Source organism: Mesocricetus auratus, unplaced genomic scaffold (assembly GCF_017639785.1).
Source record: "Mesocricetus auratus isolate SY011 unplaced genomic scaffold, BCM_Maur_2.0 Super-Scaffold_100008, whole genome shotgun sequence".
Lineage (NCBI taxonomy): Eukaryota > Metazoa > Chordata > Mammalia > Rodentia > Cricetidae > Mesocricetus > Mesocricetus auratus.
The window spans coordinates 77,555,339-77,677,234 of record NW_024429192.1 but is presented as its reverse complement, the minus strand read 5'-3'; the positions used below and the strand labels follow the sequence as shown (position 1 = coordinate 77,677,234).

General features: G+C 49.7%; 1 protein-coding gene and 1 long non-coding RNA gene across 2 annotated transcripts; one reads left to right on the top strand and one right to left on the bottom strand.

The window, feature by feature from the left end:
• The first annotated feature begins 800 nt into the window (after positions 1-800).
• On the top strand, positions 801-112,270 carry Prkar1b (protein kinase cAMP-dependent type I regulatory subunit beta). The gene is given in 13 exon segments (XM_005080001.4): positions 801-926; positions 2,780-2,978; positions 20,919-21,089; positions 22,927-23,018; positions 69,439-69,500; positions 70,179-70,225; positions 81,074-81,112; positions 81,114-81,152; positions 81,154-81,234; positions 89,100-89,160; positions 92,931-93,052; positions 109,327-109,408; positions 110,723-112,270. Coding segments are annotated over 12 exon segments (1,146 nt in total). The 5' UTR covers positions 801-926; positions 2,780-2,801; the 3' UTR covers positions 110,896-112,270.
• Positions 15,242-16,259, bottom strand: LOC121142021. The gene is made up of 3 exons (XR_005879035.1): positions 16,052-16,259; positions 15,556-15,738; positions 15,242-15,346 (listed from the first exon to the last, which is right to left on the bottom strand). It is a non-coding gene; the product is annotated as an uncharacterized LOC121142021 (long non-coding RNA).
• Positions 112,271-121,896: the final 9,626 nt, after the last annotated feature.

The following is a 121,896-nucleotide window of genomic DNA, read 5'->3' as shown; positions in this document are numbered from 1 at the left end:
CTTACCGCACCGGTTCACCTTCACATTTGAAGGAAGAGCTGTAGCCAGAGTCAGCCAGCCTTGCCTGCTGGGAGCACCGGCCAGGTTGGTGGCCATGTGGAGGGCATGTGTGTCAGGAGAGGGTGGTCTGGTGAGTGTGGCAAGGGGTAGCAGGCAGCTGAGCAATAGGGCACGGCTGAAGGGTAGCGAGTGTGGACAGGTGAGTGAGGGCACAAACGCGGGGAGCCCGTGAGTGCCGATAGATGGGGAGCAGATGAATGGAATACGAGTGGGGAATAGGTGTCTGTGGACAAGTGAGGGGGGAGACAGGTGAGTGGAAGAACAGATGCAGGGGGCAGATGAGTGTGTACGAGTGACAGGGATGGGTAGTGGACAGGGAACTAGAGACAGGCCAGTGCCTGGGAGCCTCATTTTTCCTCCTGCGCTTAGATCACTTACAAGATAGGCTCTGTCCCCGCAGGAGCAGATGGCGCAGGACAGGATGCGTGAAGGCTAAGTTTTGCTACAGGCCTCGGCTTTAGAGTGGGCAGGCACTGAATGCAACTTCCCCCTCTCCAGAGTGACAGCTCAGACAGAGCAGGGTGGTGTGCCCAGAACAGAGAGCATCTGGGCCAGAGAGGATCTGCACCAGCCAGGTTGGGTGAGCTTAGGGAGGGTTAGGGAGGCAGAAAGTCTTGGCGGCAGCGCGGGGCCTGCGCGACGGGGCGCCATTCAGAGGTAGCAGTGGGGCGGGCCCTGCGGAGGGCAGCGGTCGGTGGGCGACCCGCGCGGGCGCGGTGCGCGGGGCCTGGCGGCCGGCGGCGCGCAGCGGGGGCGGGCGGAGGGCGGCGCCGCTGCAGTGCGGAGACCCGCTTGCCGTCCCCGCGTCTCCGCGTCTCCGCGTCCCCGCGCAGTTGCCTCTGGCCTCGGGCACCGCGCATCTACAGGTACGTGGGCTGGGATGGGGTCTGCACGGGGACCTGACCCTACCCAGAGTTGGGTCTCTGCTGGAACTGGGGGACCCACGGGGACAGGAGGGATTTGGGGAGCTGCAGGATGGGCCGGGTCGTGGTGGTGGTGGTGGGGCTGCTGGTGTCCGAGGTGGAACCAGGCCCTTGCGCAGGCGCCCAGGACAGGGTCGGGAGGATCGCTTGCACCGCCAGGGTCTGGGGGCACTCTGCACCCACCACGATCTGGGGGAAGCTCTGCACCCACCACCTTCTTGGGGCGCCTCCAGTTGCTCCTTTGGTGGGCCCAGGGCCCGGGGGCCGGGTCCCAGGGTGGGGAGTAGGGGGAGAATCACCATCCTGCAGAGGCCAGGTGTACCTCGCCAACATGGGGTCCCTTCAAACCCTGTGGTCTCTAGGCTGAGTGACTCCAATCCGTGCGGGGCGGGGCAGTGACCTGGACATTATGACTCAACCCTGTGCAGGGCACACACTGATGCGTTCTAGAGCCTTCTGGCCTCTGTTACTATCTTCCAAGGCCCGGTTCCATTGTTTTCCTTACCTTACCCCCTTTCCTTTCCTCATGAAACAAGCCACCCCAATCCTTTGACAGTAACTCCCCCCTCCCGTCCCACCTACCCACTTTGGGGGCCTTAGATCGTGACAACATCTATATTTCACATCGGTGCCCTTAAAAGGGGGGAGGGGGTGGATGAAAATGAAGCCACTCGACAGCATGGTTTCCATAGTGGGGGCGCCAGACACCCAACTTATTCCAGTTGAAATTTCTCAGAAATGGAGATCGGACCGTATACAAATTGTACTTGATCTTTTTCCATCTCTGCAAGAATTTGTTCAGAGGTAAGGAAGGGATGAACCACACATCAGAGAAAGACATTTGACAAATAAGACTTCTGGTGTTATATACCCTTCACTATGGTTAATCATCAGCAATCCACTTTACACACTGGGCAGGCCCTCTACCGCTGATGTGCAACTCTCTGGGTTTAAAAAAAAATTAAGTTGTGTGTATGTGTGTGTGTTCTCAGAGTGTGCATACACATGCATGTGCATGCATGCTCACATGTATGTGCACATGCATATTTTACATGTGTGTGTGCAGAACACCCGTAGTTGGTGTTGGGTGCCTTCATGGATTACTCTCCACCTTATGTGTTGAGGCAGGGTTTCTCCTTGAACTCAGAGCTCACTAATTCAGCTAGTCTAACTTGCCCCTGGGATCTCCTGTGTTCACCTCCCACGCACTGGGATTGTAGGTCACCAAGCCCACCTGGCATTTATGTGGGTGCTGGGGGTCTAACCTCCTCCCCTCATGTGTGGGCCATTAAGTGTTTTACCCAAATGAGCCATCCTCTCAGGGTCTGTCCCCCGCCCCCAGCCTTTTTTTTTTTTTTTGAGACAAAGTTCTATGTAGACCAGACTGTCCTTCAACTTGATATGCAGCCAAGGCTGACTTTAAAAACCTTATCTTTATTCCTCCATATCCTGTGTAGTGCTGGGGTTACAGGCCTGCATCACCACAGAGGGTTTATTTGCTTCTGGGAATGAAACCTCCATGCTAGGCTAATACTCAACCAACCAAGCTACATTTCCTAGCCCCAACCCCAGCCTTCCTCCACGGTTTCCCTTTGAGACAGATTCTCACTAAGTTGTAGAGTCTGGCCCTGTTTAGGCAAGCCTTGAACTCACGATCCTCCTGCCCCAGTTTTCTGAGTAATGGGATGGCAGGCCTGTGCCACCAGGCCCAGCCCACGTGTACTTTCTAAAGCATAACAGCAGACAGTCTGGCTTCCTCAGCATCTCCTGAAGCTGGTTTTACTTCTCTTTAACAGGACTGTAGAAGACATTCTGACCATGGCCTCCCCATCATGCTTCCACTCAGAGGATGAGGACTCTCTGAAAGGATGCGAGATGTACGTGCAGAAGCATGGCATCCAGCAGGTGCTCAAAGAATGCATTGTGCACCTTTGTGTCGCCAAGCCTGACAGGCCACTGAGGTTCCTTCGGGAGCACTTCGAGAAACTGGAGAAGGTCAGTGCCCCCAGTACCCTTGATAGGTTCCCTGGGCAACGCTGCTTTAAGTCCTCCCTTGGAATTCCAACAAATCGATATCCCCATGTCTCTGAATTTATCAGACCATGGGAAGCAGGGCTGGGGCTGAGGCTCCATGGTAGAGAGCTTGCTTTGAATCGCCCAGTTAAGAGTTAAGGGTGTGGATCAGTAACCCCAGCACTCTTACCTGTATGCCTCCAGTGAAGAGTTAGGAACATAGTTTGGCAGTAGAGTGCCTGCTTAGAATCCCCCAGTGAAGGGATGGGATGTGGCTCAGTGGTAGAGCCCCTGCCTAGAATCCCCTAGTGAGAGACTGGGGTGTGGCTCAATGGTAGAGCCCCTGCCTAGAATCCCCTAGTGAGAGACTGGGGTGTGGCTCAGTGGTAGAGCCCCTGCCTAGAATTCCCTAGTGAGAGACTGGGGTGTGGCTCAGTGGTAGAGCACCTGCCTAGAATTCCCCAGTAAAGGGATGGGGTGTGGCTCAGTGATAGAATACCTACCTAGAATCCCCTAGTGAGAGACTGGGGTGTGGCTCAGTGGTAGAACCCCTGCCTAGAATCCCCCAGTAAAAGGATGGGGTGTGGCTCAGTGATTGAATACCTACCTAGAATCCCCTAGTGAGAGACTGGGGTGTGGCTCAGTGGTAGAGCCCCTGCCTAGAATTCCCTAGTGAGAGACTGGGGTGTGGCTCAGTGGTAGAGCACCTGCCTAGAATTCCCCAGTAAAGGGATGGGGTGTGGCTCAGTGATAGAATACCTACCTAGAATCCCCTAGTGAGAGACTGGGGTGTGGCTCAGTGGTAGAACCCCTGCCTAGAATCCCCCAGTAAAAGGATGGGGTGTGGCTCAGTGATTGAATACCTACCTAGAATCCCCTAGTGAGAGACTGGGGTGTGGCTCAGTGGTAGAGCCCCTGCCTAGAATCTCCCAGTGAGGGGCTGAGGGTGTGGCTCAGTGGTAGAGCACCTGCCTAGAATCCCCCAGTGAAGGGGATGGGTATGTGGCTCAGTGGTAGAGCACCTGCCTCCCCACCCATTTATGAGTCCCTGGGCTCCATTCCCAATGATACAGTTGACCTGAGACTGGCCTTTGTTAGGCCTTGGGTTCATCTTTGGGCCCTAGAATCCCTCTTTCTATTTCTTTGAGGTACACAATCTCCAGAACTCTCATGGATTATGAATATGAGCCTGGTTTGTGGCTGTGGGGTTCACTGGTAGCTTTAAGGTGAGGCAGATGGGGATGAGGTCTGGTTATGTAGGTATGCATTGAGAACATTGTAGTCCAAATTAACCTTATACAGGCAGCAGTCCTCCTGCCTCGTTTTCTTCAGGCCTGGGATTACAGATCTGTACCACTTTGCCTAGCTGAGTCTAGTTATAGAAACCATTTGAGGCCTGATGGTCAGACAACCTAGCCCTGTCTTCAAGCCCCCAGGTCCCAGCAAGGCAGTGAAGAGCTGACTCAACAGTTAAGAGCACTGGTTGCTCTTACTTAAGACCTGGGTTCAATACCGAGCACCCACATGGTGTTTTTTTTTCTTCCGAGACAGGGTTTCTCTGTATTGTTTTGGAGGCTGTCCTGGAACTCTCTCTTGTAGACCAGGCTTGGTCTCGAACTCACAGAGATTCACCTGCCTCTGCCTCCCGAGTGCTGGGATTAAAGGCGTGCACCACCACCACCACCCGGCGCACATGGTGTTTTATAAACATCTGTGACTTGACTCTCCTGGGATCCAGTGCCCTCTTTGGTCTTACAGTCACCAGGCACACTCATATTTCATCTGTGTACATACATGAACACACATGCATACATATAGCTACACATATCCATAAAAATAAATTAAAGGCAGGGGCTGGAGAGATGGCTCAGAGGTTAAGAGCACTGACTGCTCTTCCAGAGGTCATGAGTTCAGTTCCCAGCAACCACATGCTCACAACTATCTGTAATGAGATCTGGCGCCCTCTTCTGGCGTGCAGGCAAACATGTAGGTAGAACTCTGCATACATAATAAATAAAATCTTTTAAAAATTAAAGGCAAAGAGCTCCGATCATGCAAACCATGTGGGTGATGTGGGTGTGTGTAGTCCAGGTCCATGTTGATCTGCATACCTGACTTGCAGAATGGATGGAGGAATACACCCCAGACACGTTTGGTGGGAAGAAGCTCCCTCCCTCCCTCCCTCTCCCTTTCTCTTTCTCTGTGGTAAGTCATACTACATAGCTCAGGCTGGCCTCAAACTTACAATCTCCCTGCCTCAGCAAGTGCAAGGATTATAAGCACAGGCTACCTCCCCTCTCTAGCCCTAGTGCTCTGAGGACAGAGGCCCTCATGACTGACACTCCTCCATGTTCCTCAACTCCTCCTCTGGGTTCTTCCTCAGGCTGGGTTGGCTGGCCAGCAGGAATCTTGGCATGAGCCCATTGCCATATCCTGTTTCCTTTCCAGGCAGAGGCTCCATCTTTCCTTACTGTATCTCTCCACCCGGAGTATTGCTGAGTGTCACCTGAGGTCATTTAACTATCCCTTGTCCCAGTGTCCTGGAGTCCAGTTGGGATTGGGGAGCCTCATAGAGGCTGAGGCTTGCTTTTGAACACTTGCAAGCCCTCTGGTGTTAAACACTTTTCATGGACACCTCCTGTAAACACATAGCTCTGACCCAAAGCAACTGCTGCTACTGCTGTTTATTATTATATTTTTATTTTAGATTTATGTATTTTCTTTTATGTGTATGAGCATTTTGCTTGTATGCATGTCTGTGTACCATGTGCATACTTGGTGCCCATGGAATTTAGGAGAGGGCATTAGATCCCCTGGAACTGGAGTTGTGGACAGTTGTAAGTCACTAGATGTGGGTGCTGGGAATCAAACCCAGGTCCTATGCAAGAATAAGTGCTCTCAATGGTTGAACTATCTCTAGTCCATATTGTACAGTTTTCTTTGGAAACAGGGTCTATCTGTGCAGCCCAGATTGGTCTCAAGCACATGATCCTCCTGCTGTCGGCCTTGAGTGCTGGGACTACAGACATGCTCAGCCATGCCTGGCTCAAAAGCATGAACCTTGTTCTTCTGTTTAAGACAGTCCATCCATCATGAACGGAGGGCTACTCAGTGGCAGAGTTCAGGCCTTCTCTGGTGTACAGCTGTGAAAAGTCTTGGCTCTGCCCCCAATTCTGAAAACAAAGTAGTAAATAGCACTTGGTAAATGAATGAATCCTATCAAAATATGTTTTTAAAATATGTATCTTATTGCTATGGTTCACTATGTATGTATGTGTGTGTGTGTCTGCATGTGTATGCCACATAGGTGAAGGTAGCCTTGGAGGCCAGAAGAGGGTGCTGAATCCCCTGGAACTGGATGCTGGGAACAGAACTGGGGTCCTCTGTAGGAGTAGTAAGTGCTCGTTACCATTGAGACAACTCCCCAAACACTTAAAAAATACACACATATAAATATATAAATTATTTTTAATTAATTTGTATTTGTGTGTGTAGAGTATGTGTGTGTATGTGTTCATGTGTACCTGTGTGCCTATGATGTGTGCACCTGTGTGTGGAGGTCAGAGGTCAATGTTGGGTGTCTTCCTTAGTGTCTCTCTGATTTATTGCTTTGTGACAGGATTTCTCACTCAACCCAGAGCTTACCCATTTAACTAGGCTGGTTGGCTCTTGAGCGCCAGGGATTGGCCTGCCTCTGTCTCCTTAGTGCTGGGATTACAAATGTGCTGGAGATCTACACTCAGGCTCTCATGCTTTATCCATAAGCACTGACTGAACCATCTTCCCAGCACCCCCAACAACATTAAAAAAGAATTCATGATACAAGAGCTAGTTCCAGGACAGCCTCCAAAGCCACACAGAAACCCTGTCTCGAAAAAAAAACCAAAAAAAAAAAAAAAAAAAAAAAAAAAGAATTCATGAGCCTGGCTTGGTGGTACATGCCTGTCATCCAGGCACTCAGAATGTTGATAGGAGGATCAGGAACTCAAGGTCAGCCTGGGCTACATAGGGAGACCCGTCACAAAAATATAACTCAATACGCAATAACAAATTAAATCATGTCTATGAAAGAAAAAATTTAAGTTCAGAACTAGAGAAAAGATCTAAAGCCCTCTGAAGTCTCCCACCTCCACCCCAGTGTTACTTGTTATTGTTGTCTGTGTGGGTTTGTCATGCTGTATATACACATGCTCTCTCTGACAGATGTAGGGTGCCTTTCTCCATCACTCCCTACTTTAGTTCCATGAGACAGGGTCTTCCACTCACCCCGGAGCTAGCAGGCCCCAGAATTGGGGTTACAGGTGTGCCCATAGCTATATCCAACTTGTTTGTCTTTTGTTGTTTTTCAAAATCTGGTTTCTCTGTGTAGCCCTGGCTGTTCTGGGACTGGATTTGTAGACCAGGCTAGCCTTGAACTCAGAGATCCACCTGCCTCTGCCTCCTGAGTGCTAGGACTAAAGGCGGCACCACCGAGTCCAGCAACACCCAGCTTGTTATGTAGATGGTAGTGATTCAAACTCAGAATCCAGTGCTTCCCAAGCTAATGCTTTTACCAACAGAGCCAATCCCCACCCCCATTCCCTCTTGTGCTGTTTAAAAACACTTAGATGTGTGTGGCCATGTGGCAGTGGCAGTTTTATATTTTGTGTGTTTTTCTGCTTGTCATCTGTTCTGTGGGGACATCCTTTCCAATTGCTTAGTGTGTGATTGCTCAGTATTGTGTGCGTGCGCACGTGGGTGCAAACATTCCCGTGCAGAGGTGGAGGGGCAGCTAGTCATATCACGTCCAAGAGCAGAGAGAAAATGAATGCATATATGTGGTGCTCAGCTAGTTTTCTCTACTCTTTGGATTTTTGTGGGGCTACAGGTTCTTACTATGTAGTCTTGGCTGGCCTGGAACTCCACTCGATAGACCAAGTTGAACTTGCAGACATCTTTCCTCTGCCTCCTGAGTACTGAGATTAAAGGCCTGTGCCAGCAGACCATTTGGCTTCTCTAGTGACCTAAACCAGCAGCTCCCAACCTGTGGGTCTCAACCCCTTTGGGGGGAGTTGAACGACCCTTTCTCAGGGGGTCAACTAAGACCATTGGAAAACACAGATATATATATGTTACTGTTCATAGTAGTAGCAAAATTACAGTTATGAAGTAGCAACGAAAATAATTCTATGGTTGAGTCACCACAACATGAAGAATGTATTAAAGGGTCACAGCATTAGGAAGGTTGACAATCACTGATCTAAACCCAGAGAATGGTACCACCCACAATGGTTGTGTCTTCCCTGCCTAAATTAGGGAAATTAAGAGTTTCCCACAGATACACCTACAGGCCAGCCTGATCGGGACAATTCCTCATTGAGACTTTTTCCAGGTGATTCTAAACTGTGTCAAGTCAGGAGTTAACCAACCAGCATGTGTAGGTTCCAGGATAGCATTTGGGTTACCAGGCTTGTACACCAAGTGCCTTTACCCAGGAAGCCATCTTGCCAGCCTTGTATTCTCTGTAAATTTGGAGCCTGTGCTGGAACTCTATCTGTAGACCAGGATGGCCTTGAACTCACAGAGATCCTCCTGCCTCTGCCTCTTGAGTGCTGGGATTAAAGGTGTGTACCACCACTGCCAGGCTTTATTTGTTATTTGTATTTATGTGTATTGTATATGTTTGTGGGTGTGCATGAATGTGGGTGTCTGTGGAGGCCAGAGGAGGATGTCAAGTTCCCTGGAACTGAAGTTACAGGCAGTTGTGAGCCACCTGATGTGGTGCTGGCAACTAAATTCTGGTCCTCCTGAAGAGCAGCAAGGGAGGCCATCTGAGCATCTCTCCAGCCCCGCCCCCTATTTAATTCTTGGTATGGTTAATTAGTACCTGTTTGTTGTTATTAATCAACCTGTCTTGAGGACTGGCAGTTCTAGTAATAGTTTTCCTTTTAAAGTTTGTTTTATGTGTGAGAGTGTTCTGGTTGCCTGTGTATCTGTGCGCCACATACATGTCAGATGCCCCTGGAGGTCAGAAGAGGGCACTGCATCCCCTGAAACTGGAATTACAGGTGTTTGTGAGCTGCCACGTGGGTGCTGGGACCTGAACCTAGATCAATTGCAAGAGCAGCCAGTGCTCTTAACAGCTGAGCTGTTGCTCTAACCCCTTGAATGGTTTTGTCAAGGAAGTACATGTTAGTTTCATCTATTCTCTGGATCCTTTTTTTTCCCCCTCATGTAATGTTGTTGAGTTCATTCTTAGTTTTATGGTTTCCTTCTTTCCACTGTATTTGGCTGTGTCTTTTTTTCAAAGCTTCTTAAGGTGAAATGTCAAAATAGTACTTTAATTCTTTTTGAAAGAAAACATCGAGAAGTCCACACATTTCCTGTTTTGGCAATATTCTACACCTTTGGGTGCTGGGGCTTTCTTCTTCCTTGTTTTACTGAGTTCAAGATATTTTTCATCTCTGTAATCTTTGTTTCACTTGTTAGGCTTTTTTTTGTTTAAGTTCTGCTATATCTGGCGACTTTCCAGAAAGTTTTTGTTAATCAGGGCCGGCCTGGTTGTGTTCCGGGAGCACATAATGACTCCACACCTTTTCAATTCAATTCATAATGCTTTCTGACTGATCACAGAGTTGCTTTGACTCCTCCCCATGCTCTCAGGTGGAGCACTCTGCAGCTCCGAGAGTTCAGGGTCGTGGCATTTTGTTGTTTTTTTTTTTTAATTAATTTTTTTGAGACTGTGTCTCACTATGCAGTCCTGGATGTCCTTCAATACACTATGTAGACCAGGACTGCCTTGCATTCACAGAGATCCACTTGTCTCTGTCTTGCCAGTGCTGGGATTTGAGGTGTGCAACTACCACACCTGGATTTAAAACTTTTTTTTATTGTTTTAAAATTTATTTTGTGTGAATGCATTTATGTGTGAGGGCTCAAGTGCCATGCATGATATATTTGCGGAAGTCAGTGGACAATTTGCAGGAGTTGATTCTCTTCTTCCACTGAATGGGTTGTAGGGATAAAACCTGGGTCATTAGGCTTGGGCAGCAAGTGCCTTTGCTGGCTGAACCATCTCCCTAGCCCTATTTTGCATTCTTGCTAGTTTTCTAATCCTCTATCCATAACAAGGACTCTTGAGATCTCCAACATCAGCGGTGTGCTTCTTTCTCCTCTTTCTTTAGTTAAGCTTATCTATTTATTTGTTTATTTGTTGAGACAATGTCTCTTGTAGTCATTGCTGTTCTCAAATTTGCTATGTGACTGAGGAACTCCTGATCCTCCTGTTTCCACCCCCTGAACGCTGAGATGCTAGCCTCAACCATCACCCTGTGGATTAAAGGTGTGCACCACTACTGTCCCTCTGACTTCAGGTTTTTAAGTTTAATAAAAATAATGTCTACCATTGAGCTGATGTGTTGATATTATCTGCAATTTAAATAAGACCCATTCATTACCATGTAGGCATAAATGTACACACATATATGCATTACCTCATTTCTAGACCATAAGCATTTAATGTAATTGATATGATTGGTTTAAGTCTCTTTTTGTCATCTCTGGTTTTGTGACTTTGTTCTTGTTTTCTGTTCTTTTGTTTTTTGTTTTTTGTTTTTTTTTTTTGAGATAGTCCTGGCTCTCCTGGAACTAGCTCTGTAGACCAGGCTGGCCTCACAGAGTTTGAGGAACTGCCTCTGTTTCCCTAGTGCTGGGATTAAAGGCTTGTGCCACCACTGCCTGGCGATGTCTACTTTTACATGGTTCCCAAGAATCAAACTCAGGTTTCCAGGCTTGCAAGTAAACACTTCCCTGGCTGAGCCCTTAATAGCCCCTAATTTTTCTTTTTAACTTGGTGTGTGTGTGGGGGGGGGCACATGCACATCTTTGCACATGCATGGGGTAATCAGAGGTCAGCTTCAGGTATCCTTCCTCACCTTAGTTTTTGAGGCAGAGTCTCTTCACTGAGACCTAGAGTTCCAGACTCGGCTAAGGAGGCTGGCCAGTGAGTCCTGGGATGCTCTTGTCCTCCACTTCCCAGCACTGGGATTACAAGTATGCACCTTCACATCTGGCCTGTTATGTGTTTACTGGGGACAGAACTCAGTCAAGCCCCCAGCCCCTCACTGGGGGATTCTAGGCAGGGCCTCTACCACTGAGCCACACCCCCAGCCCCCTCACTGGGAGATTCTAGGCAGGGCCTCTACCACTGAGCCATATCCCAGCCCCCTCATTGGGGCACAGTAGGCAACTGCTCCACAGTGTAGCTACATCCTCAGCCAACCCTACATACCTGGGACTAGTTTGCACAAGCTAGTTACCACTTTAGCCCAGAAGCTCCATATCAAACACCCTATATCTAAGTTAAATGCTTATGGAAGGGAGACACCGGTGAGCCCCCAAGTCTAACCTGAGAAGTCAGGATGGAGCAGAACAGCAAAGCAGAGTATAGACATGGCAGACCGTGTGGCGCCGGTCTGTAATTCCTGTGTCTGAGAAGCCGAGGCAGGAGAATTGCTTCAAGTTTGAAGCTAGCCTGGGATACATAGAAAGATCCTATCTCTCCACAAAGCAGAGTAAGCAAATGAAAAACACTAAAAGCAGAAGCTGAGGGCCCTGGGCTCCATCCCCAACACACACACACACACACACACACACCACACCACACCACACCACACCACACCACACCACACACACACACACACACACACACACACACACACACACACACAAGAATGATGACACTCTGGGGATTAATTAAGTGATAATCCGGTGAGGCATAAGAGTCACAAACTTCTTGTGTGTCTCAGATGGGAAAAAGAGGTGTCCCTGTGTGACTCAGAACTGCTCAGCTGGGCATCCCCTGCTCCTGGCACTTCTTTTCAACGGTGACAGTTGAATTCTGGGTTCAGTTTAGAAATCTCCTCCTCCCAGAAGCCTTCCTTGACTCTTTCCAAAGATGGAGTAGGATCCTCTCCCCTTGATGGCATCTCTGTTGTATTTCCTATGTAAGAATTGGAGTAGGAGCTTCATAAATACTTGAACAATTGTGTTTCTTTTCTATTCTTAGTGCTGAATGGCTAGATAAGCCCCTCCCACAGGTGTTTCACCCTCCTGTGTCCTCAGTTTCCTCACATGGGCTGATTCACTTGCATCTTCCCATGTTGTATCCCAGAGGCTCTCGGGATTTCTTTAAGGGTTGGTGACTAGCCTACCCTGGTAGGATTTGAGGAGATCCAGGCTCCTCCTTTAAACCTGGAGCTTCAGTGTGTAGAGGGATGGCCTTGAGCTTCCATGGAGAACTCCTCTGGGGCCTTGCCTACAGGTGGCTCTCATGCTCTCCTTGGCCCAGGTGGCCCTGCGAAGTCAGGATGCCTCCCCTCAGGAATGGCCTCTCTCTGACCCTCCTGAGTCTTGTCCTCCAGGCCAGGGAAGTGGACAACTGGAGCTGGTGGGAGTGAGGAATTCTGAACGCCCCCTGAGGGTGTGCTGGCATCTTTCAGGAGGGTGAAACCTCTGTCCAGTCCAGCCCCACCAATGTGTTTGCTTTGTCTGTGGTTTTGTCCGGGTATGCAGGCAAACTGTGGTCAGTTGAGTCCGAGAACATCATTCGGAGCCCAGGAAGTTGACTGGTCCCTGGGGGGCAGGATGGGGACAGTCCTCTTTCTTCACTTCATTCCTGGGTACATTCTGAAGGAGCTTTCTGGAAACTTGTTCCCACACTTGTTAGGAAAATTCCTTTGGCTGGGAAAGCCTGTCCTAACCCTTGACCTTGACTGTCCTGCTGTAGTGTAAAAACAGGAGACAGGAAGGGGAGAATCTGAAAAGCCAGAGGCAGTCCTGAATCCCTAAGTGGGAGTGGGGGTTTCAGGGGAGTCTGCTGGCACTCGCCAGAGGCCAAGCAGGGGCAAGGCTGGGAGAGACTGCCTGGCACTCGGTCCCACCTTGCTTCCTCCTGATGACTCCAGAAACCGTGGCTTTGATGTTTGGAACAACTGTATCCTGTTCAGCTTGACCCCTGTCTGTTGAGATGGAAAAACCTTCTTTGCCAGGACCAGTGGTGTCACCTACAGAGCGAGGCCCCGATAATATAAGAGAGGTGTCTTGTCTTTGTGATGGTGTGTACTTGTATCCAGATGCCACAAGGGAGGACCTAGGGGAGCAGAGCCACCTCTGTCCTGTACCAGGAGCCACTGGTAGGCACAGGCAGACCCATGAGTATTTAGATGTCTCCGTTTGGCCATGGGTCTGGCAACAGTGATTTGTCTCATCATAGTCTCACCGTCTAAGGACTCACAAAACCAGAATTCGTCCCTGCCTCCATCACATAGCCAAGGCCATTATGGCTCAGCCATTGCCACCCATGTCTTGATTTGAGATGACATTTTTTAAAATTCTCACGGATCCTGGAAGGGCTTTCAGGGGTCTCTCATAGGGGGGCATAGGGGGCACTGTGACCCCTGCATCTTCATTCTTGATCTCCCTCACCACAGGGTAGCTGGGTGGCTTGAGTGGTAGCTTGTATTATGAAGGCTTATGTGATGCAAGATGTTGCCTTTTCATTCATTCATTCACTCACTCATTCACTCACTCACTTATTCAATTTCTCCATTGGTGTTTGCAGTGGTCTGACACTGTGTTTCTGAGACAGAGTGGGGCTTATACTCAATAAGATAAAGCACACGTGCTGGTACAAATGAGTTGGCTGGGGTCCTTTTCTATCTAGATAGGAATTGTGGGTAGGTGACTAGCCATGCTGGGCCCTTGGGTACCTAAAGCCTGGAGGCTGGGTGGGCAGAGGCAGAGGTCAGAGACATCCCTACATCAAGAGCAGGGACAGTTCTAGGTGTTCATGCTAGGTGGCTCTCTGCTCTGGGCTTTCACCTTTCTCATGTAGCAGTTATTGTACCTTCCAACCCCCACCGGTTGCTGCCACAGGGGGGCAGCAGCACCAGAGGGCGACATCTGTTGGTATCTCTGCTTCTGAACTGGTCTTGGATGTGAGTGTTAGAGCTCTTGGGTCCTGGGTGTCAGGACCCTCAGCTTTTGAGTCTTAGTAGTTCCTTGGGTCTTCCTGTGACTGGAGCCCATGGTTCCTGATTTCTGCCCCTGGCCTCTAAGCTTTTCAGACATCCCTTGCTACCATTGCCCTTAGAACTACTTGGATCATCAATCCCACTCTGGAACTCTACTGTCTCCTTTGTGTCAACACCAGCTCGGTTTGTTCTACCAATGACCACGGTAGAAAGTGTGCCCAAGGTCAGGGTGTGACTCCATGGCAGAGCACATGCCCAGCAAGCGTGAGACCCTGTGTTTAGTCCCCACTACAGTCAACACCAAAAACAAACGAGCTAAGAAAAGACTCCACTGTGGTGGGTTTCACACAGCCTGCTTATGTAGCCAGACAGATGGAGTCAGAAGACAGTTTGCAGGAATTGGTTCTCCCCTTCAAAGATGCATGTTCCAGGGACTGAATTCAAGTTGTCAGGCTTGGAGGCAAGCCTCTTCTTGTACTAATACATCCTGTTGACCCATGAGAGCTGTTTTTTAATACAGTCAAGTATCCAGGCACATCTATCTGATCATGAATGCTTGTAGCAGCATTGCTCACAGTAGCTAAGATACTAAACAAACTGTGGTATGCCCACACAGTGGAATATTAGTCAGCCATGAATGGAAGAAAACACTGAGAGGCTATAATGAAATATGACTCAGCCATGAAAAGGAACAAGATGGATGAACTCTGGAAACACAAAGCTTAGTGAAAGAAGCCAGACACAGGAGACCATGGGCAAGAGATTTCATTGACACAAAGTTTCCAGAAAAGGGAACTCTGCCATTGAAGGCGGGACAGAGGTACAGTACGCTCCACACTGTGATCCACAGAAGCTGGAGGATTTCTTCTTATCTTGTAGAGACCTTGATTCTGACAAAATCAGACCTGTGGCCTCATAGCAGAAAAGATTTCAGGATGGGCCAGTGGGAAGCAGAGTTGAGGTTTATTGTCACACATTTATATTTACTGGGGCTGGAGGGATGGCTCAGTGGGTAAGAGCCCCAGCTGCTCTTCCAGAGGAACCTGGTTCCATTCCCAGCACCCACATAGTGGTTCACAAACCATCTATAGCTCTAGTTCCAAGGGGTCTGATGCTCCCTTCTGACCTCTTTGAGCACCAGGCACACATATACACAGACATACATGCAGGCAAAACATCCATGTACATGAGATAAAATAATTACAAGAATTTTAATTACATTTATTTATTGGGGTGTGTTCACTTACACAGGGACGTCAGAGGACAACTTGGAATTGCTTCTTTCCTTCCATCTTCTTTTTCCTGGGGAATCACATTCTGGTCATTGGGCAGCTGACTCTAGTAGACATTTTAAACAGATTTATTTAAGTGCAGGAGTTAAGAGAAAGAGAGACACTTGGGGACAGAATTACAACACACCCAGAGATCGAGCGTAGGCTTCTCAAACAAGGGTCACCTCTCCTTGTTTTTATGACAGTTAAATACGTTATCTTGGTGGGGTTTGGTGGTGTCCTCAAAGGGTTGCTGAAGAATCTAAATGAACTTACAGGGTAGGTCCCCAGGGACCTGACAGGACTAGCTCATGGGATACAGGAGGGTGGAGCATCTGCATCGTAAAGGAAGTGATCAGCCTTGTGAGATTCCTCACTTCATCTGGGAGAGGAGTGTGGCTGTGCTCCATAGATGCCCAGGCTCCAAACCTGGTCCGGCGCCATTTTAACACAAGATAGCTATATGAAAAGATTGTCTCAAGTTGGCATTTGCCACAGCAAATGTTTTTTGTATTGGGATTTGTGTGTGCTCACTCTCTCTCCTCTCCCTCTCCCCCTCTTCTCCCTCTCCCTACCCCCCTACCCCGTGTGTGTGTGTGTGTGTGTGTGTGTGTGTGTGTGTGCCTCCAGCACTCGGGAGGCAGAGGCAGGCGGATCTCTGTGAGTTCGAGACCAGCCTGGACTACCAAGTGAGTTCCAGGACAGCCTCCAAAGCCACAGAGAAACCCTGTCTCGAAAAACCAAAAAAAAAAAAAAAAAAAGTGAGCAGCACCTGAGAGCAACTCTTCTGACCCCCCCCCTCCACTCAGCAACGACCTTTCTGAGTGTACAAGATTAGTTCCAGGATTAGTTGTTGATTTGCTCTGATGGGGAGAGATATAAGAGAATGACACTCAGCTCAGAGATGCTGAGGTTGGTTGTCAAGACAACAGGACAGTGTGATGTTGCTTGGCCTAAGGTTCTAGAGCACCAGGCTCAGCGTGAGATGAGGTAGCCAGTGCCAGTGGAGTTCATACTGCACCTCCCTGTGGCTCAACCCCAAGATCTGAGTGGGACGTAGGCTCACCAACCCTGGTACGTGATAGGTCCACAGAGAATGGGCGTAGACTAGGTGTGTTTCACTGTGTAGGGAAGGCATGGGATGTGGAAATGAGTCAGCCACTCATGCTGGGGGCTGCACTCATATTCCGGGGCTTGTGAGTCAGCCTTTTAGTTTGTTTATTTGCTTTTCATTTTTGATTTTGAGATGGTGTCTTATTATATACCCCTGGCAGTTCTGGAACTCACTGTAGGACAGGCCTTCTGGAGGACTAGGATTATAGATGTCTGCCACTATTCTCTGTTTGTGAGGTGCTGAGGATCAAACCCAGGGCCTCATGCCCTCTAAGCAAACCCTCTACCAACAGAACTGCATTCTCCACCCTGTTTGTTTCTTGAGGTAGGGTCTTGTTGTGTAGCTCAGGTTGGCCTCAAACCCATGGTCTTTCTGCCTCAGCCTTCCCAGTACTGGGATGGCAGGCAGACATATTTTATCAGGCCTGACTCTAGCTGGGCTATCTTCAAATCTTACCTTCCAATGTAGCCTGTGGGGGTGGGGAGTGAGGGGGTGGGGAGTGAGGAGGAGGAGATGAAGATCCTAGGGCCATGGAGAACTGGGCTCTCAGGAACATGGAAGGGCTTCCCGTTAGATGTTGTGCTGCTGGATATCCTTGGACGTAAACCTCTGCCACACTCTATAAATGAAGCCTGCCTAGCTTTGGGGTGTGTGGCGATGGCATCATTTCTGGGATACATTATTTGTTTTGATGTTGTTTATGTCAACAAACCAGCAAGCAGAATTTCACTTTCCTAATGACATGTTGCTCAAATTACACGGTGGCATCTTATGTTCTCTTCGTGCATGCGTGACTGAGTGGGGTGGTGGAGGAGGAGTGGGTCTCCTTTGATCCTGGGTAGATCTGGGCTCTGGGTGTTTGGTGAGTCATACTTTTGTATTATCTTGAACATTTCCATAATAAAAGCTAAGCCAAAGGAAGCAGTGAATGCTTGTGGAGCTGGCCCAGTGCAGGACAAGCCCAGGTTCTGGATTTTGGTCCTACCTTCCTCACCTGGGGACTGTGCTGGGCTCTACTGTGTTCCAGGGGGGTTCTGCAGGGCAGGTCACTCCTTTCCTGAAGCCAGGGATGCCCAGGCCTGTCCTGGATCCCACTCCCGAGTTGCCTGTCCCTTTTCCTGGAATCTCCTGAGACTTCTCGACGGCAGGCGGCAGGCGTCTCTCCCATTCTCCTTGGTGGTGTCGATTTGTATATGTGCATATTTAATGTACTATGGTTAGAGTGGAGTGTCTGGAGGAAGGGGAGGTCCTCACCCACCTGCTGTCTTCTTTCGGGAAATTGTGTAAAAGATATTTTTAAACAGCTTTACAGAACTGCATTGAATGTTCTTTGTGGTTTCCTGGCTGGGTGTTCAGGATCCACAGATTTGAGACTCAGCCAGTCACTGTGGTGAAGATCCAAGGTAGGTAATGGGCCCATCTCCTGGCCATGCTGTTAGGTGGAGATGTGGACCCTTAGGTTAGAGCAGCAGGTAGCCTGTTACACCCAACACTGTGAGGAGTGGGCCCCAGCTGTCACATGTCACAAAGATGGGGTTGGGAGTTCTACACAGTGCTGCCAGGGCTTGGCTGACACCTGGCATCTCTGGTGCAGCCATGCCTGCTCAGGTCTGTTTGACAAGGTCTCCTATACTCTGGTTCCCACAAAGGTCAGCTGGAATTTTCCACGTTAGGGCCCTGTTTTTGTTGTTTTAGACAGGATCTCATGCATATTGCAAGCTGGCTCTAAATTTGCTATGTAATAGAGACTGTCCTTGAACTCCTGATCCTTCTTCCTTTACCTCCTGAGTACTGGGATTACAGGAGCACTGTTTTATGTGGTGTCGTGGATAGAACCCAGGGCTTTCTGAAGACAAGCATTCTATCTGAGCCATACGCCTAGTCCTGCTCTTTATTTTTTCACTGGGACAGCCTAGGTTGCTACAAACCTCATAACCAGCAGGAAGCTAAGGTACTGTGAGTTCTCACAGCCTCTTTTCTTCTGTTTGCGTGTTTGAGAGGGCTTTTTGTTTGTTTGTTTGGTTTTTGGTTTTTGAGGACAGGGTTTCTCTGTTTAACAGCTCTAACTGTCCTGGAACTCGCTCTATAGACCAGGCTGACCTTGAACTCACAGAGATCTGCCTGCCTCTGTCTCCTCAGTGCTGGGACTAAAGGCATGCGCCACCACCACCCGACCTGGTTGCCAGGAGATTCAGGATCATAGGAAGAGACCTAGCCTTGACTTTACGGGGCACTGTAGTTATCTTCCAGGATCCTACATACTGTGTGTTTGAAGATGGGCATCTTGGAGCTGTGGTCTCAGCCTTGGACTGGGTGGGCTCCATCTGGGGCTATTGGAAAGCAGCAGCCAGCCCATCTAATTTCCACATCCACCAATGATGCACTGGGGGGAATCCATGAGCCTCCAACCTGGTAGAACACTCCATCATATTAATGGTACAGGAAGGGCTCTGGGTTGGGGGTGTCCCAAGAGCTGAGAGGAGTCATGAGGGTCTTGGGAAAGAGGATGAGAAAGTAACCCCAGCTATTCCTGAAGCTGAGGCTGGAGGATTATGGGTTCAAGACCACCATGGGCAACATAGTGTGTTAAAGCAAACACAGGGCAAGAGGCATGGCTCTGTGGTTGGTTACTTGCCTGGAATACCCCAGTGAAAGGCCCCAACTTGGCTCAGTGGTAGAGAGCTTACTTAACATGCATGAGGCCCTGGCTTCTATTACTAGCCCTGCAAAAATGATCAAACAAAGCAAAAAGCAAAACCCCAAACAAATAAAAAACCAACAAAAACAAAACCCAACAACTTAGGAACTCTTCATTTCTAGAAATTTCCATTAATATTCCCAGACTGCAGTTGATAGAAAACAGGAGGACACCATGGGTCTCTCTAAGAAGAACAGAGAACATCCTGCCATCTTGTTCTACCAGGAAGACTCCTGACTGAGCTGGAGGTGGATAATGGAGCAGGGGGCATTCAAGGTGCTGGGAGCGCTCTGGGTAGGGCTGTGGAGAGAACTGTGAGGAGTCAGGAAGGTGAGAAGGGGTTTGAATGGGTAGAATGGGTGGCCAACCTGCTCTGGCCTCCACTTCTCCCTGCAGAATTGGGGCTCAGATTGAGCATCTCCCATAAGTGGGACTCCTCTCTGGACATTCACAGAGGGTGACCACTGTTGAGGTCAGGGAAAAGCTGTCGTACACAAAGAAGGACACAGCACAGCCTGAGCAGGACCTGGCTTCCTGGGCCTCATGTGCTCCCCTGGGGAAGGGGTATAAGGTGAGCTCTCTAACATCCACTCTGTGCTTTTCCTAAGCCAGTGCTGTGTCTCTGAGGCCAGATGAGAGGTGGGGCCACATGGAGCTCTAGGCATCTCAGGACTCTGGATCAGCAAGGGCAAAGGCCCTGGGGCAGAACAAGGGGCAGAACAACCATCAGAGGGAGCTGTGAATGGCCATATGGTAGGGGCAGAGTGAGGCACCCACAAGTAGGTCCTGTTGACTATGGGTGAATGACCAAGGTTCAGGGTGGGTAGAGCCCCCATAGGGTGCTTAGTAGTGACCTCAGAGTTTGGGAGGTTGGCATCAGGCACCTGAGTCAGGCTCAGAAACAAACTTTCTCTGTACAGAAATGAAGAGAAGAGGGTCTGAGGTGAGCATTATGGCTGGGAGAGTTGCTCACTTGGGAGAAAGGAAATGTGGAGATGCCCAGGGCCTGGCAGGAGAAGGAGCCATTGTCTGGAGGGATGGTGGGGAGAGGGGCTAACCATACAGTGGTTATAGGTTCTGAAGTGATAGTTTTCACCACCAAGGGTGGTAGGAGAGGAGACATCAATTGCATTTGAGGGAAAAGGGTCCTCCAGGAATGATGATGATGATCAGGAGCTTGTGCAGTGAGCTGAGTCACTTGCTTCATCCTGAAGACCCTGGGGACCCTGTCTCCATGTACAGGACTCTAAGGCTAGGCTTTGTTAGGACAGCTGCTCTCTGGAGATGCTGGGGACAGGGCCTTGAACATGCTAAGCCAATGCTCCAGTGTAGAGATATGACCCCACCCCTCACTGGGGGATTCTAGACAAGAACTCTTCCACTGAGCCGTACCATACCCTCTGCCCTTCACTGAGAAGTTTTAGGCAGGCACTCTACCACTAAGCCATACTCTAGCCCCTTACTGGGGGGGATGCTAGACAGGTGGTCTACCACTGAGCCACACCCCAGCTCCTCATTGGGGAATTCTAGGCAGGTTCTCTACCACTGAGCCACACCCCAGCCCCTCACTGGGGGATGCTAGACAGGTGCTCTACCACGGAGCCACACCCCAGGCCCTCACTGGGGGATTCTAGGCAGGTGCCCTGCCATTGGACTGTATCCCCAGTTCTCTTCTGAATTTTGGGACAAGGGTCTCACTTTCAGTTCAGGCTGACTTTGAATTTTCTGATCCTCCTGCTTCAGCCTCCTGAGTAGCTGGGATGACAGGTCTTAGCTACCACGCTCAGATGACAGCCAATTTCTCAACTTCCCTTTCTTCTCTCATAGGAGGAAAATAGGCAGATCCTGGCTCGGCAGAAGTCAAACTCACAGTCTGATTCCCATGATGAGGAGATCTCTCCAACACCTCCAAACCCTGTGGTAAAGGCTCGCCGCAGGCGGGGTGGTGTGAGCGCTGAGGTTTACACTGAAGAGGATGCTGTTTCCTATGTGAGGAAGGTAAAGAACCCCATCATATTTCCATACACACCCGAGATGTCCTTGTCAGCCCCGGGGATCTCCATTTCCTGTCTGCCTAGCGCATGGGGCCCCCATGGGTTGGGAGACTTGGTTATGTGTGGGATTACTGTCACCATTGCCACTATGAACCAAATAGTGTTTGATGTGGTTCTTGTGTGTGTGGGGTCTTGGCAGCTCCTTTTAGTTTTAGGACTCGAACAGGAGTGAGGAGAAGACGGATGGGGTTTTCCAGTACAAAGCAGGCTGTAGTTCTGTCCTGCTACGCGCCTTCTTGTCTATTAAGGGCACTAAGTTATAAGGCCAGGACTCCACCCTCACACACCACCAACCCAAACATCCCCACAGGCCTGGTCTGCAAATCCTCCCCGAGGGTGCGTTGGTGGTCCCACAGCAGAATTTGGGAGGCACAGCTCAGCCTATTTTAGTCATTTTTAGGTGCAGAGCTGGGTAGTGTTGATAATTCACAGTGTTGTGCCGCTGTCACCCTCATCAGTATACATAATGTTTCTCATCTTGAAAAACATAAACACTTCAGCCTCTAAATACCCACCCCTCTCTGCCTTCATCCCAGGATTTAATACTGTATGAGTAGATGATAAAAATCCTGGCATTATGGTAAAATCCATCAGGAAGTTGCCGGGTATGGTAATGCATGCCAGAAATGCCGGCCAGCCTGGGCTACATAGCAAGATCAAAACAAAGAAACTCCTTAGATCACTTGCCCTCTGTGGTCCTCTTCCGTACTCCTAGAGCTACAGTTTGACTGTGTGCAAAGCTTCAGGTAGTCTCATAGTCAGGGGCTATATGCAGAGACTGCCATGTGGTACACAGATCCAAGGCCATCAAAAGCAGAGAACCATGAGGCATGTCACAAATCAGAGGAGACCAAGGTGGTAAGATACTGAACGTCACCTGACAAGGTCCTGTGACGGGAGAAAGTCATCTAAAAAAACTAAAGAGGTTAGATTAAAACATGGATGCAACTTACCCATTATGAATCCAGTAGGACTCTTAAAGCTCAATGGGTGAGGGTCATGGCACAGTATAGAATGTTTGCCTAGAATCCTCCAGTGAGGGGCAGGGGTGTGGCTTAGTGGTAGAGAATCTGCCTAGGTGCTCTACCACTAAGCCACACTGTAGCCCCTCACTGAGGAGTTCTAGGCAGGTGCTCTACTACTGAGCCACACCCCAAACTCCTCACTGGGGGAGTCTAGGAAAGCACTGTATTACTACACTCCCAGTCTTCTAATATTTAAACACCTGCTTATCATCTTTCTACAAATTTAGTGAGGTTAAAAAAATCAACAAAAGGTAGTCTTCTGGTACCTTCTTGGACGGCTCTGAAGTTCTAAAGAGCCAGAGGTCCCAAACAGTTCCAAACTCTAAAGATTAGACTGTGCCCTAGCCTCTTATTGGTCTACTCTAGTTTTCTCACTTTTTATTTGTTTGAAATTTTTCTAAAGGTGGGCTGGCAAGATGCCTCAGGAGGTCAGCATGCTTGCTACAAACGAAATGACTTGAATTAGATACATAGAATTCACATGGTGGAAAGAGAACTCTCTTCTGGCAGATTGATCGCTGACCTCCATATGAACACTATAGCATACGAACCCTACCCCAATATATAAATAAACGTAATTAAAAAAATTTAAAGTAAAATATACATGACACTCCCTAACATGGTCTTTTTGCATGGCCTGACACTAGTCTCATGAGAATGGCAGAATAGTGGATTATTTCCTTAGTTTCTAGCAGAAGTTTGGGATGCTAGCTCTGTTCCCAGGGCTAAAAGTTCTGCTCCTTGGCTTCTCCACAGGTCATTCCCAAGGACTATAAGACCATGACTGCACTGGCTAAGGCCATTTCCAAGAATGTGCTCTTCTCACACCTGGATGACAACGAGAGGAGGTAGGCATGGCTCAGTTTATACACCATCCCTCCTGGCTGAATCATGCTGGCAGCCTTGGGGATGCTGGCTTTGGGAGAAACAGGCTATTGATTGCTTCCTGTGGGCCCCCAAGGAAGGGGCAGCTTCTACAATACAGAGCTATGTGCCCATCTGGACCAGTGCAGGAGCCATGTCCCTGGTCATAGGGGAGGGTTGAGCCATCTTTCCCAGTTATGGAGTTGGGATTCACAGCTTCCACATGCTCAAGCTTGTAGTAAGATACAGTAATAACGCCTTTTGTCCTGTGGTTGAATGTTCCAGTGTCTTTCATATGACAGTGTCGGCCTTATCGTCTCTGAAACAATCAGAACAACAGAGTGGGATAGAAGTTTGTTATTTTGTGGAGAGAAACCTGGGAGCCAGGAAGAGGTCCAGTGCTGTGTTTGGGAATTTCATTATATAAATGATTGCAAAAGCCAGAAAGCTTTATCTGAGTGTGGTAGTGTATGCCTGTAATCGGAGAGGCTGAGGCAGGAGGATTGCTGTGACTTCAAGGCTATTCAGATCTACATGAGTAATACCCTGTCTCAAAAACAAAACCAAGAACTGGAGGTTAGGAGATGGTGTAATAGATAAAGTGTTTGCAGTGAAGTGTGAGGTTTCACAAAAACCAGGTGTGGTGGAACACACCTGTAATCCCAACACTTGGAAAGTGGAGGCAGGAGGATCAGAAGTTCAAGGCATTTTTTCAGCTGCACAGTTAGTCCAAAGTCAGTCTAGATGACATGAGACCCACCTAAAAATATGTATTTTTTTTGTCTGTATCAACCCACAAATGACATAGGAGGCCAGTGTGACTCCTCTCGGTTAGCATTTGAATGTGATTTTCACCCTATAAGCTTATATGTGCCTAGTTTTGCTTGCATTTTTATTCAGTATTCACATTTGTGTGTGTGTGTTTGTGTGTGTGTGTGCATGTGTATAAGAGTACAGCTTTCAGGGATTGTTTTTCTCTTTTCTCTATGAGTCCTGGGGATTGAACTCAGGTCACCAGGCTGGACAGCAGGCACCTGTACTGTCTTACAAGCTCTCTCGTGTCTGAACTCTTGATCCTCAGCTGGTGTTTCATTGTAGAAGTTTGTAGAAGCTATGAGCCCCGAGACGTGGTTGGCGGAGGTGGGTCTCTGGGGGTTATAGCTTCTCCTCACTTTTGATTCATGTTCTCTGATTTCTGATCTACCACGAGCTCCCGCCACCATGCATGGAGCTACCCAGCCCATCCTGTGTCCTTGCCACAGGGAGCTGACTCCCTCTGACAGTGAGCCACAATGAAAGGCTTCTCCCCTAAGTTGCTTCTGTCAGGGATTTGATCGTGGTGACTAGAAAAGTAACCAGTATAGTCCTACCTGGTCTGGTTGGGAATAAGGGCCTCTAATGGTACACATGAGCCAATCCCTGGGACCCGAGAATGAGCCTCCATATGGCATAGGACATCAGATGTTATTAACTTGATGTTGAGAGAATTCCTTCCCTGGGGACATATAAATGTCAGCTACCGACTCCTTTTAAGGTTCTAGCAACAAAGTTCAATTCCATCAAAGCTCCCCTAGGGATTCAGTGAGCTCATTGGGCTTACAGAGCATGGGTGATGGAACCCTCAACTGGCTTTCCCCAGTCTATGTATCCTAGTACCCCTGACTCCCTAGGCCTCATGAAATGAGAGCAGACTGCATAAGATGCCCAGGAGGAATGGCTGGAACCTCACAGGAAGGTTCAGTGACCCTCACCACCCCCCTCCTCACGATTATGATTGACACTTGTATGTAGGCACAGATATTGCAATAAAAACGGTGCCTGTTTGGCTCCGAGGATATGACCTTGGATTTTCTAGGGGACTCTAAGTGGCATATGTGCCCTTGTGAGGAGGGGGTGAGGTAAGATTGGGACACACACAGAGGTTACCTGCCACAGCAGTGGAGATGGAGTGTCGTGATGACCAGAAAGGGATGCCTAGCATCACAGGACTACTGAGAAGCAGGAAGCATCTCCCCTAGAGCTTCAGAGGGACGCAGTCTGGACACCTTGGTTTTACTTCTTGATTCTGAGTTTTTGGAAGTATTGAGAAAAACAATTCTTGCTTCACTTCTTGCTTTAGGTGCCAGGCCATGGTAATTGGCTATGACAGTCACAGGATTCCCTTGTCCAGCTGGTAGCAGTGTTTTCATGGGGAAACAACTCTGGTCACCAGGGGGAAACGGTTGACTGAAATATTGCACGTGCGCGCGCGCACACACACACACACACACACACACACGCACACACACACACACACCTACACCCACACACCTACACCCACCCACCCACCCCAGAGGTTAACCTTTGGGATATTCCTCACCATCTAGCTTATGTTCCGAAACACAGTCTCTTTTGAACCTGGAACTTGATTCAGGGAGGCTGACTGGCCAGTGAGTCCCAGGGATCCACCTGTCTCCGCCTCTAAAGCGCTGGCATTGCAAGCATGCGCTGTCACTACTGGCTCCTTCGGTGCTGTGGATTGAGCTCAGAGTTGGTGCTTGGGAGGCAAGCGCTTTACTGACTGAGTCGTCTTTGTACCTGTTCTAACCTGAGTTTGTGCATCCGTTTCCCCTGTCATTTGGGATTTGACTTTGAATGAGTGTGGCATTCACATGGTTAAAACCTCAGTAGGTGCAGAGAGAAGGGTTCACAGTAAAAGGCGGCTGCCTGGAGGCTACTCTAGGACTCTTGCTTGACTCTGGGTGGGTCATGGGCACCCCTGTGGCCCCTTTCTGCTCCTTGGATGGGAACTCCCTTGTCCTATGGTGAATTGCCACTGAGACAGGCTGTCTTTTTTTCTTTTTGTGTATGTACAGGAACGTGCTCTTGTGTGTGTACAGGTACCTGTGTAGAGGTCAGAGGTCAATTTAGGGAGTCATCCTCAGGCACTATATACCTTGATTTTTTGAGGCAGAATCTCTCGTTGGCCTAGAACTCACCAAGCAGTCTCAGCTGGACATTCAGCGAGCCTCAGGGAGGCAGGCCAGGGAACCTCAGGGTCCATTCTCTCTGCCTCCTAAGGACTAGGATTACAAGTTTGTAATTTAATTTAAATTTTTATTTTTATTTTAAAATTTCATACATAAGTATATCCCTTCTTCGCCCCGCTCCCCACCTCCTTTCTCCCCAGCTCCTCTGACACACACACACACACACCCTACAGAGTCCATTTAGTGTCACTCATATGTACGTGGGTTTTGGTCTGTCCACTTGGGATTGGATGGCCTATCAGGGCCTCCTCCCTGGAGAAGACTGATCCCTCATCTCTCAGCAACAATCTACTGTGGTTCTTCATCTCAGAGTGGGGGCCTTGTGGACTTATAATTATCCCTGTTTTTATGGGTTCTGGAGTTTGAACTCAGGTCCTTGTGCTTGCACATCAAGCATTTTACCCACTGAACAATCTCCCCTGCCCCTTTCTGCCTTTTGAGACAAGGTCTCATTATGCAGCTCAGGTAAGCCTTGAACTTGTTACCTTCCAGCCTCAGCTTCCTGACAGCTGGGATTGTAGGTAGGGATCCACACCTGGCCTGATTCACTCTTTAGTGGACATGCTGTGGGTATACAGCTTATTTCAACTGGGCTAGCCTTCCCAGCACTGCTCCCTGTCACACAACTGTGGGCAGCAAGTTCCTGCTCTGTCTGGTCATTTATATCAGAGGCAGGTCACTGATAACACTCTAGAATTGTGGGATCTCCAGCCAAGTGGACAAGAAGCAGAGGAAGCAGATGGCTGGGTTAATGACACCTCTTTGCAAAGCTGGCCGTGGAAGGAAAGGTTCACATGGCATGTGTGTCTGCTTCGGATCTGTTGTTTTCCATGGAGGAGAACTCACTTCATGTGCACACAGTAGACTCTGGTTCCTGGCCATGGAGCTGGCTCCCGAGAGTGGTCCTGAGGGAACAGGCAGGGAAGCTTCAACTCCTGATCTCTCACATGATGCTGCTCAGTGCAGCTTCCAGAACTGCCTTCCCCTGTGTTCTTGAAGCTAGGCTTAGCAGTTATCTGTCTCACTGCGGTTTGGCAAGGGCAGAGTTCCAAGACTGCAGGCGTTGGGCCCTGGCTTCAGGACCCCTCTCTCTTCACGAGTGGAATAAAGTGAACAATGCCTTGCAGGGTGAGCGCACCTGTTTTCCCGATGGCCTCTCCCTCCAGATCCAGGTTCAAGGCAAGCTCATTGTCATGGATTGAGCAATTTTGCCCTTGTCAGTTTATCCTGGAGTTTTCCAAAGCCATATTAGAGATATTCAAGTTTGGAAAGGGAAAGACGATGCCCTAGTAAATCCTTTTATTTAGAAGAGGGTGGTAAGCCTGGGAAGATGGCTTGGTTGGTAAAGTACTTCTGAGTTCAGTCACTAGAACCCACATAAAAAAGGGGGACACAGTGGCACATGCTTGTAATTCCAGCAGAAATCGGAGGTAGGCACAGGTGGGTGGGGCTGCTGGCCAGCCTGGTCTAATTGGTCAGCCCCAAGTCAGACAGAAAAACAAGAAGAACAGAAGCCGAGGAACAAGAGCTGAAGTCGATGTGCGCCTCCATACATATGCACACACACACACTCAGAAGTTGATGCTCAGCTGGTAAGCTCTAGGACAGTTGTGTTTCTGGCTGGCCCCCATGGAAGGCTCTCTCTGGGCTTTTGCACAGGGTATGAACTTGTGGTTTCAATCCCTTTCTTGTCCTTTGCTGAAGGCAACACAATACATCAGAAGCAGAGCCAGCATTCCAGTGTGTGGTCACCCCGGTGATGACAGGACATATCCTCTCCTTCCCCCAGCTGAGTAGGGATGAAGACACTGAGCAGCCTGTGACTTCCATATGCAGGGAACTGGCTCTGCCGTGTGGGTGCTGGGGGTCTGAGAGAGGCCCCAGTAGTGGTGCTGGGTTAGAGCTCCCTTGCATTCCTGTATGCACATGTGTACATACATGTGCACACTATCACTTAGATACAACTTCAGGTGTGTTTAAATGTCTTTAGAAAGAGTTGTGCACATTGGGACTGTGATGACACTCTCTGGGATTCAATATCAAGTAAGGGTAATAAGACCTACTATGAGAATTTCTGTAAGGGAGTAGCAGCAAAGTATATAAGTGTATTACTCTTACCGTCACCACTGTCATCCCCATCAGCATTAACACTATCATTGTCATCACCACCATTATCATCACTGCCATCACCACAAATATCACCGCCAACTTTAAATTTTAATTAATTGTATATATGTGGGTGTGTGCACATGAAGGGCAGAAGCCTTGGGTCCTCTTGAGCTGGAGTCAGAGGCAGTTGTGAACCACTCAGCATGGGTGTTGGTAATCAAACTCTTGTCCTCTGCAATAGTATTTACTCTTAGCAGCTGTCATCTCTCCATCACCACCATCATCCTTTGCTGCCATGATTCCATCAAACCATTGCCACCATAACAACTACCTCCATCATCATCACCATCACTACCATCATCATTGTGATACTGCCATCACTCTTCTCTCAGTCCTTTGCCTGGGTGGCCAGGTGTCAACCATCTGTGGGCTTCTTCCTAGATTTTCTCTTTGTCCCTTTGTCCCTCAGAGGCTGACTCTGCTGCCGAATGCACCTGCAGCCAGTCCCCACTGTGACTCAGCACTCAGGAAGCCATTCACTGCCTGGGCCTCAGTTACCTGGTAGGCTGCTGTGTTCTTTGAGACTCCCATACTCAGAAAGAAGGTCTCCAGAGACCATTATGTGCAGAAGAGCTCCCCAGGGCCAGTCTAGAAAAGACCCCTTGCCCTTTGCTCCAGGCTCAGCATCAAGTGTCCAAGTTGGAGCCTGAGCCAGGATGCCATCTCTCCAACACCAGCCCCTTTGTGACCCCTCTGTGCAGAGTCAAGATGCTTCTGGCAAGTACCCCAGGGTGGCAGCAAGTGCATCCTTTTGCAGAGTGTCTCCATCAGAAGCCAGGCAGACCCTCACCCCTCCCAGTGAAGTGGGACAGTTACTGCTTGGCTAGAGTCCCAGCATCCTCAGAACGCAACTTCCATGGTACTCAGAAGTCCTGGGATGCTCTGGGAGGGAGGTGGAGGCCCTTGGGGCTCCATCCTGTCTCTTCCCAGGTGCTTGATAGGGTGCCCCAAGAGGAAGCATGGCCGAGCCCTAGGGGCCAAGCAGTTTGGTAATTAGGAAGCATTGCTTGTTTGTAGCATGTGTTGGGCCCTCGGCGGGGGCCTCATTACCTGAGCCAACAGAAGGGCGCCCAGGTGCCTCACCCAGTAGCTCCATTCTCTGCTGCTCTAATTAAAACTCCGGCCTCTGGCCTGGCTGTGGCTCCCACAGCTGTCTCCTGTTATCTGTGTGGTCTCGCTTCCTCCCACCCGCCTATCTCTGCAGCTTGTTTTTGCACAAATTGGCTCTGGGCCTCAGGTGATGGGAAAAACACGCTGTCTGCCGAGTCATATGCAGCCAAGGATGCTGGCTCCCGCTGCTGGGAGCTTTCTCGACCCCCTTCCTCCTCTCCAGCCTGGCAAGGGCTTTGAGGCTCTGCGCTTCCCTTTGAGGCAGTGTTGAAAAACAAAATTAGCATTTTTGTAAAAATACGAGGCCTCATTTGAAGGGAAGGCCTGCAGAAACAGATTCAGTTCTCTTCTTTATAAAGCCAGGTTTGCTCTGAGGTTAGCGAGTCTTTGGCTGTATCCAGGGACTTGGATGGGAACTTAGAATCTGAAATTAGAAGCTTGCCTTTAGTGATACTGGCTTCATGTTGTATCCTCCCCCACACCTCTCTCATTTTGAGGCACAGGGCCTGTATATGTTAGGTACTGTGCCCTACTGCTGAGCCACACCCCAGCCCCTCACTGGAGGATTCTAGGCTGGTGCTCTACCACTGAGCCACACCCCAGTCCCTCACTGGGGAATTCTAGGCAGGTGCTCTACCACTGAGCCACATCCCAGTCCCTCACTGGGTAGTTCTAGGCAGGTGTTCTGTCACTGAGCCTGCAAGCCAGAAGAGGGCATCAGATCTTTATAGACGGTTGTGAACCACCATGTGGGTACTGGGAATTGAACTCAAGACCTCTGGAAGAGCAACCAGTGCTCTTAACTCCTGAGCCATCTCTCTAGCCCAAACTCTTCCTTCCTTAAGTTGCCTTTATCAGGTATTTTGTCACAGCAACAAGAAAGTTACTAATACAGTGCTTAATGTTTTTTAAATGTCTAGAATTCCACAGTGTGTGTTTGCAGTGTGCCAAAAGCCCCTCTTTGAGCAACTCATCTTAGGTGACTGAGTAACCCCATGGGGTGAGAAGGCTCTGCTCTCTTGGCACTTACGTGGAGGTGTGGGTTTTCACTGTGCTCAGGGGTAGGAGGTGGGCCTTTCTTTAGGAAGGACCTCTGCAAGATCCACAGGCAGCTCACTAGGTCCCAGAGTCTCCTCTCTGAAGTTCAGCAGGACCAGGAACTGTAGTTGTAGGTTTTCACAAGATGTCCCCATGGTGGTGTGCTGGGCCGTTGTGCCCTGTCCTACGCTCCTGGTGATCTGGTCCCGGAAGAGAGGCTGATTCCTTCCAGGCACCTTCCAGGCACTTCCCGTGCCTCCATCCTTTAGCCCACCGTGTAAAAATAGCCTCTTAGTGTTCAGTGGCTTGTGAGGGGTACACCAGCTGGCTGTAGGGCAACTATAGGAAACGGCCAAGCAAGGGGTCAGTATCTTGGGCTGGGCTGAGTGTCTTACCTCTGAAGGACCCCATGCCAGAAGTGGCATCTCACTATTCATGTGGATGACCCCACCTCCATTTATCAGGTAGGGAAACCAGCTAACAGGAGGCAGGAGATTCTTGGAGTCTTCACAGTTTCCGTGGGGCTGGAATCAGACCTCCTGTGTGTCCTACACACCTCCCTGGGCCAGCATCATAGGGCACTTCATATATTCTTTGTGAGGTCAGCCACTGGCCTATGAGTTGCTGGAACATTACCCACCTCTCTTACTGCTAACATAGTCCCCACATAGTACACAAAGAGCTGGCATCTCTTTGCCTAGAGACCCACAGCTTGTGACAGCAACAAGAAAGTTACTGGATCAAAGGTTTTGTACTTATCCATGTGGCCTCTTAGATGTGACTGTTCCCTCCACTTCTGACTTTGTTTTGTGAGACTTTTCAACACTCTCTGAATAGGGAACCCCCACAGACCAAAGTAAAGACTGTACCAGAGTCAACTTGGTGAACTAATGAATTTTTTATTGGGGTTACCAATAGGAGTATGGGTGATGGGTCACTTACAGGAACAGGCCTGAGTCAGAAGCAGCTGTAGCACTGGAAAGTCCACCCCAGTCCAGGGGACACTCGTAAAAGCAGCAACCCTGGAGCTCTTGGAAGGATTTGTAGGCAGTGCAACAGGTCCAAGAGTCTGGTGTAGACAGCACCCCTGCCCATCCTCTTCCCCTGGCAATTGTATACTTTGTCCACAAAGCGGGGCATGGGGCTTGAGAATCTTGGAAGTTTCTGCTTTCCCTGACATGTGTTTTTGTTTACCTCAGGGGTCTCAGGGCTCCTCCCATTGAGAGAATGTCCCTGCCCCCACCCCACAGAGTGAATGTTTTAATATGACAGAAACTGCTAGAATTTGAAGTGGGAAACCTCTGGGGATGGAGGTGGAGATACAGGACAGGAGTCTATTGGAAGGTATGGGGCCACCATGGAAGACATGAGAGCTTCTCTCCAGGAGGGGGCCTCTGATGGGAGGAGCACCTCACAGGAATGGAGGTGCAGGGCAGTAGTACATAGACTAACATGGGGCTGAGCTGATGGGCAGCTTGTTAGGAAGCCGTGTGTGTGTGTGTGTGTGTGTGTGTGTGTGTGTGTGTGTGTGTGAGAGAGAGAGAGTGTGTGTGTGTGAGAGAGTGTGTGTGTGAGTGTGTGTGTGTGAGAGTGTGTGTGTGAGTGTGTGTGTGTGAGAGAGTGTGTGTGTGTGTGAGAGAGAGTGTGTGTGTGTGAGTGTGTGTGTGTGAGAGAGTGTGTGTGTGTGAGTGTGTGTGTGCAAATGAGAGTGCAGACTGAGTCCAGAGTCCAGGGTGACTTGTTTAGCGCCAACTGTTTGTATTGCATCCTTTATGGGCTAGCCTTGGGTTAGCCCTGCCATCCTCACCTGATGCCCATCCTCACCTGCCCCCACATGCTCTCCTGATTCCACATTCTTTTCCTCTTCATCTTTGACTTATTCATTGTGCAGGTGTCTCTGTGCAGCAGGTGCCCTGGATACAAGAGGCATGTTTTCACTTTTTACTTAGTTTTACTGTGGTGCAGGGTGTTCCCAGGTGGTGTTAACTAGACCAGACCCCTCTTAGCTTCCAGAATGATTGTTTACACACAACACAACACACACACACACACCTCTCTCTCTCTTTCTCTCTCTCTCTCTCTCTCTCTCTCTCTCTCTCTCTCTCTCTGTGTGTGTGTGTGTGTAGGGTCATGTGTGTGGACAATTGTGTCTGTGTGGGTACATATGCATGTGTAAACCAGAGAGTCAACCTTCTTCTTCTGTGTGTATGTACATGAGAGAGAGAGAGAGAGAGAGAGAGAGAGAGAGAGAGAGAGAGAGAGAGAGAGAGGAGAGATTTTGTGTGAAAATCATAGGGCATTTCATGTGACGATCTGAGGACAACTTGAGAGTCAGTTCTCTCCTTCCATGTATGTTCCAGGGTTTGAACTGAAGTCATTAAGCTTAATGGCAAGTGCTTTTGTCCCTTGGGACATCTTACTGGCCCCACTACTTTGTTTTTTGTTTGTTTGTTTGTTTTTGTTTTTGTTTTGAGACAGGGTCTCTCACTGGGACTTGAGGCTTGCCGATTTGGCTAGACTGGCTTGCCAGGGATCCCCAGGGATCCTCATGTTTCTGCCTCCCCAGTGCTGGAATTACAGGCATGTGCCATCATGCCTGACTTTTTATGTGGGTTCTGGGGATTCAACCCAGGCCCTCATGCTTTGGAGATAAGCGCTTCACCAACTGAGCCATCTCCCCAGCCCCAGTAGCTGAAAACACCTTTGGGACATGGGTGGGGGAAATTTCAAAGACACACAGAGGAAAGGCTCTGCCCCCAGCTCTGCAGCTGCCACCTCACAGCTTGTATTCACTGGGATCCTTGTCACATTCCCACCTATTACCTTTTGACCCTGGAAGCAGCCATCAGGCATCAGCCACTGCTTTTGTGGATGTTTTCATTCCAGACAATAGTTTTCAGTCCAGCTTCAGTACTCCTGACCACACCACATCCGGTATGCAGCATGGGTAGCAATAATGTCCCTCATCTGAACCTGCCCAGCGATGCCATCTATGGAGACAGGTTTCGGAAATATGGTGCCCATTGGGTTTATGTTTGTTTATATTCAGAGCTGTTTTAGAAGGCACCCTTGTTTTCAGCCCTTTGAGTTCCCCAGGCTGCTGTGTGACAGAGCCTGTGAGGATGGAACAGTGTAAGAAATAGAGCACCCTCCAGAACCCACATGGCGAATTTCTTCTGTGTCACAAGTATCCCCCTGCAGGACCAACCTTTCTGCTTTTCCTTCTGCGGGTGACAGCTGGCTCATGCTGTCCTTCAGAACAGGCAACAGTTGCCAAGAACTGGGCAAACAAAGGGAGGTTTGAATCCCAGGAACAGCTGGAGGGGGAACAGCTGGGGGACAGCTGCCAAATTTTAATGTTCGGGCCACCCAAAACAGAGATCTTTAACCATTTGGTGTCACTAGGAACCACTACTCCTCTCTGCCTTCCTCCCCAGTGACTTTTCATTTCCAAGCAGCAAGAAAGGCTTTCACATGTTTTAAACTCTGGTTACAAAGTTGTCTGATTTATCCAGGGTTACGGAGAGAGAAGTCAGCATGAGTCATTCAATTGTCTGTCCATTCATATTCCTCCGTCAGTCAATCATTCACTCACCCATCACTTATCTCCATCCATCATCTATAACTCATCATCAATCCAAGAGTCACCGTCCATCTAGTCATCAGATACACTCACTCATCGTCCATCTACCTATCATGTAATAGGTGGATCTATCTCTCCATCCAAATTTATCTGTCATCTGCCCATTCATTTCTCCATCCACCCAATTATTCATTCATACATTCAATAAACACTGTTTGTGAATCTTCCATGTGTGCCAAACAGTGACAGGAACCATAGGTATAGACATAGTAGAGGGGAACATGTGGATTGTTTTTCACTCCTCCCTCCCTCCCTCCATCCCTCTATCCATCCATCCATCCATCCATCCCATTCTTCCTGTTGTTTCCAGACAGGGTCTTGTGTTAGCCTGTATAGCCCTGGCTGTCTCAGAACTTGCTATGTAGACCAGGCCTGCCTAGAACTTGTGATCCTCCTGAGTTCTGGGATTGCACTTACACGCTATTATGCCTGGAGTGATTCCCTCTCTTCCAAGGAAAGCATGGCTCTTTCCTGCAGCCTTGGTGTGAGATGTTGGAGTTAGACATGGATGTGGAAGCATTATGCTGATGCAGTTGGATCTTGCTTGTCAAAGCCACATGCACCAATTTCCTAGTAAACCCTCACACTGCAGGAAGATTTGCATCCCCAGGAATTACCTTAAAAACCTCTAAGAGAGGGGTGCAGTTACCCCACTCCTAGACACAGAGAAGGGTAACTGAGTCTGGAGAGACTTCCCCAAGCACACTCTAACATTCCAGGGATCTGTTTAATTCTAAAGTACGCATAGCCATGGGAAATACGCCATTGTGATGGCTGTGCTCCTGTGGTCCACAGCATACTGTAGGCATGTCCTTCCAAATAGATCTCTTTAGGGGCAAATGGCATGTCGCGAGCTACACAGATCCAGAGTAAGGAGAAGTTGCTAATACATATCGTAGGTGAGATGGTATGCTCCCAAGATGGAATAGTGGTAATACTAGTAATAGAGGTGTGATGATAAAGAATGTGATTTTGGTGATATATTATTTATGATTTATTAAAGCTTGCCTGAGGATTCAGAAAGCAAAACCAGCCTCAAGCTATAGAGATAAGGCAGTGGTGATACACACCTTTAATCCCAGCAGCCAGAAGCTAGGACTTAATCCAGGATTAAGAGGTAGATGGATCTCTGTGAGTTCAAGGCCACCCAGATCTACACAAGATTGATCCAGTCCTAAAGAGAAACAGCTCACAGAAAGATGATCTCAGCACCTGGGATCACACGCCTTTAATCCCAGAACTAGTGGGTATAAAAGACAAAAGTAGTCAGCATCCAGCATTCATTCTCCAGCCACACTGAGGATAGGAAGACACTGAAGTCTCAGGATTCTCCAGCCATGCTGAGGTTACAGTCTGAGGTTTGGTGGACCCAGGACTGCCTTTCCTTCTGAGGTAGAGTAAGAGCTAGTGACCAGCTGCTTTGCTTTTCTGACCTTCAGCTTGAAGTGTGAACCCCAGTATCTATCTGTGTCTGGGTCTTTTCTTTTCCGTGTTACATGTGATTGCAGTGATAGTAGTGAAGATGGTGGTGGCAGTGGTGAAGGTGATGACAAAGTTGGTGGTGATAAAGGTGATGATGGTGCTGGCGGTGGTAAGGATGATGGTGGTGATGGTTGTGGTGGTGGGGACGACGAGAATGGTGATGATGACGATGGTGGTGATGGTGATGAAGGTGATGATGTCAGCAGTGGGAGTGTTACAATTATCATGGCAATAATGGTCAGATAGTGGCAGCTTCAGAGAGAAATAGGTCTTTCTGAAGAACATGGCACTGCCAAAAGCCAACCCTTGTTTTCCTGTGGGCAGTGGGGCAGACAGACAGGACCACACTCACTGGGGACAGAATCAGGTAACAGCTGGGTGCTTCAAGGCCTTGCTAAACTACCAAATGAAACCTTGTCATCGGTGGCATTCAAGGAGCTGCACAAACCTGTGGGGCTCTTTCCTGTCTAGTCCCCTGCCACAGTGATTCAAGATAGGCTGTGTGGTTATGGCATGGTACATGCTGAAGCCAACCCGTGGTGACATGAAGATAGAACAGGACGCCGTGGGTGAAGAAGGGGCCATGGGAAGGGGGAGCAACAAGAGAAGATAATGTGGAGAGGGCAGAAAGACAAAACTTCCTATTCCCTTTCCTACGTAGAATCTGAATTTAAACATGTGTGACCCGAAGGCAGAAGGGAACCGTTGGTGGGGAGGCAGCTCGTTGGGGAGAAGGGGCAGGAGAGCAGTGAGTGGTGCTGTGAGCACAGCGCAATGGTCCGTAGGTGCGAATGAAAATGGCAGCGTGAACCCACTATTTGCCAACTCTGAAATTATTTTCAAATAACGCTACAAAAGTGATCGAATAAGGCCTGGAAGTCAATGTAAATGTAGACATTGCCATTTGGTATGTTTTCTAAACAGCTGACAGTGTATGGACTTTAATAATTATTTGTCTGGGATGGAGGCACAACCCAGCCGGGAAAGATGCTTGCTGCCCAGCCTGAGGACCGGGGTTTGACTCCACCCTGTGGTGGAATGGGAGAGCTGACGCCATGGGCTGCCCTCTGGCCTCCATGAACACACGCACCTACACACACATAAATGAAATGTAAAAAAAGTACTTTCAAATGTGACTATATTCAAATTTTAATCAATTGTGCGCTAACATCTTAAAAAGTCTTAACTCTTTAATTCTAAGAGGTTTATGTTAAAAGGTAAACATTCTGAAATTTCATTACAGAGAAAACACTAAACTACTTTGAAGCCTTAAAACCTGTTTTTACATTAGGATACATTTTGTGGGAGGAGAGATTAGAAATCCTAGCCTTTGGTTTCTCGGTCTGAGTGACTGGTGGGGACTTGTGTTTCCTGGGTTTTATGCAACAGAGCAATGTGGCGATTAAAATGTCAACTAACAGTAGTCTGGGAATTGTTTCTCTCTGCAGCTATGGAAGCTTGTAATCGGTTGTTTTAGATACTATCTTAAAAGCATGTGAAAGAACACAGTCTAAGACAATTCTTTAAGACAAACATGGTAGCTGTGCTTGTAACTCGAGTGTGAGGCAGGGGGATTGCTGTGAGTCTGGGGTCAGCTTGAGCTACACAGCAAGACCCTGTCTTACAAAACAAAAAACAAAAACTAAAAGAAAGGAAGGAAGGGAAGAAAAGAGGGAGGGAAAGAGAAAGGGGGGAGGGAAGGAGAGGGAGGGAAGGAGAGGGAGGGAAAAAGAGGGAGAAAATGTTTGTGGGTATCTGTAGGTGATAGTCCTAGAGCAGATTGTGGGTAACAGGTATAAAGTGAAAGATTAATACTTGACACTAGGAGTCATCAGGGGGCCTGGATCACAGAAGATGTAGATGGAGGATGAATGGGATAGGACAGCAGTCCTGCTCCATTGGGGTGACAGGTTTTGTTGGTAGGGTGGTATTGACAGAGCCCCTTGGTTGGGTCACAGCACCCTTCAGCATAGAATTGGGGGAGCAGGCAGACAGACTTTGGCCACACAAACCTGGGTGTTTCTGGACATTGGAGAATTTGCCAGGTAGTCGGGTGTATGGCCATGGACAGATGAGTGACACCCTGCCCCTCATTTGGGGTTTCCCCCACTGGCCTAGTTCTGTGCCTCCTCTGTCTGCGTTTCTTCAAGTGTTGGAGACACAGAGGACCCACTGAGCATGTACTGCCTGCCAGCACATTGCCACCTCACTGATTTGCCCGGCCTGTGCTAGTGACCTCGGGGGTTAATCTTCTTCCCGTTCTGATCCAAGTCTTACTTCTAATTTACTTTGCTTAGCATGGCTTGCTCTTAATTACCTGTGTAGTAGTGACAGCAGCCAGGGTTTGGATCAAAGTGTCTCTCTAAGCAGTTTCCTGTCCCCGAAGTTTTAGTGGCCTGTGGTGAGCTCACTGGGCCCACACGACAGAAGACGCTTCCAAAGTGACACTGCCATGGAAATCAAGGTTTAACTGTGTGGAAATAACAGTGAGTTGGCAAAGCAGCTGGCTCACTCAGGAGATGCGGTAGTGCTTCTCTCTGCAGTAATCTTATAGCTGCCATTAACATGAGTCCACGAGGAAGGCGACTTGGTGCCCTGTCTGCCATTTTGCATACTGGACTTATGGAACAAGAATCCTCAGACCTTTACTTGTCTGGCCTAGGGATTTACACCCCACCACTGCTCACTGCTGTGGGGTGTTCAGGAGAGAAGATATGAACGTGCAGAGTCACACTTGCTTGCCACATGCCCACGTCATTGTGTCACTGGCCTGTGAGTGCTAGAAGGTTTGTTCCAGCCTTCAGGTCACTGAAGTAGATTCTGTCCCAGGTCAACATAAAACAGTTCCTGCTTCAAAGAAAATAAGAGGGCGGAGAGATGACTCAGCAGATAAAGCGCCCAGTGTGTACTCATGAAGACCCAAGTTTGGATTCTATGTACCCGGTAAAACCTAGGTGTATTGATGTCTGTAATGTTAACACTGCTTGTGTGTAGCAGTCAGGGCAGGCAGGGTGAAACTCACTGGCCAACCTAGTGAGTTCCAGGTTCTGTGAGAGACCTTACCTCAAAAATTAAGGTGCAGAGCAATTGAGAAAGACACTTGACATTGACCTCTGGCCTGTAAATGCATGTGCATTCTACATATGCACATACCCATGCAAACACAGACATAGACACAGATGCACACACATGTTACATGCAACAAGAGGTTTATTCTGAGCCAAATTTGAGTGACCATGGCCTAGGAACACAGAAGCAAGTTACCCTGAGTGGCATGTTCCAACATGGAAATGATTTCATCACATTTTCTTCCCCTCCCCCTTTGGTTTAAGACATAGTTTCCTCTGTGTAGCCTTGGCTGTCCTAGAACTCACTCTGTAGACTAGACTGACCTCGAACTCACAGAGATCTGCCTGCCTCTGCCTCCAGAGTGCTGGGATTAAAGGCGTGTGCCACCACTGCCCAGCTTCGTTAAATTATCTGTAATAAATCAAGGTGTTTTCCAATACAGTGCTGGGAGCATCAGGCATGTACATGGCAGGGGAGTGGTGACATCATGATCACAGGCCCCAGATGCTAACTGATGACATCTCTGCATGACAGGGGAGGGGTGACATCATGATCCCAGGTCTCACTCAGATGCTATCTGATGACATCTCTGCATGACGGGAGTGGTGACATCATGATCCCAGGTCTCACTCAGATGCTATCTGATGACATCTCTGCATGACAGGGGAGTGGTGACATCATGATCACAGGTCCCAGATGCTATCTGATGACATCTTTGCGTGACAGGGGAGTGGTGACATCATGATCCCAGGTCTCACTCAGATGCTATCTGATGACATCTCTGCATGACAGGGGAGTGGTGACATCATGATCACAGGTCCCAGATGCTAACTGATGACATCTCAGCTTTCACATTGATGGAATCCATGGTCTAAATTAATATATTCCAATCGGCTTCTTTGATAGTCACTAGGATATTGGGTTAGATGTAGAGGTGGGCAATAAATTGCTGTGAAAGGGACTCAATAGGCCAAGATAAACATCTCTGGATCTGAAATATTCCAGCTCATCACAATCGTGAATTTCTTCCTGATCAATGAGTCTGCTTGAGTTTCAAAGTGGGTGTGGCCTTTCCAGGGAACGGAAGTTTACATCTGCATCCTCTAAGGTGTGTGCCAGTGAGCCACTGTTGTACACCGCGGGGGACATCAATGGGAAGGCAGCGTGCCCTTTTCCCTGTCCTTTAATTGCATAGAACAAGGTGGGAAGTCATAGCATAGGTTCTTCTTATTCTTTTTTTAAGATTTATTTTTATTTGATGCAGATGTTTTACCTGCATGTATGTCTGTGTGCCACATAGGTACAGTGCCGGGGGTGGGGCAGAAGAGGACATCAGATTCGCCCTGGAACTGGAGTTACAGATGGTTGTGAACTGTCATGTGGGTGCTGGAAACTGAACCCAGGTCCTTTGCAAGAGTCACAGTGTTCTTAACTCCTGAGGCATCTCTCTCCAGCACTGCAGCATGTTTGTTGCTGTTTGTTTTTGAGACAGTGTCTCCTGTGTAGCCCAGGCGAGGCTGGAACTCATTATGTAGCCTGGGCTGATCCACAGCTCATGGTTCTTTTGCCTCAGCTTCCAGAGTGCAGGAATTACAGACTCCCCAGTGCCTGGTTCAGTATTGTCTTTCTTTTTTCTTCCCTCCTTTCCTCACTTTATCTATCATTCTTCCTTTCTTTTAACCAGTAGAGATTTAAAAAATTATCTCATTATTAGTGTGTGTGTGTGTGTGTGTGTGTGTGTGTGTGTGTGCTTCTGCAGGCACACCGTTGCAAACGCCTGGAGATCAGAGGGCAATGTCCTTGAGTTGGCTGTCTTCTTCCACCATTGGGTTCTAGGGATGGAACTCGGGTTGTCTGGCTTGGCAGCCAGCAGGTGCTTCTACCTGCTGAGCCGTTCCATTAGCCCAGTATTGCTTTTCTTATGAGGAATTAGAGAATTCTGATGACGGAGACTTAGGTCTAAGTTTCTCCCAAGCATCTACATGGCTGAGTTCTCAATGATAGGCAGGGACCTCAGTCTGGTTTAAATCTCTGATCTTACCTGTGCCTCTGTCTGCACCCTGCAACCCCAGCTTCATCCTGTGGCTTTGTACTTCTCCATGGAGCTCAGGCTAAAGCATGGCTGGTTTTCTGTCCCGGCTCCCTGCCAGTGACCTTGGGCAGGGATGTTGTCACTATAGGGACACGTAGGATGCGGTGTGGGAGGGAGGAGCTGCATGAGAGAGGTGGCACAAGTTTCTCATCCCTATTCCCAAATTAAGGATGTGTGGTGAATCACGGGGCCTTCAGTCTTTATCCGTCCCAACTGCCTTATTTATAGAAACTGGAAGACCAGAGGTCTGTCTCCAGTCACCTCTACGGGACTCAAATCCCCTTGTCTTAAGACAGGACTTAGGTAGTTCCTCTGCAAGACTCAGGTAGGTCCTGTGGTGCATTGGTTTGTATCCTTTGGCCGATGATGTCTGCCTATTCCAGTCTCCTGCAGAACCACTTTCTCATAAAGCATGGAGGGGTTTGGTGAAGCCCTACGTCTGAGGGGAGAAGCTGGGCTTGGGCCCTGGGCTAGGCCTGGTGAGTTGAACCTCTCCTCAGGAATCCTGAGGACTCTCTTCCTGAGGCCCAGAGTACAGCTCACACCCTCCTTCTAGGGTGGATTCGACACTGGCCAATCCTGGAGCCACTTGGCAGCAGAGTGGTGGGTGACCTGGAGGGGGTCATAGGGTATTTCGAAAGTTGTTGGTGAAGCCCCCACACCGTGTTCCTTTTCAAAAGCGCCATAGCTAGCTTCGTGTTGCCATTGGGCTTGTATGACCAACTTGTCAGTCCTGCCTTAACAGCCTGTGCCTCGTTCCCCTCTGATGCCAGGGGACTGAAGAGACTGAGGAGTCCTGACCCAGGAGACGTGTACTGTAAGGTTCCCTTTGCAGAGAACCTGGCCTTTGCTGTTTGTTTCCTGCTCTGAGAGGAGGACACTGGTCACAATGAATGTGCCATCCTCAGCCAAGGAACTCAGTAGACTCCTGGCTAGATCTGAATGGCCTGAGATGTTTACAGATGTTATGTAGATGCCTCCGGGACCAGAGTGGGAAGAAAACAATTCCACAGCTGAATATCAGCAGAGCTGTTTATCTGGGCTTCTGGTTGACATTTAAATCCAAATGGTCTGAGCTGAGGAGCCATGGGGGTTTCTGGAGATATTTTAGGCTTTTCTTCACAGGTTCACTCTGAGGTGTTTATTAAGTGTGTGTGGGGTGCCCGCACTGACCCGCTGCTCATGCTATGCTGAGTCTGGTCTCCTGCCCAGGATTCAAGGACTGGATAGGATGAGAAACAGAGCTGGATAGAGACAGAGCATTGGAGGCAAACTGTGGGGTGCCCTCAACTCTCAGGTTTGGGGTTCACACTAACTTAAGAGCTACACTTTCAGAGGACTAAGCCTCCCTGTTTTCCCTAAATTCATTTGATTAATCTAAAAGGTATACACAAGATCTATAGACACTTCTTTTTAGTCCATGGGTAAGACCTTGTTGCTGGGCTTGAGAACACAGGCCTGTCATCCTAATAAGTCAGGGGATGAGGCAGAAGGATTGCTGGGGCTTGTTTATCAGCCAGTCTAGATAGTCAGTGATCTTCAAGATGGGTGGAGCCTGAGAATGACATAGAGACCTGTGCTCTGGCACCACACACACTCACACTCACACAGCATATACACATGTAAGAAGTGCCCTTGGGTTGAACATGGTAAAGTCCATTTTTCCCACCCCATTAGATTCATGTCTTCCATGTTGTGACATGTGGGAGAATTCTGGCCAAAGCGCCCCTTGACAATGTGAGCATGAGAGCTGTGTATGGACTACTAGCGGAGGGTTACAGGTCGGCATGCCACATGGACGCTCACAGGTCCTTCATGTTAACCATCGGGTCTCAGGATAATCCCCAGACGAGGAGGCAGATGGCAGACCAGAAGGGTCGAGCAACTTGCCTAGTGCTGCACAGTTCACGAGGGGCAGTGTTGGGTTATTTGCTGGTATGCTTTGCCCTTGGGTTTTCTGATTCTTCCAGAAGCCGTGCCTGTTTAACCTCCTCCCCACCTAGCAGCCTATGGTGTCTGTATAGCCTTGCAGTGTTGTCTGTTCCCTTTTCCCCATGGTGACACAGAGCTGGAAATACACACCAAGGAGCTGCTCTATATACTGTGGATGACGGCACAGTGATTTTATCCAACACTAGGAGGAAGATAGACAGACAGACAGACAGATGGTTGGGGTCCTAGACCTTGGGTCTCTGAGCTGCCCTGTCTAGTAGTGCTTTCTCTGCTGAAGCACACATTCATGTCTGCTGTCTTGACAGCAACCACCAGCCAGGAAGGTGCCGGCCACCTGGGGTCACTGTGCACCAGCTATTGGGAGAGTCCAGAGCTGCTGAGAGAAGGTGCTGTTGGAACGGGATGAGAGGGCCCCCTGGGTCAGCCTTGCCCTGCTTTGCTGTTTCCAAACTCTATGAGCAAAGTGTCAAAGTGGAGACTGATGGAGGGCTCAGCACTCTGCTTGCTGCTTCACAGCCTTCAGTAAGTCCATTTCATAGACGAGGAAACTGAGGCTTAGTGACCAAGTGACTTGTGGATAACTCAGCCTGCTAGAAAGCACCAGAGCTGTGGTTTGGATTCAGATGTGGTGCTCCCAAGCTTGTGAGCCTCCTCGGCCCTCTGTGCATAGCTCCAGGACATCGCAGGGTCCTGTCTTCCTCTTGGGTCATCTCTCTCCTGCTCAGAACCAGCCCTATTGTCTGATACAACATAGAAAGCTTCTCTGAGGCCATTTGTGAAGTTCAAGGAGAGGCTTGTGACTCTTTGAGAGTTCCCTGGCACACTGGCTGGGATGGTCTGTGGAGTCAGCATAAAGATGCACACCAAACCCCATCATGGTCACCCAGACACATTGCCTTGCAAGCCCCTGTTGATTCTTGTAAAGACTGGTCCTCTGCCGGGCGTTGGTGGCGCACGCCTTTAATCCCAGCACTCGGGAGGCAGAGGCAGGTGGATCTCTGTGAGTTCGAGGCCAGCCTGGTCTACAGAGTGAGTTCCAGGACAGCCTCCAAAACAATACAGAGAAACCCTGTCTCGAAAAACCAAAAAAAAAAAAAAAAAAAAAAAAAAAAAAGATTGGTCCTCCTTGCTGTATCTATTTGCTGTCTGGGCATCCATATGACATCTGGCCAGAATTCATAGCTCTTTAGGGTCAGCAGTGGCAGGTCCTGTAGAGAGAATACCATTTTGGCCCCAAGGAACAAGGACCAATTTGGGGAGTCCCAACCTGGGCTAGCCACACACACACCATGATATAGCCCAAGCTGGCCTGGAACCCATAACCCTCCTGTCTCAGACTTCCAATTGCTGATGCCACAGATGTGCTGCTCACACATAACTTGTGAGTACTTCTGCTATTCACGCATTGTCCCTGTGATCAATATTGGTACTCATTTTTGCTGAGTCACTTGAGTGTGTCACAGAGAGAAGGACTGTCCCCAGATATTTAAATATGCCTCCCCAGAGCAGAGACATGCGACTCTAAGCAGATCTGCTTTGCTTCCCAGGGTCAAATTTCACCAGATTCTTGAGGGGCCTCGAAGAGGTGCTAGGCCACCCTGAAGCTGCCTCTCTATTGCCTTTGGTAGGATGGAGCAAAGGATGACACAGGATTTTGTGGGTGCTCCTCACACTGCACCTGAAGAGAGGGCCAGACGCACATGGTGTTGCCCTAAGGGTCACCTTGCCATCAGGAAGATGCCAGGGCTCAGGAGTCTTATCTTGCTCATTACTGTCCCCTTGCCTGGGTGGAAGAGCCACAGCTAACCACTGGGCAGTGCTTCCCTGGGTGTACTGGCCCCTCATGGCCAGGGCCTGGAGGACACCACAGTCTTCACCTGGGCATTACCACAGTGGGATACTTGTCTCAATTCCAGCTTAAGCCAGGCTGGGGAAGTACTGCAATAGAAACACTGCAAATAGCAAGACCTGTGACAGGCTGCGGGGGCTGGAGAGGGGAGCCACCCTGAACAGCTGCAAGGCCTACGTCAGACCATCGAGGGGGCGTGGCACATGCTCAGCCCCCACAGGACTGGACTTTTCCTTCTACTGTGGTTTAGCTTTCCTTGGTCACCTTCCAGCTCACCTTCCTCCAAGTCCCCTGGGGCAATGTGCACGCGCGCACTCGCGTGTGCGCGCACACACACACACACACACACGCACACACATAACACATGCCTCCTGCTCTGTCTGTTCTAATAAACCACATGTGGAAGCATGCCTTTCCTCAGGGCAGAGGAAGCCACTGTATCATTTTAGCAGGGTCCCCAGGCTCTGTGAGTTGAAAGCTAGCCTTGGTGGACCAGAGATTCAGATGGAAAGGGATGCAGCCCCTGAATTATGGGGGTGGGAATTAACTTTTAGTGGGGCAGGAAGAAGAGCCAAAGGGCAAGCAGTAAGGAGGTTCCCAAAAACTGAATTGGAGCATAACCCAACAGGAGCATGCCTGCCTAGAATCTCCCAGTGAGGGGCTGGGAGTGTGTCTCAGTGGTAGAACATTTGTTTAGAATTCCCCAGTAAGGGGTTGTGGTGTGGTTCAGTGGTAGAGCACCTGCCTAGAATTCCCCAGTGAGGGGCTGGGGGCATGGCTCAGTGGTAGAGCACCTGCCTAGAATACCCCATTGAGGGGCTGCAGTGTGGGCAGAGCACTTGCCTAGAATCCTCCAGTGAGGGGCTGGGGTATGGGTAGAGCACTTGCAAGGGGGGCGGAAAGGAAGGGAGTCAGGAAGGAAGGGAGAGAGACAAGAGGGGAGGAAAGAAGGAAGGAGAAAAGAAAAGAAAGTGGGTGGGTGTGTTTATGGTATTCTCTTAAACTATAAATGATGCTGTGAGAACTGGGCATCAGCATGTGCAGAGCAAAGTCTAGCCCTGGTTTTACACAGTGCGTGACAATTAACTGCCAGTGAATCAAGACTTCAGGCAGGCCGAGAGCTAAAAATGCAAAACTCTTAGAAGAAAACAGGATACAGCGCTTTGGAGTTGGTCTTGGCACAATATTTAGCTAGGGCCCCCTGAGCATAGGCAGAGGCCAGCTGTTACCTGTTTTATTTTTGTTTTTCTACCAAGATTCCTTTGTCTTTTTCTCACACATCAGATTTAGGGTGAGGGCACCTGTTGCTCTTAGATTTGACATTGATCCTTGGCCGGCCTTCCTTCCTTCCTTCCTTCCTTCCTTCCTTCCTTCCTTCCTTCCTTCCTTCCTTCCTTCCCTTCCCTTCCTTCCTCTTCCTTGTTCCTTCCTTCCCCCTTTCTTCCTCCCTCCCTCCTTCTTCCTTCCTTTCTTCCCCCTTTCGTTCCCTCCCTCCCTTTCATTGTGTGTGTATGTACATGCACATGTGTGTGAGAGCCAGAGGTCGTTGTCACGTGTCTTTCTCAGTCAGTCTATACCCTGTTTCTTGAGACAGTGTTTCACACTGAACATGGAGTTTGTCAATTAAATTAGACCAGCTGGTCAGCAGGCTCCAAGGATCCCCTGTCATGGCTTCCCCAGCACCAGAATTCACAGCGGTGCACTGTTGTGCATGGCTTTTACGTAATTTTTTTAAAAAATCTAAACTCAGGTCTTCATACTTGTTCAGGAAGATTTTACTGACTGAACTATCTCCACCGACCCCCCTACCCAATATTTTTGGGTTTGTTTTCCAAGACAGGGTCTTGCTGTGCAGCTCAGGTTGGCTTGGAACTCATGATCCTCCTGCCTCACCTGCCTAAATGCTGAGATGGCAAGCATGTATAATGCTTGGTCATTCTGGATATTTTCTGCAGATGGGACTGGGTTTTCTTTTAAGAAAATGGTTTCACTGATGTTATTATTATTACTACTGTTGTGCATGGGTGTGCGTGCACACGAGCGTAGCCTGTACCGTACCATGCTGCACAAGTCACAAGACAACTGAGTGGAGTCTGTGCTCTCCTTCCTTTACATGGATTCTGAGGATGGAACCCATGTCCCCAGGCTTGAATGACATGCACCATTACTGGCTGAGCCACCTCTCCAGTCCTGGGTTTTTCTTTCAAAGATAAACACATCAGTTCACGTTGGTACTTCACAGGCTAATTCCGGCGACAGGATTTCCCGTTTGTTTTAACACAGCCTTATGCCTTTCCCTTTTTGCTCTCTGGGGAGGTAAAAACCCTATTTTTCAATGACACCTAGCGAAGACGGCTCTGCTTTATCCCACAACACACGCTATGCCTTAGAATAGCAATGTTCCCGCCACCTTGCACCACGGGGTGACTTGGGACTGCTGAGCATTTCTGTCTGGCAGTTCTGTCCTTGGGCATTCAATGTTTCAAAGCTCCTCGGCATTGTCACTGCTCTCCAGTTATGCTGTCAGCCAGACACACATTGCAATTCCTTTGTTGCCTTTGAATATGGGCTCTTTTATTAGATTGTGTTGGTGAACGTGGAATGAGTATAAATGCCACAGCACATGTGGAGGTCAGAGGACAACTTGCAGGAGTAGGTCTTCTTCTTCTGTCATGTGGGTGTTGGGGACTGAACTTCACTGTCAGCCTTGGTGGCAAGTGCCATTACCTCATGAGCCATCTCAAAGGCCTTATGTGTTGCTTTTTTTAAAAAAATTATTTTCTTAAAAATATAGCCAGAACTGGTCTTGAGGTCCTCCTATCATTCTGCCTCAGCCTCTTAAGTGCTGGGATCACAGGTGTGCACCACCAAGCCTGACTCATTTATTGCTTTAATGTTTGATATGTGTTACTTTTTACGTGTGAAGTGGGACTTCCCAATTGCATACTAGCATGTGATTCATGTCAGTGTGTAATTGTATTTCAGTCTGGTTCTTAGTTCAGGTCTGTCCTGGGACCCTCCTGAGCAGACCTCCCCTTCTCTTTCTTTTCAGCTCTCTGACACATAATTTAAGAAGGAAAAGTGCATTTAGATTTAGATTTCAACTGGGCACGGTGGCCTGTACCCACCATCTCAGTACTAAGGAGGTGAAGGTAGGGGGATTGTGAGTTGTAGGCAAGTCTGGGCTACAAAGAGAAACCTTATCACAACAAAACCAAAACCAAAATATAGCCCTTAATTTTAATCCCCCTTCTTTCTAGACTCCCCTCCTATGCTATACAGACCCCAACCCCCACGCCTTTGATGTGTCATGATTGTTCTAGTTTCATTTCTGTTGCTATGATAAAATACCCCAACCCAAATCGATTCAGAGGAAGAAAGGGCTTATTTGGTTGGCATTTCCAAGTTACAGGCCCTCATTTCTGGGAAGTCAAGAACTCAAGTAAGCTGTCACGCCTCCTCCACCGTCAAGAGCAGGGAGAAGTGCTTGCCTGCATGCTGGCTTGCTCGTGCTCAGTCCATTTCTCCACTCTTCCACAGTTCAGCCCCCCTTGCCCATGGTGGACTCGGTCCTTCTTCCATCAGTCAGTTGTCAAGACAGTTCCCCACAAATATGCCCACAGGCCAACCTAATCTAGATGGTTCCTTCCATTGAGGTTTTCTCAGGTGAGTCTAGGTTGTGGCAAGTTGACAGTGACTCACCAGCACAGTGACACTTGCATGCCACGAAGCCTTTTCTCTGCCCCGTTTTATGTGGTGTGTGTTCCTAATTGTGTATGATCGTATGATAGAGGTCAGAGGTCAATAGTGGGTGTGTATTAGCTGCTTCCCTGTTGCTGTGACAAAACACCATGACTAAGGCAACTTGAAGAAGGAAGGATTTATTTGGACTTACGGCCCCAGAGGGATAGGGTTTATCGTGGCATCAGGCTCCAGGGATGGCACCAGGAACCAGAAGCTGAGGGCTCACATCCTCAACCACAAGCACAAAGCAGAGACAGTGAACTGGAGGTGGGATGAGGCGGTGACCTCTCAAAGCCTGACCCCAGGATGTACTTCCTTCAAGGCCACACCTCTAATCTCCCCCAACGAGTACCACCCACTGGGAACCAAGTATTCAAATACAGGAGGCTATGGGGACATTTTCCTTTCAAACCCCTATCACCGGCCACCTTAGTTTTTGAGACAGTGTTTCCTCCTGAAGGTGGAGCTCATCCAGTAGTCTGTGTGCCTGGCTGGTGACTCTCCACTTCCCCAGATCTGGGTTTGCAAGATTCATGTTGCCACACCCAGATTTTAGGTGGTTGCCGGAGGTTAGAACTCAGGTCCTTATGTGTACTGCAAACAGCTGACTGAGTTATTCTCATTCCATCCTATAGATCAGGAAACTGAGGCTTGCCTAGGTGTCCCTCTGGTATGCATCACATGAGCTGAGACCTGTTTCTGAGATGGGCACAGTGTTACATGCATCCGCATGGTTGGCTGACAGGGGCTAGTGTTGAGCACCTCTTGGGGATCTGCCTACCACAGGTCCTTGTCACAGAGCCTTGTGCACCTCGTAGTTGGTGCCACAGAGTTCTGCAGTTGGTTTGGAGACGTGGTGGATGAGGCTAGAGTGCCCATGAAAACCAAGAGAAGGGCCTGGCTTCTTGTGCAGGAAGGAGTGCGTGCGATTGCAACAGCACCCTTTGTTTCAGATGAATCCCTTCATTTCAGACAGAACTTTCACTGTTGTTTCCTGAGATCTGGAGCTGTATGGAAAGTGAAGTGACACTTCCCGAAATCCTCTGCAAACCCGGAGATCCCCTGATTCCTCACCACACATGAGAATTTCTCCTCGGGCCTGGGGAGATGGCGTAGCTGGTAGAGTGTTTGCCTTGCAAGTCTGAGGATCTGAGTACAACCCCAGAACCTGCATAAAAACCCAGGCATGGTAGAGCATGTTTGTCATCCCCGTGCTGGGAAGGCTGAGACACCCAGGTGTCTGAGACTCTGAAGCCAACCAGACTAGCCTATAAAAGTTCCTGGCCAGTAAAAGACTGTCCCAAAATACAAGGTGGACAGCTTCTAAGTGTGAGAGTCCAGACAGCCTTTTTGAGACCCAGCATCTGTCTCTGGGCTGGGCACTCTACACATAACTGAACACCCATGCACCTGCACACACATGAGCATAGACATACATGAACACACACACACACACATTAAAAAAAATCACTCCAAAAAATCAGCCTTCAGACACAACTGGAGGGTGGTAGCTAGTGGCATTGTGGCACATGTGGCCATGGAGGACCTGAGCCGTGGAGCACTAGGTAGAGCTGGCCTATTTGGGGCCTCGGGTGCAGGGGAAGCTCCCGGGCAGATGATAGCCAGTGGATTTGCCTCAAAGCGGGCCTCTGTGCTGTCCTATAGCTGGGTGGGTGGTCTCCACAGTTAACAGGAGGGCTGTCTGTCTGCAGGAAAGTGCTGCTGGCGGGTGTCTGCCAGAACGCAAGGATGTTTAAAGCGATGAGTTTTAATTAGGCAGCTGATACACATGGCGTGGATGTATAAACAGACCCAGCCAGCACCTGCTCCCTCACTGCGCTGTGTGCATATGAAGGCCACTCCAGAGACGATATCCTCACACTGGAGCACAGAGCCCTGCCCTCTGTGCTCCAGGGTGCTCTGCTGTTGAGTTCAGCTTTACAGTCGGTCTCCACGGTAGCTCCCCACCCACCAGGACGTTGAAACACACGCTCACTCTTCCCGGGGCTGTGCAGGACTCTGGGAGCAGCAGGAGGGCAGCCTGGGTGGTCCCTGCCGTGGGGCTGCAGGTGGTGCTGTGGCTTCTGCACCACTCAGCACTATGATCCATTCCCTAGCACCCCAGCTACTGTGTTTTTCTCCCTCCTCAGGGTGGGGGGTGATTGTATGCAGGGCCAAGAGGGACCCTGATTTGCAGGCTGTAGGCTGGATTCTGTCCAAATCCACACTGTTTCTGGCAAACTGGGCTAGCTGGAGTGGCTTTGGACAGTGGCCACCTGGTTTGGGGTGCAACCACTTACTTGTAAGGGGAGCCCTGGACAGAAGGTGAACGATGTGTAGTTGCAGTCTTGTTCCATCCAGACCCACAAGTGTTTCCAGCAAGTGACTGGAATCAGTCACTGTCCACTGCATGGAAATTGGACCAGTTTCTGGATTTCTATCTTCTTTTGAAAATTGTGCTGTGCCACCTCCTTCCAGGCAGGGATGATGCCCCCCAACCCCCTGTGTACTAATGAGTTTATGTCTCTGTTCATCTCTTCATCTCTCTGGAGAGAGGGCACTTCTGTCCCAAAGAGCCCTCTGTGGCCACGTTTGGAGTCTGGGACCTTATTCCTGGACACCTTCACACAAGCTTTGGTACCAGGCCAGGGGATGGGTGGGAGGGGCCCCTCTTTTCCCTAGACTCAGCCTCATATCATCAGCTGTGGTGTGTGCTCACTCAGGCAAGGGGCCAGATTAACAAGCAAATGATCATAAGCTTGCCACAGTTCCCTGACATCTGGAGCTACAGAACCCCATGGTCATGGGTAGAAACCCTTTCTGGTGCCCACAAGTCTCAGCTGCACACTAACTTGCTGCCCTGTTGATGACCTCAGTGATCAAGTCTCCATCTGCCTCCCACAAGGGTCCTTTTGCTCCGTGTTCTCTAGACAGGCCACTTCTCATAACACGGTCCCCTTGTTGGAGTCTCACCCACCGAGTGGGATCTTCCTTGCAGAATGGGTCTCAGCTTGCTGATGGATCTCCTATACCAACTGTGGTCTTCATCATCGACTGAGGTCTCTTATGTAGATTGAGCTCCCCTGCCCCCTCGACTGGCTTCCCTGCTGACTGGAGTTACCCAGCTGGTTGGTTTTTGTGGTACTTGGGGGCCAGGGTCACCTTCTCCTGACCAGGCCTCCTCTCTTTTTTAGCAGCACCTGCCATCATGTGCAGAGAGAAGCAAGCTCTAACCCTGCCCATTGGGACTCAGATGGCCTGGCAGGCAGGTGGATCATCTGTCTAAGCCCAGGCTGGCATGCTGATACGACCTGGGAACCACTGAGTAGTTTTGCAGCCATGGAAAGAAAAGCTTGTGTCCAGTACTTTGAGCCAGCCAGCTGTTACCACAGCTGCAGCTGTACTTTCCCAGTCACCGCACTTGGAGCTGGGTCTGGCAGCCATAATGGTCTGGCTGCTGGAGTTCTGTGATGGGTCAGACGTCTGCATGTGCTTAGAGACTGTCTCCTACCCTGGTTAGTGGTGACAGCCATCAAAGGCATCTGGGTTGAGATGCCTTGAGATCTCTGGCATGTAGTCATTGGACACGGGTGCCCCTACCTGCTGTGACCTCAGGGTGATACTTTGCTTCAGGTGATCACGTGGCCTGGGATTTACAGAACATCCCATTTCTCTTGAGTTGACAGTGTGTACACCTGCCATGGCTGCAGAGGGTGGCAAGCCTCCAGCTTGCTCACATGGGCTTAGACAGGCCACTGGGGAATCCAGATGATGGTGACATTGTGACAGCTGTCTGGTCCCTGGAAGGGACAAGGAGCAAAGCCAAAACCCTTGAGCCTAGTTAAACTGGGGGAGAGGGGGATAAGGCTCAGTCAGAGGTGGCCTGGGCAAGTGCCCCTTCAGGTGAGCCTGTCCCATTTTATACTGTAGGATATGGTGCGGAATGGGGGTCAGCTTTGTCTCAGACATTGGCCAGCTAGTAGACAAGCCAGAGGCATTTGAACCCAACTTTAGCCACAGGTGCTTTGGTGTCTGGTGCTCTTGGCTTGCATTGGCAGCCCCTGAGTTTACTTTCCCTCATTGGGCCAGAATGGCTGCCAACACCCCCGCCCCATGTCCCCAGGCAGCCTAATCTGGACTAGACCAGCTGGTTCCTTTCTTCCTCCAAGACTGATATATCCTGGAAGAAAGATTCTTGGGAGGTGACCTCTGTTGAACCCCAGGAGCTGGCTGCTGGTGGCCTCCCACCTTGCTGACCACGTGGGACCTGTTCTTCTTGGCTCTATACCCGGTGTCTCGGTCAAGTGGTGAAAAGGAACAATGAGATTTCCAGCCCCAGCTGGGCTCTGGTGTGTGGGATGCTGGACTCAGGTATCTTTAACACAACCACCAGCTCTGGTGGACCGAGTGCCAAAATCCAGGCACTGCTCCTGGGGTCCTCTGAGTCACGATGCCATGTGGTTCAGACTACTGTTCATAAAGCATGGCCAGTCCCTTCTGCAAAAGAAGACAGGAATCAGAGTGACCTTCCACCCAGTGATGGGCCCATTGGTCCATTTGTTGAATGAATGAATGAATGAATGAAGATGACTGGAAAGGCACCTCCTCTTTGGTTTATACAGTTGTTTTGCTGTTAACTTTACATGGTGGGGACTACAAGTTCCTTATTCAGGACACTCATCCAACACAGTGCCTGGCACACAGCAGCTTCCCTGAAAATAACGCTAGGGCTGGATCCAGGGTGGGTAGGGCTCCCCCTAGTGGTTGAACTAAAATTTCCACTGGTGTTTCACTTTCCTACCTGTGGTGCTGTAGGACTGGCCTGAGCCACGGGGGCTCTATCTGACTGGAGTGAGTCCACTATTCCATCTGGGGAATGCTGCTCCTCTTCTTACGAAGGTGTGATTGGAAGAGTTCCATGCTGTGGGGTGGTGCTTGGTTCTGAGGGTGACAGGCAGCCCTTACCCTCCCCGTGGGTGACCTTGCTCCCATGCAGGGAATAGCATGGTCTCATCTTTTACAGCCTTTCTGCTGTGTCTCAGCCAAGTTGTGTCACAAAACAAGGTTCATTCTCAGCCTCAATGATCTCACCTGTAAAAGTTTGGGTGTGGGGTAGAGGAGGGGTCTCAGTGGGTTAAGTGCAAGCCTGAGGACATGGTCAGCACTTGTGTAGAAGGCGGGCATGGAGGCATGCACCCGTAATCCCAGCCCTGGGGAGGCAGAGACAAGAGAATTCCCAGGGCTTGCTGGCCAGGCAGTCTAGCAGAAGTCATGTGCTCCAGGCAAGTGAGGTTAGTAATTGTGCAAGGTTAGTAATTATTGATTCTGTTTCTTTAAAAGATACAGCTCTGTTTGGGATGTCTATTTCTTTTGTGAATCTGGGTTCTTGGAATAAAAGCATTATTTCTAGGTATGGAGAAACTTGATGAATTTGACCTTAGCCACTAAGTTTCTGAGCATAGACTTGTGGGTAATATTCGTTCATCGTCCTTATAGTTTTAATGTCCTTGCAGCCACTGTGACAGCCATGCTTTCATTTCTGATGGTAGAAATGTATGTCTTCTCCCCATTTTTTTTCTTGACTGGCTTGTAAGCTCTCAGAGAGGAGTGTTGAGGAAAAGAAGATAAGTTTTCTTGAGGATGCTAACATCCTGGAAATGGAGCAGGCAAATGCCTCAAGTTCTCTTTCTATCCAAAAGGAGCGAGGGTGTGTTCCTCTGAGGATGAGGAGGGAGTGTGCTGCAATCAGCTTGTGCCTGATGGCAACAGGATGATGCCTGTTTTCAATGATTTTTCTCTACTAATTCTCCATTTTCTGGTTTTGCCTTAAATTTTTTTCCTGGTACTGTAATTGAATCAAGGACCTCAAGAATTCTAGGCAAATACTTAACCATCGAGCTACACCCCCAGCCCCTCACTGGGGGATTCTAGGCAGGTGCTCTACTACTGAGTCACACCCCAGCCCCTCACTGGGGGATTCTAGGCAGGCATGCTACTGCTGCACTGTCTCCCCATCTCTCTCTTTTACTTTGTATCTTGAGATAGACACTTACAAAGTTGCCCAGGGTGGCCTTAAGCTCACTCTGTAGCTCAAGCTGGCATTGAATTTACAGTCCTCCTACCTCAACCTCCTTAGTAGCTTTTAAAAAACCTTTTCTTTCTCTGGTTGTTTTAGATTTGATTTGTTCTGTGGTCATTGCCCAAGATAGAAGCCTAGGTTAGTGACCCCAGATCTTTTCTATTGCACACTATAGATGTCCTTCCATGTGTGGACCCCCCTGTGTTTCACACACTTTTGACAAAGTTGTACTTTATCTTCCATTCAGTTTCAAATTAGTTTTCATGTAATCTATAATCTCCTCCTATTTTTTGGATTGTTGCGATGGCTCTTATTCTGTAACCCAGGCTGTCCTAGAACTCACTATATAACCAAGATTAGCCTTGCTCTTATAGCAATCCTCCTGCCTCAGCCTTCCAACTGCTAGACTTACAGGCAAGAGTCACCATGCCCAGTTCTGGCTCCTTCTGTTTTTGACCTTGTGTTATTTAGCAGTCCCAGCACTTGGGGTTTTTCCCAGCATTCTAATTTCCATTTTACCTTCACAGTGACCTAACGGTGTCTATGGCCTGCGTTTACTCAGGTGTGTTTTATGGCCTGGGATGTGGCCTTGACAGTTTCATGAGAGCTGCTCCTCTGCTGTGTGAGGAAATGCTCCATAAATGTCCATTAGCCAGTTGACAGGCAGCCACTGCCCTGCTCACATGGGTCTTTGCTCATCTCCTGCCAGGTCTTAGCTGTTTTTTCCAGTGGCTGGGAGAGGGGTGTTATCAACCACCACAGGGCACTGTCTGCCTGCATATCTGTCTGTCAGATTTTACTTTGCAGGTGTGTGTGTGTGTGTGTGTGTGTGTGTGTGTGTGTGTGTGTACATATCTATTTGTACATGTCTGTGTGGGCATGTATGTGGGAGGCCAAAGGACAAACTCAGATATTGTTCCTTGGACCATCCACCTTGAGTTTTAAGACAGGGTCTCTCAGTTGCCTGTAGCTAGCCAGAAAGTTCCCCATCCTCCACAGTGATTACAAGCATGCTCTACCATACCCAGATTTTTTTTATTTGAAGATTGATTCCGGTATTAAACTCAGATCCTTATGCCTGCAAGGCAAACAACAGTTTACTGACTGAGTCTCTGTCCCCCCAACTTAATAGACATGTACCAGTCTTCACAGAGGTCTCTTTATAGGGCTTTAAAAACAATATGCCATATACTCCATCATTTTCTTTCGTTGTCAAAGCGCAACTGTTGGGTATGTATTAGTTCCTCATAGCTGTGAGAGATACTGGGGAGAATTTTGGCTCAGGATTTCAGTCCCTGGCTGCTGGCTCTGTTGAATTCTGGCCTGTGATGAAGCATAATATCATAGAGAAGAAAAGATGCTCACTGCATGACAGCAGAGAGAAGAAGTGCACGGAGGCATGGTAGACTCCTGCCTTCTGTTCTCCACCACCTTCCAATAATGCTGCCCTATTGTTACTAGAGCTGCTAGGAGTCAGGGTCCAGCCCTAACAAGCCAGGCCCCACTGCCCAACTGCTAAAGTTCAATGGTAGAAGGAGCCCCATTTAGGACTGGGGACAGTGGTAGGGTGCTTGCCTAGCATGCACAAAGCCCCATGTTCCATCCCCTGCATGACCAACTAACTGGCGAACAAGAAATAGAAGCACACACAAAAAGAGTTACTCAATGTGGCTATCTTGGGAAGACCAACACAAAGATGTCACCTCCCAAGTCCACCTTTTAGGTACTAGCATGAATTTGGGTTTTAATAGAAGGCAGGAAGTTTTGCATAGTTAAGCAGTTCTGGGAAAGATGTGGTCCTGTCTATCATCATTGTCCTGGCTGCAGCCTCTTCTGCAGGGTGGTCTGTGGTCTGACAAATACTTAGCAGTTTAAGATCTCTTCCTGGGAGACAAGATCCCCCTGTGGCTGGTACCAGATTCCAGCCTTTTCCTTCTCCCAGGGTGAGATTCCTGGGAGGAAATTCCAATTCCTTGGGCACCATTACTTTCATGATCTGATAGCCACAGGGAAAGGCAGAATGTCTCTTTGGAAGCTCCCCATTTCTACCAAGCTGGGTACCATGTTCTGAGTGCATCATGGGATTCTCTCATGATGAAGTCAGAGCCCCCATGAGCCTGTCACTACTCAGTGATGAGCCTCTCTGGGAACACTTTGAATTCAAACCATAAATGGGTGTTTTAAATTGTCATGGCTGCAGCAACACCATGACAGAAGCAAGTCCCCTTGCTTCTGGGCAGGGTGAGGGGTAGGGAGGGTACAGGCTGATAGTTTAAAATTCATCTTCAGCCTCCTCAGTGTGCATGCACAGATTCAGAAGGTCAAGTGGACCAGACCATCTGTGGATGCTATGAACCTCATAGCCAGCTTGTGGGCCGGTGACTCTTGGGTGGAATCCTCAGTGAGAAAGGGATATAGCCAATTGTCTACCTCCAAACCCTGGATCCACATAGGGACTCAGGCCTGTGCTCTTATAACCCCACAAATGCATTTCCACTCTGAATCTTGGAGCTCATGGACTTCACAATCTAAGGCCCATTGTCCTCCTGGCCTTGGACAATGTGAAGAAATCCCATAGTGCTCATGGGTAGCCCGCTGGGAGGAGGAAGCCAGGGCTGAGTTATTACTGTGGCCACAGAAGTATTTAGAGTAGAGTAAACTTCCACCTAAACAGTGAGAGACCTAAATACAAGCTGGGACACCACATCTGTCGCTCTGACCAGCAGCTGAAGGCAACTTGGCTTGAGATGGCCAGTGTAAGACAGACCGATGCCACAGTGTCTGGGAGTCTGGATGCTTCCTGTCTGCATAGCATTGACTAAAAGCACAGATAGGAATTGCAGGGAGTCCTCCTTGTTTGGGTCTTTCAGAACAGTTGCCAAGGAGATGAGACTTTTAGCTGCCTCCTCTCCCCCTCTGCAGAATCAGAAACATTAGTGAGAAAATATGAGCAGACTTTCTGCGCTCAGTGGGGGCCTTTGTGAACCGTTGCCTCCCTTGCTCACAGTTGGTATCTGTTTCTGTCAACCCGCTTTCAGCACACACACATAGGTGCTGCTCATGTTCTGTTCACTGACATAAACCAGGAATGGGTGCATGCCTTCACGCTGACCCCAACCCTACCAAAAGGTTTAAACATGTGTTTTACTTTTTAGCTGTACTGGAGATTGGCATGTCTCAGCCCCTCACTGGAGAAGTCTAGGCAGGTGCTCTACCCCTGAGCCACACCCCAGCTCCTCACTGGGGAATTCTAGGCAGGTGCTCTACCTCTGAGTCATCTTTCTAGTCCTGTTTTAATTTTTATTTTGAGGCAATGTCTCAGTAATTCACCCAGGTTGGCCTTCAACTTACTCTATACATCTTGGCAGTCATTGAGAACTCACAATCCTCATGCCTCAGTCTCTCAAGAACCTGTGATTATAAGCCTGTGTCACCAGGCCTGGCTTGGTTTAATTTTTTTTTCTAATTGAGAATTTTTTAGGTTTATTTATTTTATGGGTATGAATATTTCGCCTGCATGTGTGTATGTGTACCATGTGTGTGTCTGGTGCCCATAAGGGTCAGAGGATGATATGGTGACTTGAATGAGAATAGCCCCCATAGGCTCGTATACTTGAATGCTTGGGTCCCAGTTGGTGGATCTGTTTGGGAAGGATTAGGAGGTGTGGCCTTGTTGGAGGAGGTGTGTCACTGGGGTGTGGGCTTTGAGGTTTCAGAAGTTCATGGCCATAGCAGGCTTTCTTTGGGCCACCAACCAGCTCCCAAATCATGACATGAAGCCTTATTAGTTATGAATGCTCAGCCTTAGCTTTGGCTCATTTCTTGCTAGCTCTTTTTTTGTTTTAAATATTTATGTATTTATTTTGTATACCGTGTTCTGCCTGCATGTATGCCTGCAGGCCAGAGAGAGCACCAGATCTCATTAGAGATGGTTATGAGCCATCATGTGGTTGCTAGGAATTGAACTCAGGACCTCTGGAAGAGCAGTTAGTGCTCTTAACCATTGAGCCATCTTTCCAGCCCTATAAATAAAGACTTTTTAGTTTGTTTTTGAGACAGGGTTTCTCTGTGGTTTTGGAGACTGTCCTGGAACTAGCTCTTTTAGACCAGGCTGGTCTTGAACTCACAGAGGTCCACCTGCCTCTGCCTCCCTAGTGCTGGGACTAAAGGAGTGTGCCACCACCGCCCAGCTTTTCTAGCTCTTATAACTTAAATTAACCTGTTTCTCTTCATCTATGTTTTGCCTCAGGCTTTTTACCTTTCTTTCATTCTGTACATCCCACTCCATGTCTTGTTGACTGGCCCCAGGTGTCTCCCTCTCTTTCTCCCTCCTTCTCTTGTTCCTTGTTCTCTTTCAAGTGCATATTCCTTCTCCTACTTATTTTCTCTGCCCACCAGTCCCACCTACCCCTCTCCTGCCTAGCTATTGGCTGTTCGGGTTTTTATTAGACTAATTAGGTGCCTTAGGCAGGCAAGGAAAAACAGCAACACATTTTTACATACCTAAACAAATTCAGCATAAACAAATGTAACACACCTGTACATTGTTAAACAAATGCAGTATAAACAAATGTAACACATCTTTGCCTGGTTTAATATTCCACAGCACGTGGCAATCTCAGTTCTCTGCTTTGTGCTTGTGGATCAAGATGTAGGCTTTCTCTGCTTGCCTGCGGCCTGGTTCCCCATCATGATGGACATGGACTCTAACTCTCTGAAGCTTCAGATAAACTCTTCTAAAAATTGCCTTGCTCATGGTGTCTTATCAAGGCAAAAGAAGCTAAGACAGAAGGCATCGTATCCCTTGGAATTTGAGTTATGAATGGTTGTGAACTGCCATTTGGGTTTTGGGAACCGAGCCCCAGTCCTCTGCAGTAACAAGTGATCTTAACTGCTGAGCCATCTTTCCAGCCCCACTTTTAATGAAAAAGTTATTTTTAAAGTGACATCACAGAAATGCTGTGTTCCTAACTCGGTTTACTCATTACCATGGAGGGTCCTGGATTTCATTCTCTGTGATCAATGTCATTGTATTAGTTAGGGTTCTCTAGAGGAACAGAACTTATAGAATGAATACGTCTGTCTGTCTGTCTGTCTACCTACCTATCTAGGATCTATTTATCTTTCATCTCTATCATCCATCCATCTATCATCTATCTGTCTATCATCTATCTGTCTATAGAATTCACTAGAATGGCTTACAGACTATGGTCAACAATGGTTGCCTATGAATGGAAGGTTCAAGAATCCAGTAGTTGTTCAGTCCACAAAGCTAGATATCTCAGCTGGTTTTCAGTACATGCCAGGATTCTAAAGAAGTAGTTTCTAATGCCAGTGAAGAGATGGACTTGCTAGCAAGAGTGAGAGCCAGCAGGTGAAGAGAGCACACTTCCTTCTTCCATGTCTTTATATAGGCTACTAGCAGAAGGTGTGGTCAAGATTAAAGATAGATCACCCCACCTCAAAAGATCCAGATTAAATGTGGGTCTTCCCACTTCAAATGATTAATTAAGGGGAAAAATCCCTCATAGGTGTATACAGCTGCTTGGGTTTTAGTCAATTCCACATGTAGTCAAATTGACACTAGCTATTATGGTCATTGTGATTTCATTTAAAAAAATTACAACTTGAAGGAGACTGTCAGGTATCCTGCTCTGTTACTCTCCAAGTCCCTTCATGTAGGGTCTCTCATTGAACCTGGAGCTAGGCTGGCAGCTGGCAAACCCAGTGATCCTTATGTTTCTATTTCCACGGTGTTGTAATTTAAGAAAAGCAGCACTCGAGAGAAAGATGTCATGAGACAGGATTCAGTCAGAGTTTTTTTTTTTAAATTAGGAAAAGGGATCATAAAAAGGTGGGAGGGGAGGGGAGAGACCAGCCCCTAGAAACAGGAATAGCAGGAGAGAGGAGGGAGGAAAGAGGAAAGAGGGGAAAAGAGAGGAAAGAGAGGGAAAGAGAAGGAAAGGGGGGAGAGGAAAGGGAGGAAGAGATGGAGAGGAAGAGAGAGTGGAACAGAGAGAAAGGGAGAGAGAGGGGGGATAGGACGTGGGCAGGGCCCTTTAAAAAGGGAACATAGTGAATGTGCACAGGTGGTACTCTTACTGGCTGCAGCTGAGGGTGTATCCTGTCAGAACCCCAAGGACAGGCCAGCACAGATGTCTGAGTACACACAGTGCTGGGGCTATGCTTGGCTTTTTATGTGCGTACTATGGATTTGAACTCGTCTTTATTCTTGCACAGCAAGCACCCTTACCCACTGAGCCATCTCCCTAGCTCCCTCTAAGTTTCTTTCTAATTTCAGAAATGCTGTATGCATTGATGGCTATAGGGCAGCCTCCCTGGTTCCTGATCACTGAACTCAACCTGTGTGGGTAGAGTCATGAATGCAGGTCCAAGATGCATATTCATTGGTTGTTAGGATCTCTGAGATCTGTTCTCCTCAGACTTTTCCTCCCTGCCTTCCCGGGGCTCCTGGTCCTAAGTAAGGGGCAGGACTTGCTTGCATAAGTTACCAGGAGTGGGGAGGGGCGTTTACCTGGCGGTCCACCTCCAACTTCTAGTCTGCAGGTTATTAGGAGTGTGGGCTGGTAAGAAAGAAATGCCACCTCCACAGCTCCTGTGGTCGAAGGACACAGTGAATGTCACGATGGCTACAGTTTTCACCTGGCATTTAAGTAAAATCGTTGAAGAGAGTAGCTCCCAAAATTTGGGTCTGTGAACCTGCAGAGAGCAGCAGGGCCTGGAGCAATTGTCTAACTTTGTGCTGAGTGAATGACTCACATACAGCAGTGGGGCGGTGGATGCTGATCATGTCCACTCAGCCATGCGCGTCTTCACCTATACCCAGTGGTGTGTGCTCAGTGGGCTTTTCGGCCTTGGCAGTGTTTTCCCTTTCCAAGTCTTGAGAACATTCTCAGGGCCCTCTTGCTGGTAAGAGGTGAGGTCTCTTTCCAGCACAGCAGGTAGATGGCAGATGGGACCCTCAGCACAGACTCATAGCACCAGGTGCTCTGAACTTCCTAGACTTGGGCCAAGCCTCTCCATGTGTTCTCTGGTGAATTCTGGGAGGCAGGTGTGAGGTCATGGCAGGTTTTTGTATAGGTCATAGTATAGACACTGGAGCATGCTGCCCCCAGACTCATCCTTAGTGGTACCCTTACAACCTTCTGAGCCTCAGTTTCCATGTCTGTAAAGTGGGAGTAGTCTTGGAACCAGAGCAGTGAAGTTAAGTGAGAGACTATTAAGTAGGCTCCCTTTGGGTGGGTATCCAAGCCTTTCTCTGTTTGTCCCCTGAGGTACAGAGCCACATCACTGTGCTTAGCAGAGACTTCCACTGTCACATGGCCAGTCCTGGTTGACAGGATCCTCGCTAAGGTCTGTGGACCTGTTTCTTCCTGTCCTCAGTTTCTCACCAACTTATCACAGTTCTTTGCTACCCTGTAAGGTCCTCATACACTGGCATCCCTATGTGTATGTATGTATACTTGTGTGTGTTTGCGTGCACGCGTGCGCGCAAACACACACACACACACACACACACAAGGAAGCTACAAATCAATCTGGACATTATTCCTTAGGAGTCTTTCACTTGACAGGTACTGAGTTAGCGAGGCTGTTTGGCTAGCCCGCCCCAGGGATGCTCTCCTGAGTGGTGGAATTAGTAGCAGGAGCCAGACATGGGTTCTCACAAGCACTTCATGAGTGAGCTGTCTGCCCATTTCCCTGGCATCCCCTTCTGAGGTTGGAGGAAAGGCAGTGGGGGCTGGGGCCAGAAACGTGAGGGCTTTGGAGAGTGTCTTCAGGCAGGGGATTCCTGAGCCCGTCCTGACCTGAGCTGGCAGCGCCCAGGAGCCCTATCTGTTGGGAGAGGAAATGAGCAGTTCTGAGAATCTCAAGACAGGATGTAGCTGAGACGGTCCTATCTTGTGCCTGGGGCCTGAGCCAGGGTCTGTACATTGGGACTAAAGGGCTCTGCTAGTTGCCCACTTCCCCCCGCCCAACTCTGAGGGCAGGCAGTGGGCTGTGGCAGGTGCGGATTGTGGAAGCGGGTCTGGCACACTGGACTAATGACGAAGTGTTGGCTTTGCACGAGCCCTCTGGTTTCTGTCCTGTGCACTAAGTTAAGGGTTTGAAGTCTGAACTATACCCCCATAGATGTGTTTTAAAATTTAAAAGTTGAGGTTTTGTCTTGGGGGTCAGGCTTTAAAATTGTTATCTGGGTGTGGTGTTATATCTTTAATTCCAAGACTAGACTTGGCAAGATGAAGCAGGGAGATCAAGAGTTCAAAGCCAGCTTGAGCTATAGAGTGAGAGATCTTGCCCCCAAAACAGCACGCGTGCGTGCGCGCGCGCGCACACACACACACACACACACACACACACACACACACACACTGAGATACTATAGCCTACCCTCAAAGAGTAGGCATGTCATTCTCCAAGAGGGAACTGGGTAATTTTAAAGAAATATACATAGATTCATAAATTATATGTGGAACATCAATAAAACAAAGGGTCTTAAGGAATGCTCAGTTGGTAAAGTGTTTGCTGTACAAGCCAGAGGACCTGATTTTAGACCCCCAGCTCTCACATAGATCTGGTCTATGATCCTACAACGGGGAGGAAGCAACGTGAGGATCCCTGGGCTTCTCTGCTATCAGTCAAGGTGAATCATTGAGGCTCAGACAAGTGAGAGACCTTATCTCAAAAGATAAAGTGGAGGGTTGGCAAGATGGCTGAGTGAGTAAAGGTGTTTGCTGCCAAACCTGACATCCTGAATTTGATTCTCAGAACCAACATGGTGGGAGGAGACGAGTGGCTCCTGCATGTTGTCCTCTGATCACCTCGTGCCCTCTATAGCACACATACATTTGGGCACACTCAAATACACAACCCACGAACACACCCACGAGATAGCTCAGCCCAGCCCCTCTCTCCCCAAGGTAGCTTAGTAGCATCATGGCATGCCATTAGGCCAATTGTTTCATTTTAATTAAGTAGTTAATTAGAGACAGAGTCTCGCTGTGTATCCCTAGGTGTTTTGGAACTTACTATATTGACCAGGCTGGCCTCAGACTCACAGAACTCTGCATTCCTCTGCTTCCCAAGTGCTGGGATCGTGTTTAATTTTTAAAAATTGTGTTGCTCCATTAGTTACTTTTTCCACTGATCACAAGTATCACTGGTTTTTAAGATTTATTATTCAGTGTGTGTGTGTGTGTGTGTGTGTGTGTGTGTGTGTGTGTGTGTGTGTGTGTGTGTGTACTGGTACAGAAGGTAACATCCCCTGGAGATGCTGTCTCAGGTGGTTGTAGCAACTGACATGGGTGCTGGGAACCAAACTTGAGTCCTGTGTAAATGCAGCAAGTGCTCTTAACTGCAGAGTGTTTCTGTGGCCCCAAGTCATCAGTTTTTAATGACCATACAACATTACATTTTTTAGTGGTACCATAACTGAAAAGAATGTGGGTTTTTTTTTTGAGACAGGGTCTTACTATGGAGCCCTAGCTTTGTTTGACCCCACAGAGATCCACCTACCTTTAATCCCTAATTCTGGAATTAAAGGTGTATGCTACCACACCTGGCCTAGTACCATGATTTTTACTACATCCTGGACTGTGCATTCTGGACTTTGTCTAATGTAAGGAGTGTCCCAGTGTCTGTCACTGGATATATACTTTTGCACATCATCAATTTATGGGGGGTTTCTCAGTGTGGAAATGATGAGGCCAAGGCAGGCAATGCTGCAGTTTTTGCTATTTGCTGTGTATATCAAGAAATGCTGCATCGTTTTTCTGTCCACACACGACTCACCATCCTGTCAATTTGCATTATTTCCTTAGCTGTACTCTTCTTTTTTATCCACCCACTCATGCATTGTCCCTCACCCACCATTCACTCACCCATCTATGTGCCTGTCCCACCGTTCACTCACCCATCTGTGTGCCTGTCCCACCGTTCACCCACCCATCTGTGTGCCTGTCCCACCGTTCACTCACCCATCTGTGTGCCTGTCCCACCGTTCACTCACTCACCCATCTGTGTGCCTGTCCCACCGTTCACTCACTCACCCATCTGTGTGCCTGTCCCACCGTTCACTCACCCATCTGTGTGCCTGTCCCATCGTTCACTCACCCATCTGTGTGCCTGTCTGGGTTCACTCACCCATCTGTGTGCCTGTCTGGGTCCACTCACCCATCTGTGTGCCTGTCCCACCGTTCACTCACCCATCTGTGTGCCTGTCCCACCGTTCACTCACCCATCTGTGTGCCTGTCCCACCGTTCACCCACGCACCCATCTCTCCACCTAGCTGTCTACTGTCCACTCACTTGCCCACTTCATCCATACATCTGTCCATCCACCAGCCTGTCCATGATGTTTACCCACTATCCATCCATCCTGCCCTGGGTTGCCATTCCCTTGCTTGAGCATCCACAAAAGGAGGCCTGTTACTGCCTTGTGCGCCCCTGTTCTCCCTCTTATCTGGGTGGAAATTCATCATTCTAGCCACTTTCTTTTCTTCTTTCATCTCACTCTGAAGTCTGTCCACCAATCCATCCATTTATCCACCATCCATCCATTCACCCATTCATCTGTCCTTCCATGTATCTATCTATCCATTCATCCATCCATCTGTCCATCAACCACATGTCCATCCATCTGTTTGTCCATTCTTCCATCTACTCATTCACTCATTTTTCATTTATCTGTGTGTCTATCCACTCACCCATCCTTCCATCACCTGTCCCTACATCCGTCTACTCATCTGTCTATTCTTTCATTCCTTCGTCCATTGCTTATCTACCCAACCTTTCATTCACTTGCTCTCCATCTGTCCATATTTACCTGTCCATCCCCTCCATTCCCATGTCCATTTAGGCTGAGAAGTACCAGAGCTGAGGTGTCGCAGCGGGGAGAATCGTTGGTGAGGAATGATGATGGCTTAGGGAGACTTTCAAAAGGTTTCTGCTCTTAGCCACAGGCCTGGTGAGAGCTGGGATAAGGTTACATAGTATCCCCAGCTCCCCTAACTGGAAGTAGAGGTCATTACCATTCCAGCTTCGTTAGGACAGGTGTGCCTGGGACCAGAGTTGGCCAAAAGAACTCAGGGCAGTTCCAGGCTCTCAGTGGTGATCTGATGGGCTTGTTTGCCCTGTCCAATAGGCTTCCTGCACCCCAGAGCCCAGCCCAGCCACTGCTGCTCTGTGAGCAGCCAGTGTTGTTGACAGAGGGTGGGTTGATCGGGTTTCCAAATGTGAGGCTGTTTATGATTTCTGCCTGTGGCTTCAGTTGAACCCTCTGGAGGTGACTTCCGGATCAGAGTGGAAAACTGTTTTCCTTTTTACAGGCAGAGGAAGCCAGTGTCTTTTAATGCCATTAAGTGCTGAGAGACAGGGGAAGGGATTAGGTTTGTCTGAAGTTGGAAGGAGGCAGGGGGAGTGGGTAGAGCCATTGACTGAGCTTGTTGAGTCTGCTCAAGGGGTGTCAGGTTTCTCAGAAGGAACCCTGACTTCTAAGCCTCTGTGGTAAGTGAGACCCAGCCTGGCTACTCCGGTGGCATTTTTGGCGTCTCCATGTCCCCAGCTTGCTTCAATGATGGCCATACAGCTGGGTGGTGGAGGGGGCATTGGTGTGCTCACAGAGATATGTGGGATCATTCAATGATGTTCGATAAAAGGCTGCTCCAGGTAAACCTACTTAGGTGTGTGCAAACATCTGTGACTGACACTGAGAGCCAGACTCAGTTTGCGGATGCTGTTTGCCCAGGAAATGTTTTTAGTCCATTCCCACCTTGGCAAACTCAGGCAGAAGTGCAAGTGGAAGCAAGTCCCATATAATAGGGAGATGTGATCATATTTATCTGCCCTCATCTTGCAGAGCTCTGGAATGTTCATCATGGCCCACTATGTGATTACACAAACATGGGAATATCTGGAGAGCCCTCGGGGCAGGGAGGGATGAATGAAAGGAGTCTTAAGAGCACAAGGAAGCTGCAGCAGAAGCTGAGTGAGCTGGCTCACACTGTTATCCCAGCACTAGGAAACTGAGGTGTGAGGATCATCATGAGTTCAAGGCCAGCCTGGGCTGCAGCTTGAGGCCAAAGAAGAAAAGTTGCTAGATTGGTGCATTTTCACCCAGATAAGAGGGAGAACAGAGGTGCATGAGGCAGTAACAGGCTTCTTTTGTGGATGCTCAGGCAGAGAGTGACAACCCAGGGCTGGGGTGATGCTGATGCTGGCTACCTATCATATTGTTAGGATCAGAATTGCACCTTCCAGACCCAGTAACATCTCAGCAAAGAAGTATCCAAAGCCAGGGTGGTGAAGTAAGCAGCTGCCTGAGTGGACAGGTGGGGTGTGCACATGGTCTTTTTAATTACTTAGGGAATAAAATATGTACATATTCACATTGCTTATGCATATACATACATATACATATGTGTATGCATATATAATTTATGTATACACACACACACACACACACACACCTGGGTAAAGCTCAGTGGGTAAAGTCCATGTTGCAGAAGTGTGAGGATCTGAGTTCAAACCCCAGAACCCAACAGCAGTAGCTTGTCCTTGTAACCTCAGCCTCAGGGAGGAAGAGACAGGCAGCTATTTAGAGCTTACTGGCCAGGATCCAGGTTTAATGAGAGATTCGGTCTCACAAACTAAGGTGGAGAGAGGCTCAGTGGGTAAGATAGTTTTCTGGGTAAGCATGAGGAACTGAGTTCAAATCCCTAGCACCCACAGGAAAAGCTGGGTCTGGCTGCACATATGTCCATAACCTCTGTGCTGTGGAGGCAGATACAGAAATAAGACGGAATATGATAGAGCAGGACACTGTTACCCTCCTCTGGCCTCCACACATGTGCAAAGTCACCTGCATCCACACATACCTATGCGTACATTCTGTATACACCACACCACACACATATGTCCACACATCAGGAGGAGAGTGATTTAGGAAGATACAGGATGTTACCCTCTGACCTCCACACGCACCCACAGATATATGCACACATGCATGCATGCACGTACACACACACACACACACACACACACACTTTACCACTATGAGCCAAGGATTATTACTTTAACATGGGAGGAACCAAAAGGCCATTTGTCAGGAGCCAGACATCAGAGCTGGCCTGCTCACAGCTCCCTGTGTGACTTCTTCCCTTCTCCCAGCGAGCACAGCAAACTGAAAACCAAGATGTTAGTGGGGTTGGGATGAAAAGCTACAGAGAAGCATGAATAGACACAGTAACCACATATGACAATTGGTTCATTATGGCATTTCCTTCAGGTATGCAATGCATTTGGGTCATATTCAGCTCCCCTTGCCTTCTCTTGTCCCCCTCCCACACACCTGACCTTCCTTATCCCAACTTGTCCCGCTACTGTTTTGATGTCCTATTTCTTTGGTGACCGATGAATTTCATAGAGCCCTATACTTGCAGGAGCATGGCTGAGGGTGTTGTCCACAAGACCATGGGCAACTTTCGCGAGGCTATACCACTGAAGAAAATCTCCCTCCTCCATCAGTCAGTAACTCTCTGTAAAGCCTCAGGGAGGGGCGGAGCTTCATGAGCCCTTCCCCAGCAACTAAAAACTCTAAATTCTTAGGAAGGGGGTGGAGTCTCATTTGCCCCTCCCCTGGCAACTAGTAACTGTGAATCCTCAGCATGGGGCGTGGTCTGGTGTGTTCTTTCTTTATCCATGATGGAATGCTGACCAGGCTGATCTCCCACAGGTCTTGTAAAGAATTATTTATATTCTCTGAATGTTGGAACCAGAGCACAGAGCAGTCTGGATCTTTCATTTTGTATTTTCTTCCCAGATGGTTTTGTATATTCTCCAGCCAGAGAGGGCTCTTGAATTCTTCTGAGCATTGCCTCGATTTATCAATCTGCATACACTCCTTTTTGAACAGTCAGGGCAGACAGAAGTGTCCAATGTTTCCAGGCATGAACAGTCTCTACTTAGCCTCCCCAGTATCATAGCCTTCTCAGGGACCCAGAGACAGGGAGATCTCTGATGGTGGACATTGCATATCAGGAGAGTGGGCTGACATTTCTGACTGTGTTTTAGTGATTATGCTGGTAAGACGGCAGGTTTGGGACAAATGTGGATGAGTTGCATGTCCCTACTGTTTCTGGCAACTCTGACAGTCCACCCCTCTTCCCTTGGCTTCTGTCCAACAGCCCATTTCATATCTGCATTTAGAAGATGAAGCCATCAGGCTGCAGGGGTGGTTCAGAGGTCACTCTGGGCTCCCCAGCTTTGGTAACTTCCAGGGTCCACATGTCCTGGCACATTTCTGTTTTGCAAATAGGGTGTTGACTGATGTCTCATTTCTTTACATTTTTGGAGTGCTTGAGAATTAAACCCAGGGCCTTTTACATGTTAAGCAAGTGCTCTACTATTGAGCTACATCCCCAGTCCTTCTATATCATTTCTGTGTCTGGAATTATGAACATTCCTGGGACTGTAAATATTTTCCTCAAGAGGAAAAAAAGACACAAAACCAAAAGCCAGCAAAATCCACATAATCGGGCTCAATGGCCATGACCCAACAGAATTGTATTTATTGGCATGAAGAATGTTCAGAACCTATTGTGACTTATTCTCCTAACTGGATTGTAAAAACAGTGCCCATAAAGTCATTGCTTTCTTGTAGGAAGCCAGTTGGGGGCTGGGGAGGTGACTCAGTTTGTCCAGTGCTAGCATGCAGACACCCTGGGTTTAATCTCTAGCACTCCATAAATCCAAGGTGGTGGCTATAATCCCAGAACTGGGGATGTGCAAGCAGGAGGGTCAGGAGTTAAGGTCATTCTTGGTTGCATGGTTTGAGGCCAGCCTGGGCTACATGACACATAGTCTCAAGAAAGCAAAATACACAGAAAGGGCCAAACAAGTAGATCGTGCCTGTCGGCTGTGTGCAGAGCACCCACATGACACTGGATAGCAAGTCTGGCAAAGGCCTTAATTCCTCTTTTAATTTGGAGAGGATCTCCTCCCCAAGGCCTGCAGACTGTATTCTGTGGGGCTAAAAGGTGGTAAGTGGACAGGACTGTGTATATATTGTTGGAAGCAGGTTTACTCAGCCAATGCCACTTACAGCTCCTGACTGTTTTTGTTTTTCAGTGACATATTTGATGCCATGTTTCCTGTCACTCACATCGCTGGGGAAACAGTCATACAGCAAGGTATGTTCCCCACTAGATACTCATTGTCTATCTTGACCAACTTAACAAATTGCCAGGGGTGGTGGGCACTTGAGAGGCTGAGGCAGGAGGATTGCCATGAGTTCAAGGCCAGTCTGGGCTATGATGTGAAACTCAAGAAAAATAAAAAAATAAAAAGACACTATTAGGGAAGCAGAGGTAGGCAGACCTTTGTGAGTTCCAGGATAGCTAGGATTACATGGTGAGACCCTGTCTCTAAACAGAGGGGCAGTAAGGAGAGGATAGAGGGAAGAGAGAGGAAAATAAGGCTGAGGAGGAGAGAAGAAAAGAGAAGAGAAAAGGAAACTAGTGAAACACAGAAGGATAGTAGTATAAATCTGTCATTCCAGGAATTCAGGAGGCCAGAGCAGGTGGATTTTGAGTTCAAAACCAACCTGAAGAACTTGAGTGAAAAGAGTTCTGGGGGCATGACTCACTTAGAGCTTTTGCCTAGTTGTGCATGAGGCCCTGGGTTCGATTCCAGCATGTGAGAAGGAGGTGTGGGGTGGGCCTCTGTACCTAGGAACTAGCTCCTGGGACTGGTATTTACATGGTGCTGACTGGCACAGAAAGTTGCAAGGGTTCTTTGCCAGGCAGTCACAAAATTCTAACTCAGTTTGTTTTGCATTTTACATCTGTTGTCTCTTTGTTTTATTGTAGGGAATGAAGGAGATAATTTCTATGTGATTGACCAAGGAGAAGTAGATGTGAGTATCAATCTGGGTTTTTGACAGCTGGTCCTCTTTTGCATGCTTGGTTTGAAGACTTTACACAACTTAGATTTCTTTCTGAATAGATTCCTAATGATCTATCTATCTATCTATCTATCTATCTATCTATCTATCTATCTATCTACATCTATGGTGCTAAGGATGAAACTCAGGGCTTCAAGTACTTAGGGGGATGTTTTGTCACCCACACACCAGTTCCTTACTGAGGAATTCTAGGCAGGAGCTTTAGTGCTGAGCCGTGCCCTCAGCCTTATTTTAATTATTTTATTCAAGAATGAGAATACATTTTTGTCTAAAGGACATTATAAGACCATGAGAGCTCAGTTGGGAAGGAGAGCTGTGTCAAACAGGTATAGGGCCAGTGGGGTTCTTTGTTGTTTTCACAGAGGGTCTGGGTGGAAAGCAGCCTACGGCGTTCTGTTTGGCTAGGTCCTGCCAGCAAATGCCACACAGGCTCATTGTGGATGTTCATGATTGCCATGTGGGCAGGAACTCCCAAGTCTGGGGAGACCCTAGAGGTATTGATGTCGCATGGGGTGTCAGTCACCTTTTCTCAGACAGCAAGCTTTACTGAGGGACTCTCGAGACAAAGGGCTCCCATGCTTATAGAGCCCCTCCCCTGTAGAGACGCCAGCTGGTACCTTCAGTCAAGTCTTCCCTCGTTCTCTCTCCATGGCCACCCCTGCCCAAGCCCCCAGTGTGCCCTGGCTGGAGAGGCACTGGAGAGGAGGGGCCTGTTTCCTGTCCAAACCCTCTGTGGCTTTGTCTGTTTGATTTTTTTTTCTGAGACAGGGTCTCAATTTGTAGCCCAGGCTATCTTTGAGTTCATGGTAACCTTGCTGTGTCACCCTCCTAAGTGGTATGATGACACTCATGACCCATTACACCTGACTCTGTTTCTTTCTGAGTCGGAAGTCTGGGGCCTTCTCTTGCCTCCAAGAGTCTGACCGCTGTGCCTGGACTGGTCCTGTCCTTATTGGTGTCCCCTTACTTCCTCTTGCTGTCACCTGAGTACCTGTTTCTCCCTTTGGTATCCCATTCCATGTCAGATCTTCAGGGTGGTGTCAGCAGGTGCACCATGTACCCTTCCCTATACTTGTGGCTGTGTCGGTGGCCTCCCATTTCCTTAAGGTCTGTGTCCAGATGGACCAGAGGACATAGACTGGGTTCCTCTAGGATATTTCAGGGTCCTTAAAGTTGATCAATTCCTAGGCCAACTCCAGGGTTATTGCTGGGCTGGAACTCAGCAGAGATAAATCTTCCAATTAGCCATAGTTTGTGCCCCACCTGTCCAAGGGGATTTGCCCCGCCCTCCATTGCCTCAGAGGTGTCTAGGCCACACCCTGCCTGGTGCCCTGGGGTTAGGCAAACTATTTTGGGCCTGGCCTCTGCTCTTGAGCCTCTGTCCAGCCGGGCTATTTCTGGGAAAAGCCTTTTCTGATTTCCCCAGCAGCCTGACTTTGCCCCACAATGCATTTCTGGGAACCGCACTGACCCACCTGCTTCCGGAGCCACCACATAGGAAGTGACTCACCCTGGCATCCAGAGGGGGACACAAGCATAGTTGACCTAGGGAATCTGACAGTTCAACCCCTGGTCTGGGTCTCAGGGGAGGGAGAGCCTCCTGTCTCCCCAAACAAGGAAACTGAGTCGGGAGCTAGTGATTTCCCTGGGGGCTACTCACTCAGAGGAAGCATGAGGTGGAGGATTAAAAAAAGGTTCTGATGCCAGGATCTGCTGTGACCATGGTCACCTCCTTCTGCTGTCCTTCAGGCTAAAACAAACAAACAAACAAACAAACTTCCATGAAAAAGCCAGCCCAGGAAACAGCCGGGTGGGTTCCTGCCCTAACCCAGGTCAGGTTAGGTAGGGAGGAGAGGAGGGCTTGGTCCCTAGTGGTCCCAAGGACCAGTCTCTCCAGGTCTGTGTTGGAAGTGGCATTGATGAGTTGAGAAGCTAAGAGGTGTGGGTGACTCATTTCTAATTTTTAGTTTATTGTTGTTTTGGTTTGGTTTGGAAGATGGGGATTTCATGTAGCACAGGCTGGTCTAAACTTACTCTGCAGCCAAGGATGATCCTGAACTGTCAATCCTGCCTCCATTTCCCCCGTGTTGTGCTGCGGGTGGGGGAGCGGGGCTGGAACCCAGGGTTTCTGGCATGCCGGGCAAGCACTCTACCAACTCCTCTAGTTTGCACCCATTGCTCCTCCGCCAAGCCCTGTTCTCAGGTTACTGTCCACCACCTGCCGCTCAAACCACCACTCACCGCTTCCTTCTTGCTTCTTAGGTGTTTGCTAGCTCTTGCTTCTGGCCTTGCCAGCTCCCCCTAGTACCCCAGAAATAGTCAGCATGGGCCAGCTCTGCAGGTGGTGTGGTTGTAGCCTCATGCAGCAGATGACAAGCATCAGGAAGTTAGTGAGCAGTGCCTCACACCTCTGGACCTTGGCTTGCCTGTGTTCTCTGCTTCTTATTTTTGCTCTGCCTTGCAAACTCTTATTCATCCTTCAGTACTCTCCAGGCCCAGCTCCTGTTTGCACTGGAGCATTGATAAATGCTGACCTTAGTGACAACAGTCTGGAGCCCATGTGGGTTCTGATCTGGGCCCGTCCAGCCCCCAACCCCCAAATGTGCTACTGCCCCCTTCCTTTTTTTTTTCCTCTCTCCTTCCTCCTCTTCCCCCTCTTCTTCCTTCATCTTTTTCTTCTGACAGAATCTCATGTATTCCAGTCTGAACTCAAACTCTTTTTTTTTTTTTTTGGTTTTTCGAGACAGGGTTTCTCTGTGGCTTTGGAGGCTGTCCTGGAACTTGCTCTGTAGACCAGGCTGGCCTCGAACTCACAGAGATCCGCTTGCCTCTGCCTCCCGAGTGCTGGGATTAAAGGCGTGCGCCACCAACGCCCAGCTTGAACTCAAACTCTTTAGGTGTTGGAGAATGTCCTTGAACTTCTGATCCTCCTGCCTCCACCTCCCGAGTGCTGGTATTACCCACCCATGTGGCCCCATCTGGTGTATGTGATGCCCGGGGATGGTGAACCCAGGGCTTCAAGCATGCTAAGCAAGCACTTTACCAACTGAGACGTCTCCCCAGTCCAAATGTATCCTGCTTTGTGTTCCCCAAAGTACCTAGCATCTTTCAGTTCCATCTCAAAGACAAGGCTGGGGTGACCCCAGAGGATTCTGGATCACACATTCTTTGGTTTCCCAAAATAAGTAGATGTAGGAAAAGTGCTGGCTGCCCTCAAGGTTATTTCATGGCGTCCCAGAACCCCTAGCTGTGTTCATCTACAGGAAGGCTTAGATGGGTCAGAACCTTGTGCCCACTGCCCTTTCCACCATGCTCTACTTCAGCTATGGTGGGCTTCGTCCCAGAGAAGCCAACAGGAAGGTTACACAGATATTCTCCCACCGAGCAGCTCTCCTGCTGTCTTCCTATTAGCACATTCATTGTATCCTAGGCAGGCCTCTTGCCCAGCCTGTTCCCTAGCAGCCCTTCCAACCCCAAGGAAGCCTTCCACACCCACTCTGTGCCCCTAGCTCCGGTGTATCTGAGCCACAGGCTGTGGAAGACCCCCAGGTCTGGCTAAGGAGCAGGGAATCACTGTCCTTGGGTGGCCATAGTGTGCTCAGTGTTTTAGTCTGTGCCGTTCCATCTACTTTCAGAAGCCAGTCTCTGCCCCAGTGTCTCGAGACACTTATCTGAATAGGCCCCCTTCCAGCCCTCCCTTAGGGAGAGCCACCTTCCAGCCTCTGCAAAATGGGAAAAGTCACATTAACTGATGGTGCTGACCCCCTTGAATGAGGAGTGTGAGGTGGATGGGACTGACAGGATCCCATACTCCCCCGCTCCACCCTCTCAAGGCAGGACTGAGGGTTCCCAAAGTCACAGCTTATCTGAATAGGCCCCTTCCAGCCCTCCCTTAGGGAGAGCCACCTTCCAGGCTTCAACGAGACAAAAGAGGACTTGAGGTTTCCTGGCCTCTTGTTGGCCCCACTGCCTTATAATGATGGTCAGAGCTCTAGCTGGTCTCCTGCCAGCCTGGGGACATGTGGAGGCAATTGTGTGAAGGAAAAAGTGAGCTCACCTTCACAAAACTGCAGTTCTTCAAATACATTGTCTCGGCAGATCTGCCCTACCTCCCTCCCGAGCCGGGAGGGTCAGGTTCAAAGGCGGCTTAGAGGCCCTTGCTGGACCCTGGCTGGCCAAACCAGGATGTCTGGGCATCGTGGGTGGATGCTGCTTCCTGGCTAAAGCCTTGAGTTTAGGATGCAGAGGCTGCGGGTGGTGCAAAGACTGGACCTATGAGTGGGTGCATCCGGCTTTGCCTCCCCACAGCGCTGTGCAAAAGTCCCCAACACCTCCATCAATCTCTCAGACTTTCCAGCGGGAACAGGGGTGGGCGGCAGGCAGCACCCACAGGGCTGGGCACAGAGGAAACCGGACTGTGATGTGGGAGATGCAGGGTAAACACACAGGGGCCATCAAGGAAGGCCACACTTAAAGGAATCAAAGGGCGCCCAGTAAGGGATTGGGAGGGAGAAGCCGGCATGCCAGTCCCAGCTGAGTTATGGGGCATATGTTACTATAATCACTGGGATTGCTCTCAACGAGCTTCTATGGCCTCAGTGTTGTATTCTGTGGCCCCTCCCTCAGGCCAGGCAGGTCTGTGAGGATGCTACCAGGTCAGCAACAATTCTGCCTTTACCTGGGTGGGGACGTGAGAGGGAAGTCAATAGCTCCACCCCTCCAGGCAGGATCCACACTCCTCCCTCCACACAGGCCAATGTGCTAGGGCTTCTGGAGCACCCCTCCTGGAGCACCCCTCCTGGAGCACCCCTCCTGGAGCACCCCCTCCTGGAGCACCCCTCCTGGAGCACCCCTCCAGATGGACACTCCTCCCACTAGCTATGCTGTAGAGGACAAGGGGACTAAAGGCCTAAAGTTCAGTCTTGGTTAAAATTATGGCTTCCCACAGAGACTTTATAAATGCCAGGCAGTGTGTGTACATTTGCCAAGAACTATAATCCATTTTTCTAGTAGAAAAATATTTTCCAATTTATTTTATTCATGGAACACAGCATTTCTGCTGAAAAGGACACTCAACTGCAGTCATACAAGATTGGGAATGGGACCCAGAGGTTTCTCTGGTTGTCTTTAGACTCTATTTGGGGGTCTCCCCATCCTTTCTGAGGTTCACGCTGTCCCTGTGGCTTTTAGGTGGGTAGGATTCCTCCTGGTCCAGGAGAAGAGGTTCTTCTCACCTCAAAGATGCCTCCTTCCCTGGCAGCACAGTGTGCATCCAGGAGCCGGGCATCCCTGGGTATCACTGTCTGGTCCAGCAGTTGGACTGGGGGCTATTTAGTTTGCCAGAGTTTCTGGGTGAGCACGTATGTTTAAACTGTTGAGGTGCTTGGAGCATGAGATTAACTATGACATCATCAGTGCAGCTGTCCCCACCATTCATCGGCAGACCTCTTTCTTCTGTGAGTGTGGGGGAAGGGTGCAGGAGAACACGTGTCTGTGGAGGTCAGTGCTCCACCTCAGGTGTCTTTAATCAGTCACTGTCCACCTCAGTTTTTGAGAGAGGGCCTCTCATTGGCCAGGGGTGTGTAATTCAGTCAGGCTTGGCTGGCCCACAAAACTTGAGTTATCTACCTGCCTCCACCCCCACTCCCCAGCGCTGGAATTACAGACACTTACCATCACACCTGGCTGTTGAAGCATGGCTTCTGGCGATTGAACTCAGGTCCTCACATTTCCACAGTGAGCTGTTATCCACCGAGCCGCCTCCCTGTCTTCCTCCTGTCTGAATTGCCTGATTCTCTCCTGGCCCCTTTAATCAGTCACTCCATAGCCCCACCCCAACCCCTGACTCTCCGCTTCCTATTTCCTACCCCTACAAAGCTGACGCCTGGGGTTGGAGAGATGGCTCAGTGGTTAAAGAGCACTGGATACTCTCCCAGAGGACCTCGATTGGATTCCTAGCATCCACACGGCAGCTCACAACTATTTGTAACTTCGTTTCCATGGTATCATACCCCTTCTTCTGCCTGCACAGTCTTACATGCAGGCAAGACAGCCATACACACGAAGCACAAACAAATCTAAAAATAACCTGACTCTTCTGGGGGCCTCCTTGTGACTTCATACATCATCTATCCTGTGGCTGCTTGTAGCTGAGCAAAACATTCTCAAGGTCTATCATCCATTCACACTATGATGTGTGTCAGAGTGTTCTCTTTAAGGCTGAAAAGTATTCCACTGTGGGCATACACCACATATTCTTTATGTGCATCCATATGGGCTCTGTAAGCTGCAGTGGACATGGATGTATGAATGTCTCCTGGAGACCCACTTTCCAAAGTGCTGTTATGTTTCCATTACTCATTCGCTGAATGCAGAGCTGGCTGTGCCATTTTCCTGAAGGTCTTGGAACCTCCCAAGCATATTTTACCGACACAGCACATCATCCTGAGGTCCTTGGTGGCCCTGCTTAAGCTCATGGGTTGCTGAATGTAGCCTGACAGTGAGTGTGTCTGGAGAGTTGAAAGTGTTCAATCTTTAGGTACCCCAGATGTTGTGTTGTTCTAGTAGGGATGGGTGACACAGGCTGGGTGCTAGCAGCTCCCTGGACTGTTGGGCTCCTACAAATCTCATGTGACTCCACTCTGGGGGTTCACATTGGGATGCGGAAGTCATTGACCTGACCTGTCTTAGGAACTGCATGTAGACATGAGGAAGAGCAAGAGAGGGTCACACTCAGGATGATTACCCAGAAGTGGTCTGGGGACATAGACCAGGAATGACCATCCCCGTCCGCACTTCCCCACTGCTGTCTTGCCCACTTGACTTGAAATGCTTGGGAAGGGAGGCAGAACTGGCCCTGCCCCAGTCTGGGCACCTCTGGGCTCCCTGGTGCTCCAGAAAGCCAGTGATCTTTGGCAACTCTGCCAAGACTTTGCAGCACAGGTAGCCTCTGCCACCCATCCACCTCTGGCTACCTCTGGGCACACTACAGTCTGAACAAGCTTGGGGTGAGTCCCCTAAAAACATGCAGAGCTCAGGGTACCCCAGGGATCTGAATTCAGAGGGGTTTTTTTTTGTTTCCCTTTTTTTCCTTAGTGTGTATGTCCATGCACATGTGTGTGATGTGCATGTGTCCATGTGTGTGGAAGCTAAGGGTCAACTTCAGGTATCATTCCTCAAGTACCATCCACTTTGTTTTGTAAATTTAGTTTTATTTATTATATCGTGTGTGTGTATGTGTGCGCGCGCGTGCACGCGCAGGCGTGCATGCACGTGTATGTGTGTGATGTGGGGGGTGCTTTTGACATCACGCATATCTGGAGGTCAAAGGACAACTTTGTGGAGTCGGTCCTCTCCTCTCACCTTTACGTGAGTTCCAGGGATCGAACTCAGGTTGTCAGACTTGCATGGCAAGTACTTACCTGTTGAGTCATCCTAGTAGTCCACCTTGCTTTGTTAATACAGAGTCTCTCACGAGGCTGGAACTCACTGGTTTATGTAGGATAGCCAGCCAATGTGCCCCAGAGATTTGCCTATCTCTACCCACTCCCTGTCCTCCCCCACTCCCCAGCTTTGGGGTTATAGACCCAGGCCACTGTGCCCAGAGGCATGGGTTCTGGGGCTTGAATTCATATATTCTGCTTGAAAGGCAAACACTTTATCAACTGAACCATCTCCTCAGCCTTGTTGTTTTCTTTTTTAGACAGAGGCTCTGTAGCCTAGGCTAGCCTTATGTTCCCAGTCCCCCAGACTCAGTTTCTCAAGGGCTAAGATCAGCACACATGAGCCACCACACCAGACTTGTATCTCTGTGGCATTTGCCTGTGGCCTGTGTCTCTGCTCTTTGGAAGCTTCATTGCAGATGGGAATCTGTCCTCTATTGCAGAGTCCCTAGAGGTGAGAAGGCGCCTGGGTCAGAGGGCCACTCACTGAACAGAGGCTTAACAGGGACAGGCAGGAAGGAGAAAGGCAAGCAGGACGGAGTGGCCAAGGCTGAGCTCAGCTGAGGGACCCTTGGCTCCTAGTGTGGCACAATGTAGCCCGTTGGGGCCTCCCACCATTTTCTCTTAAAGGAAGAAAAAAACAAAAAATGGAACCAAACAAGAGTAGCCCCTTTGCGTACCAGCTGGGTGGAGGAACTGTGACAGAGGCCAGTGTGCACAGAAGGATGGCCCTTTGTCCTCCGGGTGGCCCTGGGGGACACAATGCTTTCCTCTGACACTGTGAGGGATCCTCTAGGGCTTGAGGCTCTGGGGTGAGGGAGGGTAGTCACTGCAGAGGGTCCCTGCTCATGTCCTAGGGCAGTCACACTCGTTCTTCCATTCAGGAATAAAGTGTGGGAGTTGCTCAGCTGGGATGTCGTTTTCCCAGAGGCTCAAGTGCTCTGAGGAAGGTGGCTTTGTGTCCTTTTTCCTACTTGGGGTAGTCACTGTGGGGTTTCCTCGATCCCCATGCTGTAAGGAGAGAGACTAGCCTACTAGTAACTCCCCAGCAGGGACTTGCATGTCCCGCATACCCCTCTGCCAACCCCAAGAGCATCTGTACTTATGACTCGGCCCAAGATGACACATGGAGACAGAGGGGTCGGAGCAGCCTCTAGGGATGTGCTTTCAGAAACACATGCTTCTGCTGAGCCAACAGGTGTGCCTGTGACACAACAGATGCTGCCCCAGACCTTTGTCAGAGACAAACAAGGAAGTCACATTCAAATGAAGAATGTTTCTGATGCCTGGGTGGTAGTGCATGCCTGTAATCCCAGGTCTCTGGGGGCTGCAACCGGAGAATTTTGCCAAGTTAGGGGACAGCATGGACTTCAGGGAAAAGTCTGTCTCAAAAAGGGGAGAGGTTGGGGATATGGCTCAGTAGTATGTATTTGTCTAGAATACTTCAGAGAGAGGCTGGGTGGTAGAAGGCTCAGAAAAACCCAGCAAAAAAGAAAACTTCTGAGACAATGCATGGCTCCATGATAAAGCACCTGCCTAGAATCCCCCAGTGAGGAGCTGGAGTGCAAGGCCTTGTGTTCAAACCCTAGTACCATAAAAAGCAAGACAAACAAACAAAAAGCCCCAGTGATCCTGGCAGCATCGTGTGGTTGTGACAACCCAAGCCCATCTAGTCTGGATGAGCACTCTGAGGCTAAAGGCGCTAAGTGACAGACTGAAGGTGACACTGAGGAGGTCCTGAGAGGGATGTGCATCCTTACTGAGCTACATGTTCAGATTACTGGGGTTTCCAACCTGCAAGTTAACTCTGCATGCATAGGTTCCTGCAGAAGCATAGGCAAGGGGGCAGTGCCAGCTCTGAGATGGGAGGGGAAGGCTCTGTCCTACCCTTTCTTGGATGTGGAAATGAGGTGAGGTCCTGGGGGGTTATGCTCTGATGTCTGTAAACTCACGTCTGAAGTGTCAAATCTCTACCCTCCCCTCTTTTCTCCTTCACATTCCCTATAGCGTTCGATGGGCAGTGTGTTCAGATTTTTTGTGGATCTTTTTGGCTCTAGTTTTGTTTTGTTTTGTGTTTTGGAGGCAGGACCTCACTCTATAGCCCAGGCTGGTCTGGAGCCTGTCATCCACCTGCCTCAGCCTGAGGTGACAGGTGTATGACAGATACCCTCTTTGAAGGTTTTTAAGGCAAGCTGTAGCCACCTCTTTGTTCCCCCACATCCCAGTTCCTTCTGGGTTTTGGGGAACCCGCCAGGACAGGTGGGAGGAGCACGTATCCCATTTGGTAGAGTCCTGCCTTTGGGAGCCGCTGCTGCCCCCCCCATCTTTGTGGCTAGCCAGCCCTTCCCCATGCCTTGCTCACTTCATCGTGGAGTTACAACCATCACCTGCGAGGCATTCTCTTTCAGACAGAAATCTCTGTGCCTCAGTTATTACCGGATAATGAGACATTGATTTCAATAAGAATTGCTTCCATGATTCATCACAATCCATTCTTCGGGTACGCACCCGGTTTAGCAGTGGGAACGATTCTGTACGCTCATTGAGACGCTGAGGGATAAAGCGTGCATTGTGTCAATTTATAGTAACCGAGCTGCATAATCGCCCTGGGAATGAACAATCTGCCCATTCTGTGTCCCGGTTGGGTGTGGGCTGCGCAAGGTCCATGCATAGTGCACACACTGTGCAGGGTGCGTCGCCCGTGCGGCCTGAAAGGGAATCTTGTCCCGGCCCCTTCTCGCTGCAGCTTGGTAGTGGTGCCTGGCCGGGGCCTCAACTAGGTCACTGGCCAAAAGACTTGGGTGCTTGCCTTGGTGGCAAAGGTCCAGAGGAGAAGGGGACAGTCAGTGTGTGCCCACAGGGGCGGGACAAGGGGGTCAGAGAGATACTCAGGCAGAGGGATCACTGAATTGCCAGAGAGGACAGGCAGTTTGTAAATGGGAACGGCAAGAGGCAGGGTATTCCTCTGGATTTGTATATGTGTAATGGTAGAACAACTTATTGGGGTGCAGTCGGGAAAACTGGGGCTCAAAGAGACTAAGAGGTGATCCCTGGATGGGCAGACTGCTCAGGAAGTAGCTGCGACACTTTGCGTTCTAGCCTCTGGTCCCAACCTGTTCTTTAGTGTGGTGTGCTGCCCAGTGTGGCTCTGAGTAGGATGGGGTGGGGTGGGATGGGAGCTCCTTGGAGCATGGCTAGCCCAGGTTGCCTCCAGAGCAGGGGAGTAGAAGTGGTTCAAGAACCTTACAAAGTGCTTGTCTTTCCCACCGGGGTGGGCTATGGATTCCCCATAGAGGAAGCAGCAATTGTGACCCACATGTCACACCTTGTGACCCACCCTCTTTTCTTTTCTCTGAAGGTATATGTGAACGGGGAATGGGTTACCAACATCAGTGAGGGGGGGAAGCTTTGGGGAGCTGGCCCTCATCTACGGCACCCCCCAGAGCAGCCACCGTGAAGGCCAAAACAGACCTCAAGCTCTGGGGCATCGACCGTGACAGCTACAGGCGCATCCTCATGGTGAGTAGAGCCCTGGCCAGGAGGCTTTGTGAGGGGAGGAGGATGGTCGTGGAGTCTATACCACCAGAGACCCAGGCCCCAGGTCACGATGTCTGCATGGTAGACACAGCCCTTGACATGAGGGAAAAATATCAGAAGAGGTTTTGGAAGCTCTTTAAAACAGTTAGATGGCTGGAAAATGTCTCTATTGCATGCCCCCTTTCTCTCTCTCCAGATACTCTAAACTGTGGTTGTAATGGCTGGATCTCCAGCCCTACCATCTAGGACTACAAGGTCACTTGGAGAATAAAACCCAGGGTCCCTCCAAGGTGACATTAGGGCAAAGGCTAAAAGGCATCACGGGGACAGAGAGTGCAAAGGCCTTGGTGTGGCTGCTGCTTGGAGCACAGGGGCCTGTTTGTGGAACACCATGAGAAGAGAGTGAGGGTTTCAGCCTAAAGAGTCAGGAGTGCTCCATCCCGAGGCCCCACAGCCTCCTCTGGAGCCCACACTCCTGATCTCTGACACAGAGCTCCTGGAGTCACAGAAGCATCTGGGACAGACTAGAACTCAAGACTGGGCATCCCAAGGAGAACTGAGAGTGGCCGTGGGATCAGATGTTCTAGAATGTTCCCCAGAATAGCTCAGGGTAGAGCTTGCGTCCTCGGTCACTGAGGTACAGAGGACACATCCTGCTGTGGTCTTGAGGGGATGCCAGTTCTTCTGTAGGATCAGCACCGTCTTGGAAGGCAGCTGTCCCCAGGGCTTAGCATGCTCGGCACGTCAGAGCTCCCGTACTGCTGTGGGCACAAGGACACAGAACAGACGGCGCAACACTGTAGTCTTTTGTCTCCAACATGTTCTCCATCTGCAGGGACCTGCCTGTCCCAGCAGGAGGGTGCAACAGGGGCTCCTCCCTCCCTGCGAGAGGACGACACAGTCCCATCCCCTCTGAGCACACCTGGCTTGGAGTTGCACTAGCAACTGTCTCTCTACTGTCTCGTCTATGCTGTGTCATTGCTGACTGTGGGACTTTTGTGGTCAGGACTTTATATTCAGGAATGCTCTCAAATCGCAGAGGGAACTGGTGCTTTCTCTGGGTTAATTTCGGATCCCCAGACACTAAGAATAGCGCATTTGGGCTCCAGAATCGGCAGAGCTCTTGTGGGGAATTTGGATCCTGTCCACACCCATCCCCCATCTGGGCAGCCTTGGATACATCCAGATCACCCCTCTGAGGGCTCCTGCTTTAGCTGGGACTCACAGGAGGAGACACAGAAAATGAAGAGTCACCAGTGTCCCGAGGGAGTTGGTTACAACCCACAAGGTCAGCTCAGACTCCACATTCAAGTTGGAATTCAGTGGCTTCTAATTTGGAAGTTTCCTAAGTGTCTCCTTGCTGCTTTTTGCCTAATGCTGGGCAGAGTTAGGGGGTGCATTGTCACCTGTAGGCTCAAGAGAGACTAATAGTCCATGAGTTTCTTTCCTTTTATTTAATCCCTGGGCCCTCTGTTCATCTGCCCCTTTTGAGGGGGGACCTTGTGTCTACAGCTAATGAGTTAGGAATTCCCATTAGAGGGGCTGGATGTGACTCAGTTGGTAGAAGGCCTCCCTGATGTGCAGAAAGCCCTGGCGTCCATGTCCAGCACTGATTAAACCAGGCACAGTGATCCAGTACTCTGCGGGTGAACTCCTACATCCAGTATCATCCTTGGCTGCATAGCAACTTTGAGGCCAGCCTGGATTATGTGAAATCCTGTCTCCAAAGGGGGGAAATTTGCATATACAAAATCAAATTGTGTAGGAGAGGTCATACTGGGGTTTTTGGAGGTCTCTCTATGACCGTGTTCTGAATCCCAGGGAACTTGTGTCCTAAGCAGATGTGGGTCTAATGCCACTGACTCTGAAGGACCCACATCCTTACTGACTCTCTAAGCCATCTCCACAAGAACCAGGCACCCTCCACTTCATTGTATAGGTGGTGTGACACCTGCAACATCTGGAGAGTTTCTGAGGTGAGTTTAGAGCCACCCAGTGACTCACAGCCAGTGAGTAGATGACCCCCTCCACCCTTACCCACAGTTAGAACTCCAAGGCATTGAGAAACCTCACTCACGAAAGTGCCTGGGAACCTTGTTCTCAGCTGTTGCTCATGGTGCAGTGCAGGGGTGGGGGTGGGGTGAGGTATGTGGTTGGAGGCTTCAAGTGATAGAGAAACTTCAGTCAGGGCCAGCTCTTTGTCCTGGGTAGCATAGGTGGCCTGACTAGGACAGGCTGTGCTGGGAGCTGCATTTGCATCCCTGGTTCCAGTTCTTCTGAACCATGGGGTAGGCAGAGTTCACCATGAATAGGGTGTGGTTCCAGTACTGTGAGTGCACGTGTGTGTGTGTGTGTGTGTGTGTGTGTGTGTGTGTGTGTGTGTGTGTGTGTGTGTGTGTGTCAGGGTCTTTGGGAAGCGAGCATGTGCTCTGGCCTTCTGTGTCTCCAGGCCCCTGCTATTGAAATCTGGTTGGGATCTTGGCTGAGGTTTCCTTTCCTAGTGACGTGAAAAATGCTCCAACAAAAGGAACTTAGGGAAGAAAGGGCTTGTTTTGGCTCACAGTTCCAAGACCCCATCCATCATGGCAGAGAGGTCACAGCAGTAAGAGCCAGAGGCAACTGGTCACATCCCAGCCACAGCCAACGAGTGTTCTCTAGGTACTAGAATCCAGTATTCAGTTTGTTCTCCTTCGCCTTCTGTTCAGGACTAACAAATGGTGCTGCCCACATTCCAGGTGGCCATTCCCAGCTCCATTGACACAATCAAGACAATCTCCCGCAGACGTGCCCACAGAGTAACCGACACCAAGATCATCCTTCACTGACACTCCCTTCCTGGTGATTCTATATTCTGTCATGTTGGCAATCAATACTAACCATTCCAAGGTGTGCTGCAGGTGTCATGGGGACACACAGATCGAGGCCCTGTAGCAAGCAGGCAGCTAGCCTCTGCAGGCAGGTTCTTAGGCTGAGTCCCATTGGAGCCATCTTGGGTTTGCTGTCTTGCCTGCTGTAAAGCCTGCTAAAGTGGAGGTCTCCTGTGTCACCAAGAGGCTTAGCAGATGACTGCTCAGTGTAGGAACAAAGCAGGCTGGCTTCACCTGCTGCCTGACCACTTCCCTAGGCCCCACAACATTTTCAGCATCATCCTGCCGCTGCACCAACATTAGCATCTGAGGTTCCTGGGTCACAACCTGCCTACGTTCCACTGGGAGAGCTTAATTGCTGGGTAGCCAGTGGGGACTACACATTTTCAAAAGAGATGCCTTTTTTTTAGGGCTGGATGGGATTAAAATGGCTTGAGCCAGGTCACTGAGCAGGCCACTGCCACCGCAGCCATCCTGACCTGTACCCATCAGCAGACACAACAGTTCTGCATCACAAGAGTCTGGACACTGGCTTTCCTATTGTGCCATCTTGTTGTCATGGAAACAGACTTGTTCCAGTCTCTGCTGGCAGAACCACCGTCTAACTGTCAAGGTCTGGATAGCTGAGGAAAATCTAATGAGGTTCTCCCTGCCCTGCTGTACATTGAGTTCCTAGCCCTGCTGGGAATTGAATTAGTTATTTTTCTCATTGCTCTGAAAAAAGTACTTGACCAAAGCAACTTAAGGGAGGGAAAGTTTATTGTGGCTCATAGCTTTAAGTGCAGTCCTTCATGGTGACAGAAGAATAAGGCAGCTGGTCACATGGCATCCACAGTCAGGAAGCAGAGAGAGAGAGATGACTCTCCACTTGCTTTCTTCTTTGTACTCAGTTCAGGACCCCAGCCCATGGAATAGTGGTGGGTTCTCCCAGGTTTAGGATGAGTCCTCCCATGTCTAAGGGTGGGTCCTTCTAATAACCCAAACTGGAAGTTCCCTAACAGACATGCCCAGAAGTTTGTCTACACACTTACCATCAGGGTTAGCCATCACAGGACTTTTCCTAGGAAACAGAGAGCTTGGGGCCTTGTGACTCTGGGTTTCTAAGACTGGGACTTCACAGCCTTATCAGTGCTGGTCTGAACCAGATCTGATGGGGAAGATGGGACCCAAGGTTGGGGATAGAACTGGAGCACTGTCTCTGTGTTCTGTGCCAGTGTCCTTGGGGACCTTTGGGGCAGGTTTTAGTATTTCCATTGAACAGATGAGGAAATAGAACTCAAGAGGACAATGAGAACGGAGGGCTGAGCCTAGGCCTTCTGATGGCTCAAGCTCAAAATCAGCCTCCAACCTCCCCCAGACTTGTCACCAGTTAAGGGGCACTGGATATGCTGGTGGACTGCCTCTCCAAGCTCTGTGTGTATCTCTACACCAATTTATAGTCACCTGCTGCTCCTGGAGGCCTCTGAAACTTGGAAATGGCACCTACCACCTCAGTGTGTTCCCCAGAATCCCATGGCACTGTCCTTGCTTGACCCTGTGCTTTTCCCAACCCCTTCTCCGTGACCCCATTGTTCTTCTCCTCCATCCCCCCCAAATGTTATACAAGGCTGGTTTCTCCTTTGACACCTATTTGGTTTTCAAGTGTGGATTTCCTGGGTTTTCCATTCTACCTTCTAGGGTCCTCAAATCAGAGTGGCAGGGCCTGGCTGGTAAGAGCCCTGCTGGCTGCTGATGCCTCTGCGTTTCAGTCATGGGCATCACCCTTCTGCTGTTGGTACATGATTATTCAGGGATAGATTTTTCTCTTGGCTCATCATGCTTTTCACAGGACTGTGGGTACTCATGTCTCTAAGAGGTGCCCAGCCGTGGAGATCACACTATGAGTGTCCCAAAGGGCACTGGGCTGCAGAGAGAGCAGTGAGCTGTCTCTGTCATTGGCTGCCAGGCATCCAGGGAGGAGATATCCATGGCAGCTGGCCGCCCCCCCCCCCCCGTGCATATCTCATATGGCATTGAGCCCTCTCCATATTGCATGCACGGAAGCCTGTCTGAAAGCTACCTGCACAGCTGCTGCTGGCTGCTCAGCCTGACCAGAGCGTGGGAAGGTGAAGATACTGTGATTATGACATCTAACAGACCGGACCACCTTAGCTCTGCTTTGTGCCAGCCCCATGCCTGATCATGGGTGTGTGATTTCCCCAATCCAGGGTGAGGATGAAGGTTGACCACATGGTACAACACATAGCAGTGGCTTCGTGGACACAGCTTCTGTCCCCACAGGAGCAAAGATGCCAAGTGGGGAGAATGCAGTATGGCATTCTGTGTGAGCTCATGCTTGTAGTCTTGGCACTTGGGAGGCTGAGACAGGATCATAGGTTCTAGGTCAGTCTGAACTATATAGTGAGTTCCAGGCTAGTGTGGACCACAGAATGAAACTATACTTCAACAGAGGAAAGAAAGGAAGCTGGGTGTGGTGGTGCATACCTTCAGGAAGCAGAGGCGGGCGGGTCTCTGTTAGCAGCCAGCTTGATCTACATAGAGAGCTCTAGGACAGCAGTTTCAGCCTCCAACTTATTAGACAGGAACCAAGCCATTATCTTCTTTGGGCCTCTGTTTCCAGTCCAGTAGAGATACAACAATAATCTCTCAGAACTGGGGGGAGCATTAATGGCTATGCCAGGGGCATTGTCTTGCCACCTTCTGAGAAGAGAATGCTCCTGGAGTGGCTGGGGTGCAGGAGGCTGGTGCCTATCAGTACTTACCTGCAAAGTGACTCATCCCATTTCTGATGATTAGAGTTTTGTCTCAGGCAGATGGCCCCCTGTGTCAGAACAGGAAACAGAACCTTCCAAGCTGAGGCAGTGGTTTGATGTCACAGAGGGAGAAGGGGGGCCCAGGTTAGAGACAGTGGCCAGATCACGGACCCAATGGAGAACCTGAGACCTTGCAGAGGATATGATTGTCCCAGAGCATGGGCAGTGATGGAAAGACAGTGTGCTGACCCTCTTTTAGCCCTCCTCAGGTTACTCAGTAAGATTCACACCATCATCTTTACTATCAATCAGCACCATCACCACTGTCATCATCACCAGCATCATTATTACCATCACTATCACTGCCACCATCATCACCACTACCCTTGTGCCTATCAATAGCATCATTATCACCTCAACATCATCATCACTACCACTACCACCATCACTGTCATTATCCTTATTACCAAAACCATCACCACCACCACCTTCATCATCATCATCATCATCATCATCATCATCATCATCAACACCACTATCATCATCACTGTCAACAACACTATCACCACCATTACCTTAAGTAGCAACAACTTAAGAGATATTGAGTCTCTGTACTTATAACAAAGGATTTTAAAATCTCATTTCCCCAGGACTAGTGACATGAAAAGTACACCCAGATTTACTCTTATTCCCCTGCATTGAAGTGTCCATCCCCTCAGAAACTTAGTCTGGCCATGTGTGGTCCTGTTGTGTGGGGCTCAAGTGGTAGCCACAGTAGGCTTCATATTCTTTCTGAAAGTGTGAAGCTCATATCAGCCCCTTTAGTCTGTGTTGTAGATGCTGAGAGCTCAGGAGTTGAGCCAGGAATGTTGTGTGTCTTGAAGCCAGCAAAGGCTGACCTCGTGCATAGCTAAGGAGAACCCCATGATCTGGCCCTGTGGAAGTTGTTGTATGCCCTGGAGCCTCAAGGGCCCTTCCTCCTCACTTCCCTGCCACTCACATTTTTGTCATAGCTTTCCAGGGACTGGCATCGACTGCCACGTGCCTTCAGTCCAGTCCTTCTCCTGAGAGTCCTTTTTTTCCCTCAGCAGGGCTACACTGAGTAACGGCTAATGACTCAGAGTTCAGGTCCGTGGTCTACCCCCACACCCTGTGTGGAGAGGGTTCCTGTTGCAATCCTTATTTCCGATGTGACGGAGCCACTCACAAGGAGCCAAGTTGACAGAGATACGCATATCCTTTATGCCCAACCGAACCTGCTGCTAGAGAGTAGAGCCACAGAACAGTGTTTGTCACTGTTAGTGTGAGAGGGGCAGAATGTCTGTCTGGCTTTAACTTATTCTTAACACCTGAAGCTTCTGCTCTGAGCATGCAATGTGCTGGTCCCTCCATTTCTGCCCTCTCCCCGCCCCGCGTGGGGCTACTGCAGATTGTGATGGTGTGTTCAGAGCATAGTGTCAGGCCCCCTAACAGACGTCTATATTATAAATGCCACCCTATGTAAGGACTGAGATTGCCAGTCTCTTAGGCGAGGCTGAGTCATTCCCCTCTAAAGACCTGCTTCAGGGAGAGCCTCAGGCATTTCCAGGTCTCTGTTTCAGTCCTGTCTCTCATGTCTGATCCATCTCTCCTTCCCAGACATCTTCCAATGTGCATCGTAGTGAGAAGACAGTGGGAGGGCTGCAGTAGCAGGGATTGGTATTGACCTCAGGAATAGGAGAGTCCCAGCTGCTGCAACGGGAAGCAGAGCAAGCTCCTCTAGGACATCTGTGTCATCTCGTCAGTGGCCAAGCAGAGCGTATGAGCATCTGTGGTAGCTGCGAGGCCACTGGGTGGCTGGATGTCCTGACAAACTGTCCAGAAACCTCAAGGCTTTGTAAGGGTGCATCTCCATGGTGCATACTTGTAATTCAAGTCAGGGTACTGAGGCAAGAGGATTACAGGTTAGAGTCTAGCAGAGCTGTGTCCACCTTTGGAAACTTCAAACCTCGTGGTCCCATTCACTGGGGTGGCTTGCACAGGGTTGGACCACCGGGTCTGCTGGTGGTGCTGGAAGCTGCTTCAGAAGACACAGGAGGTGAAGAGCAGGAAATAGAGACGGAGCCTCATATAGACTTGCTTGTCTGGTTTCCTCTGAAGAGATTAGTCACTGAGAGAAATCTGCAAGCATTGACAGACCAACTGAGACTGAAGACCCACCTTCTTTGTTCTGCTTTTCCTTTCACAGGGGAGCACGCTGAGGAAACGCAAGATGTATGAGGAATTCCTCAGCAAAGTCTCCATCCTAGGTCAGTAGTTCTGCTGCTTGCAGCCTCCTGTGAGCACCTGCAACCAGCCCACATCTGCTTCTCCCTGGGCAGCTGACAGGCCATCTCTGTTTAGCATTATGCAGGCTTGGGGCATGCATGCTCACATACAAACACAGACACGAGTGCATGGCTCCCACAGGGGGTGGCAGTAATGCTCATATACACATACCACACACTGATACACTTGCACACATGCACACGTACATACAGATACATATGCACAAATATGGCATGCATTCATATATGTGCACATTCATAAGAACACACACATTTGTGGCACATGTTCATAGTACATACATTCATGCAGTGCACACATATGCATACACATACATGCATACACACACACACTGCATGTTCATATATACACACATTCATAGTGTACCTTTATATAGGTGCATATACAAGCCCTGCTACCTGTGAGCATGAATGTCATTTTGTCAGTGTCCCTGTCCTTCCCAAACTGTGTCTGCTTATCTCTCTTGCTGTCTTTGGTGCCACCATCTCAGCTCTGCGATTCGGAGCTGAAAGCTAGTTCTTTGTTCTCATAGCTGGAGTCTTACACTTAGTGTCTTCCCCCTCCCTCTTGGCTCACCTTGAGCATGGCTCCTCAGTGACATCATTGCCCTTCCAAGGCCACCTTTATATTCCCCCCTGTGGCCTGTGGAGACTTGTGGGTTGTACATGCATCCCGGGCTCATGTGCACAGTTGAGCAGCTCAGGGATCTTTGGAGAAGAGGTGGTGACCTGGTTCTGAATACGAGGGAGGGCTGTGCTTGGTGCCTGTCCCTCTCGGTGCCTCTTAGACATAGAGGCTCTTCATACACTTTGTCCTATTGCTGTGTGAAGGGGCCTCCCCTTCCTGCCGTTAATGAACTACTGCAGTCCTCATTTATTCATTATAGTGAGATGCACACAACACAGAACCAACCATTTCCAGTATTGTGAGAAGCCTGGCTCTGAGAAACGAGCCCAGCCACAGGGTGTGCAGGCCATCACCATCTACCTAGAACCGCTCTTTGCCCGAGCAGAAATTTATCCCCACAGGCAGCCACTCGCCATCCCCCCAACACTCCCAGCCAGGCCACTGCCAAGTCCCTCCCTGCCTCTGCCTGTATGTGAGTGGTTTAAATGTTCTGAAATGTGTTGTGTTTCTTTTAAGCACTGGAGCCAAATACTGGCTGTCTCCCTTACAGTTATTTCAGTTTTCACCCAAGATTTATGGTGTTAGGAGATAATGCTATGGCAAGTCTTGTTTTCCAACCTTGGAATATTGCACATTTTAAATGCTATGGGGGGGATCCTATCCTAAAAGACATGTGGGGGGAGATAAAGAGAGAGGGGGAGAGGTGCAACTGCTGCTGCTGAAGCCCAAGCCTTGTACATATTAGGCAAGTACTTTATTGCTGAACCGCACTGGGGGATTCTAGGCAGGTGCTCTACCACTGAGCCACACCCCAGCCCCTCACTGGGGGATTCTAGGCAGGTGCTCTACCACTGAGCCACACCCCAGCCCCTCACTGGGGAATTCTAGGCAGGTGTCCTACCACTGAACCACACCACTCACCCTATTGCACATAATGTTCCACATCTACATTCCAGTTCTACATCTGTTTCTTCTTGATACAGACTATAATCTTGCTCAAAAGTGACCTTTTTCACAATGAGTGATATACATTGCTTCATTGCTGTGAAGAGATACCGTGACCATGATGAATCATAAAAGAAAGCATTTAGTTGGGGCTTGCTTACAGTTTCAGTTACATTATCCTCATGGTAGGGAGCATGGCTGCATGCAGGCAGACATAGTAGCAGAGAGTTCTACATCTGGATCTGAACGCAGCAGGAAGAGAGAGACACTGGGCCTGTCTTGAGCTTTTGAAACCTCAAAGCCCACCCTCCAGTGCCACACTTCTTCTAACAAGGCCACACCCTCAATCCCTTTCAAGTAGTGCCATTCACTAATGACCAAGCATTTAAATCTCTATACCTGGCTGGACAGTGGTGGCACAGACCTTTAATCCCAGAGGCAGAGGCAGGTGGATCTCTGTGAGTTCATGGTCAGCCTGGTCTACAGAGCGAGTTCCAAGACAGACTCCAAAGACACACAGAGAAACCCTGTCTCAAAAAACAAAACAAAACAAAACACATCTCTGAACCTATAGGAGTCATTCCAATTTGAACTATCACACAACCCAAGCTGGCCTCTAACTCACTATAAAGTCAGAGCTGGCATTAAAGTTCTCTTGTCCTCTGCCTCCATCTCCCATGAGCTAATTAATATACCTGGTCAGATGACTTGTAAAGAAAGCTGGCAGCATAAGTCTGTGAACCTAGTACTCAGGCAGCGGAGGCAGGGGGATTATAAGAGTTCTAAAGTCGGTCTAGGCTACATTGTGAGATGTGTCTGTAAATGAGAGGGAGGAGAGAAAGTGAGGCGGGGAGGGGGGGAAATACGGGAGGTGGATCCACTGCTGTGCTTGGAGCAGACTCACTGCCCACCATACACAGCAGGGTTCCCTGTGGCCGGGGCTTCATGGGAAACGTGGCCCTTTTGTAGTGTAGGGGCACGGGCAGGGGATTTAGGGGAGAGATATTTCCCTGCTAACCTAGATCCAAAATGAATGCCTTTTTAAATTTTTATTTTTAGCAGCTGGCCTACATATGTAGAGTCTAAGCGTAGGCCAGAAAAGGTTTCTTTCACTTCGAAGGGGCAGGGAGGGGGATATAGTTAAAAGGTGACCATGGTTTTCTCACAGAAAACTCCCACATTATTATGTTTTTCTTCCTCTCTGGGGGCCGGGCATGGGCAGTGTCAGGGATGGGAAGGTGTGAGCAAGGCAGCAGCGGCCTGTGGCATTTCTAAGCATTTACAGACTAACTCAGCATCAGATTTAAGTGGCTTTGCCCAAACTAGTGGTGGGCGTGTCCTTTCTGAGTATCACAACAACAGAGATGGTCATGATGGCTCAAGCTTGTAAACCCAGCATTCAGTGAGGCTAGCCAGGGCTACCCAGTAAGTCCTCATTTCATTTCTGTTGCTGTGATGAAAAACACCCTGACAAGAAGCAACTTGGGGGAGAACCGGTTCTGGGGTAGAGCTTCTCGTGGAGAAGTCCTGGTGTCAGGAACCTGAGACAGCTGGTCACATCACATCCACAACAGAGACAGAGACAGAATAAAGGCATGAATGCTTAGTGTTCAGCCGGCCCTCTCTACTCTTACACAGTCCAAGATCCCCAACTAGGAGATGGTACCCATCCAGGCTGGATCTTCACACATCCATTAAGGAATTAAGACAATCCTCCACAGACTGTCCACTGTCCAACCTGATTTAGACCATCCCTCGCTGAGACTTTCTTTCCAGATTATCCTCATTATTTAAATTAATAGCTGAAACTAACCATCACACAGTGAGTTCAAGCCCAACCTGGAATATAGAGTGAGGCCTTGTCTCAAAACAAACACGAATCTGGGGAGGTCACTCCGTGGTTACAGTCCTTGCTGTATAAGCATGAGGACTGAAGTTTGGAACCCAGCACCCATATAAATTCTGGGTGGGTGTGGAAGCCTGCCTATTATTCAAGTCTCTGGAGGTGGTGATGGGAGGAGCAAGCTGATGAGCAAGAGGCTAGTCATATCAGTGAGCTCTGTATTTAATTGAGAGACCCTGCCTCAATAAATAATGTAAAGAGCAATGGAGGCCCCATGATAGCGAGGTGTGACCTGTGACCCCTTGCGTCTTCCTGCAGAATCCCTGGAGAAGTGGGAACGCCTGACTGTAGCTGATGCCCTGGAGCCTGTGCAGTTTGAAGATGGAGAGAAAATCGTCGTTCAGGGGGAGCCTGGGGATGACTTCTATATCATCACAGAGGTGAGTCCTAGGCGGCTGTTGGTACCAAGGGGCTCTGGGCATGCCTGAGTGGAAGCCAGTGCTGCTTTGGCTTGCTCTGTACTCCCTCACCACCCCAGCCCCCACCTCCTCCCACAGCTGCCCACATGGGACAGTGGGGGCGATAGCCTCACACCTCTGCCCCCGGTTGTCTGCTGTTGAGATAAAAAGAGTAACTCTTAAAATGGTGCCAGGTGTGGTGGCATTGCATAACACACACACATGCACGCACACGCACCTGTGAAATGGGGAGAAGACTAGAACCATGCATAGAGCAAATGACTGTTCTGGTCAAGACTAGAATGAGGCCACTTCCTGCATCCCAGCGCCTTAGTCCCCAAGACTCAGGCTTGTGTATAGGCTGAAGCCAGAGCCTTTGCACTGTAACCTCTGTGTGTGTGTGTGTGTGTGTGTGTGTGTGTGTGTGTGCGTGCGCGCGCGCGCATGTGGTGGTCTTGAATTCACACAGACGCAAGGCATAAGAGGCTACCCCTGATCATTTTAGAAAGAAAGATGCAGTCATGTTAGAGACATCTATCTGACAAATTGTCCAGAGGAACACAGTTGGTTTTCAGGCTCTAAGAGCCAGAGTGATGGCTGACATCCGAGTGGGAACTGTGCAGAACTTCCAGGATGCCCGTCTTGAGGGCATCTGGCCTTAGCCTTATCCCCAGCGTTGTCTCCTGTGCCCCCTAGTTCTGAAAGTCCTCTGTTCTGAACCTTTGTGTGTTTAGTCATGACTGGCCCCAGAGTGGTGCTGCTCTGAGTGTGTATTGGAGCCCGTCTTCTGGTTGAGAAATGCAGGTGTGCTGTGTGTGGTGATACACACCTGTGAATATCACACACTACTTGGGAGATTGAGACAGGAGGATTGGGGTGACCTTGTCTCAATGAGGGGAAAAGAGGGGAGGAAGAACACCAGTGGCAGGAGGGAAGTTAGGCAGTCCCAATGACCCTCTCGTCCCTATGTCCCTAATCCTGGGCTTACAAGGATATGCCACTTTCCCCCGACTTTTTATGTGATGCTGGGATCAAACTCAGGTCCTCATGCTTTTATGGTAAGCACTTCACTTACTGAGCTGTTTTCCCCACCCTCTCTTTGGCTTTTTGAAACAGAGTCTCACTCTATAAACAGTTTGGTTATGCCCTGCTCTGCCATGTGTCCCTCCCTCTCCTCATGTCTCTCTGGTGAAGGTGTGAGATTTGACCTCAGGGTGCCCCCTGATCATCCAGAAGGATCTGCTGTTTGAGCTGTGTGTGGACTGCTGGGATACCTGGCGGGGGAATCTTAGGCAGTAGGGTTGGACTGGGACCAGCTTCTCTGTAAGGCCCCAATGTCCTCAATGCAGAAAGGTTTCCAAGAAGGCTACTGTGTCCCAGGGTGGCCTCAACATCAATCATCTTCCCCCTTCATTGGAGATGACCGAGAGGTTGGGCCTTGTTCACATGAACAGCGTATTGTCTAGGCCTCTGAGATGTAACCCAACCCCAGGGGAAGGTATAGTTTTCACAACCTTATAAAATGTGTTTGAAGTGGTCTCCTTGGCAACGTGGCTTCCCTGCCCCCCCCCCTTCTTCCTCTGTGATTAGCTGAATGTGGCAAGTCAACCCACAGACCCCAGGTCTGTGGGGATCAGAGCCGCTTAGAACCAGAATGTGCCTCGGGGGCCTTGAAGCTTATTCACATGGCTCAGGGGGAAGCTGCGGCCACATCTAAGCCAGATGTGCATCCAGGGTTAAACCCTCTGGGATGTGGGCAGGCATGCCCAGCTGCTGTGTCTGAGCCCCACTCCTTGAGGCGTGAAGTCTCCTGTTTCCCTCACTCCTGGGCTGCCCCCACCCCTACCCCCAAGTCTCACAGCCTCATTCTGTAGTTGTCACATTTTCCTAGTGTGGATTTCCTGAAATTGTTTTGTAAACTGCGTCCTTATCAGCTGGAGGAGGGTACCGAAGTCCTGGGAAGCATAGATGTGAAGCCCACATCCCTGTATCCTTATCCTCTGTCCCCAGTGGCTGTGTGTGGGGGGGTGTCTCTACCTGTCCCTGAGCCTCAGAGCTCTGAGGGCTACAGGATGTCACACTGGCAGATTAGGGCATTGGGTGGCCAGTTTTGGGGCTCCACAGGGATCTCTGCAGGATGGAGCCCTCAGAGGCCACGGAACTTCTTTCTCATTGCTGTATTCATACCAGCTGTCCTTGAGCTGGATGGGGAAGCTTGCCAACCTCTCAGATACCTGATCCTCAGAGCTTCTAGAAAACACTCAGCAGACAGGGCCGGAGCTGGGTGTGCCTCCTGCAGGCACGCCCACTGGTGGGAGCCAGGCGCCTAGAACACAAAGGTGGAAGGCACAGCGGGGTGGTGCAGGGCCCCACGGCCTTCTGAGCTCACCCCTGCTGTGTCACCCGCACCGCCTTGTCCCTCTGTGTGCAGCCTAGGGTGGGCTACCCTGGGCCAGGAGCCCTTGAGACAGGACGGAGTCTTTGCTGGGTCTTGGCCTGTGTTTGGCAGGACACAGATTCTGGCTCACCTCCCAGTGGGGGTACCATGGGCTTGGGCTGGGCCTGCCAGGACCTGGAGGCATGGGTGACCTCATCGGGATCCAAGGTCTCCCACAGCTCTCCAGGAAAACCCAAGAGGAGTGGAGCAGGAGCTGGGCGGGAGAAGTGAGTTCCCAGCAGCTCAGATTCCAGACCTGCATTCCTCAATTTAAGCTGCCAACCCCAACCCCCACCCCACCCCCCATTCTTGGGCCCTGAGTGTCCAGGGAAGCAGCTGGACCAGGAAGGATGGCTTCCCATAAAATCCCAAGACTGAAATTGGGCAGCATGGGAGGTGTTGCCATGGGAACACTGGATTGGATTTATCTCCTTGCTTAGCAAATTAATTTTATGAATGTCCACCGTGTTGAAGCAACTGTAAAACAACACATCTCTCAGCTGCTCCCAGGCATGGGAACACAGCCTAGCATCAGACTGCTTGCCTCTATGCTGGGGTATAGAGGGCACCTTTGCAGGCCTGCAGGAAGAAGGCCAGACATACACTGCACCCAGGCGCCCCGAGGGACATGTTTGCTCTGTTCAGGGTCATCGAGTCTGGACCTGTGCGGGCCCTACTCCACGAGAGGCACTGTGGCTCCATGGAGTGTATTTACGCCTCAAACTCACGCCCTTACTCATTGTTGCCCTTGTTCTCACGGCTCCTTGAACTGTTTTAAATGTCATTCTGTTGGTTCCTGTGCTCCTCTCTTTGGGAGTAGTATCTGGAGAAGGTTTGGGGTCTGCAGGAGCTGTGTGGAGCCATGCTTCAGCTCTCTTGGCTGTAGGTGTGGCAAGCCCCAGGCAACCCTTATGAGAAGAGTTGCAAGGGAGGCAGACATTGCAGAGAAAGGACACTGTTTGCCTATAGCTCAGGACATCTCAGAGATAAGGATTCGGGGAGTGAGGGTCTCGGGTCCATGGTCTGGGGTGGAACTGGCTGGGAAGAGAGACTATAGGGGATTCTGGGGCTTGGGCAGTTGTTGGAGTCCTGCTAGCTAGGGCCTTTCAAGCTCTTTTATTCTGGGTTTGAGGTGACCATTAGAGTGTGTGATACAAGAAATCACATGAGATCGTCGATGTAGAATAAATTGAACAAGGAATCAGGACAGAAGCAAGGCAGGCAGAAAGGTGAGAAGTTGTCTCCAAGTAACAGATGGTCTATTGTCATGAGAAAAAAGCCACCAGAAGATGAGGAAGAGGAGGGCAGGTAGGATTGGGGTATTGAAGTTCAAGTAGAAGTTTTTGAGATAGGAAAAGTGTCTTATAGATGACACAAGCCTATGAACAGGTACCAGTTGTGTTGGACCTCCTGATACTGGACCACATGGTAGAGAGGCTGCACAGAGGGCCCCTGGAAAAGGCTCTCAGTGATTTCTCGCTCTGATAACTGATGTACATGTTGCTGAGTTTGTCTGGCATGGGAGCACATGAGATTGGAAGGGTGTGTTGTTGTAAGATTGCATTGTTGGATATAAGTACCATACACATTATATGCTGCATCTGACAACAGTGCATGTTGCCTGGGTAGCCCAAACTCCTCACATGAGTCAAGAGGGGGCATCCAGTGCCTTAGAATCCCAGGCCAAGGTCACAGCTCTCAATGGGGCCTCCTGAGCGCATCTGAAACCTAAAGGCCTTATGTTTGTCCCTGTCATGGGAGACATGTGGGGTGTAGCTGTCAGCTAACTGCTCTGCCCTAACCTGGACTGGGGGAGGGGGGCATCCAGCCATCCTTAGTGGAGACACAGCTCTGTTCTTCCTGCCTTAGGGCCATGTGGATGGGGTTTGCAATGTCATGAGGGTTTGGGAGACACAGCTGGCAACACAGTGAATTTGCCTCTGGGCTGGGCTGGAAGGAACTCCCAAGAGCCAAGCAGGGCTCAGAAACTGCCGGTGCCTGTTGATTCCAAGGTGCAGGGCTTTCTCAGGGGGGCGGGGGCATTGCTTATACCCTGTGTGTGTCTGGCACTGGGTGATCTCATTCTGCAGTGTTTTCCAGCTTATTGGCTGGAGCCACTGTGATGAGATGTCAGGATTCCCAGGGAAGTCTGGCTTCACCATGCCTGGACCACTTGGTAATCATGAGTGCCCAATACTCAGACCCCACCCAGTGGACTAGGGAAGCCCCTAAGAGCATAGCCCACCAAGAGGATCACAGAGGCCCAAGGATGCTGACCTGTGTCTTTCTCATGGAAAGTTAGCATGGTCACTTTGAGTCAGCAGGGCTCGGTGTTCTCTTTAGCTAGGTGTGGAAGAAATCCTCCTAGGGCTTGTTTGCCAAGGCTCCATCCTGGGTCCATCACAGCTACATTCTCCTAGTGGCTGGGGCGTCGGGTGCTACAGCTCATAGGGAAGGGAGCCTCCTCTCTGGCTCACAGTGGACAAACTGACCTTCCAAACGCACACTATCGTTTGGTTTCAGAGAATTCCTGTGAGAATCAGAGTCTCTGAGGCAGGCTATTCTCTAAGAGTGAGACCCTGTCTCAAAGTAAAAGCTAAAATGAGGGCTGAGAATGTGTTCCTGTGGTAAAATGCTTGCCTGGCACGCACAAAGAAAGCTCTGGGTTCTTTCCTTATCACCACATAAACTGAGTGAGAGGGCACATGTTTGTAACCCAGGACTTTAGAGGTGCAGGCAGGAGGATTAAAAGTTCAAGGCCATTCTTGGCTGCAGATCCAACTTGAGTCCAGCCTGGGCTACATGAGACCTTGTCTCAATGAAGAAGAAGGAGAAGAAGGAGAAGGAAAAGAGGAGGAGGAGGAGGAGGAGGAGGAGGAGGAGGGAAGAAAAGAAAAGAAGATGAGAAGAAAAAAAGGAGGAGGAGGAAGAAGAAGAAGAAGAGAAAGAAGAAGAGGAAGAAGAAAACAACCAACAACATAGAACATTCTTCCCAAACCAGTATCAAAGGCATATTGTTCCCATTCCTTCAACTTCTCCAGAGACCCAGTGGCCCCCACATCCCAGGCCTCCATTGCAGACATTGGAATCCAATTTCCCATCATCCTTACCCTGCCAGTCGCATGTGTCCCCAGTGAGACAGATGTGGAATGTATCTGCTGGCTTCCATGGTCCGGGATTACCCAGCTGAGACTCCTGGCTCCACAGAGGCGCCTCAAACACTGTGCAGAAGCAATTCCTATGAGGACAGATGTTTTGCTGGGAAAACCCAAACAGATGTGCAAGCCAGTCTGGATAAACCAGCCGTCTGTGGAACCCTGAACCACTGCATCCCATGACTGTCCCATACAGCCCTGAAATCAGCCCCTCTGCTGCAATCCATACAGGCCTTGGACCACCAGAAAGCAGGACTGAGCTAGGCTCATATCTTGGGAAGCCACTCTTGGGAGCACAGTGCAGGAATGAACAGTGGTCCTGCCAAGGAGACACCCATGCACTGACCATGGCTCCTCCACAGCCCTAATGCTGTCTGGAACTCAGCTCAAGGGCTTGTAATGAAAAATATCTGTTGATAGTAGAGCATGATCTCTGCACCCCCAGGAAACGGGCAGAGTCCAGTCAGGGCAGAGACAGCAGGAGTTGAGGGGTTGCCTTGCATGATGGGGTTAGGCCCTGCTAGGTAAGGGATGTGGAAGAGGCCAGAATAGGATCCTAAGGGCATGTGGGGTGAATTGAGGCTGGTCACATATAGCTTGAATTCCAGTGATAAAATACACATAACAAGAAGTTTACATTTTAAACATATCTACAAAGACAGTTTGGTGGCACTGACTCCCACAGGGAGTGATAGTTTCACATCTGTCAGAATGTCCCAGCTATTTGGGAGGCTGAGGCAAGAGCTTGAGCCCAGGAGTTTAAGACAAGCCTGAATTGGGCAGTGATGTTGCAGGCTTTCGATCCCAATACTCAGGAGGCAGAGGTAGATGGATCTCTGTGAGTTTGAAGCCAGCCAGGGCTACATAAAGAGACCCCGTCTCAATAAAAAATAAATAAATAAGTGACAAGCCTGAGTAATACAGCAAGACCTCATTTCAAACAAGCAAACAAACAAACAAACATGTCCAACATTCACACAGAAAATACACACACAATGCACATACACAATATGCCCACTCACCATGCAGCCAACACAGACACACACATAGGGAAAGCATGTATTTCTCACACAGCACACCATCACTTGCACATACTTGTCTATACTCTCCTGTACACAATACACTCATACATGCAGATCCATCTACTCGGCACACAATCACATGCACACAGCACACACACTCATGGATGCACCCTCATTCACAAACAGCATGTGCACACTTAACACACAAACATACCCAATCATATGAACACAGTGCCTTTACTCACGCACAGGATAGCATGCACTCTCTCATGCACACACACAGTATATACCATACAGCATTGATACTTATGGGTACATAACACAGATACCCACACAGCATCACACAACTGCTCACACACTTGTGCACATAGCACAAGCACCCATGTTTGTACAACACACACACAAAATACTTGCATGCGTGCCCCTAAGCAGCACCCGCATTCTTGCATACACGTCACATACACTCGTGTGTACACACGCAGCACACTGGGTTGCTGGCTGGAGCAGCTGGTGGAACTCCCCTGGCGTTAGGAGACCTGAGATCTGGGCGTGGTGGTGGCTATGGATCTCTGAGAGAACAACCAGACCTCCATTTGAGTTTCTCCCCTATCCGGCAGGAGGCTTGGCAGGTGGAGAGGCCATAACTGGACAAGAAAAATAGAGTATGGCAGAGGCAGGAAGCTGTGCCTATCAGGCACCTGATGCACTCTGGACTTGTAGATGCGGGACATTAGTCCCAGGCTGTGTCAAAGGGCTAACTGCCTGTGCAAGCCCCACCCAGCTGCACCTGGAGAACAAGTATCCTTGGGGCCTGTGTTCTCCTGGGTTGAAAGTAAAAGTAGGGCAAGGCGTATCTCGTTTGTAGGGGTGAATATATTGCCATTTAGAGCCTGGGACTCACTTGGACAAGGTGACTTCAGGGCTCCAGATACCATGGCTATAGAGGAGGAGGGTTCCTGGCACATCCAACCCATAATAGATGAAGGGACAAAGTCAGTTGTGGCAGCACCCTTTGGGAAGACCTTCCAGGGCCTCAATGAGTAGATGAAAGGTGATGGAGATCCTTTTGGAGTAGGTTCTGGAACTCTCTGTTGGTCGGGTAGGGATGGAAGAAAGCCAGAAGGAGGGCAGTGGGGTGTGGACCGTGGTGGGTAGAGGTGGCAGGGACAGAATCACTGGGCTCAGGTACTTCTGGATGGCAGGTATTATTGGGTGGTCAGCCAGGATGGGGGAAATGATGGGGGAGATGAGCAAGGGGGGTTCTGTCTAAGGGGAAGTCAGAAAGAGGAGCCCATCTATAGAGGTCAGCAAGGGTGTCCATCTATGGGACAGAACAGCAGGGGGTTCCATTATTAGCAGGGACAATGCGCCACCAAGAGCAGGAAGGTGAGAGAAGATGAGGGCCATTGAGGATGATGTCAGTCAGGATGGGGGAGCTTTGGTGGAGGTCAGTAGGAATGGGAGCCACTGATGTGGGGTCAGCTGGGATAGGGACCGGTGTTCAGGAGGAGTTCAGCAGATAGGGCCACGGATGCTCTGAAGATGAGCTGGGGTATGCATTCAAAAGCAGACACTGGGCCTCACCCAGGAGATGAGGCCATGGGCTCCCCAGATGGAGCTTGGTGCCTCATGCCCACCCCAGCAACCCAGTGCTAGTCTAGAACATTCACTTTACCTCTGCTTGGCCGAGTTTTCCAGAGGCCAGTGTGTAAGGCCGGTGTGCAGCCTGCTTCTCCAGCAGATGGTGAGGTGTGGTGGGGTGGGGACGGGAAAGGAACCTCAGAAGGGCACAGGGAGCAGGGCCCTACATGGCCAGTGGTGCCCACATACTGTCTCTTGCCCCTACCTTTGTCTTGCTGACCCCTGCATGCCATGTCTACCTGCCCTGGAGTTCTGGAACTTCATTAGAGCCACTGTTTGTACACCTGCTGGACAGACTCAACCTTGGGGTATGTGTGACAGAGACTGACCCTGCAGAAGGGGACCCTCTCACAGGGGCTTTGACTGCTCGGAGCTATGCGCCCCAGGCCCTCATTGGCACCTGTCCCCATCCTGAGAGTTGTGGCGCCGGAATCCAAGTTAATGTCTGTTTTCCCACTGGAGCTGCTGGGCCGTGCCTCTGCCATGGCCCAGACCTCACGGATGAACCATTAAACACTGGCACAAAAGCTGACCTCGGCCGCCCACCAGGCTGGTGTGTTTGCTCAGTTGTCGAAAGGACAGGCTGTAGCCAGCCGTGTTACAGACAGGCAGCCGAGCGAGGCACGAGGGGAGGGCGGATCAGGGCACCTTCGCCCATGAGAGCCCAAGCTGCTTAAGGTAGGAGAAGCTACTCAATCAGCAGGAGCTCTAGGGAAAGTCACGGGCGGGGGGAGCTCCCCCCTCCCCCCCCCCACGCAGACCGGCTTTGTACAGGGTGGGGGTGGGGTGGAGGAGCTATAGTTGAAATCAGCTTCCACGTGGAAAACTGTTAATTGTGGTGATCGCTTTCCTTAAAACCTATACATGCTCTTGAAAAAAACCAAAGCAAAGCAAAGCAAAACAAACAAACAAACAAACAAACAAAACCACAGAAACCTACAGGTGTGGAGGCAGGTCTACATGTGCAGGGTTGTGAGTTCGATCCTCAGCACTACAGGAGGAAAAAAAGCCTTACATGTTAAACTAGATGTTGTGGTACATGCCAGTTAGCCCAGAACCTGGGAAAATGAAGCAGGAAGGCTAGAAGTTAAGGTCAGCCTGGTCTATGGAATGGATTTGAGGCTAGCCTCATCAACATACTAAACTTTGTCTCATAAAACCAAAACTAAAACCAAACCTGGAAGCTGGTTGTCATCCTCCGTCAGCCTGGGCTACAAGGGAACCCATCTCAAATAATAATAATAGTAATAAGATAATGATAATGATAAATAATGATTTGGGAGGTTGGACATGGTAGAGCCCTTGGGAAATTGAGGTATAGTATCAAAAGTCTGAGGGCAGCCTGGGCTACATGGCAAACTCCTGTCTCAAAATTAAAACAAGTCTTCTGGGATATGTTCCCCAGGCAGAGGTTACCTCCATCCATGTCCATGTGTGTGTGATATGTGAGTTCAGTCTTGGCATCCATGTAGATAAAAATGAGTTATGAGTACACACAGCAGCTGCAGGCTAGCCCTGAATCCCTGGAGTGGGACAGCTTTCATGACACTGAGGACAAGCCCATGGCTTCCATCTTCCTCCTCATCACTCATGGTCTCATCACCCCACTCCCAGTGGAGCTGTTTCTGGGGTCTCTGGGGTAGGCAGATCTTATCCATGCAGGGTATGGGCTACCCTCCATTCACAGCATGGGCATGCATGAGCCCCAAACACATGCATGTGTCTATGTGCTTGCATGACTTTGTGGGTGCTGGGCCTCTATGAGTATTGGTTCCCATTTGCACGCATATCTCCATATGCACAGGTGTGTGTCCCCATGTGTGTGAGTGTCCCCATGGGCACCCCTGTCCCCATGGGCCTCCAGCATGTTTGCAATGCACCTCCCACATCTGTCTCCAATGGCTTGTGTCACTTTTCATTTATGGATGGTAGGACCCACTGCCATGTATGGAAATGAAACTAAGATTCTTTTAAAAGATATTTCTTTAAATAAAGCAAATAGTTTCGCCTGTTCCCTGTTCGGGAGCGGAGGGTTGGTAGCCTCAGATGTGCACGGGGTCTGGCTCCTCCCCGGTCAGGCTCAGTTCCTTGCTGTCCATGTGCAGGGTGCTTCTCACCCAAATGCCTTTTGATTCTCCACTCCTCAGCTGGTCTCTGGCTGTTTCTGGACGTGGACTTTCCTGCTTATACTGGTGTGGGTCCCAGGCGGAGGTCTTAAGTTGGGACACTTCCTTGCGGGTGCTGAGAAAACATGGCCACCTGCCCCAAGTAGGCCCTTGCTGACACCCTGAGATTGCCCTATTGTCAATGTTTTCCCCTCTTCACCCTCCTCATCTCCCTATTCCCACCTTGGCCTGTTACCAGCTGCTTCTCACTCTCTGGGAGGATTCTGCATTGCTGGATGATAGCTCTTGCTCTATGGTCACTTTGTGGCTAGGCCTACTTGACTGCCCTCCTAACCTACTCCCTCAGTGTCCCCAGTGTCTGGATTCACGACTTGATTTTCACTGGATGCTTAAGGATCTCTCCAGCAGAGGTGAGGGTCCCAGTCACTTCTCAATTCACCCTGGAGAGATGGACGTCGTGAAAGGGAGGGGCTTCAGGGCCAAGGCTGTGACTGGTGAGCAGCTATGAGAACCAACTAGGCGAGAAGATGTCTTCTCCCAGGAACTGGCTCCCAAATAGACCTGGCTTCCCCCAACTCCACCTCTGAGAGCTGGGCTTCCCTATTAGAAGCTACCACATTAGAATCTGAAAAATGTCTGGGGAAGGGTTAGGAAGGTGACTTAGTTGACGAAGGGCTTGCTTTATAAACGAGAGGACCTGACTGATTCAGAAACCACCTAAAAGCCAATAGTGGTGGCATGCACCACTATAATCCCTACACAGGGAAGGTGGAGACAGGAGGATTCCTGGGGCCTGCTGGCCAGCCACTCTAGCTGAACTGGTGAGCTGCAGGGTCAGCGAGAGACCCCTGTCTCAAAAAATAAAGTGGACAGTGATTGAGGAAGACACTCAGTTCAACTTGTGGTCTTCACGTGCAGGGCTGCAAGATACGGAAAGGGAACTGGGGGACCTGGCCTTGTAGCGGTAGATCCCACGTGGTCCTCACTGTCTTCCTTCTTAGGAAAGTCACACTTCCTCCTTAATGTTGTAGGGGGGGAGAAAAAACTTTTTTTAAGTCACAGCAGTTAAAAGGAAATTTGTTGTCTGTAACCACGCCCGTCACAGGCACCCAGGAGTGACGATTCCCCTGCATCACCCCTGAGCTCTGCCACGGATCTTCAGCTGAACTGGGATCTTCAATGAGGAACTTGGAGACTATGAGCCAGCAATTTGGCATGGGTGTTTTCCAGGCCTGGGTTCTAGACATGTCCTCTAGGATGTCTGGTCATTTCTGTGGCGACTAGGAACACAGAATAGACCTTGAATTGGGAGTGTTTTTTCTTTTCCCCTGGGAGCATGTGGAGGGAGCATACTGCTTTCTGGCTTCACAGACATGGGGCTTTAGGGTGAGGAATGTGACAGTTATGTTCCAGACAGTGTATTAGTCAGAGCAACAAAGGAGCTGCTATAACAAAGAGCCCCATAGCAACACAACAGGAGGAACAGGGATGTCTCTTTCTGTCCCACAGGATCTGGGGGCCCAAAGCATGGGTGTTCCAGCCAACCTTCCTTCCTTCAAGAAGGGTTCCCATGTTATGTGTAGAAGGCACAGAGTCCCCTGCCCCTGCTGGCACCCTGCTTGACCACTTCTGCTCTCCTCTCCTCCCTCACCCACCTCTGCGTCTTGCCAGCTTCTCCTGCATCCCTGGTTGACTCCTTTTAGCTTCTGGAGCTCAGCTTCATGGTCACTTGGTGTCTTAGTGGTACTGACTATGTCCCTTGGGGCTCCCTCTGTCTGAGTCTGTGGATTGACTGCTCTGTCTTCTAACATTTACTGTATGCTGACCCTTTGAGGGCAGGGGCATGCCTGCACGTTCCCTGAAGTATTCCCAACCCTGGAGAGGCACACAACACACAGTTGCTGATTCTGTCGTCTGAGTCTACCAGGTAGAGGCTTCATGTACATTTCATACTCACGGACACCTTTCATGGGTGTTTCTGTGACCATCCCCAGCTCACTTGCGAAGAAACTTGAGTTGACATAGGTTCCCTTCATTTATTTGCTAATGGTATAGGGATGGCATCTGGTGACTCCCAGAGCCATGGCAGTTTTTGTTCCATCATGAGGCACCTGGTAGAGGACTGGAAGACCGGGCACCTTGCTGAGATTCAGGAAGAACAAGCTGGGATCCCTTAAGTTCCCCACCTGTTTTGTTTGTTTGTTTGTTTGTTTGTTTTTTCAGCATGTAGCAACATCAAGTTGACTTTCTGTTTGTTTGGGTTTTTTGATGTCTGTCTGTCTCTGTCTCTCTCTGTCTCTCTCTGTCTCTGTCTCTGTCTCTCTCTCTCTGTATGTATGTATGTGTGTGTGTTGCTATGTAGCTCTGGCTATCTTTGAATTTGAGATCCTCCTGCCCTCCCTTGAGAATTCTGGGATTAAGGACTGGTGAGATAGTTTAGTGGGCTAAGATAGCACTCGTCACCACGCATGATGACCTAAATTTGATCCCGGGGATCCATATGGTGGAAAGAGAGAACTAAATGCTGGTATGATAGGTTCATGCCAGTACACCAGCTCCCCAGGCCAGCATACCCCACCCTGGGTTTGTGTGTATTTATACATGTGTGTATGGGTGGGGGTGGGTGCAAGTGTGGGAGGAATGTGCATGTGTGTGTGTGTACAAGTGTCTTAGTTAGGGTTTCTATTGTTCTGAAGAGGAATCATGACCAATTGTTATAAATGAAAACATTTGTTTGAGGCTGGCTTACAGTTTCAGAGGTTTAGTTCATTATCAATATGCTGGGACATGGCACCATGCAGGCAGACATGGTGCTGGAGAAGGAGCTGAGAGTCCTACATCTTGATCTACAGGCTACAGGAAATGAATTGTCACACTGGGCATAGCTTAAGCATAGGAGACCTCAAAGCTTACCCCTTCAGTGACGCACTTCCTCCAACAAAGCCACACCTCCTGATTGTGCCACTCCCTATGAGTTTATGGGAACCAGTTACGCTCAAACTACCACAACAAGTGAATGCAGAGGCCTCAGGGGCCGTCCACCTTGGTTTTTAAGACAGGGCCTCTCACTGGCCTAGGGATGGACAATTAAGACTAGGCTGGCCAGCCAGTGAGCCCTAGAGATCTCCCTAACTCTGCCTTTGTTTCTGTCAGGAGGCTGACATGGGTGCTGGGAACTGAACTCAGGTCCCCTGGAAGAGCAGCGAGTGTTCTTAACCACTGAATCATTGCTCTGACCCAAATGAATTACTTTAAAAAATGACTTTTTTTTAATGTGTGGAGGGGTGTAATGCATGTGTAGAGATTCAAAAGCACCGAGATTATAAGTTTAGGCCACCAAGTCCAGCTCTAAGTGAATGCTGAGGGTCATGTGGCAAACACTGTACAGACTAAACTTTCCCCAACACCAATCCCCAGCTCTGACGTTAAGGCCTGGAAGCCCCAGCACAAACCTCTATCCCCGGTCCTAACACAGCAAAGTCAGCTCAGGAGCCCACCACAGTGAGCTGTCCTGACAGCTGGGGATAATCTCTTCTGTTGGGGCCCTGGTGGGCATGAGCATGCGCTCCTCGCCCGTGCTCGCTGCTCACACTAGCAGCCTCGGAGTGGTCTCATGTTTACATGCTCCACTCCATCCATCAGCCCGATTCGTAAACATGCAGAGGCCCGGGAGCCAGGTTGGGGGTCCTGTTTCCGGGGTTGCTAAGGGTACCTGGGAACTCCAGGCACTGTGGGCACCAGCTGCTGACCTGGGAGTCGTCATTAAGCCAGGCACAGCCTGACCACAGACTCTATCAAGACTGGGTCTGAGTGAGCCTGGGTGATGAAGCTCATCTTGCCATGGAGTGCTGTCTATGCCTAGAGAGTGGCCTTGGGGGTGGCACCTGGATATTTTGGCATGGTGGGTAACCCTTGAGACCTAGCAACACCCACATGGAGGCTGTGGGGACCAGGAACCTCAATATCCCTGCGGGTGTTGAATGAGATGCAGAAGCCCTGGGGCAGCTGCCTCAGGGACATGGAGGCTGATGAGAGTCTGTGGAAACTCAGAGCTAAACTCTGGATCACACACACTGATGCTCAGTGTCAAGCTCAGTGTTGTGTTTGGAAAGGATAGCTCAGGCTGTTCTTGAAAGCTCTGTGAAGCCTAGGATGACCTTGAATTTTCTGTCCTTGCACTTGTTTCCTGAGTGCTGAGATTGTAGATTTGGTCTACACCTGGCCTGCCTGCCTGCCTGCCTGCCTGCCTGCCTGCCTGCCTGCCTGCCTGCCTGCCTGCCTGCCTGCCTCCCTCCCTCCCTCCCTCCCTCCCTCCCTCCCTCCCTCCCTCCCTCCCTCCCTCCCTCCCTCCCTCCCTCCCTCCCTCCCTCCCTCCCTCCCTCTCTCCCTCCCTCCCTCCCTTCCTTCTTTTGTGAGTTTGTGCAAGTGTCTGCTACATATGTGTGGATATCTATGGGGTCCAGAAGAAGGCGGTGGGTTCCCTAGGAACTGGATTTACAGGCAGTTTTGGGTCATGTGACATGGAGGAAGGTCTTTTGGAAGAACATCAATTGCTCTTACCCACTGGACCATCTCTCTAGCCTCCCCCACCCCTGCCTCTTTTCTAACATTTACTTATTTGTGAAGAGGTGATGCACGTGTGGAGGTCAAAGGATAACTTTTGGGGGACAGTTCCTTTCTTATACTGTGTGGGTCTTAAAGATCAAACTCAGGTCATTAGACTTGATCACAAGTGACTTTACCCACAGAGCCAACTCAAGGTCTCTTTTTCCCATTTTTTTGTGAGCTTTTTTTGTTGTTATCTTTGTTGTTTTGCTTTGGCTTTGTTTATTGGTCAGTGTCTCACTATGTAGCCCAGAATGGCCTCAAACTCACAGCAACCCCCCTGCCCCGGCTTCCTAAGAGCTGGGATTCTAGATATGAATCACCACACCTGGCTTGGATGTTCTCTGCTATTGGGAGTTACTGACAATGCTGAAAGCCATTCTCCGCCTTCCTAAGTCCTGAAGGTGACAGGTGCGGATACTGACTCTGGAAGGGTTTGCCTAGAAGCAGCCATGGTCCAACCATGTGTGGTGCCCATCTCAGGTAGCAGAATGTGTGAGCACAGGAGGCATTTGGCTGCCCAGACGTCCTGGGTGCCCTGGCCTTGTTTTTAATGTTCCCAGAGGCCACTGACCTACTGCAGCTGCCTTGTTAATCATTGAGCCAGCTTCATCTGTAGAACCGCTGCCCTCTTGGGAGAAAGGAGGGGCTGCATAGCTCAGCAGGTGTGTGACCCTGAGACCATGCTCCTCCCTGCCTCCCTGGAACCCCCCCCCCAACGTGGTGGGACAACTCATTGTCCTTAGGCTGCAGCCCAAGGTCAGCTCTCAGCATAGTGACAAAGCACTGGCACCCTTGGGGCCATCCCCACAGTCACCACCAAGGCCTCTGGGGGAGGTGCTGGGTAGGTCCCCATTTGGGGGAGCTTCTGTTGTGTCAGTAAAAGCAGGGTTCAGACAGGACCCTCTAAGCCTGTAAGTGTTTGGGAGGATGCATTAGCAAGCCAGCAACTTAGAGCTCAGATCTCATGGGTGTCTGCCTCCCAGAAGGCCTGGTGGACCCGAAAAGGAGGAGGGAGAAACCAGTGTAGTTAAGGATGAAAGCAGCTACAGCTACATGGAGGGAAGGAGCCAGGAAGAAGGGACAAACAGGCAGTGGCTCCTACTGCAGACTCCCCATGTGACCCTCCAACAAGTGACCCCCAACACATGCCCATCAAAGCAAGTGATGCCCAAAATGTGATGTACCCCAATAAGCAGCTTCCAATCTGCCCCCCTAACAACTGACCTCTCCACACTTGGTTGACTCGTGCCTGTCCCCTCCCCCACAGGGCACTGCTTCTGTCCTCCAGCGACGATCCCTGAATGAGGAGTATGTGGAAGTGGGGCGCCTTGGGCCCTCTGACTACTTTGGTGAGTTGGGGTCCCCACATCTCATTTGGGGCCCTGGGTCAGGAGCTGCATGGGTTTCGTGAGACCCCAGGGTGGCTCTGGGGGTTAGGGCAAGTCCGTTGTCACCTCAAACTGAGATCCAGGACTGACCTGAGACCACAAGAGTGACAGTCCTGGGGGCCAGCTGCCGGTGCGGGAGAGCAGAGCCCTGGAGAGAGACGCAGAAACCATAAGCTGTCCCCTGTAACTGCCAAGAAAGAAGGTCCTGAGTATATCCAGAATGTTCTCACAGTTGGAACTAGGTCATGAGGAGGCCTGGGCCACATCACAGTGTCTAATGCATGTGGGGCTGCTAGGCAGATCCCAGGACAATGCTAACTAGACTTGAATTTCAGATAAATAACACAGTTTTTCTTGGTGTGTGTGTTGCGGGGGGGGGGCTGAGAAAGTCTCATGCAAGCCAGGTTGGCTTCAAACTCGATGTGTAACTGAGGATGACCTTGGGTTCTCCATTCTCCTGCCTCTGCCTCCTGAGTGCTGGGTTCATAGGTGTGTTTCACCATGCCTGGTTTATGCAGGGCTGGGATGGAACCCAGGGCTCTGTGCATGCTTTGCAAGTACTGTACCAATGAGCTGCATCCCCAGCCCCAAATGTGTTGGCTCATATAAAAATATTCCAAGTATTTCACGGGACATACGTAAGCTAGGGGAGAGTTTGCGCCAGACTGACTTGTACAGGACTTGCCATCCTAGCTTCAGGAATGCTGATGGCATATTCATGGCCTGTCCTAGGCAACTTATTGAGATCCTGTCTCTAAATAAAAAAAGAAATCCATTTTTAATGGGCCCAGGCTGTCACTCAGTGGTAGCATGCTTGGGTATACATATAGGAAGCTGTGTTCAGTCCCCAGGTAAATACATTCAGAGACAGACAGACAGGCAGGCAGGCAGGCAGACAGACAGACAGACAGACAGACAGACAGACACACACACACACACACACACACACACACACACACACACACACACACACACACGCTACATTTATAATTCAAGACCAGGGCTAAAGATTCATGGATTCAATCCCCAGCACTGAATATACCAGGTATGATAGTACAGTTTGAAATCTCCAGTACTCAGGAGGAGACAAGAGGATCAGAAGTTCAAAGTCATCTTCAACTCCATAACGAATGAGTTCTAGGCCAGCCTGGAAGATATGAGACTCTGTCTCAATGAAAGAAGGAAGAGAAGGAGGAAGAAAATGCAGGTTAACCCGGCATCCCACTGGGAATGAAGGCCATTCTATGCCTTGACTTTCTTCTCTCGTCCCTCCAGGGGAGATTGCACTGCTCCTGAACCGGCCCCGTGCAGCCACTGTGGTGGCCCGGGGTCCCCTCAAGTGTGTGAAGTTGGACCGGCCTCGTTTTGAGCGAGTCCTGGGCCCCTGCTCTGAAATCCTGAAGAGAAACATCCAGCGTTACAACAGCTTCATCTCCCTCACTGTCTGAGCTTGCATTACACCTGCACCCTTGTGGGGGCTCCTATTGTGGCCCTGTGACCCATTCCCCATGCCAGGGGCCTGGGAGCTGCTGGTTAGCAGCTGGGTGGGGCTGGTGCCTGGCACGGAGCCTCTCCCTTCTCTGGACTCACTTTTGGAATAAATAACCATCTTGTGCATTTTAAAAATAAAGGGCAAGAGACAACTCCATCCCCAGACCAGGAAAGTGATGGCTGGCTCCCCCACAGTGGCCCTGCAGCCTTATCTTTGGGATCACCATATCCCCTCTTCAAGTCTTCTGGGAATTCTTATCTGGTCTCCATACTCGAACTGGCCCTGTGTCCTGCTAGGTCTCAAGAGGGGGATCACAGCTATCCTTGTAGCTTTCCCCCAGAGCTGGAAGATATCAGGACACTGTCCCTGGTCCCTCTGAGATTCTCCCAGGTCTAGGCCCAGGTGTAGGACAGATTATGTCAAATGGAGGTGTCCTTAAATGGACACTCAGGCTTGAGAGCAGAAACAGAGTGTGAGGAAAGACATTCTTGATCCCTGCCCACTACCCCCAATTCCCAGGGGGGCATAACGGACCCAAATAGATCCCAGCCTCCTAATTGAGGATTGAGCTATAGCCCCCAGAAAGTCAGGAGGTAGTGGCTTAAACCAGTCACTTGCCCTCACGGCTCTTGGAAAGTCCATTTCCGGGTAGGCTGGACATCCTGATCTCATGTCAGGACAGTTGGCCAAGCCTGTGACCCCTCACTGGCTGGACGCCCAGATTGGGCAGGAAGCATGGCTGATGCTGGGGCTTTCCAAAAGTGGTGAGTCTGGGCTGAGTCCCCATCTCCTGGAGGTCAGGAGCCATGGTTCTGCCAACCTGCCTATTGGAAACCCCAAGGGACAGCAAGGAACTCCAGCTTGCTGGTTAAAGCTGTGGGCATTGAGCCTCCCCCAGAATCGTTGTGTAAAACCCGAGTCCCTGCCCGGAACCCAAAGCATCTCTCACTTGAGTCTCTCTTCTCCCTTACATGGGGGGAAAATGTACTGGAACCAGGCTTGACCCCATACACTGAACCATCAATACCCTGTCCCCAGTGCAGTGTGATATGAGCCATCCAGGCCTGAGAGCCACATGAGTATCCACAACTGCTCAGTGTCCCTTGGGTAATCGGCATGTCATGAGACAGTGTGATCAATCTCTCCTTTCCCTTGCTGTGCACGTCTAGGGAGGTGATTTTTCCAGCTGGCCATCAGCTCCTCCCTGTGTGGCCCTGGCCGTGTGTGTCCTGCCTGCACCGTGGACTATCTGTGGATTCTGTGGACCTGCTCCTCCATTCCCTATTTATGTCACCAAGTGCTGCATGAGCTATTAAATGTGCAATGAAGAACTCTTTCCCGACCTGGGAGGCCTCTGTCTAAATTTTTTGTAGATATGTTGGTTTTCTTACCTGCTCTGGCATTTCCAAGCCATTAACACTGAGCCAGGGAGGGTTGGCTCAGCAGGTAAAGTGCTTTTCAGGCAATTGGGAAGACCTGAGTTCAAATCTCCAGAGCCCATGTAAACCCAGACAAGGTATCAGTTGTCTATAATTCCAGGTGGGATAGGCAAACAGGAGAAACCCTAGACATGCTCAGACCAGTTAGCCTGGTGTACCTAACTCTAAATAAGAGAACTTGTTCCAAAACCAGGTGGAAGGTAAGTACAACTTCTGACCTTTGACCTACACATGTATGTCATGGCACACTGGAACACACACGCACACATGTGCACTTTAAAAATCATTAAGCTGAACAGGAATGGTGGTGTGTGCCTTTAATCCCAGCATTTGGGAAGCAGAGACAGGAGGATCTCTGAGTTCGAGGCTGGCCTGGTCTACAGAGCAAGTGCCAGGACTACCAGGGCTACACAGAGAAACCCTGTCTCAATAAACAAAACAAATAAACAAAATCACTAAAGCTGAGCCTGGCTCAGTAGTAAAACACCTGCCTAGAATCCCCCAGTGAGGGGTTGGAGGTGTGACTCAGTGGTAGAGCACCTGCCTAGAATCCCCCAGTGAGGGGTTGGAGGTGTGACTCAGTGGTAGAGTACCTGCCTATAATTCTCCAGTGAGGGGTTAGGGGTATGGTTCAGTGATAGAGCACCTGTCTAGAATCCCCCAGGATTAGGGTGGGGTGTGGCTCAGTGGTAGAGCACTACCTAACATGTGGGTTCAATATCTCATGCTGCAGAAACAAGTAAATAAAAAGTAAAAGTTAAAATGGCAAATGTTTTTGTCATTATCTGCATGCACAGTATGCTGCACCCATCACTATACCCTCCTACAGAGCTTTATCTTCCTACCCCAAACCCCACACCTTAGACATGAACTCCCCATCCCCACCCATCCCTTCTACCTTCTGTAACTCCATGTATCCAAACCAGTCTATCAGTCATATCTATCAATCTGTCTGTCTGTCTGTCTGTTCATCCATCCATCCATCCATCCATCCATCCATCATCTATCTATTATCTGTCTGTTTGTACAGAGTCTCACTATAGAGCTCAGGCTGGCTCCAAGCTCATGAAATCCTCCTGTCTCAGATTCTTGAGGAGCTGGGCTTATAGGCCTGTATCACCATGCCTGGCTAACTAGTTTCATTTCAACATTGTCAGTTCAAATGGGAATCCATGTTGTCCATACCCCTGTTTACCTCATCCTAGGATGGGCAAGTGGACAGGACTCAGCGCCAACCTTGTACCACGTCTGATTCTCTATGGTTCCCTATATTGTAGGGATGGTGCCATGCTGTTGCCAGTTTGAAGGGTTGATTAAACTTCCTGAGGGAAGAGATTATCTGGTGCCAATGGCCAAATTACTCATGGGCACACATGGGGTCTGGGATAGAGAACACGTCTCCATTTCATTCTGGCCTCTGCCCCTTGCTAGCTGTGGTGGGCCATTTGCTTGCCTTGGAGGTGCGCAGACTGTCTGGTGAATTGTTCTTCCTCTCCTCCGTTGTTTATGCAGGCCTTCCTCAGGGAATTCACACGAGTTCACTGTTCATTCACTCCTTGGTTCTTTTCCACAGTCCTGAGTCCTTTCTAGGAGTCTTCAGTTATAAGCCACTTCCCCTGCCAAAACCATTTCCTTGAGGCCAGGCCTTTCTGACCAAAGGACTATGAAGACAGAGGCCTTTTGTGGCTGCATGCCAGCAGGTGGGGCTCAGCCCTGCTGGGATGATGGCCTTGGCTGGCCCTTCCAGACAGTGGACAGTCCTGACCTTGGCTGGCTGTTTGACTGTCTATGGACAGTCCTGACCTCACTCCCCCAGCTCCACTGAATCAGCTGGGCTGGCTGTGGTGACTCACTTTGAGGTCAGGTCCCTGGCTAGATGCTGAGGAGACTAGCAGCTCTCCTGCAAGACTGGGACTGGGTGATTTCACATCCGGGGTACCCAGCTTTAGATCTAGCCCCCCCCAACTCCAAGTTAGTTGCACTTCCTCTGAGCTCAGCCGGCCCTGGTCCTGCTAGGAAGTCTTCATTGACCCCAGTCTGGCAGCCTGCTATCTGAGCTTGCTTCCGGGACGTCACCAAATTTGGGAAGCTGGTGCCTGAGCCCTCCACCATCTCCAGCTCCAGTTGGTTGGTGATGATACTTCTTCATCCTGTCTGTGTCCAGTCTGTGCAAACAGATCAGGAGGCCAGCCTGGGTAACAATGTGGCACTGTCTTAAATAAAAATAAAAACAAATGTAGGCTGTATGTGCAAATTTTAAATAAAAATAAAAACAAATGTAGGTGGTGCATGGCTTTAATGCCAGCACTCAGGAGGCAGAAGCAGGAGGATCTCTATGAGTATGAATGTAGGCTGGTTCTGGTGGTGCATGGCTTTAATGCCAGCACTCAGGAGGCAGAAGCAGGAGGATCTCTATGAGTATGAAGCCATCCTGGTCTATATAGCAAGTTTCAGGTCAGTCAAGGGTACCTATATAGTGAGATCCTGTCTCAAAAATGAAAACAAAAAGTCTCAAACAAATGTAAAATGATGGCTGGTGGTGTAGCTTAGGACAGTACTTGCCTAGCACATGGAAGGACCCATAGATTATAGGAGCACACCATCACACCTGACTTGATCCATGAGTGCTGGGACTTAACTTGGATTCCCCTGTTTGCACATAAAACACTTTACCTACTGAACCATCCCCCCAACCCCATTGCTCTCTTTTGAGACAGGGTCTCTCACTAGTCGGAATCTGATTTGCTTAGTAGGCTAGCTAGGCTGGCTGGCCATGGAGCCCTAGGGGTCCTCCACATTCCCAGCACTGGGCTTACAAGTATACCCCTCCCTCCCTCCCTCCCTCCCTTCCTCCTTCCTTCCTTTCTTTTTCTTTCTCTCTCTCTTTCTTTGACAGTGTCAGTGTGTAGTCCAGATTTGAGGTTGTCCCCTTTCGGCTTCCCAGATGCTGGGATTATAGGCATGTAGCACCATGCTTGGTTCCTAGTTTTCTTTCTTTTTAGGTGGGGTGGGGGTGGGGAAGTGGGGGGTGTTTTCAAGACAGGGTTTCTCTGAGTATCTCTAGCTGTCCTGGAACTCAAGCTGTAGACCAGGCTGGCTTTGAACTCACCTGCCTCTGCCTCCAGAGTGCTGGGATTAGATATATGTGCCACTACCGCCCAGCTATGATCCTAGTTTTTATTAGCTGTTTGGCATAAGGCAAATTGCTAACCTCTCTGAGCTTTGATGTTCTTATCCGTGAATTGGGAGAAATAATTGCCTCTCATGCTTGATTTTAGCATGGCATGAGATTGTAGGTAAGGTATGCTAACCCAGTAAAAGAAACTCAGACTTGAAATTGCCATTGCATGGGACATCAAACCCTATCATCACCCGAGCACATCGATTGTAGCACCCAGTCTCTAGACCCAAAGTGGCCAGGTGTGACCCTAATGTCCTACTTGGAGGGGCCTTTGTTTTGTCTACCTTAGTCCAAAGGAGCTATCCTCCTCTCTCCTCCTGGAACATCATTCTTTAGGGGTCCACTGGTGGATCTGCCATAGGTAAAGATGCCCTGGCCTTCTCAGAGACCCTTGTGAGTGAGACAGCTATCTTCAGGAAGGTGACTTTCCATGCATCTGTCCTTCCATCTCATGATATAACTTCCATGGTATGACCTTATGGGTTCTGTGGAGAGGGACCCAGACAGGCCCAGGAGGGTAAGTTGTCTACTCCATGAGGTCTGAGGACCTGCTGTTGGGTACAACCATGATCTGAATAGCCCACAGCAGGCCCCAGGATGTAACTCCCAATGGGTGGATGCTGCCAGCTCATACACAAGACAAGGGTTCTGGACTAGGTCTCAGAGCTAGGGAACCCAGGATGACCCTCAGTACATGGTCCCTGAGCTGGTTTGTTTGTTTGTTTGTCAACTTGACACTAGCTAGGGTCATCTGGGGAGAAGGAACCTCAGTTAAGAAAATATCTTAACCGGGCGTTGGTGGCGCACACCTTTAATCGGGAGGCAGAGGCAGGTGGATCTCTGTGAGTTCGAAGACACCCTGGTCTACAGAACGAGTTCCAGGACAGCCTCCAAAATCACAGAGAAACCCTGTCCCGAAAAACCAAAAAAAAAAAAAAAAAAAAAGAAAAGAAAAGAAAATCTCTTTATCATATTGACTTGGAGGCACGGTTATGGAGCATTTTCCTGATTAATTATTTTGGGCATTGCCACCCCTGGACATAGTCTTGGGTTGTATAAGAAAGCAGGCTGAGCAAGCCATGAGCAGTGTTCCCTCCATGGCCTCTGCTTCAGCTCCTGTGTTCAGGTTCCTGCTTGCGTCCTTGCCTCGGTTACCTCTGATGATGGACTGACTGCAAGCTGTAAGATGGAACAAACCCCTTCCTCAACAAGTTTTGGTTATAGTGTTTATCACAGCAACAAAAAGCTAACTAAAACAGACCTCTCGTGGAGGATCCTTCGTGTTGGGTTAAGGGCAGGAAGGAGAGAGAGAGTCACCCTCTGAGGTAGAGAGGAACTTTATGTCACTAAAGTTGTCACCTGGGCCCCCCCCCCCCCCAGCATGAGAGTATTGACCTGGAAGGAACACCCCTCCCCTGAAAGGTATCTGGTGTCACCCAAGATAGGTGGGGCACACTCCCTGCTTGGTCAGTTACCTACTCCTTAACCCATCAATCACTCAGCAAGCCTGCCCACTGGGCTACAGGGTTGGAGTGAACTTTCCACGATCTCCCCCCCTCCCTTGCTCTCTCCATCTTCCACTCTTTCTCTGTGTCTCCATCTCTACCTCTTCCTTATTCACCTTCCTATCTCTGTCTGTCCATCTGTTCCATCTTTCTCTGTCTTGTTCTGTCTCTGTCTCTCTTTCCCTGCCCTGATCCTGTTTCTACCTTCTCTGTCTGTGTCTATGTCTCTCCCCTTATCTCTCTGTCTCTCTCTATCCCCCGCCCCATGCCAGTCTACATCAAACATCCAAGCATCATGGAACCCCGTCCCACCAAGCCTCACAATGTCCCTATGTGGCTCATTTTGCACATGGGGCACTGAGTTCAGAATGCGAAGCACTTGACTGAAGAGGGGCCCCTAGGGAAGAAAGCCTGGGCCATCTCTGCCCAGCCCAGCTTGCCCTGGCCAGCTTTGCCTGCCCGGAGGCCATAAAACTGTTTATGAGTGGAGCCCTGCCCACTGGAGCCCAGCCAGGTTTCCCCTGGGAGGCTATCACGTTTCCTAAGAGTCCCCAGGATGATATGTGGACTAGAAGGCATTATGAGGGAGTGATGGGCACCAGCAGGAGCTGTGTACAGGCCATGTGGGCTGGCCATGGCTCAGTATCCTCCATCTGCCTGCATCTGGCACAAGGAAACCTGTCCTTAGTCTACCCTCCAGTCTTTGAGGTATCTCTCCTGCTCACCTCGGTACCCTATCAAACTTCAGGATGAAAAACGATCAGGATGGGGAGGTTGTCACTCCACAGTGTCACCAGACACCTCTTGACATCCTTGTCCAGTCTGAGTGGCAGATGGGGGTGGTGTCCCTGCTTACCAGCCTGAGCCTAGAGGCATGTCAGACAATGGTATTAAAGGAATAGACTGTGGAATTTCTGCCGGCGTTGGTGGCACACACCTTTAATCCCAGCACTTGGGAGGCAGAGGCAGGCATATTTCTGTGAGTTAGAGGCCAGCCTGGACTACAGAGCGAGTTCCAAAACAATACAGAGAAACCCTGTCTCGAAAAACAAAACAACAACAAAGACTGTGGAATTTCTCAGAAATTGGCATGGGATCCTAAGGCTTGCAGAGCATGAAAGAGGTGAAGTTTACCCACTCTGAGAGCCCTGGCTCTAAATGCCTCTTAGAGCTAATGTCATCGCTGAACCCCAGGATGCTCACTCATCTAGGAAGACAGGATACCTCACTAGTGTCCCCTTGTCAGACTGAGAACCACCTGGCACAAGCATTGTCAGCCTCTCAGCATCTGAGGGCTGGGTGAGAAGGGTATGTTTGGCATGTGTGGCTGGATTTATACAGGGTGCTGTCCTCCAGGGCTGCCCAAGGCTGCCCAGGGCACCTCCCTTACTGACAGTTGCTGAGCCAGAAATGGAGAGGTAGAAAAGGCCACAGAAGACCCCCGTGTGGACTCTACTTGAGACGTCTGGGCCACATTCACCTCCCTATCCAAGAAAAGGGAGCTGTGGACCAGGAACCAGCCAAGAGGGCCTCAGAAGATCCATGAAAGCAGAAAGCCAATGAGGCACTGGGAACCAGTGAAATCTCGCCTGCAACCCAGAGACAGCAGTGTTGCTCTTGAAGAAATAGAGCTGATGGCTCCAGTGGACCCCTTCTTTAGGGAATCCACCCAAAACCCCAAGGCACAGCTGGAAGATCTGAAGGATTGGGTCCCCGGTGGCCATCCAGCCCTACCCCTTCTCTGGGCAGTCACTGCGGTCATTTCCCCTTACTGGACTCCAGGTGACTGCGAGGGAACTTGAGGGGCTGGACCTGGAAGAAGTCCATTCTCCTCCTGCCTGTGGGATGCAGCAGGTCCTGAGAGAGCCTAGACTCCTTGTTCTAGACCCACCCCTCCACAAGGGGAAATGATGAGCTGGCCTGGAGTGGGGAGGGGAGGACAGGAGAGGGCAGGGGAATTGAAAGTGCATTCCAGACTGGTGACACAGCCCAGTGGCCCCAGGGCAGGGAGGGCACCAGCTGAGCTGCTGTTCTGGAAGGTCCCTGAGATCTGATTTCCCCGAGGAAGAGGAGAGACTGTCGAATGGGGTGGGGGCAGCTCTTGCTCTGGAGGGTACAGCCAGCCTTAAAAGCTACCTGTAGCCTTCTCAGACACCCCCCTCCCCACTCTGGACCTAGGCTTCCTAAACTGCCTGGCTTAGGTCTAGGGCAGAGTGGATGGTCATCTCTGGCTCTCATCAGTTCACCTGGATGTACCTTTTGTGGCCCAGAGCCCAGGGCAGGTGAGATGGTAGTTCACACAGTCCTTGGGGAAGCTCTGGTAGGTCTACTCTGAAGGGTGGGAGTTTCTGAAGGGGCGGAGGAGACTCAGAATGAGGGCTGGCTGTGTTAGCTGCTGTTCTCTTCCAGCTGTGTTCTGTCCTAACCTGTGCCAGGCACTGCCTCAGGGGGCTTTCCCTGTTTTAGTGTATGCTACCCAGGTTATAGCTGCAGGGCCAGGGATTTTGGGGGGTGGGGCGAGGGGGCTTTTGCTGGGCTTTGATGGGGCAGCTGGGCCACAGAAATGGAAGTCTTTTCTGCCCTAAACTCTAGAGGCTGGAGTCCCCTGTGATTCCAGCAAGCTGCGTAATGGATGTCCTTTGGTGGGGACATCCTTTAGGAGGATAACAAGCAAAGGCTCACCCTCCCTGGAACTTCTACTACCCAGGAGGTCATCCCTTCACTCACAGGGCTCTTGCTTCTTTTCTATGGCACATGGGATGTTGTTTGTTTACAGGCCCTTGATAGTTCTAGGGGGGGACAGGCAGGATGCTGGGGCTTGGCACTGAATGACCAGGAGTTTCAGATCTCACCACAATCAGCAGTCAGGCAGTCCCCAGTCATCTATGCCCCTTTTGGGGTTCTGTGCCCTTGTGTGGTACCTTCGAAAGTGAGGCTGTTCTGGGTGATTAACTTGTGGGCGGTATCTGAAGAAGAAACCATGAGGTCTCTCGACTTCCTTCATGGGTTCATTTAAGCCTTCTGTGGGTCAAGCTAACCCATCCCAAATTCAGAGCTCCAGGAATCATGAAGTCATAAATCCCACCACCCTTTTTGAGCCTCCAAGTTTGGGAATAGTTTGTTTTGTAACCATGGACACCCATGAACCTATGACAGCAAGTGCCACCATTCGTAGGAAACTGCAGGCTGAAGTATTCATAGGACTTGTTCACAGAACATTGTAGAGTAATGCAGGTACAGGTGTTCGGGTACACAGCTGCCTTGTCAGCATGTGGACACTTTTGTAGGTTCACTTGATACTGAGCCAGGCTGTTGACTTCACACCCAGGCTCCTTGAAGCCATGATTGATGAACTTCTCTGTCTCCTAGAGCTACAAGGATGCTGTGACAGAGTGACTCATAATTAAAATCTAAGACTCAGGCCAGGCATGGTGGTTTGTGCCTTTAATCCCAGCACTCAGAGGCAGAGGAAGGTGGATCATTGTGACTTTGATGCCAGTCTGGTTACATAATGAGTTTCAGGATAGCCAGGGCTACATAGTGAGACCCTGTCTCAAAAAGCCAGTCCAACACAAAACAAAAGCCAAGGCTTAGCCTAGCCTGGTGACACAGACCTGTCCTTTTAGCTGCTCAGGAGGCTGAGGCAGGAATATTGCTAGTTCAAGACCTGCCTGGGCTACAGAATGAGCTCAAGATCAGGCTGGGAAACTTAATGAGACCCTATATGAAAATTAAAAAGTAAAAATTAGGGCTTTGATGCTTGCTGTTGTGGTGCACGCCTTTAATCCCAGCTTTTGGAAGGCAGAGGCAGGTGGATCTCTGAGTTCAAGGTCATCCTGGTCTACACCGTGAGTTCCAGGATAGCCAGAACTATGTGAAAGACCCCATCTTTAAAGGGGGGTGGGCTTTGGTTGTACTTTAGTGGTCTGCCTAGAATCCTCAAGTGAGGGGCTAGAGTGTAGCTCAGTGGTAGAGCACCTGCCTAGAATCCCCCAGTGAGGGGCTGGGGTGTGGCTCAGTGGTACAGCACCTGTCTAGAATTCTTTAGGGTTACTTGATGTCATTCAACTCCAAAGACAGATGTAGAGATGAACAGGGCCACCCTTCTTGCAGAGTGTCACCTGGGATTCCTGTCACCCAGAGGTAAGGTCCTCTTTCTCCTGCGGTGGAGCTGATTCTGCCCATTGAGGCCTGCTACCTGCCATACACAGCTCATGGCATTCAGACTTCTCTGCCACCAGACAGTCTTCATGCTGGCTGCATTTGGGCTCCATGCCAGGCTCTGCCTGAACAGATCCTCCAACAGTCCTAATTAGCAGCCATTTCTGCTTTATTATCTTTCTTCGTAGAGGCCCACAGAGGCCCAGAGAGGTGAAGCAACAGGTGTTAGGATGCATACCAGCAGGTGGCAGAGTGGCTGCCTCTCTGGCCAGAGCCCTTTCTCACCTTTGAGGCCTTTGGGGCAAGCAGACACTCAGTACGTAATGAGGCTGCTGACATTTCTTGGTAGGTGATTTGTATGGCTCACATGGCTGTGTTTTCCTTTCAGAGGGAGGTGGCTGCCACAGGGATGCTGGGGCCTCCCTGTCCTCTAATGGGATGAGGATGAGATTACCTGCCTGGACTTTGCCTTCTGCTTTAGAGGAGCCGCCTGGGTGACCCAGCTTCCCCAGCTGACAGGAAGGGGAAGACCTAGGGCTGGCCCATGACTCTGTCCACAGGGCAAGGGACAAATCTCCAAGACAGAAAGATATATCCGAGGTCACTCAGTGGGGATGAGTCCCCCTCACCAGAATGCTCCAGAGTGCTGTAGCAGAAGTCCCTCTGACAAA